This window comes from Phocoena phocoena, chromosome 5 (genome assembly GCF_963924675.1).
Source record: "Phocoena phocoena chromosome 5, mPhoPho1.1, whole genome shotgun sequence".
In the NCBI taxonomy this organism is placed as follows: domain Eukaryota; kingdom Metazoa; phylum Chordata; class Mammalia; order Artiodactyla; family Phocoenidae; genus Phocoena; species Phocoena phocoena.
In genome coordinates this window covers 111,602,833-111,747,011 of record NC_089223.1, presented here as the reverse complement: position 1 = coordinate 111,747,011, position 144,179 = coordinate 111,602,833, and the positions used below count along the sequence as shown (strand labels likewise).

Below are 144,179 nucleotides of genomic sequence, written 5' to 3'. Positions count from 1 at the left end.
TCCCCAGATAGAAATAACATTAAAACAATGTTTCCCATCTTGTGCTCAATAAGTGATAGAATTAAATAAGAATGTTCTCTAGATTTTTCTTTATAAAAAAGTCTGTTAGTTTAGGCATCACATAATGAAACAATGAAATTTCTAGGCTTTAATCCACTCACCAATTGCCTTTGCTTTCCACAGGGTATGTGTGTGAGGTTTCTTCCAAGATTCTTTCACAAACGTCACAATGATCCCTAGGGAGGAGAACAGGTATTTTCCCCATTTTATAAATGATGAAGCCAACAGTCAGAGAAACTGAAGTGATCCATCTAATCTACCATACAAGGCAGGATACAGGCAGGGCTGGAACCCAGACTAATCCAGTGGAGTCTTTTCTGCTCCACTGCACTGCCTGCGTGGTAAGTCACTTCACTTTATCAAGCAGTGAAAGACACAAAAATCGTCTTTGACCGAACCAAACAGGCTCATTTCCTGATAACTTAACTTGGTCAATTTATTATGCAAAACTTTATTAACAATTTATTTGTTTGAAAAATCTATACCTTCCTGGTAAATAAATTTTGCTAGAAAATGGGATTGTTGATTTTTCTTTGAAGGTCTTAAAGGTCTACATTTGCTACTAGAAGATCTGTTTAGATTTAATGCAAGAAAAACTGATTATTAACAAAAATGTAGTAATAGCTGAGCTGGTGATTCTGTTTTTATTATCAAAAGTTAGTTAAAAACTAATAGTTATGTTGCATACTCTGCTCCACTCTGCAGCCAACCCCTGTCCTTAGAAACATACATTTCAGGCTTCCCTGGTGGCACAGTGGTTGAGAGTCCGCCTGCCAATGCAGGGGACATGGGTTCGTGCCCCGGTCCGGGAAGATCCCACATGCCGCGAAGTGGCTGGGCCTGTGAGCCATGGCCGCTGGGCCTGCGTGTCTGGAGCCTGTGTTCCGCAACGGGAGAGGCCACAACAGTGAGAGGCCTGCGTACCGCAAAAAAAAAAAAAAAAAAAAAAAAAAAAGAAACACACATTTCAATATTTGAGTTACTTGTGAAAAATCACAAGTTAAAATCTGAGACTATGAAGCCCGGCTTAAAACGTCAAAATAAAACATAACTATTGGTATTGTTCTTTAATATCTGAACAAAAGGAATGTTTGATTTGGAGATGCCAAAGCAAGTCCCAAATGCTGCATGCTCTTGGTTATGTTTTAATTTAAAGACAGCTGTGAAATAGCTTTATACTAATTTGATTTTTTTATATTAAATAAGAATGAAATGGAAATTGGTGATTTACTTGACAGATATTGGACGCTGAAAATTAAATAATTGTTCTAAAAGCATTAGCTCAACACTGATTTGAAATGCCTGCTTTGTAATTAGTCATGAGTGAAATGTATGTTTAATTCAAGTTATGTTTCTGGTTTATATTAGCATGACTTGATTATAAAGTAAAGGAAAAATACAATCCAAGTATCTCTGCAAGCCCCTGAGTTCCTTTCATCCTGAAACACTAGTTAGGTTGATTTTTTTAAAAAACTCTTGTTAGTCTCTTGATTATAGATATTCCTTACTATTCTACTTTCTAATTGGGCAAATCTGATCTTGATAATACAGTAAATGAAGGTGTGTGTGTGTGTGTGTGTGTGTGTGAAAAATCAGGAAGCAGTCAACTTTCAGGTTAAAAAAGTAAAGGAGACTTCCTAAGTGAAAGTTTTAAGGTACCTATTGCTTCTTTTAAAACAAAAACTTCCAGTACATTGATTTTATTGGCTGAATGATGATGGATTTGTGGCTTCTTGGAATAGATTCTTTGGTTCCATTGAAGTCAGTGCATTCATTGAGCATCTACTTTGTGGCGGGTCCTGTGTAAATGGAGAGCAGTCTGGTTCAGTCTGGAAGACATGTGCAGCTTGTTTTGTTTCTCAGCCCAGACGTAGAGTATAGGTGAACTAGTTACATATCACTCTACCCCTACATGGGGCAAGCTAAAGCTCTCCCTGATGGAGAAACTTGGTGGAATTCTTGAGGTATGAAAATTGGGCTTCTCTGGCCACTCTTTTGGAATGTACACTTCTAAATGAAACAAGAACCAACATGGCCATGATGCTCTGGGAGCTCAGATACATTGTCCTCTACATCCTCAGGTTCCTTATCTCTAGAGTTAATGTCAGGCTTTCAGGCTTTGGGTTGTGAGGCAGAGACCAGATCTTTGAGGACCAAGTAAGGCAGTGAGAAGTAAAAGAGGGACGGATATGCACAGTGAGGAAGACACATGGTTGACAAATTCTGAGGCATGAAAAGATCCTAGGTCTTTCAGCATGGATGGTGTGTGTGGGGGGGGGATGTGGGTGTAAAATCAGATCATCTGTGACTTCTTTTAGGTCTCACAGGCCCTATCTAGTGTTTTGAATGGATAATAACCTTCTCAACCCGCATGGTGACATCACATGAGTACAGGATCAGGGCATCAGGCAAAGTGTAATTGCTCAGTCTAGATGTTGTATGAGACTTGCTTTTTTTTTTTTTAAATTATTGCCACAAAGTCAATCTTTTCTTTTTATTTATTTATTTATTTATTTTCAGCTGCGTTGGGTCTTCGTTGTTGCGCCCGGGCTTTCTCTAGTTGCGGCGAACGGGGGTTACTCTTTGTTGAGGTGCGCAGGCTTCTCATTGTGGTGGCTTCTCTTGTTGCGGAGCATGGGCTCGAGGCGTGGGCTTCAGCAGTTGTGGCACGTGGGCTCAGTAGTTGTGGCGTACGGGCTTAGTTGCTCTGCGGCATGTGGGATCTTCTCAGACTGGGGCTTGAACCCGTGTCCCCTGCGTTGGCAGGCCGATTCTTAACCACTGCGCCACCAGGGAAGTCCGAGACTTGCTTTTATGTGCTGGCATACTCTAAGCAAGCTGACTGAATATAAAGGACCAAGGACAAAATAGACAATATATTGTGAAGAAGCTACATGAATAACTTTAGTGCCAATGGCTCTTCAGAATCATATTTTGCATTAATAATTTGGGATCAGCACCAGCATGGTAGGTGCTAAGTGTTTAGCCATTAGATAATATAATCTAGAATGTCCAGTGATCTGCCTTTATTTTTCTTTTTTGATTGCCTTCTTTTTAAGCATTTTTGTCTATATTCTTTTTTTTTTGCAGTACACAGGCCTCTCACTGCTGTGTCCTCTCCCATTGTGGAGCACAGGCTCCGGACGTGCAGGTTCAGCGGCCATGGCTCACGGGCCCAGCCTCTCTGCGGCATGTGGGATCCTCCCAGACCGGGGCATGAACCTGCGTCCCCTGCATCGGCAGGTGGACTCTCAACCACTGCGCCACCGGGGAGACCCTCGTTTATATTCTAAAACAAATCAGGAACTTCCCTAGTGGTCCAGTGGTTAAGACCCTGTGCTTCCACTGCAGGGGGCACAGGTTCAATCCCCATCAGGGAACTAAGATCACACATGCCACGTGGCTAATAAATAAATAACTAAACAAATGAACTAGGGCTTGTTTCTCTCACCATCCAGTACTCGTTCACATATGTACCTAAGCGTATATATATTTGAAGCATACCTTTATATGTGAAGCATGAATACCTCACTTTGCGTTCTGTTTTTATTCATTATCTCACATCTATTTTCTTTTTCCTTGTTTTTAAAATTTTATTTATATATTTTTAATAGGTAATAATATACACATGGGTCAATATTCAAGAGAAGAAGGGAAGAGAGTGAAAAGCCTCCTTCCCTCCTGTGTCCCCCAGCTACCTAGCTCTCCTCCGCAGAGTCAACTGATATTATAAGGTTCTTATATTTCCTTCCAAAAATAGTTTACTAACATGCAAGTACATACATATAAGTGGTCTCCCCTTTTACCTGGTAGCCTACTATACACATCTTCCTGTATCTGGTCTTTTTCACTAAACAGCGCATCTTAGAGTTCATTCCATGTTGTCTAGACTTTTAAAGAATTGCCTGGGATTTGTCAGCCCCTAGATTACTCCAGCACGCCACTGACCACAGCCTCTCCCCCTCACTTCCCCTACACATACTTTCCAGCCCCATCATGATCTCGCATCTCCTGACTCCTTGCTATTCTATCAGCTGCTTTTTATCTCTTCCTGTCACCATTATTTTGAATCATTCTCCGTTGCCTTGGTGCATTGCCTCTCTGCTACACGTTTTTCCACGGATTAGTCTAAACATCCTTTTCCATGTTCTTACACCTGGGCTGCTGGTGCTCTAGGGAAAAGTATACTAGTGTGTAGATTAGTGCCACAACACATTTATGATAACTGATCTCACAGGTCCCACAGGCCCAGAACTTATACGTCCCTAAAAAGCTCTTCAACTCACTGCCTCCAGTCACTCTTCCCACCAGAATGATTTTTCAAACATGCAAAAATCCCACTAATTCAATCAATCCCTCCACCCAAGGTAACCACTAATCCACTCTGTCACCACAGATCAGTTTGATCTGACTTAAAACTTCATGTAAATCAAACCATACAGTATCTACTCTTTCAAGTCCTTTTACTCAGCATGTTTTCAGGTATATCCACGTAACTACATGTCTCAACAGTTCATTCCTTCTAATGCTGAGTCATATTCTCTTGTATGAATTTTGTTGTCATTGTTTTAAATCTGTTCACCAGTTCTTCACTTCTGAGATACTTTCATCTTCTCTATTTTCTCTATCCTCTCTGAAACTCCTACTGGTCAGATGATGGACTCCTGGACTGATAAATATCAATATCTTTTCCTTACTGTTGTTTAATCTTTGACTTTTTTTTTTCTATACTCTGGGAGATTCCTTTGAATTTATCTTTTTATTTTTTTTGAAAGGACTTTATTTTTTTAGCGCACTTAGGTTTACAGCAAAATTGAGAAGGAGGTACAGAGATTTCCCATATACCTTCTGCTCTCACACACGCAGAGCCTCCCCATTATCAACATCACTCATCAGAATGGTACATTTTTTTTTATCAAGGATGAACCTACATTGACACATCATAATCACCCAAAGTCTAAAGTTTACCTTAGGGTTCACTCTTGGTGTTGTACATTCTAATTCTATGGGTTTGGACAAATGTATAATGACATATAGCCATCATTATAATATTACAGAGGGACTTCCCTGGTGGCGCAGTGGTTAAGAATCCGCCTGCCAATGCAGGGGACACGGGTTTGAGCCCTGGTCCGGGAAGATCCTACATGCTGCGGAGCAACTCAGCCTGTGAGCCACAACTACTGAGCCTGCACTCTAAAGCTTGCAAGCCACAACTACTGAGCCCGTGTGCCGCAACTACTGAAGTCTGCATGCCTAGATCCCGTGCTTCGCAACAAGGGAAGCCACCACAATGAGAAGCCCGTGCACCACAACGAAGAGTAGCCCCTGCTCGCTGCAACTAGAGGAAGTCCGTGCGCAGCAACGATGACCCAACATAGCCAAAAAATATATATATATATATAGTAAAAGAAAAAAAAAATCATACGAGTATTTCCCCTTCCCTAAAAAATCCTCTGTGTATACATTATTTGTAGACACTTAATGACAGCCAAATGACACTGTCCTAAGATTTCTCAATACATCTAAAAGAGAAAAGTGGTGGGCATCATCATATAATACTAATGTGATACTAAAGGCACCCAGACTTGAAACTTCACAGTGGCAGGCTGTATAAAATTTGTGTTGTGAGGTCCTTAGGGGAAAATAAATATAAAATCTATCACATCACACTAATATTGATTTGGATGGAATTGCTTTTATAGTTGTGCTTATATTTAATTAGTATATTTGTTGGTTTCCATGGTTTCATAAGAGATATAAACATAAGAAATGTACACCAAGATTTATGTTTATAGATCTTTAAACAACATCATAACAATAGCCATGGTCTACACTGAGGGGAACACAGAGAATCTTTTCCTTTACAGAAGGATCAACATATTACTCAAAGAAGGTGCACAGGCCTGGAACTGTCAAGTCTTTGTAAACAGTGTGACAGGTCTAGACAGCGATTGGGATTCTGACCTTTAGCCAACACGTGACCCTGGGCAATAGTTTCCTCATTTGTGAAGATGGTAATGGCAACAACGCTCTCCTTGGGATTTGTGTGAAGACTAAGCAAAGTAATATATTGAAAATTCCTACCTGGTACAGGGCCTGGCCCACTGTAGGTCTGCTTCCCCTCCATAAGAGGTAGTTCCTACTTCTTCAGTTTTCATCAGGTATCAGCCACAGATAAGCCTATGAGAAAGCACTCCGGAAAACGCTGCCTCCTTGGCCACTCACTGCAACCTAAAAATATAGAGAAAGACTAAATGAAGGAAAAACTGCAAAAGAAATCATTCCTGCAAAAGACAGTTTTAAGACTCAGTGGTTAAGACTCAGTGCTTTAACTGCCAGGGAACTAAGATCCTGCAAGCCGGGCAGTGCGGCCAAAAAAAAACACAAAACACAGTTCTGTCAAGAGCGCTGATATTGATCTGCTCAGCCTTAGCACAGCCATGAACTATGTACCATCCAATCAATATTAATTAATTAAGAGGAGGAAGTGAAAAAAGTGATGGTCCTCATTCCTATGAATGCCTTGTTGACCTAAATTCTGACTTAGCACCCCTACAATGATTAAATTCACTCTGTGTTCTATAGATACAGATTTATTTCTTCTTAAACATTGAGTTAGAATTTCCAGTTGCCCACAAATTATGACTTGAAATCACCAGCAAGGTGTTCTTTCTTGGCCAAATGCTGGGAACAAAGGAATGTATTACTGACTTCTTATTGGACTGTATGCATATGTTTTTATCTATTATTTTAAAATTCTGTATGGTATATTTTATTTCACCCCTATTTTGTGCGGAAAAGAAAAACACTTTGAGCTTTTGGGATAAGAAGAAAGGAGAGGGCTGCTATTTTAATAAGACGCTACTTCATAATTAGCTTATTCTGAATAAAGGAATTGTTTCCAAGCACCAGCTCTGGGGAAAAGTAAGCACTGTTGATGCCAATTTCATGAGACTGAGGACCAAAGGAAGAGTCAGAGAAAAAAACCAAAATACCATGTGATTCTTTGGGAATGGCCAGCAATTTACCCTAAGGAACAATGCACAAAGCCCCAAAAAAGTCCTTAAACCTCCAATGACTCATTTTCTGAGAAACAGTGTTGGTCTCAAATCCAGTGTAACTCAAATAATTTGTAGTATAAGAGTAGAGGTCACTAGATTCATGAAAATAATAAAACTGTACTTTCCTCTCATTTTTAGTGGCACATTAGATTCTCCACAGCTGGGAAATTTTTAAAAAGGAAGGGAAAAGCTATGTTCTATTTAAGGCATTAACAGGAGTTCAAATTTGAGTTAATATTGACATGAAGTTTTAGTTTTTAATACTAGCCTCTTTTATGTTTTCAGAATTTCTTAGTAAATGTTTACCCTGAAAAATATATTGATTTTTCTGTACAATATTGTACTGTGAGATTATTCTTTCTTTTCCTTCAAGAGAAAATGAACTCTCAAATCCTCAAAAATAAAAACCCTGGAGAAAAAAGAATTTGCTTAGAAGCATGTCATTATCCTCTTGTAAATCCTTTCCTTTCTCTTATTCTGAGTCCTGCTGCCTCGTGCACTGACAATAATACAACATAGTTTCAGTGTGGTGATTGGTGCTATAAACAGGCAGAGTTAAACAGAAACCCACAGCAGCCTCCTTCAGTGTAAAGTTGGCTTCTGTCAACAGAGAAAGCCAAAAGCATAGGAAAGCAAAACTCAGAACTAAACATTTTCTGGATCCTGATTATTTTTAAAATAGAAGCATCAGATGCTATATTTTCAAGCACAGAATGACAGAGGAGGAAAGTTTGTAATCACTACTGAGGAGTGGTCAAGAAACGCGTTTAAGAAAGGTTAGACATAAATAATTTCCTGTTACCAAATATTATTAAATAAGGAAATATATGACCTTAAGACATTGGTAAAAAAATCTTTCTTTAAAAATCCATGAAGTCGGGCTTCCCTGGTGGCGCAGTGGTTAAGAATCTGCCTGCCAATGCAGGGGACACAGGTTCGAGCCCTGGTCCGGGAAGATCCCACATGCTGCGGAGCAACTAAGCCCGTGTGCCACAACTACTGAGCCCGTGTGCCACAACTACTGAAGCCCGCGCACCTAGAGCCCGTGCTCCGCAACAAGAGAAGCCACCGCAGTGAGAAGCCCATGCACCGCAATGAAGAGTAGCCCCGGCTCACCACAACTAGAGAAAAGCCAGTGCGCAGCAACGAAGACCCAAGGCAGACAAAAATAAAATAAATAAATAATTAAAAAAAAAAAATCCATCCAGTTCCTGGGATGTGATCTCACACCTCCGGGAAAATTAGATGTGATTTACCCAGAAAAGAGAAAATAATAGCACTGAGGAGCTTTTCTTTCTCTGTCCAATCCCAGGAATTGTGATTTGACAAAAATTGAATTAAAAAATTAGCACTGAATGTTTCTCTTCTTTATGTTTCCATTATAATTAAATGTTCGGTTTTTTTTTGTTTGTTTTTTTGTGGTACACGGGCCTCTCACTGTTGTGGCCTCTCCCCCTGTGGAGCACAGGCTCCGTACGCGCAAGCTCAGCAGCCATGGCTCACGGGCCCAGCCACTCCGCAGCATGTGGGATCCTCCCAGACCGGGGCACGAACCCGCGTCCCCTGCATCGGCAGGCGGACTCTCAACCACTGCGCCACCAGGGAAGCCCTAAATGTTCTTTTTAAAGTTATAGTATCGCACGTCAACACAAATGGTCCAGCTTCTGGGGCCTTAATTTTAACTGTGAGCAAGGTTTATGATATAACTCACCCCACTTCAGACATCTCTGATCTGAAATTTACTCCCAATCTTTAATGAAGACTAAAAAAGACAAAGGCATTTCCAGAAGGCCATTTTTTTTTTACATAACAATTTCTGACTATAAATGTTCCAAAATTTACTTGGAAAACACAAAAAAGAAAATTTAAATTCCCAGTAACAAAAAGATAAGTACTATGAATATTTTTCTCTCCTGGATGTCTGTTTCTATTTCCCTCCAATCATTCAGAGATATAAATCATCTACATATTGGGGTCATACTAAGCATTATATCAAATTTGAAAAAAATTAAATATCCATCAAAAATATGATTTTAAAGTCTTCACGACATTTTGTTACTGTGGCAATATTATATTTATTATTAGTCTCTACTGTTGGTAAATGTGGACAGCTTAAAAGATTCACAGGTAAAGTGCTAAAATAACACGTCCTTAAGTTGCCTTTGACACTTGGGAAAGCACAATTTCCCTGACAAAGTTAAGGACAAGCAAATTTAAGCAAGAAAGAGATGAAGCAGAGCGGAAATAGGAATTCGGGCGTCTGGATCCAGGGGATGAGGCCCAAGGCGACTGGCACTTTGAGCCTCTTAGACTCCTCCCCCAACATTTTACACACATGACATCTAGCTAAAATGAGCATTAAGCACCAATTCGGAAGAGAATAAAAAATACCAGGGGAGCGACAAGTACTCTGGAGAATGAATCTGGAAGTGGCTCTGGGTGTGAGGAGAATCACAGATCTGTACTGACACAGTATATACCCGCTAAGTGCATATGAGGTCCTTTTTAACAGTCTGGAGTCTAAGTCTTTCCCCAAAACTATTGAGTCTTGGCGTCGCTTCTAGCGGCTGAATAGCTAACTCCTCAAAACAAAAGTCTTGGGACTGAGGCCCGCTCGTTCTCGAACTTGGCAGCCATCAGAACCACTGGAGGAGGCGTCTTATAGGTCAGCTTATTTCGGCTACGAGGCGCACACCACTGACGCTTTTGAGCCTGAAGGTTACAGGTGGCCGCGTACCTGCGTTCGAAACCCGAGCCGCAGGGGAAGGCCCCAGAGCCGGTCCCGGGAGAGACTGCGAAGCGACGCCCAGCCCAACGCGGTGTCTGCGGCTGGCGGGCCGGGCAGGGGGCTTGTCCGCGGACCCCGCCAGAGGGCGCCAGGACCTCGCCGCGCGCCCAGCGGCCCCGGACCTTAGGCGAGACCTGAAAATGCTCAGGTGCGGCAGGAAGGGCGCGTGATCCCGGGCCGCGGCGGGCTGTACCGGCGCCTGCTCCAAACCCATCCGCGCTCCGGCTCCCTCGGCTATCGCCCGAGCGTAAGACCTTGTTTTGTGTTTTATTTTAAAAGCCTTCTCCGCCCCCGTACTGCTCGAAGGCGTAAATGAGAGAGGGCGGGAGGGGTGAGAGGGGGAAATGCAGAAAAGAGGCGCTGGAAGGCTGAATGCCTTCTTTAAATTACTGCTGACACCTCGGTTCCAGGCCCCTACAATCTCAATCAACAATCCATTAGAACTCAACAGGAGTAAAACGAAATCCTCGTTTAAGTGTATTTATCCGATCTCCTTTCTCTCTTTCAAATGCTAAATCCATTTCAGCATATGCCCCCTTCTTTCTCTCGCCTTTCTCTCAAGACTGGCAGCCCATACCACTCTTGTAAATATGAAAGATGCTAATCATATAACATATCACGTCTCCGTCGGAGCCGGAATAAAGCCTTCAGATTTGGGATCATTGCCTCCAGACAACAGCTTCATCAGCCGGAAAGTTGGTTTTTTTCTCCTTTCCTTCAACTCTCAATCCCTTCTTTGTCTGGAGTAAAATGCAGCCGACTCGAGCCACCCAGGCCATATGGTTCACTCTGTATTTTCTTAGTTGAATTCTGAATTGTTTCTGTGACTTGCGAAGGTTTTTTGGAAGTGCGTATAAAGACATAGAAGAGCTACTTGTGCAGGGAGAGCTGCTGGACGCGCCGCGGCCGCCCCCTCCCGGCCTGGAGCCCCGGCGGCTCCGCGGAGTGTAACACCGGCGACTGCGTTGTCTTGCGGTTGGGACCAACGACCAGCAGGCCGCAGCTGCCCGGTTCGCTCGCGGTGCCTACTCCGCGCCTCGCACGGCGCCCGGCACACAGCAGGCGCTTGCAGAAATATTCGGGGGGAATGAAAAAATGAATAAATCAGCTACGCGGGTTGACCCCGAATGGTTTGTGTCCTAAAGTATCCTTTTGGATCCGTGAAGAGAAAAGGTAGCCTCGCCCTCTCCCGACACACGGTTTTCTGGCATGTAACTTTCTCATTTTTATGTCTACTTATTTGAATGTAAGCTCTATGGGGGTGGGAATGGTGTCTGTCTTGTGCATGGCATTGTTCCCAGGGGTTGGTACAGTGCTTGGCACACACTGGGTGCTCATTAAGTACATTTTGAAGGTAAAAGGGAGAGATGATTGAATGAATGCGCTAACGTAGAAGGATGATATCTTATTTCCCAAAGGAACAGATTTAAGAACTTTCTCTGCTAAAGATTCGAACTTATTTACCCCACCTCACCCTTTTAATCTATATCATCAACAAACAATTTCCAGAAGAGAATTCTGGGAGGTTATGTTTTTCCTTAGTGGGGAGAGGAGAGGGAAAATCGGCTTTCAGATCTTTATCCATTGCTTTGAATAAGTTTTGTGTTTTCCAGGTTCGGGACTGTCCGTGCAAGGGAGCAGGCTGCCAAATTTCCATTCTCTCTTTCTAACTCCTTACACAAACCCCAAAGAGTTCTTTCACCGAATCATTAAATTCTACAGAGGTGGTCAAGCTCACACTGCTTTTCATGAAACGGAGAAAGAAAAGGGTCCTTGAAGTTTAGAAGATGCCCAAGGAAAACTCCTTGAATGACATCAAAAGAATGAGTTTCCATAGCTGTTGAAGCACGAGGGCCGTGTATCCGCACAAAGAGGGACCGGGGCACCGGGACGGGCCCACCGCTCTGTCCCAGGACAATTGGGTCACTGAAATAGGGAATTAATTACCATTGGAGAGTGGGCAGCCCATTCACCACTGGCTGAGTTTTATTAAACGCCAATATAAATAACAAAACAACTCTTGTGGCTGCACTATTCCTACACGCCAAAGGAAGGATTATGCTGGGGATTAACATCTTAAAGTCTATGAGACTTTCTGACTCAAGGCTCGGAGCTGGTAATCGTGTTTGTCTCCTGGTTCAGCGATTAGTGCTCTCTTTCTTGCACTTTCCCCTGGATGGCCAATGTCCCTTTTTGCAGGCACAGAGGGGTGGGGGGCTTCTCTCCCTAGTGGGCCCCCAGCCCCCCCATTCACACGCCGGCTGTTCTTTTCCCCTTACCTGAGGAAAACAATCAGAAAGCTGGCGGAGATTGGCAAAATCTCCTACAGTGATTTATTTCCTTTGTGGGAAAGAAGAGGGGTGCTTGGGCAGCGGGTCGCGTAAGGAGCGAAGAGAGGCCTTCCGGGCGCTGCCTTTCCGGAGCGGGTGGGGAGAGGGTAGCGTCGATGCAGAAGGAAGGGAGCCTTTCGGCACCTGCCGGGCGAATTTCGCCGCCATCAAGACGACATGTGCGTCAAGCTGGATTTCCTGAATGTTTGACTTGAGACACCAAAGCACGTTATGCGGGTTCAGGGCAAGGGCCTCGGAATGCGGGTCCCGGGGGAGGGTTACGATCTTCTCTGCCTCTCTTCTCCTCTTGTAGATTCTCCCGCCTCTCCCCAAACACGGAAGGGGGAGGGGCTGGCGCGCTGAAATGACAGCGCAGCATCCTAGCTCGGACCTCTGCAGGACTAGATTTGACAAATCCTCCCCGACAGGATCCGAGGGAAAATCGAGGATGAGACTGAGAAATCCGCACAGGGGTCCAGTAAGAAGGTGGGGCGTGAGTTTACACGGTTATTGCTCTTGGCTTCCTTGGCTCCCCAGAAGGGAACTGCCAAAAATTCCGAGCTCACTCTGGCACCCAAGCACTCACCATCATCGGTAATGAACTCTGACAGGGTGAGGAGTCCTCTGCTGGGGTGTGTGGAGGGGGAGCTGATCTTTTCCACTCGGGCCTCCTCGGCGCTGGAAACTGTGCTTCTAGTCCGCGGCGAAGAACTAAAGCTCTTCAGGACTGGCTAACTTTTTCTCTCCCTCTTTCCGCCTTTCTGAGAGCTCACCAGGCAGACTAGGATTTAGGCTACAAAGCCACCCTTGGCAGATACGTCATCCGGTCCTTTTAGCACAGCAGAAACCCTCCCTTCCCCTGCAGGCAGGGCGGTTTACTGTGAATTGGGGGACAGGCTTGATGGGCGGGCAAACTTTTGCTCCTGCAACGCTCTGGGAAAGGAGCCCTTCTCTGCCGCTGCCCTCGCCCCATTCACCTGCAACAGCAAGAGTATGGGCGTGGGGATCATTTGTCCTCTCTGGCCACTTGTGAGGTCGAAGTGTGGAGGGGATGTAGCCTGTGGCTCCACAGCAACACCTACCCTAAACTTTGGGGCTTTTGGGTCGTCTCAAAGTTCCAACTTCTTAAAAACAACAAAGACTTTCTAAAGGTCTCCACCCCCTTCCTCTCCCCTTACGTCACTTTTCTCTCCCTACACACACTCGTTCCCCCTTTCTTTTTAAGGCTTGGGGATGAGTTTAAATCATTGGGCTCCCGTTTCTTGATAACTGCCTGCTTTGAGCTTTTGTTCCCTTAAAGTAGGACTGCACACTGAAAGAGGGGCTGAAGATGAACAGCTTGACCCTTTAGGACAGTTCAGGCAATGGACAGGAGCAGTTCTCGGCCACCAAACTCCCTGACACTATTCACGCGCTCCCCTCCCCCTTCTCATAACATTTCAGTCTCGTTTCATCTGGACAATCTCTTAGACCACACAAGTGCCTCTTGAATTTATTTAAGTTAAAAGAGTGTAAGAAAAGTCCAGCTAAGGATATTTGGCGTCGGTCACGTCTTTGCAAATCTGAGTACAAATCGAAATTGCTTTCTTTCAGCAAAACCGAGCAAAATGTTGAACATATAAAATTTTGCAACTGAGTGTGAACGGCTGATTTCTGGATTGCACTAGCAAGTTAGTTGTCCTTGGCATTCTTTTAAAAAACAATACTCTTCATGGTGGGAAATATTTCCAGAAATATTATCAAGAGTGATGTTTCTCTTGAAGGCTACAATGGAAACACACAACCAAAATTCTTAAAATTCCATGATAATGTAGAGGGTGACTTTTTTTTTAAACACCTGTACTTTTGCACAGTGATCTAACACACACCACTGCATATATCCAAAGAAGCCCTTATTTTAAAAATAAAGTTATATAAACTCCCTGATATCTTTCGATTTACATAGATTAGAGACTGATTTATGTCATGTGAATATGTACACAATATATTAGTTTCTTGGCATACTTTTTCTTTTTGAAAATAATTTCCTTTCCTGGAAATTTCCAGAATCAGAAATGTGCAGTTCATCCCAATAATATTTTACTGTTACTCCATATCTGCACAGGATACACTTAAATATGCACTATTGGCTTCTTATGGACACTAGAGAACGTTTGGATTTTGACGAAGAAAAGCATTCACCGTTTCAGTGCATCATAAAAACATAAAGTCTTGGGAGAACATAAAAACTGGAGGGTCAGATACCCAAATACTGTTAAAAATCAACTAAAGAAATCCATTGTGGGGCTGCCCTGGTGGTCTAGTGGTTAAGAATCCGCCTTCCAATGAGGAGGACACAGGTTCGATCCCTGGTCGGGGAACTAGGATCCCACATGCCGCGGGGCAACCAAGCCCGAGCGCTCAGGCCACCAACTCGAGAGAAGCCCTCGCACCACAACGAAGAGCCCGGGTGCCACAGCTAAGACCCGATGCAGCCAAATAAATTAATTAATTAAGAAAAAAAAAAAAGAAATCCGTTGTGTTTTTCACTAGCCCTAACCATTAGAACCAGCTTGATCTCAGTGTTTGTTTGGAGTTATAAAAGCTAATCAGGTCTTCCTGTAGTCCTCCACTTAACTGGATTCTGATTCTATTCTTCCCCCCAATATATTTTATCATAAAATCAACCCAGTACTTCCTAGCTTAACCAAAAATTTAAGACCTGTGCAAAGAAGCATGTTTCTATGATGCTAAAGTAAACTTTCTTTTGTTTCTATTACATTAACCTATTGGTTTGTCTTTCTTTGCAGGCAACTCCTTCCATGAGACGTAGATATCTAAAGACTGACACTCCATAATATCTCCCATCATTCCAGTATTTGTTTTTAGCAGTCTGATCATTTCCTCAGAACCTAGCTTTCTCATCCTCTGTTTCTTTTAAAATTAACACAAAATTCCTGCATCCACTCCCATGTGTCCCTTCCATTTTTTACCTTGGCTAGCCAAGACATTAGAGGGTTTTCTTTTAGGGGGACTGTAAAGAGTGTTTACTTGTTTGGCATCAGTGATCATCACCTATAAAATAATGCTAATGTGTGCATGCAACCATGGTAAGCACTTCTGCTATCTTTCACTACTGACACATCTTTTGCTTGGTCAAACTCTTTTATGAAGTTCTTATTCTGCAGGTTCATGATACAGAGATAGAGACCCAAAGAAGTGTGAGAGAGGCAAATGCTGTATTCTGGAGACACTGAACATTTCTTTCTTTTTTAATATCTGCATTTCTGCCTTATGAAATTAATCTGTTCTAAAAGGATTGAGGAGGGAACTGGGGAAATAATTCTTTTAAATTTAGGGAGTTTGTTTTTAAAGTGGAGGAGACGCAAAGCACAAATATCAACCAGCAAGGTGAAAATCGTGGCAGTTTTCAAATAAATTCAGGACAGAAGGAAGTCTAGAGGTTGGGTAGCTGCAGCGGATAACAGTCTCTTTCATGGGATTCTAATTTTCATTTTCTTTACTTTGTGCCTTCCAGGCCGGCTCATGATCTCCCTGCAGAAAACATTAAACAAATTGAAACCACTCCAAAACACTTCCATCATCCCCTTCTCTGAAATACAACTTGTTTCCAATTCCTACAATTCGAATGAGACCGAGACCACAGACAATATCCTTTTTCTCCGGCCACTTTTCAAATCCTAACATTCTAACTGTGCCTTGCTGAAACTTAAATCTGCAAAAGGGACTCCTCTCCAATCTACTGGAGTCCAGATCCATCTCCGCTACTCATGCACCGTCTAACACTCGGCCCAGCACACATTTCTGGGGGCTCTGGCTGTAAGAAGTCAGCCACTTCGACAAGAGGGTGGGCGTGAGCGCGAGGAGGAGGACGACGCAGGGAGGGCTGTTGAGCAATTCAGAACAAGTTCCCTTCGAGGTCCAGTAGCCCTCCAGCTCTTTTTTTCCTATTGAAAAGCCGGGAGAATCGGGAGGACGGGCCCCATGTCCCTACAACGCCCCCCAGCGCGGAGCAGAGGTCATGGAGATGTCAACGCTGCCCATTCGCTCAAGGGAGCTGCGAGTCGGCCGCTCTTCCCCCTGGCCCCCCCGCCGCAGGAAGCCTCTTTGCTGTCCCGCCCCGCCATAAACTGGGGTTAACCCTAACGCCCCCCACCCCCAGCAAACCAAAAACCTATATCCGTGCTCGGAGCCTCAGTGTGTCACACGTAAAATGAGGAGGTCCCTTTTCGTTCTAATGTGTGAGTGCTTTTATTCTCACATCCCCTAAAAGCCTATCAGCTGCTCCCCTACTCTATCTGCCCTGGCAGGAGACGCCCCTATGAATCCTCCAATCTCCTCTCTCTTCATCCTCCCACGTCAGTCCTTCTGGAACCTAAACACGCTTGCCCACCAAGTGCCCACAGCTCATCATCCATATCCCATTCCTCCTTTAACCAAATGAAAGCGTTTTTAAATAGTTTACTATTTGATACAGCTCCTAAGAAGCTTTGCCAAGAGACGTCCGGCATCACCAAAGGGCTAACTGCTTTCCCCAGGATTCTGACCCCCATTAACTAATTCCTCGGATCCCGACGTCCGGGAGCTAGGAGGCCGGGCAACGCCCGGTGCGGTGCGCGCGCGCGCGTCGGGGCGGGGGTGGGGTGCAGCCGCAAGGACCCGGGCGGGGGCGGTCGCCTTGGTCTCCCCGCCGGCCCCCGGAGCCCTGGCCACTAATGAGCCGCTGAAAGGGAGCGGGCTCCGGTGCGCGTGGCTCGCAGGCCTCCCGGAGTCCCGGGCGCCCTGATTGGCCAGCTGCGCCTCGCGACCTCCATTCATTAATAAATTAGCGGCACGCTCCAGCCGAGCGCGAGCCACCAATCACAATGGGCAGCGGCAGCGACAACAGCCGCAGCTTGAGCGGGTGCAGCCGCCACCGCTTCAGCACTCCGACCGCAGCCTCGAGCTCCAGCAGGAGCTTTAGAACCATTTTATGCTGATTAGATAAAGGGGGGAGAAGAGAGGCGGGGGCGATGGGAGGAGGAGGATGGATGGCAGGGCCAGGGGAGGGGGGAAGTGGGTGAAGAAAGAGAAAGAAATGAATGATGATAATGCAATGAAAAGAGTAAGCCGGGGAGGGAAAAGCGGGGGAGAAGGGGGGCCGGCACAGGGGGAGGAGGCGGCGGCGGCCGCGGATGGGGGGAGATGGGGGCCCCGGGGGCAGATCTGATTGTTTTCTTGGTGGTATATAAGGGGTTTTAAGGAGAGTCGTGTGCCAGACACGCAGCCACTGAACCACAAGCAGCTTCGCTTTAACTGGAGTGCCTGGGAGTCGCGTGCCAGGAGCCGCACGGCCGGGGACTTACTGACAGACAGACACGCACCACCAGCACAACACACGAGACCCGGGCGGGTCGCCGCGGCCGCCGGGGCTCTTGGCAAACTCGCACGACGGAAAGGTCCCCCGCGGAGGCGCGCCGCAGTAGCGCCAGTCTCGCTGCTTCCAAGGCAGCAGAAGGGGCAGCGCTGCGCTCCGGACTACTCGGAGAATCGCAGCACACGCCAAAGTAATAGCGACGCCGAGGCACATTTAGAGAGCGAACCAAGTAAGTATCCGCGCGGCGGCTTCCAACTTGGAAGGGTGTTTCCCGCACTACGTCCCAGCACGCCCGAACGCCCTTCGCTCGCGCTGAATCTTTGTCACGGGGGCCGCAGCCCTTTCCGGGGCGGGAACACAGCCGTCAGGGCGGCCGGTAGAGTTCGGGACTCAGTTGGCTGAGGACGGGGTCACAACAAGGGGCGCTCCTGAGCTTGGGGAGCACTGGAGGGGTTTCCTCCCCAATTTACCTTCCTCCTTGGCGCCGTTCCGAGGGGTTCTTTTCGGGTGCGCGCAGCAGTACATCCCGGTGACACCAAGAACATGCCTCTGCTTCTATACTGACGCCTCGTTTGGTTCTTTCTCCCTCTCTGCTCTCTTCTCCAGGATGTTCGTCAAATCTGAGACCTTGGAGTTGAAGGAGGAAGAGGACGTGCTGGTGCTGCTCGGCTCGGCCTCCCCCGCCTCGGCGGCTCTGACCCCGCTGTCTTCCAGCGCCGACGAGGAGGAAGAGGAGGAGCTGGGCGCGTCGGGCGGGGCGCGTCGGCAGCGTGGGGTCGGAGCCGGGGCCGGGGCGCGGGCTGACTCGCCGGGAGGGGCCGAGGGCTGCCGGCCAGCGCGGCTGCTGGGTCTGGTGCACGAGTGCAAGCGGCGCCCCTCCAGGGCGCGGGCCGTTTCTCGCGGCGCCAAGACGGCCGAGACGGTGCAGCGCATCAAGAAGACCCGTAGATTGAAGGCCAACAACCGCGAGCGCAACCGCATGCACAACCTCAACGCGGCGCTGGACGCGCTGCGTGAGGTGCTCCCCACGTTCCCCGAGGACGCCAAGCTCACCAAGATCGAGACCCTGCGTTTCGCCCATAACTACATATGGGCGCTCACCGAGACGCTGCGCCTGGCTGACCACTGCGGGGGCGGCGGCCTGCCGGGGGCGCTCTTCTCCGAGGCCGTCTTGCTGAGCCCCGGAGGCTCTAGTGCCGCCCTGAGCAACAGCGGAGATAGCCCTTCGCCTGCCTCGACGTGGAGCTGCACGAACAGCCCCGCGCCGTCTTCCTCCGCCTCCTCCAACTCCACCTCGCCCTACAGCTGCACTTTATCTCCTGCCAGCCCGGCGGGTTCAGACATGGACTATTGGCAGTCCCCACCTCCCGACAAGAACCGCTACGCACCTCACCTGCCCATAGTCAGGGACTGTATCTAGAGCCGCCAACTCTGCTACCCACGCCAGGCCTTAGTGGCTACCCTTTCCTGTCCCCGTTCAAGCCCTCCTCCCACCCCTCTCCTGACCCCGCTTCCATGCCCCAGAAACGATCTCACTACTCAGAGCAGGTGTAGCCGTTATGATTCCTGGGTTGTTTGTTGCCTTCCTTGGCGAAGGGCTTCCTTCATTCAGACGGGCTCTCTAATTTATTGGTGTGATGGAGCTTATTGTCAAAGAGGATGGTAGAGTTTGGGGGGCACTTCTTAAGGCTAAAAAGATGCTGGGAAGAGATGAAGGTGGCATGTCGAAAGAGTTTGCAGAGCGGACTGACGCTCCTCCCCTCTCCCGGTGCAGTGCGTGTGAATCTCCCAGAGGGAATGCAACTGATTCCTGTGATCTCTTCACCTTTGCTTCTATGTAGAGATGTTAATGTCGAGTAGAAAGAAATGTATCTTAGCATCTGAATGATTTTACCGGTAATAATATTATCCACAGATTTGCAATGGCTGGCATCTGCTTTATTCCCAGTGCTGTCTGCGGGCTGTGGGAATTTCACCTGTCAAACCAAACTTTCCCTCTCTGATGTGCACTTTGTTCTGTTTCCCAGATTCGTCACAATGCCTATTGTCCCGCCCTTCTCTTTCCTTTTTCTTCTCCATTTTGCCATCTGTCTCTTATGATTTATAAGGGGGAAAAAGTTGTTTTGTTAGAGGGCCAGGTTAGAAGTCATTGTATAATTTGTAGGCTTTGTAATGATTGAATGCAAGCGTGGAAATTTAGGCTGAACTCTCTATCAAAAGGAGAAATGTGGAGGAAAAGGGAAAAATCAGGAGGGAGGATTGCTTCATGTATTATTTATCTCGACCTTTTAGGGGAGAAGGAACTCCCCTATTCTTTCAAGAGATTAAAAATAAATCAACAGGCTGAAAACCTAAGCAGACACGGAGCATTATCAGGATCAGCCACACACGTGTTTCCTTCTATTTATTATAAAGAAAAATTTCATGAGAAAAGTATGTATTTTTTGTATATTCTACAGAGTTTATTCTAGTATGTATTTACATCTTGGAAGAACAAGAAAATTGTTCTCATGATTAAACTATAAATAAAATATCTAATTTTCATAGTTTTTGTGTGTTGTATTACAATTTTTTCTTGCTATGTGGCTTTTAGAAGAATGAGTTGCATTTTTCTGAAATTCTCCCAATATCAAATTGAGTAGAGTACTTGTATTTTTTTGTCAATGTTTGTGTAGAGATTTCACTGACACATAAGGTCTAAGCAATCACAGGAAGCTGAATTATATTCGAGACACTAACATTGATATAAAAGTATAACTCTCAATACAGACAAAACTTAGTTTTTAAGAAATCAATTTCGGAGCAAACAAGATTAGTAAAAAAAATGGGGGAGCATTTACGATAATTTTATTTTGATAATTAATAATTATTTTAATTAATGATAATTAAGCCATGATAAGTGCCAGTGTTCAGAATCCTTGATTTTAAAAAAACAGTGAAGTTGAAATTTCTTGGTGGAGTATGTAGAAATTTGATTCTTACACTTCACTTCTTTGAGCTTCAGTTATCATCTGTGAACTAAAGGGATTGGACAGTGATCTCTAAGGGCCCCTTCCAGCTCTAACATCTGTGACGTAACTGAGTATTTATAAATTTATTATTGAAAGCTGATTTCATATTAGCCAATCCAATCTTTGTTAAAATAGTTTACACAACTTCTTCAAAGAAAAAGCAAAGATGTTTTCCTAATCTCCAGGGTACATAACTCTGTAACTTGTACCTCAATCTCCAAAGCAGAAATCAGTGACCTTTGGCCTTGGGTCAAAGATGACCAAGTGAAGGTTGACCACATTCTAGGTTTAAGCCCCTTAGGGAAGGGTGTCCAGGCCAACACAAGCTAAAAAAAGATCATGCCAGTAAAGAAATGTTGGTTGTTCACTGTCTCCCCAACCCTCATGAACTTCATATCTGCTTCTGGTTTGAGCCAAATCCTCCACTCCTCTGCATAAAGCAATGATAACTCTCCCGAGACATCTATCTGACACTGCTCTTCCTCTCCATCCATATGGAAAATATTAAGTGTTTAATATCTCAATAACTCCTTTTTTTTTTGGCCGTACGCTGGCCGCTCACTGCTGTGGCCTCTCCCGTTGCGGAGCACAGGCTCCGGACGCGCAGGCTCAGCGGCCATGGCTCACGGGCCCAGCCGCTCCGCGGCATGTGGGATCTTCCCAGACCGGGGCACGAACCCACATTCCCTGCATCGGCAGGCGGACTCTCAACCACTGCGCCACCAGGGAAGCCCAATAACTCCATTTTTAATAAAAGGAAGAACCAACCAGGGTTTGTCTGGCTTTCATCTCTGGGTGTAAGGGAGACCTGTTGGAAAACCCCTTCTAGTTTAAAGGTTGTATTATTCTTAGCCACTCGATTATCTGATATGAGGAGAAAGTGATTTTTCTCGTACATTCACCTTTATGTTTCTAGTGTTTAAAAAGCCAAGCCAGCAAGCAAAGCAATCGTAGTATGAGAGTGTTTAAAATCACGGTTTTAATGCCAAATAACTGTTAATTTAGGGATGACGATGCTTTTATGGTGATTATAGGCTTCTTTTGGAAACTTGCCAAGGAAACAGGTTCATGACACAAGTCTGGGGAAGGTAAATCTTCAGGTGCAGGTACTCAGGAAACCTCAGCTGGTGAGGAGGATCCTATAAACAGGTGGTGACCCTAACAGTTTATTTGGAGAGGCACAGATGGGGGGAGGGTTCAATAGTCATAGTTTTGAGTAATGGGTAATACACCTAATGACTCAACCTGCGACCTAGTTGAATCTAGCAGCCACCTCTGCAGTTTCTCCAGGACCAGAGACCCGTTCAGCAAGAGCTTGCAGTTCCTCTTACACACCAGCATCACGTCATATACGGCAGGAATTCCGTCTCCCGTCTGTGGTCTACACTCGGGCTTTTCCTTCGCTATCTACAGCAGAACTAATTTTACACTAAGTAGGTGCAGTTATTTTTTATGGCGTCTAATCACTTTCAGCGGTTAAGAACGATGTTCTTTCTGCCTCACTTCGCGCTGTGAGTTCTCCTTGCCACCCCCGGCAGTCTCCGCAGCCTGTGGGTTGAGGCCCAGTCGTCCTCTCCCGTTCCCTGTAGAGATGAGAATTACTGGTCGAAGCTTCCAGCGGTAGGGAATATAGTCGCTCTTCCATTTTACCCATTCGCCTCCCGCCCTGGGACCAGATCGGTCTGTCTGCACCAAGCAGGTTCGTGGGCCGCTGAGCCAAGCCATTCTACTTTTGGAGCTCTCTGAGAGCCGTTTCAAGCAAGGCCATGACGATGTTGTTCTGATGACAGTCCCACACTGCAAAAGTTGCCAGATCTTTCCAGCTCCAGGGGCGCGGTGGCGTGTTTACCTAAGCCTGGAGAGGTGCGGGGGTTGGTCCTGGCCCGGGTGGATCTCTGCTTCGGCGCCGCCAGGCTCCGGGCATTGATTGTATTTACTTGTTCAGAAGTGCCCAGGACTTAGGGCTGATTTTCCTTCACCAGATCTAAGACAAATCCATCTGAGGGCGAACAAGGAGAAAACGGAGAAGCGGAGAGGTGGGCCGCCGGGCGAGGTAGGGACGAGAGGAGTACTGGGGGTCCCGGAGCCCCCAGCACCTGGGCAGGAGCCAGGTAGTCTCCCTCCCGGGCAGAGCCCTGCGGACCCGGCGGAGGCGCGGGCTTCGGAAGGCCCCGGGCGGCCTTGGCCGGGAGGGAGCGAGGGTCCTGTTACCCGCGGAGCGCATCTAGACCCAGGGCCCGCTTCTGCGGCGCCCACCCTCCGGCCCGGGTCGCCTGGGCGCACGGCTGCGGCAGGGCCGAGGCAGAGGCAGAGGCAGGGAGTTGCGAGCCGCCGCCGCCCGCCGCGTGCACCCCCTGCATCGCACAGCCTTGGGCAGGTTGTGACTGCTGGGCCTCAACACCTGGAACCCGTTAAAAGCGCCTCCTCCTCACGCCCGGCCTCGGTCTCTTCCCCCACCCCCAGGCTCTCGGGTCCCAGGCGAGCTTTGAATGTATTAATTAAATAAAGCAGGCAGCCCTTGAATCGCGCCAACGCAGGGCGCTCTCGGGAGCGTGAAAGTCCTGGCCTCCGAATCCGCAAAAGAAAAATGTGTGAAAAGAGAATTAGTGAAATTAGGTTAGACCAATAAAACGTGAGGGCTCCAGCACCCCCCTTCCCGCTCCCCCAGCCTGGGGCTAGAAGGGCTATCTGGTCTGATCTATTGTTTCCCGCCCTGGCAGGGGGTTCATTGTTTGATAAATAATTCCCCCTCCATCTTATTCTTTAAAAAAAAAATGGGTATTTGCATAATCACTGCTTTGATGTGGCCAGAAATAGGAGGCTTGGTCTCCCCAAGTCTGCTATTGGTAGCGAAGCAACAAAGCTCGATCCAGATCTTTCACTTCGCTGACAGCGTGTGGGGCAGATTGTCAGAAACGGCTGCGTTAAGCTCCTGCCTCCTTTTAAAAAAGGATCCACTTTAATGATTAAACCTAAGGAATGTCCCCAAAGGGGGAAGGCGGTGAAGGACGAGAGTTCTCAGCCCCCTCCACCTCCCTCTGTCCTCCAGCGTTCATTGTTCTCGGCAGTCTCTTTTCCAAAGCCTTTGCGGGCGTGCGCCTCGCTTGGGGCCTCCCCACGTGGCTCGCAGTGGGCACCCGCCGGGGTCCGCCGGGTCCGAGGTCTGCAGGAGCGGTCCTCCTCGTCCCCCACCCGTTTTTCCTTTCCCAGTTTGGTTTACCCAGCCTGGGTGGGGTTCGTCTTATGGAGGACGCCGAAGTGAGCTGCTCTTTGGTCCCTGAGTGGAAACGAGGCGGGTGGGGAGGGCCCCTGGGAACGCAAGATGGGGGCAGTTTCAGATGGTCCCCGACAGGAGAGAGGAGCAAAGAAATTCAGTCATCCGGAAAGCGGATCGAGAAAGCCAGTGTGGCCGGAGCTATTATATCCCTGGACGGTGGCGGGAGTCGGAAGATGGAGTGGGAAAGAGTCCTGATGCTGTGTGCACTACAATAAATGACTTTTTTTTTTTTTTCTTTCCTCTCGGTGCCGGGGTCGCAGGAGGAGGGAAGGCGGTGGGAGTTCTCTGCTTTCACCTCTGCTTTCTCTCTCACCCAGCTTCTCCAAACCCTAAAGCACGAAGGGGGAAAAGCCAACTTGGATTATTGTCTAGGAACGCTATGTGATGAGGCTGGGGCTTCCTGAGCAACCGGACAGCCGCCAGCTCTGCGCTCCAGCCTGGGTAGGTCTCACCTGTGGGAGAAACGCTCAGCCTCCTCGGGCCCTAAGCCCAGGATTCCGGGGAAGGCGGGGGCGGTGAGACGAAGGGGGATCCGCGAAGCACCTGCGCGACCGGGGTCCCATTCCTCTTCTGAGCCCCCGCATCTTACCAAGCTGGACTCCGGGGCATTCTTCAAGTGTCCCACCAGCTTTTGGACTCAGAGCTTCAACAGTTGTTTAGCTCATTGTAACTTCTCTTTTTACTTATCTTTCCTTTTTACTTTTCAAGGCTGTAATTGTATAAGCAATCGTTTTCCTTCATATCAAGTTTCTCACAAAAGTCATACTTCTTATGAAATAGAAGGACTTGGGATTCAAGATTTTTCCCAATGGAAGCATACTTTTAATTTTGTTTGGACTTTGACAATAGCCCTGTAGAGTCATATTACCTGGTAGACACTGTAGGGTATACTGAATTCCAGAGATGTAAGAAATCAAGAGGCAAAAAGTTAGAGTTATTTCAAAGGACACATCTCCCAGAGAGGCTGTTTGGACTGTAGCTGGTCTTTCAAAGATTCAAAAACAAGTGTATATCTTCTCTGATCTTGCTGAAGTGTAGAACAGACTGTGCCACCAGTATTTTTCTTCATTCATCCTTCCCTTCTAATGATTCCATTACCACCTTCTCCTTGATTCTCTTCACTCCAGGACCTGGAGGCATACCTGGAGACATTAAACAACGAAGCAAAGAACCAAAATCTTTCACCTATCTTACCTGATCTAGAAACAATTAAGTAAAAGTGCTGAAGTCCACATTATATGGGAACAGGAAGCTTCAAAATAAGCAGAGAAAGCTGGGGGCTGGTTTCCAGGGTAGCAGCTTGCAATAAAGCCTAATTCCTTGTGACAAAGAGGTCATCTTCCTTTTCACATGTGTTTATGATCCCTTTGTGCATTGTATTTTGGCATAAAAGCTTCTATGCTCTGTCAGGCCTCCACAGGCAGCTCTATGACTCTCAAGGGGGTTTATTGCCTCTTTGGTATAAGAATAGCAGAAAGAAGCCAAACTAGTGCCAGTGTGACAAAGGACAACCACATGGGCTTGCCATTGCTTTCTTTCTGTAACATAAATTTTGCTATGCATTGAAATAATTTAAAAATGAGAGATTCTGGGATAACTTTAATTTGATTTTGTGGTTTTTCTTCGTACCTTTCACATCTATTGAAACACTACATGACATGTACAAGAAGATTGATTCATTGTGAGGATATGATCAATTTATCTTTTTGCCTTACTTTCCAGATAATTTTGGAAAAGAAATCAAATGAGGTAAAACCTTTGAAACTGTACGGAGAAAAGTCTAACCATAAACCTTAGATAACTATTGTATTAATGCATTAATACTTCTTTCATTCCTAGAACATGATCAAAAAAATTTTTTTTCTGAATCAAACCTATCTGAACTAATATCTTCCTTAACTCAAAATTTCCATGGCAGCAGCTTGAAATAGACAAAGAAGAAAACATGATTTTGCTGGTGGAGCACTAAAGCAACTCAAAAGTTTTGAGTTCAAATCCAGTGTTTCTCTTGAATTAGAAGAAAATGATTTCACCATATCTGCATGACATGGGCACTGCACAGGAAAGCCTTGCCAATAGAGCTCTTGATGGCTTTGCAAAAGAAATTCCTATCATTTTCAGTAGACCTAGGAGGGTCTATATGACATCTTTAGTCTGGGAAGAATCAGAAAGAGTGTAGTGAAAACTGAGTTTTATTTTTTTGTGAGCAAATAATTTAAAAGGGGTTTCAGTTCTACTTGAGTAAAACTGTTCTGGAATCTTAAGACCATTCTGCTCTCCTACATTGGGGAGACTTGTCTAGACTTCTTAGAGTTTTTGTCAGAGCAAAATGGTTCTAAACTATGTAAGATGAAACTGAACTGCTGAAGGCACTGGCCAGAGTACTTCCCTCACCTTCACATTACTCTGAATTTCTCAGATACTCATGTCTTCGATAACAATATGTATAAGATGGTAATGGTGATAACACATTACAAAGCAGGCTGGAGCAAGTCCCTATGGTGGCAACTACTGGTCATAGCTCTCCAGATAATTGCTAGTTCCATCTCTTTCCACCAAAAAGACACCAAAGTTCAATGGTTCCCTTTTCCTACCCCAGCAAAACGAGTGATGTTACAAGATCTTCCGTAAGGGACTAAAAGGAGAGTATTCATAAATGTTAGGCTTCTCAACTTTTTGGTATTCATGACACACTTTAGAATTTTGATAGCATATTTGAAGGGATTGGGAGTCTCCAAATAACATTAAACAAGGTAGCTATGATTACACCACACAGTATCTTCACTGTCTCGCAGAATCTGTAACAGTCACAATCATCAGCCACTGCCCTTCATCATGGTATCACTGTTTCAGTATTACTATTTCTTGTCCTGATAGCACCTCCCATATACACTAGGCAATATTCCTGCATGTTTCAGGAAACAGAATTTCATTGGTACTATCTTTACCCTACTCTGGAACTCTTATTCAAAGCCTGTGACTTCATTTCATTCCATCTGGACAAAATCCTGCCACTGGATACTGTGGAGGACATTTCTAGTCTCCACGAATATCTGATGTTCTAACCCTATTGGGCATGCTCAGGCCCCTTACAGTAGGGTGGGGCTCCATCTCTGGTCTCTATCTTCCTCTTCTCTTGAGAGGGTGAGGCCAACATATCAAAGCTCGTTGGGCTTCTGAGTGATCATATAAAGAGTAGTGGTTCTTGTGAGTCACCTCAACTCACAGTGGATGTTACATGAGGGAGAAAAAAACTTGTGAGTTGAAAGCCAGGAAGATTTGAAGGTTGTTGCTGCATCATAAAAACCCACTTTGATTAATATGGAAGTATATTTATTTGAAGACTATATAACTTATTTGTAGCAAAAAAAAAAAGTCTGTAAAACTTGGTGGCTCACCTCTGAATAGTTCGAAGATTCTGTTATAAAAGACAATTTTATTTTTATTTTTGGCCATGCAAGAAAGCTTTATGTCTCAAAGTCTACAGCCATTCTTAGAGTGATTTTTAAAAATCATCTTAACCTTTTTAACTGTACAGTTTAGTAGTTTTAAGTATATTTGCAGTGTTGTGCAACCAATCTCCAGAATGTTTTCATCTTGCAAAACTGTAACTCTACACCCATCAAACAACAGCTCCCATTTCTCCTCCTTTCCAACCTCTGGAAACCAATATTCTTCTTTCTGTTCCTATGAATTTGACTACTTTACATACCTTATGTAATAAAAGCTATTTTTATTTTTAAAGCCTATAGTGTCACTGTCCTCATTTTCTCTATTGTAATAAACTTTAATTTTATTTCTCCCTACTGCTGATGTAGAAGTAAGCATGTATGAAGTTCTGTCATTCACGACACATAACTTTTCTGCTATCTTGTGGGAAATAATAATATGCAGCTGTACTCTCCTTTGTATAGTGTTACTGATTGACTGAAGGCAGTTTTGCAGGAGGGCACCCATTATCTGAAGAGCCATCTATTCTTGAGAGAGCCCTGCACGTAATTATGTGTTTGCCCCATCCTATACAGAAAGCGACCGAGGTGCTTCCATAGGTTCTGGGGGTTAGTTTGAAGAGTAGATTGACTCCTGGGGTGCTATGGATAAAACTCACTGTGATAATGTTATTTGATCCTGTTGTACCCAAGCCTGTAAGGGGACAGTAAAGATAAATTACACATTTGGCCAAAGTACTATAATCAGCTTATTAACTTAGAGTATGTGATGAGGCTTTTCATTTTGGGGAAGCCAGAGCACTGGATTGAGTCAAGAGGCTGAATTTGTGGTGAGGGTCCTTTTTGTTACTGATTGGCTGTGTGACCATGAGTAAGTCTCTCAGCCTGACAAGCCTGATAAGACTAGGTATTTCCAAAGTCTTTTCTAGTTCTGATTTTCAAAGTTTTTTTTTTTTTTTTTTTTTTCTGTACGCGGGCCTCTCACTGTTGTGGCCTCTCCCGTTGCGGAGCACGGGCTCCGGACGCGCAGGCCCAGCGGCCACGGCCCACGGGCCCAGCCGCTCCGCGGCACGCGGGATCCTCCCGGACCGGGGCACGAACCCGTGTCCCCTGCATCGGCAGGCGGACTCTCAACCACTGCGCCACCAGGGAAGCCCCAAAGTTTTTATAAAATACTATAGGTTTGTTTTTAGAAACACTTTTGGACAAACCCTAACTGTTTTATGTTCGTACGTGTATTTTCAGAAGACGTATCTTCAGAAGAAGAGCTGTGTTGATTTTCAAAAATAGATGAAGACACAAAATTTTAAGTTGCCTTTTATAACTGTGTCTTTAAAAATGGAAACTGGAGGATGGAGAAAGGCAACTGAAACATCCCTCAAGCTATGCTCATATTTAACACCGACATCTAAGACTTGCCGTGCACTTTGAATCCAATCTTGTTTTTTATTCAGCGCTTGCATTGAACAGAAAAAGTCAATCATTTTAGGTACGGATGAAGAGCAAACCTTTAAACAAGATTCTCTCTTTCAAGCTGCCTCTGAGCAGAGGATGACTATTTCTTTTATTCAGAGACATATTTCTTCATCTACCTCCTTTCTCCCTCATCTTTAAAGGTATATCTTGATTTGGGCATCAAGGATCTACAAACACATCACACAAGTAATTTAAAACTGTTCTTCTTGGGGCGAAAACAGATTAAGTCTCAGCTCCCCATGAATAGCTCTGCTCTCTCCTTTTTAATAAAGAAGAGTTAGACTGGACCAGTGCCGATGGCATATTTACCTTCATGAGCTAAAAAAAAAAAAAAAAGAAAAGAAAAAGAAAAAAAGTTAATTACTGCTCGGAGCAAGTTAGTCTGGCTGTCCTGAGCTGTCTTTTATTAGTTGTCCCCTTCATTAATTTCCCTCACTGGATTTGCTGCTAATAGCTGCCTGGTCCCAGTCAGCTCAAAGCCGCATCTGTGCCATTGAGCAGAAAAGTAGGAGCCTGGCCAAAGGGGGATGGAGATGGCGCGAGGGAGACGCTATTTACAAATCAACTCTTATTAACATGATGGTCTGGTTTGCTGAAGAGGGGAGACGGTGGGCGTCAGAGCAGAGAGCTGTAGAGCAGAGGAGAGGTAGTGAAAGCTGAAGGAATCAGCCCCAAGCATGGCAGTTTGGATTTTTACTTCATTCCTTATGAACTAGTGTTCTCCTAGCTTCACCTTAATGTCAATACTTGTTTTCCAAAGGCTGGATGAAGTATACTACTCTGTCACTGAACTTCATGAAAAGCAATAAAAGTATGGATCTTTTAGTAAGGAGGTTTGCTCTTCACCTTACGATGCAGAGACTTTGAGAGATCCAAGTCAACAAATGGGCTTTTTCCTTTTAAAGTTTATACCTCATTTTTAGATATTAATTCAATTGGAGACAGTGTATTGAATACATGTATGATTTGTTTATTCTTGTCCAGTTGTGTACATCGCTTTGGAAAGGTCAAACCATCTTTATTTTCCTCACACTTATCACCAACAGGTATAAGAACTTACCAAGTTATCTTGTTACAGTAAGCTCCAGGAGGAAGTGTGCGCGCACGTGCACACACGCCGGTTCTCATTCTCCAGCGTCTGTAACAGGGCCTCCCATACAGTAGGAGCTCAGCAAGTATTTGTGGAGTTAACGCTGACGAATGAGGAATTTTTTTAATAGACAAAGAACAATCAGTCCCAAATTCCTATTTATATGCATACTCAATTAAGAAACATCTCAAAGCTCTCCCCCCTGCTTTTATTTACTTACTTATTTATTTGGCTGCGTTGGGTCTTAGGTGAAGCATGTGGGCTCTTCCTCGCAGCGCCGGCTTCTCTCTGGTATTGGTGCTCCCGCCTCAGAGTGCTCGGGCTGGGTAGCTGTGGAGCGTGGGCTTAAGTAGCACCTTTCTGTGTGCGTTGTAATATACTTGAGCTCCCATTCACATTGCTCTATCACAGTAAAATAGAAAAGTTAAATTTGAATCCTCTGAGTATCACATGCCTGGGCTTGGGGATCAGTCAGCTTGGGTTCAAACCTCATTTCTAATATTTATTAGCTGTGTGGTCGACTTAATTTTGGCTTTAGTTCCCTATTTCTAAATAGAGCTAAATGAGCTAGTACATGTAATGTGGTTGGCACATAGTAAGTCCCAACGAATGGTTGCTCTTTGGTTATTCTTTGGAAATACACGTGTACCAAATGTGAAACCAAGTGTAGTCACCAGTTACAGCCTTTAAATTGTTTAATAAATAATGCACTGTAACGTACCTTCTCTGATAAATCTCCACTTTGATTATTTTTGCAAAAATTTGCACGTCCTTCAAGTGTCAGGTAGCCTAAACAATGTTGCCCAAGTTGTTCTATCAGGAACTTGGAGTAAGCTGTGTCTAGTTCGAGCGGGTTTGAGATGACCGACCCTCCAACTGGGCATGTGCGAGTGTCCACTGGTGACCCTGTGATGTCAGAGGGCCAAAACCTCCACCCTTACAGCATGCTAATCGCCGTTTTCCTCCACGAAGAGGCTTGTTATTGAGTTGCACCTGTGGCATCTACAGGGCAGGACAAGTACCTCACCTTTTCCTTATCTTCAGTCACTTTTCCCCACGCTCCCCATGCCTCAGCTTTATCCCATAAATATTCCGAGCCCCTCGCCTTGGGGGAGGCTGACTTGAGACTTTTTCTTCTTTGTCCTCACTTGGCTGCCTCCTGAATAAACCTTTTGTCTGATGCGAACCTCCACCGTCTCAGCATTTGGCTTGCTGGACTTTGGGGCAAAGTTCAGTAACAAATGAATATGGTATTTTAAATATAAAAATTATAGACTTCGGATTTTTAGTTATTTCAAAAATAACAGAGAACAAACTAGTGGTTACCAGTGGGGAGAAGGGAGGGGAAGGGGGAGGAGGGGCAATATAGGGGAAGGGGAGTAAGAGGTACAAACTATTAGGTATAAATTAAGTTACAAGGATATATTGTACAACATGGGGAATGTAGCCAATATTTTATAATAGCTATAAATGGAATGTAACCTTTAAAAATTGTGAATCACTATGTTGTACATCCGTAACTTATATAATATTGTACAGCAACTTACTTCAATAAAAAAATAAAGTAATAATTGAGAAAGGTAAAAAACAACATGAGTTCTATTGAAGTATCAAGGAAAAATCCAGATTAGTAAAAATCTAGAATAATCGTAATTACCATTGATTTTAGAATGACATTATTTATAGTTAATAACTATAATTAATGTATTTATTTGGAGAATGAAATAAAATGCTTCATCATTTGATAATACATCGTAGAACAAGAAAGGAGCCTATGTGGTATGGTTTTGGAGGGGTTGTTTCAAAAATTAAAAAGCAGATACCCCTTGAACCCGAAATTCTATTTTTAGGAAGTTATTCTACAGAAACTCTTTTTTTTTTTTTTTTTGCGGTACGCTGGCCTCTCACTGTTGTGGTCTCTCCCGTTGCGGAGCACAGGCTCCGGACGCGCAGGCTCAGCGGCCATGGCTCACCTGCCCAGCCGCTCCGCGGCATGTGGGATCTTCCCAGAGCCGGGCACGAACCCGTGTCCCCTGCATCGGCAGGCGGCCTCTCAACCACTGCACCACCAGGGAAACCCCCAGCACCATTTATTGAAGAGACTATCCTTTCCCCATTTGAATGTTCTTGGTGTCCTTATCAGATTAGTTGACTGTATTTCTGGGATCTCTGTTCTGTTCCATTGGGCTGTGTGTTTGTTTTTATGTCAGTACCATACTCTTGATTACTATAGTTAAGCAATATAGTTTGAAATCAGGAAGTGTGATACTTCCAGCTTTGTTCTTCTTTCCAAGATTGCTTTGGGTATTTGAGGCCTTTAGTGGTTCTGTAAGAATTTTAGGATTTTTAAATATCTCTATGAACAAAGCCTTTGGAATTTTGATGGGGATTGCATTGAATCTATAGATTGCTTTGGATAGTATAGACATTTTAATATTAATTCTTCCAATTCATGAACATAGGTTGTCTTTGCATTTATTTGTCTCTCTTTCAATTTCTTTCTACAATGTCTTATAGTTTTCAGTGTATAGATCTTTTACTTCCTTGGTTAAATTTATTCCTAAGTATTTTATTTTTTTTGATGCTATTGTAAATGGGATTGCTTTCTTAATTTCTCTTTCAGGTGGTTTACATCTCTCTATTGAAACTCTCAGTTTTGTTCATACATTGTTTTACTGAATTTGTCACACGGTCTGTGTGCTCACTGAATTGTACTCACTGAGCGTCCTTAGAACAATTATTGTATTTTGAATTCTTTGTCAGGCAATTCATAGATTTCTATTTCTCTGGGGTCAGTTGCTAGAGAATTATTGTGCTTCTTTGATGATATCATGCTTCCTTGACTTTTCATGCTCTTGCTTGAAGTCTTACATTGCTGTTTTCACTTTTTTTTTTTTTTTGCTGTTTTCACTTTTGAAGAAGAGTCACCTCTAGGCTTTAGTGACTGGCTTTAGCAGAGAGATACTTTCACTTGATAGCCCAGCCAGAGGTTCTGAGGCTTTTCCAGACCTTTTCTATGGGTGTGCCTGCTCCACACTTTTTGTTCCTTCTTGGGGAAGTTCCTAAGAGTGTATACCTTCTCTCAGTCCTGCAAAGCCTGGTGTTGAAAGTGTCCCATTTGTTTTCCCTGATGAAGTGTTCTGAAACGCTCGAGTCTGTGAGTCTTCATCTAATCTTGCAGAATTAGACTGGCTTTCTGCGCTTGCTTGCTAGTCATCTGCAAGTACTTGTTCTCACTGTCCACAGAAGATGGCTACGCGAGGAGGTGGGCAGTTAGGCGTTGGGGGTGCATGTGGGGGGGCGTTGGGGGGGGCTGCATGTGAGGCATCCATCATTTCTCATGGAGGGACTTTCTGACAAGAGTCTGTGAATCAGTTAGTAGGCAGAACCATGAAGCAATTAGTAGTATCCCTTTGCTGAGTTCCGAGCCCTGGCTGCTGTACTCTCAACTTCTCCCAACACTCAAGGTTGCAGATCCCCTCAATAATCTGGGTGAAGTGAGAAAGAAGTGGGTCTCTTGGGTAGCATCCTGCCCAGCTGGGGAACCTGGGCACTCACTCACATGCTCTCAGTCTTCCCTGTGAAAGAAGTCATGGCTGTGGGGGTCTTTCCTGGCACCAAGCCTTAGGAGAAGAGTGATGTGGGCAAAGTGAAACTGCTCCTCTTACCATCTTCAATGAATCTATTCCTGGATTCTTCTGCTTCAGTGGCATGCTGGGGTTTCTCTGCTGGACTCCTGGATGCCCACAAGGGTGCTCTTATCCGTAGGTGACTGTAAAAGTCGATGTACTGTGGGGGGATGAAGGCGGAGAACTCCTATTCTGCCATCTTGCTGATGTCACTTCAATTATATTTCTATGTACTAGTAAAGAACAATTGGAAATTGAAACAAGAAAATAAGACTATGTACAGCATCAGAATATAAACTACTTAGGAAAAATTTAACAAAATATGGGCAAAATGTGCATGCTGAAAACTAGAAAGTATTTATGGAAACATTAAAGAAGACTTAAATAAATGGAGAGGTGTATGGTACTCATGGATCAGAAGATTCCACGTTGTTAAAAATATCAATTTTCCGCTACTGTGGTCAGCCTGCAGATGCACAACGGGTCCCCTGCTCCATCCAAAATTTGGATGTCAAAACTGATGATGCCACACGTGCATCAAAAGGGTGTGAGGTTATTATTCACATAACACGGCTTCCTGGGGAGAACAAGGAAGCCTCCCAAACGAGTGTAAAATGGCTTGAAAGAATGGGCTTAGGGTTTCATGGAGTTTAGAGGGTAGGGCTGGTGTGAGAGTTCTTTCCACGGGCTGGGGTTTCATGCTTTTAAATTCCTGCTGGTGCCAAAGAAAAAAGCACCTAGGCTTTCTGGTCAGCTCATCCAGATGTGAGGAAGAGAGGTAAGGGACAGTGGAAGGGCTTCATAGCTGTCAATCATCAAACATCAAAAATGGAGTCAGACACTTTGTTAGATTCCCAATTTGGTCCATAGACTTCACACTACCCAATTAAAACCCCTCTTTATCCCTGATAATTTTTTTTTCTGAAGTCTGTTTTGCTTGATTTTAGCTTTATGATGTATCCTTAATCTCAATGATGCTTGTCTGCTCTGGCTAAAGGATGAACCACAGTCTTTAATTCATGAAACTTGAAAAACAGCCTTTTTTTTTTTTTTTTTTTTTTTGTTTGGTACGCGGGTCTCTCACTGCTGTGGCCTCTCCCGTTGTGGAGCACAGGCTCTGGACGCGCAGGCTCAGCGGCCATGGCTCGCGGGCCCAGCCGCTCCACGGCATGTGGGATCCTCCCGGACCGGGGCACGAAGCCGTGTCCCCTGCATCGGCAGGCGGACTCTCAACCACTGCGCCACCAGGGAAGCCCGAGAAACAGCCTTCTTAATGCACTTTAAAACACTTGGTTTCTGAGCCAAGACCAATAAATTAGGTCTTCTTTATTGCTTATTTTAAAAATAATTCAGTACTTTATTTGACGCATATTATGTAGTAATACATACAATGAGGGTTAGCAACATTCATTGATCATTTTAAAAATTTGATTACTAACACATTTTGGCCACATAATAGTAGAATACTCCTGGTGATAATGATGCTTTATCACTAGAATCCAAGAACAGATGATAACCAATTTCTCCAGAGTTATAAAATAATGATAAAAATCAACATTAACACAACCCTGGGAACCATTATTTTTTATCAATTTTAATTAATGTACCCAAAATAGTTTAATTTTCTTAATTAAATAAGCACTAAAATTAAAATCATGGAAAATAAGAGGGGATTAAATCTCCCTAAGCCATGGAGCACTCATCACTCTTTTACGTTTTTACCCAGCCGAAAAACAAAAACAAACAACAAACAAACAAACAGAAAAAACCTGTCCACCCAGGAGCTAATCCATTTTCCACACTCATTATCATTCAGATGAGTCTTTTGTAAGACAAAGATGGCGGCATAGTTTTTTTCAGTGTCTGAGAACGAACGCCTTTCTTGTTTGGATTGTACAAAGAAAGAGGACCCTCTGGATCTAATTAAGAGATTTTCACCTGCCATCATTCATTCATTCAGTTCACAAACATTTATGGAACACGTGCAATGTGCGTGGCATAATGTTAAATAGTGTATTACACCAGGAGTTATGCCACAATGGGTCAATCATAAAACTACACTCTTAATTAATCTTGTGATTTTTAATGATTTAATTCTCTCATTCAACAGGGCCTTATTAACGACCAAGTGCTAGGCTAGGCACTGGTGCTGACAAAATGAACTCACAATCTCTGCTTTCACGTACTCATAATCTAATGGGGGAGGCAGATACATAAACAAGCAATTACTGCTCAGCTGAGGTCCCACCATAAAGGTTGGTGATGGTGTAATGGAGCCTCTGTGTGTGTGTGTGTGTGTGTGTGTGTGTGTGCGTGCGTGCAAGTGTGTGTTTGTGTGTGTGTGTAACTAGAGGGAAGTAGGAGAAGAGTCAGAGAAGGTTTCCCTGAGGAGGTGAAACTTGAGTTGTCTTGAAGGGCAAATAAGAGCTTCCCAGGAGAGGTAGGGGAGGATATTGCAGGCAAAGGTAAGAGCCTCGCGAAACAGTTGTAGGAAGGCAGGCTTACCTGGGGAACTGCAGTCAGATGAGGCTGGGTGGATGTGGGACTACCTGGTGATGAGGTTGAAGAGAGACAGAACAAGAGGATCATGTTAAGTATTATTTAGGCTAGGCCATAATGAACTTGTCAATATTAGACTACTTTGACTTAAAAAACAGTAATTTGATACAGTTTAAATGACATGATAATGATGACTAAGCATTAGTAAATAACTACATGAATGGAACCTATTACTGTTGCTGTTTTTGTTATTTGCATTTCCCACTTCTTCACACCCTGATTAGAACTGACTTCGCCAAAATATTTGCAAACGATGTGACCGACAGGGCTTAATTTCCAAAATATACAAACAGCTCATACAACTCAATAACAAAAAACCAAATAATCCAATCAAAAAATGGGCAGAAGACCTAAATAGACATTTCTCCAAAGAAGACATACAGATGGCCAATAGGCACATGAAAAGATGCTCAACATCACTAATTATTAGAGAAATGCAATCCAAACTCCAATGAAGGGGGTTTCCCTGGTGGCGCAGTGGTTGAGAGTCTCCCTGCCGATGCAGGGGACACGGGTTCGTGCCCCAGTCCGGGAGGATCCCACATGCCGTGGAGCGGCTGGGCCCGCGAGCCATGGCCGCTGAGCCTGCGCGTCCGGAGCCTGTGCTCCGCAACGGGAGAGGCCACAACAGTGAGAGGCCCGCGTACCGCAAAAAGAACAAAAAACTCCAATGAAGTATCACACCAGTCAGAATGGCTAACATTAAAAAAAGTCTACAAATAACAAATGCTGGAGAGAGTATGGAGAAAAGGGAACCCTCCTACACTGTTGGTGGGAATGTAAATTGGTACAACCACTATGGAGAACAGTATGGAGGTTCCTTAAAAAACTAAAAATAGAATTACCATATGATCCAGCAATATCACTCCTGGGCATATATCCAGAGAAAACTCTAATTTGAAAAGATACATGCACCCCAATGTTCATAGCAACATTATTTACAATAGCCAAGACATGGAAGCAACCTAAATGTCCATTGACAGATGAATGGATAAAGAAGATGTGGTACATGTATACAATGGAATATTACTCAGCCATAAAAAAGAATGAAATAATGCCATTTGTAGCAACATGGATGGACCTAGAGGTTATCATACTAAGTCAAATAAGTCAGAAAGAGAAAGGCAAACATCATATGATATCATTTATATGTGGAATCTAAAAAGAAGGTACAAATGAACTTATATACAAAATGGAAACAGACTCACAGACACAGAAAACAAACTTATGGTTACCAAAGGGGAAAGGGTGGGGGGAGGATAAATTAGGAGTTTGGGATTAACAGATACACACTACTATACATAAAATAGATAAACAACAAGGTCCTACTATACAGAACAGGGAACTATATTCAATAGCTTGTAATAAACCATAATGGAAAAGAATATGAAAAAGAATATATATATATATATATATATATATATATATATATATATATATATAAATGGAATCACTTTGCTGTACACCAGAAACGAACACAACATCATAAATCAACTATACTTCAATAAAAATTTTCAAAAAAAGAAATGACTTCTTAAAAGCAAGACTATCCCCTGCATCTGGGGGGAGAGTCTGAGGTTACCTGCAGTTAAGTGGCCTTGGCCACTAAAGTTAGTGAGAGTGGGGCTGGGGAAATAAATTCAGCAGGGCTGCAAAGGAGAAAGAGTTTAGATAATAATGATAACAAACTTCTATCACTTACTGAACACCAAAATGTGCCAGCCACTGAGCTAGGTCCTTCACATGCATTATCTCCATCCTCACAACATCACAAGGTGTATCTTTTTACACCCATTTTACATATGGGAACTCGAAGGCTCTGAGAGGCTAGGCACCATTCTTCTAGTAAGTGGCAGAGCCAGGGCACATACCTGTGATTTCACCAGACTCTTCCCTTCAAGGAGGCCTAATGAGAGTGACTGCAGGTAGAACTAGAAGTGACGTCACCACCTGATGATGTTTAAAAGTTATTTCCCAGAAGAGGAAAGACCAGAAAATCGGTGTAGCCCCACCCATCAGTTCAGTGCCAGAAGTTCTCGATATTTAATTTTAATGTTTTTGGCTTTAGAGAGGTAGGGAGGGAGGAAGAGGAGAGGGTGCAGGAGATGAGGATGGGGGTCTATAAGAAGCAGTTCGGTAACATGGGAAGAAAAGTGAAGACAGGATGCTCTTTCCTCTCCAACCTCCCTGGCAAGCAACCAGCTGGCTCTATAATTTAACTGTTTACTGTAGCAAGGACAAAGAACATTCTGCTTAGTGAAGTCCTTCCCGACAACAGCTAAATACCAGGGGGAAAAAACTGTGTGCACATGATATAATTAAAACATTTTCCTTGATTTATTCTCCTAAAAATGTGCATAGGAAGGAATATACAATCACCAAAATACAACATCACAATCTGAAATACATTACTGAAGGAGTGTTCTTAGCTGGGAAACTTTAGACAGTGTTTTCATCACTTTGGGATGATGGTCCAGTGGAGATGCTGCAGTTCTCTGCAGCCTTGTAATCTCGAAGCCACCCAGCATGCTCTCACAGTGGGAACAATGCCTCAGGAGCCCATGTGGTCCACGAGCACAGCGTCTCATTTATTATCCAAGTGGCCTATTCTAGAAACCATCTTTTGGGTGTGCCTTTTCATTTGTTTCTTCTGTCCCACATGCTGAGAGTGATGACAAGGGTCATTTCTAGTTAATGTTGTGGACAGTGCACTTAAAGTGACCTTTCCAACTGAGAAGCAGCTATTCAGTCTGGATTTTTAAACAGTTTTCTCCAAAAAAAAAAAGTGGGTGTATTTCCTGAAAAGTCATACTTCTGAATTTAGACTTAGGTGCCTTTGGCTCTCTGAGTCTTAGTTCTTTTCACAAGAAACATGATGTTGTTAGCGTTTGAAAGAGAAAATAACTCTAGGGTTATTTTGCAGGGGCAAAAGGGAAGTGATTGTCAGCAGGGTGGAATATATATTTAGTCTTTCCAGTAGAAACACTACAATAAATACACAAATCACTTGGCAGGGTCTCTTCTCTCTTCTAGCAATTGCATGAGCTAGCTGTACTGAACTATAAAATGCTTCATGAAAACAATATTTTCTCGATGACTGGACTGATTTTTAAAATTTATAAAGTATTGACTTTTCTTTTTCAATTCACCTTTTTCAATTCACCATTTTAGCATTTGAGATACACTCTGGTTGGTAAATGTTCTGAGCAAGGCATTTTGGGCACATCTTCAAAAATCACCAAGGAACTAAAATAGTTGACATATACCAAGTGACCAAAGCACTTAATTCATCTTGATCTGTCTTTTAATTTAATTTTTAAGTTACTGACAAAATCTGGCATCTCTTCACATCCAGGGCAATTTGGAGCTTTCTGTCTCCCAATCATCAGCTACTGTGTTAGCCACTGAACAACAACAATGTGTCACTGGCCTATGTAGAAGGGATCTTAAACAAAAGGCTTCTTTTTGATTGTTTGCATTTTTTCCCTTCCCTCTGGTAACCAAGAGTGAAATGTAATAAAAGCTGATACTTAGCAATGCAGAGTTTTAGAGATGCCAAGTTTAATTAGCCTTTATATGTGATCATGTTGTCTCAAGATGCTTAGGAATCATTTTTTGTTTGTTGACTGTGTCCTTGCTCAGCTCAGACAGGGCAGGGGCCATGCTGCCGGGATGGAGTGAGGAGAGCAGGCAGGAGGGGATGAGCTCGGGTCTCTTTGCCGTAGTTGTCGAGGTCACGCTGAATTGCAGAGCTCTCACTAACGTCCAGCTCAATCTCACATCGTCTTCCTTGGTGCTCGTCTGAAAGACCTAGGACTTTGATATTTTAAATTGCCTTTGTCAGTACAATTTATGGCTTTGAGTCTTTGCACAAGGCATGTTTCAACGGCCCCAGGCTCCACTGCACTTAACCTTTATCTACACCCGTTGAAGGACCTTGCTAACATGTCCATGGTAGGGCAAAGAGGCCAGCCACTCAGACGATGCCTGTGTGCTCGTCGGGCCTGGCCTGGCTCCTGCACTAACATGCCCCGGAGGCTGGGGAAGGATACAGCTGGCCAGAGGCTCCCGTCCCTCATATACCATCCTCTCCGATGCAGGTGGCTCAGTGACTGCTGTCCAGCCCAAGGGAACGCTGCACACGATCCAGGTGCTCAGCCCAGAGAGAATGTTCCCTATTGAAACCACGTTGGGAACACGGCCCTTCAAAGCCAGTCTCTGTGGGTCCTTCTGTTATTTGGAAAAGACCATGTCAAATGTCTAACAAAAGTGTTTAAATAGTCCCTCTCCTTTTTGGTGATTTGTGTAGGAAAAGAGGGTTAAATCTGGTGTCTGTCCTTGGCAGAGAAAACTTGCGTATTCCAGCACTATCATTTATTCATATAGAACATGTATAGAATATATAGATGGATATAGATAAGCAATGTTTGAAAATTTAGTTAAAAGTAACAAAATAGGGCATTCTTTGATTTGAAACCTCACTGACTAGAAAAACGGTCTGTACTTTAAGGAAGAATTTGGCTTGGCAAAGTATGGGCAAAATGTACATAGTGAAGACATTTCTAACAACAGTGTTGCCTAAAATTCATGAGAACCTAAAAGAAGACAGAATTCCTTCTCTTTAACCTGTGTCATTTTCAGTGTATGGCTTAAATGGCAAAACACAAATTAAACTTGAATATCATTTTAAGTTAAAAAATTTAATTAGAGAGAAATGAATTTTTCTCATGTTAACTTTAATTAATGCACTTATTTAATCTTAAACAGTTTGATACTCACTTGGGTCTTCTTCCTTTTGAAAATTACTTTTGAAAACAAATATAGCAGTTACAGATTCAATTATTTAAAAATACTATTTTCTGTAATATGATAAATGTTTACCTCAGCTTGTTAAACTAAAGGCTGTAATCCCAGCCTTCCATTGTGAACTCATTTCTGTATGAGATTCATTAAAAATTTTATTACTGTGTAGATCACACAATGGAATAACAGTGTTAATAACTAGATACTGTAGGTGCAGGATTTGCAACCTACTCTCATGAAGCTAACTGCCCCAGGGCCAGCGGCTGCTCATTTATTTCACCATATTTAAATCAATTGCTAAGGCAGTCAGACAATAAATTGCGTGCCCATCTCTGGTAATAAAATTGGCATCTCAAACAGCAGAGGCTTGTACAAAGATTTAATAGCTCCTCCTTTCGGGGTGGATTCTTCTTTGTACCATTTTTTCAGGGAAGGTGCCTAGATGTAAAGTGACATTCTTTTTCTGCCTTCTTGTTAGATTCTCTGATTTACCACCGTATAGTTGAGTCCAACTTTTTCAGTTTCTGTAAAGCTCCCCTTACTGCTTGAGGGGAATTCTTTTGTCTGGGCAGCAGAACAAGATAACTGACTTAATCTTCCTAGTAACACGTGAGTCGCCATGTATCATTTTAATCTGCAAAACACTCGGGCTGAGTAGTGTCACATGCTGATTTTACTTTTCTATGAGAAAGTGACTCCCTGGTTCAATGATGGATTGCTTGTTCTCTTTAAACAACAGTCAAGATGGTGAATGCCCTGGGGTGATAGACAGAGTGTGCAATGGGAATGGGGGCCAATCTGATGGCCCGGTTCAAGTTCACCTGACAAAGCTGGAGCAGTCTGCAAGCAGCATTTGAGAAAGGATTATTCACACTGGCATTATAGTTTTGAATGCATTTTTCTCCTTGTGCAGCTGCAAAGCTCCCTCACACTGAAGGTTTATGCACCATAATAAAGAGATTTATTTTTTTTTTCTCTCACTCTCTCTTGCTTCTTACACTTTACACCTAGTTTCTACTGTTCAGGCAGAGGACATCTGTATAACCAAACTGCACAGAACAAGCATCACCCTCAAAACAACAGCAGTGCTGAAAGACAGTAACAAAAGCCTGACATTTCTGATGTTCAAAGGGACAGAAATTGTCTCCTTACGTTGAACTCAACTCCTCAAACTTAGCTTTTAAAATATTGTCATTTCACAACTCTACACACAAAAGATTATAATATAAATTAATTATTTAGTTCAATTTAGAAAAATGATAATGGAATTTTTCTAAAAATTACTTGAAAATTTCCTAATATCAATTTTGCTATGAGAAATTAAAGAATAGGGGGAAGAAGTTAGAAAAAAGTAAACACGATGAAGCAAAATAATTTTCCTTATAAAAACAGAGGTGGGGCTGAGGGGAACTTTGCTGTTCTTTCCTTCCAACTTTCTCCATCCTTCTGTCCATCCACTTATCTACCCACAACCCACCTTATTGCAGAATGGTTTTCTGAAGGCTGGAGAGCTCAGACATTCTTTACTTCTATAATTAAGACATAAATTATCATTGCCTCTTGCCTTATTGTAGCAAGAGGTAGTTAGCTAATAAGCACTTACTGAGCATATAAAATACATAGAATTACCACTGATGTCTCATTCATTTACTCACTTACTTAAACAAAAATGAACTAATTACCAACTGTTAAGCAGACACTATAAAATGCAAACGTGGGATGAGGGATACAAAGGGGCCCAAGGCTCAGTTCAGGCTAGTGAGATAGACAGAGTCACCTTTGAGTTGGCCTCCGAGTGATCCCTGCCTCTTGCTATTCATGCCCTTTTGATCTCCTCCCACATGGTACCAGGGTTGGTCTGTGCGACTAACAGAATATAAAAGTGATGGTGTGTAACGTCTGAAGCTAGGTTATAAAAGACGTTGTGACTTCTGTCTCTCTTGGCCTTAAGATTTTTTGCTCTGGTTGAGGCCAGCTGCCATGTTGTCATATGGACAGGCCCACGTGGTGAAGAAGTGAGGTCTCTGACCAACAGTCATCAAGGAAGATGCCTCCTGCCAACAGTCACATGAGAAAGCTTGGAAGCAGAACCTTTAGTCCCAGTCAAACTTTCAGATGACTTGCAGTCCCACTGACATTTTGACAGCAACCTCAAGAGAGATTCTGAGTCAGCACTACACAGCAAAGCCAATCCCCAATTTCTGATCTGTAGTAACTCTGAGATGGTAGATAACTGTTATTCTCAGCCTCTAAAATTTGGGGGTAATTTGTCATGAAGCAATACGTAAATAATATGACAGATAACTATAATTCACCTATAGTGTAGATAATACGACACAAGGGTATATTAGCTTCCATGATAACCGTGCAGTGATCGTTGCATAGTTATTCGGGGAGTTCAAAGGAGGGGTAACTTACCTAGGTTGTGGGAAGGGAGGGAATGAGAATGAAGGGTATCAGGGAGGATTTTCTGAAGGTGGTTGAAGTGAGTCTTCAAGGATGAGAAGATATAGGGGGTAATTGTCCCTGTAGGTATAAGCATGAAAACACTCACCAAGTGACAAAGCATCTTTGTACCGGGGTGGAAGGAGGCAGGGTGGACTACAAACTGACACCATAAGCAGTTCGGTGTTCCTAGAGAGTATATTACAAGACTGGGAGTAGCAGTGGGCTAAAGGAGAAAGCACTATATGATCGTCCATAATGTGGACTTTCTACTGAAAAAGAGAACCCTTTGAATTTCTTATTAAATACTATTTTTTGGTATAAGTAATACATGCTTATTGCAGAAAACTTGGAAAATATAGATAATAAAGAAGAAAATAAAATTCCCTACCACCAATACACTAGCCAGGGAAAAACACAATGCACATTTCCATATATATTAGTTTTTCTATTTACATATATATACTGAGATTGTGATCAATACTATAAATGCTAGTTTATGGATTGCTTTTTTTTACTTTGAAGTTTGTATATCATTAAATATTTCTGGAAATATACAATTTCAATGGATGAATAATATTTAGGCATATGGATAAATTATAACTATTTCCCTGCTCTTGAAAAATTATTTTTTTACTATTATAAGTAAAGTTATAACAGACATGCTTGTATATAAACATTTGTTCACATTTCTGATTGTTTCCTCATTAGAGATTTGTAGAAGTACAATTACTGGGTCCAAGAATGGACATTATAGATTGTTAAAGTTCTTTCCGTAAAGGCTGTCATAGTTTACATTCCCTTCATCAGTTATAAGAGTTTCTTCCAACCTTTCCAGAATTATTACCTTTTAACCCATTTGTGATTTGATGACTGAAAATAGTATTTCCTTTTATTGTGAATTCACTATTTACACTCTGTCTGTTTTTTCCTCCTTGTTTGTTAGTGTTTTATGGTAGGATTTAAAGCAAGTTAATGACATGATAAGGTTTGTATTTAAGAGAGATCACCAGTGTCTCGGAGGATAATGTGGGGCAAAACAGGAGTCACAGATCACGCAGACCTCAATTAAGGTTCTGGTCATAGGGACAGAGAAAGAAATGAATTCAAGAAGAGCTAGAGAAGGACTCACAGAGAGTTTCCTCACATTATTACCTACATCCCTATTCACACCCGTGTGCATTGCTCTCAGGGCTCTGCCTTCTCACCTGTTATCATGGGTAAACTATCCGTGCTTTGGTCTAAAGCCATTCCCTCCATTTGTATAATGATTCCATCCCTCTCACCTACTCAACGGCATTGTACCAACAATTCTTTATTCTGTTTCTCCTGTATCATTTCTTCAATCTCTTCTGTAACTCTCCCATCAATATGCTGTAATTTCTCCCATTTACAAAAAAAGAATCTGTATCTCTCCTGATTCCACTTTCCCCACTACCTACCACACCATTCCTTTGTTCCCTATTACAGCAAAACACACAGATGGTTCTATTTGCTCTTCCTCCAATTCTTTTCCTCTCTTCTCTCTTAAACCCTTTTGTGTGGATACACTCTAAGATAAACCCCAGCGAATCACACCCTTGTATAACTCCCTCCCCTTCAATGTGGGTGTAAGTTGTGAGTGGCTTCTATCCATCAGAATAGGCTCTTAATTAGGTTATGTTACATAAAACTCCCTCTTAACCTACTGGAAGGGAAAGAGATGCTCTCCTGCTGGTCTTGAAGAAGCTTAGCTGATGAGAGGCGCTGTGAAAGGGCCCCTTGGCAGGAAGCTGCAGGTGGCCACTGGGAGGTGAGCATGGCCCTCTGCCAACAGCCTACAAAGAAATGTGGGCCTCAGCCCTGCAACTGTGAGATGATTCTGCAACAACCTGGTGAGCTTGGCAGTGCATTCTCCCCTTGTTAAGCCTCCAGATGAGAACACAGTTGGCCAACACCTTGATCACAGCATAGGGAGACACCGAGCAGAGGACAGCTAAGCTGTGCCCAGACTTCTGACCCATGGTGACTGTGACATGATAAATGAGTGTTGCTTTGAGCTGCTAAGTGTCTGGTAATTAATTGGGCAGCAAAAGAAAACTAACACACCTTTCCAGGCAAGTTTTCAACCTCAGTATGAAACTATACTGCCCATATCAAGGTCAGCAGGGAACTTCACATGGCTAACTTCAACAATGTAGTTCATAGCCCTTATCTTATCTATCAGCAGCATCTGACACAATTGATCATGCCCTCCTTGATTCATTTTCTTCACCTGATTGAGAGGATTTCCTCTCCTTCATTCTCTTTTTCCTCCTTTTAGAACTCCAGCTAGTGATGTTAGACCTTCTCCTTCTTTCCTCCAAATCTCTTAGTCTCTCTTTTATATTTTCTATCCCTTTATCTTTCTGCTGAATTTTGGTTAATTTCTTCACATTCTCCTTCCATTTTAATAATGCATACTTGAGTTATGCCTAGTCAGCTGTTTAACCTTTCTATTAAATTATAAATATCAGTGACTGTATTTTTCACTTTTGAGAAAGTCTGTGGCTCTTTTTAAACCCAGCTGGTCTTTTCCTGTATTTATACAAAGCTTAAAAGTATTTCAGAAAACTAATACTGGATATTTATTGTTACTTTTATACAAAATATAAGTGTATCATATTAAATAAATGAGTAACAACATTAAGGGGAATGAGAATCAACAGTTTCTGGGCAGCGATTGCCTCTTGTGGGGAGGAGGAGGTAGAGATCAGGACATTTAATTTCTTAAGCCAGATATATGGGTGTTGGTGTAAATAAATAACAATTTAAAGAGATTTTTAAAATGTAATTTTCTGCAAATTCCTCTCAATAGTTCTATTTCTGCCTTTTGAAATACAGAGATATGTATTGTTTCAAAATCTTTATTCCTTTCAAATTCCTGACTTTGCTAGTCTCATCTCACTTATCAGGTATCCTATCTTTTTCACTTCACAAAGAAAAATGTGTTCTGACATATGCTTTCTAATAACTTCTTTCTCTATCACCTTCAATTTCCAGTTTCTTCATCCATTATTACCCCTTTTTCTTTTACGTTAGTAGAGATATCAATATTTCTTTGTAATATGTTACCCACAAACCATATGTAACAAAGTGTGTAAACATCCCAACCTTTTTTTTTCTGCTTTCATCTTCTACAACAAGGGTTGACAAAGTTTTTTGGTAAAGGGCCAGACAGTAAATATTTTTGACTTTGCAGGACAAATAGTCTCTGACACAACTGTTCCACTCTGCCACTGTAACACAAAATCAGCCGGAGACAATACATAACTGGGTGAGTGTGACTGTGCTGCAGTAAAACTTTACAAAAACAGATGGCGGCAGGATTTGATCCATGGTCCAGTTTGCTGATCCCTGTTCTACAACATCCAAAAGGTCACTCTGGGGCTTCCCTGGTGACGCAGTGGTTGAGAGTCTGCCTGCCAATGCAGGGGACACGGGTTCGTGCCCCGGTCTGGGAAGATCCCACATGCCGTGGAGCGGCTGGGCCCGTGAGCCATGGCCGCTGGGTGTGCGCGTCCGGAGCCTGTGCTCCGCAACGGGGGAGGCCACAACAGTGAGAGGCCCACGTGTAAAAAAAAAAAAAAAGTCACTCTGTCAATTAATGGCTTCTTTTTCTGCTAGCAATCTCTTTTCACTGTCCTCAGTCTCTCACCCAATACATAATTCTATTTCTTCTTGATTTTTCTGCAGGATTTTACATTGTCGAACACTCATTATATTCATTTCTGATTAGTTTGTCTGATGTAAATCTTGGTTTTGATCATCTCTATCTATCCAGTCCTTTGGAGTTTTCTTGGTATTTTTTCCTTTATACGATCTTACATTTAAAGAACATTTTTGGAGATTTAAAAATATATACAGGGGCTTCCCTGGTGGCGCAGTGGTTGAGGGTCCGCCTGCCGATGCAGGGGACACGGGTTCGTGCCCTGGTCCGGGAGGATCCCACGTGCCGCGGAGCGGCTGCGCCCGTGAGCCATGGCCGCTGGGCCTGCGCGACCGGAGCCTGTGCTCCGTAACGGGAGAGGCCACAACAGTGAGAGGCCCGCGTACCGCAAAAAAAACCAAAAAAACAAAACAAAACAAAACAAAAAAAATATATATATACACAAAAGCAGGGGCTTCCCTGGTGGCGCAGTGGTTGAGAGTCCGCCTGCCGATGCAGGGGACACGGGTTCGTGCCCCGGTCCGGGAAGATCCCACATGCCGCGGAGCGGCTGGGCCCGTGAGCCACAAATACTGAGCCTGTGCTCCGCAACAAGAGAGGCCGCGACAGTGAGAAGCCGGCACACCGTGATGAAGAGTGGCCCCCACTTGCCACAACTAGAGCAAGCCCTCGCACAGAAACGAAGACCCAACACAGCCATAAATAAATAAATTAATTAAAAAAGTATATATATATACAAAAGGGGAAAGACTAGTGTAATGAATTCTTATGTACCCTTCTCCTTGCTTCAAGACTATCAAGAAAAAGCCAAGCATCTTTCACTTTTTTTTTTGGCTTTAGTATTTTTAAAAGACGTCACTTCATTAATTTTATCTAACACTCAATACACATTAAAAATCCCTAATTGTCCCCCAAATGTTATTTTATTATTGATTTACTGTCCCACTTTTACTGATGATTGATTGAGGTGTAGAGTCACCTCATTATAACAAGAGACACTTCTATCACCAGGAAATTCCAAGGGATTTAGGAGCTCTGTGTCAGGAACCAGGGACAGAGACAATATATATATTTTCTGATTTTTCCAAATGGTGGATAGGGTTGGTATAGTGAGCTAATTTGCTTATCCCCTTTCTCAAATGGAAAACTTTAAGTGCTTCACTATTAATTATGACATTCCTTAAAAAAAAAAAAAGTTAAAATACCCTTTACCTGATTCAGAACCTTTTCCTTTATGCCTAGTTTGCAAAGAGCTTTTTTTAACCATAAACTGATTTGTCTACATCTTTGAGATTATAATATGATTTTCCTCCTTTATTTTGTTAATAAGATAAATTAAAATTTTTTCTTTAATAAACTTTTGTTAGTTTGGGTTTTTCAAGAAGCCAATGCCAAAAAGGGATTAGACATATAAGGTATTGGTTGGGAGAAATGACTGTAAAGGATCAATGGGGGAGACCATGATGGAGGTCTGACACTGTGAAAGGAGAGGGCAGACAGAGGAGGACTGGGAAGGAAGAGTCTCAACAGAGACCACAGCAGAGTGCTAAGAAGGTTCTGGTCAGGCCGATGGGAAGATCTTGTGCATAGTCACCCGTTAGAAGTATTTAACGCCTGGCATCCTTGCTTTATTTAGTCACTGGCTGAGAGCACACTGGGGGAGCATGACTTCAATTGTGAACACAGTGGTAGATCGAGAGGGGTGCAAGCTGGCGGTGTCAGTCAACTACACTCCCCGTATCAGGAGATCTGAATGGTTCTCACCTGCTCCATCTGCAGTTATGAAAAGACATGTGCAGTAAACTCAAACTGAGAAAGGTATAACTATTTAGAATTCAGAACCTGCACGTATGTAGGCCTGAGTCACATCACTAGGTAAGGCACTCAGATTTGCTGAGGTAATGGTTAAGGGAAATTTAGAATGAATAGTGGAGGAGGGAGAGAGTGTGTACCAGTTGCAACCCCGAAGACTAACTGCAGTAAGGGAATAGCTCACCAATCTTCTTTCTGTAAACTTCCGGTGAGCTCATGGAGGCGCTGATCCCCAAACCTGTGTGAAGCACCAGATCTGTGTGGTGCAAGGGCAGACTGTGGTGGCCATCAAAACGCACCATCTTCCCTCAGACCTCTCACAAGTGTAAATGCACTAGAAGAAAATGTGGGAGGATTAAAAATAACAAAACCCAGAGTAGGGAAGATCTACGGAAGACATATAACCTAGAAGCCATAAAATAAAAGACTGATGAATTCAAGTGTATAAAACAAATTCTGCATGGAAAAAAGGTTCATACAAAGTCAAAAGACAAACAAAAAAAAATGGAACACATATCACAAAGGCCTGAATTCTTTAATATATACATAAAGAACTCCTAAATCAATAAGAAAAACACCAATAGTATCAGTCTTGATCGACAGTGACAAAAGCTCCAAAATTTCCATGGCTTAAGCCAGAAAAGTTTATTTCTCATGTGTGTTTTCTGTCCATCGTGGGTCAGTGGGGCTCTTTCCTGTGATTTCCTCATTGCAGGACTTATGCTGATGAGCAGCTATCTCCTGGTGTACTCTTGGTAATTGCGCAGAGGGAAAGAGACTCTGCCCTGGTGTTGCCCTGGCAATTTAATATGGGCCTGAAGGTGATACTTATCAATGCCTCTCACAAATCATTGGCTGGAACCAGTCCCATGTTCCCACCTAAACCCAAGGGACCAGGCTGTGCCATAATTGGTGTTCCTGGAAGGAGGGGAGAGCCCGGCGCTGGTGAGCAGCACTAAGTGGTCATTATCACTCTAGATAGTCTATGAATTATTTGGTTTCTCAATTGAAGGTCTTGTCAAAGAAAGGCGATGGCATATTTCATTACATTCCACATGCTGGTTATTAAAGAAGTAAAAAATTCCTCTCTTTCCAAAATTGGTAGTGACATCTTTCTGATCAACAGAGTGAATCTGGGGATCTGTGAGGTAGATAAGCCCTTTTCCATTACCAGTCACCCAACCTAAAAGAGAAATACATATGTCTGAGAATTAAATCCTCTATAAATGTCAGTAAAGTGTTTCTGAAAAAAAAAACATATGTATAATATATACAAGACACTTTAAAAACCTGGTCATCCTCTGGTTTATGATAAATAAATTTCTGTTAAGGGACTTGGCGTTGCATATTCCAATTATTGCTTTAAGAAGAATAATTAAATATTGGGTAATTAAATTTGTCAAATATGACATACCAGACCCAGGAATTAGAGAGCAATAACATGCACTTAGTATAATTATTAAATCACAATATTTTCATGATTCAGAAGTTTCTTTAATGCTTCACTCATTAGTTCATACATTCCTCTGTTCATTTAACAAATACTTATTGAGTGTACACACTGTATAAAACACTGTTTTGGGTGCTGGAGATACAGCAGTGAACAAGTTAGTAAAAAATCTCTGTACTCATTTGTGTAACATTCTTGTGAAGGGGGACAGATTAATAAACAATGTAAGTAAGTAAAATATGTAATATAACAGAGTGATGATAAATGCTATGGAAGGGGGATAGAAAAGATCTTGGAGGATGGTCATAGAATCTTTACTAGATATAATTATAATAAAACTCATTTATCATTTAAATGAAGTATAGAATAATGGCTAATAATTCTGATAAATAAAATACCAAACTGAAACAAAATTTAAATGTTAATGCAGATTTTAAAGGAAGTTAGATTCAAGTACACACAGCTTTCTGTTCCATAATGATTCCAGTTATGAAACCCAGTATCACACCTGTAATAAAGGTAAAGAGCTAGAGGAAAGAAAGTGTGGAAAGACTGTGACACATTAAAACATGCAGTCATAAGAAACCTACATCACTCAAATCCACTTGAGTGAAATTTTTAAAAAAGCTGTTACAGATTTGCTCTAGAATGAAGCCCAAGAGAATGTGAGCCAGATCTTCTCCCTGATTATTTGACACCTTAGACACTTGTAGAAAGCTTTAAACATTTTTTCTAGGCATCATTTGCTACATACAGCAAAATTGATTAATTTAATTCGAAATAGTAGCCTATGCACTGAACAATCTATTTATTAAATAATGATTAGTAGAGCTAGTTACAAAATCTCACATTTACATATAAATAATACTAAAAATAAAAAAATAATTCCCAGTTTCACATACCTTGTAAATCGACCACAACATCTCTATGATTGGAAAACTCATAAGAAAAGTGGCCGTAAGCCAAGCCATATTCTGTGGCTTTGTATTCTGTTTTCACCACTTTCGTGTTATTTGACAATTTTACAAATTCTCCCAGTATGTAAGGTTCCACAGTGACACATCCTTTTATTGTCTTGCCCTCTAAAACCTGAAAAGTAGAAATGGGAGACAGTATAACAATGGTGAAGGCCATGGTCTTTGAGGTCAGAAGATCTCAATTTGAACCCAGGCTTTGCCACTTAGGAGCACTATTACTTCTCTAGATTTTGGTTTCCTTATTTGTAAAGTGGGTGTAATGATAGCTATAGGACCATTAAAAGGATTATATGAGACCATGCATGTAAAGTGCTTAACATGTATGTGGCATATAATGGAACCTAAAACTTTTATTATTCTTTTATTAAAAAGTGCAAATAAAAATTAGTTCATGAAGTGACCTATGCTAGGGGGCTGGCTTGCCAGGGCATGTAGCTAGATCATGCACTGTGACTCTGGGTTGGAATATCAGCTCAAGCATTTTTGTGCAATGTGATCTATTTTGTAGACTGTAGAACTATTTTGTTTCAAAGGTTAGAGTTAATGTTTGTTTGTTAAATGCCCAGCATAGTGCTTCACATAAAGAAATTGCAAAATAGATAATAGCTATTATTAAATAAGTAATAAAATATGGGTCTAAAAATATCTCTGGCCAAAGTAAAAAAAAAAAAAATTCTTTAGGGTGTAAATCTTTGGGGAAGCAGGGTATTCTCAACCCAAAGAAGAGAAATGTCAGTGGGGATGGGTGCCTTTGCATATTTAAACAGATATCACAGTGAAGAGGGATTGGTCTCAATGGTCCCAGAGGGAAGAACTACAATCCAGGTAGAAATTAGAAGATGACAGATCTGGGCCAACTTCCTAACAACTGGAATTATTTAAAGTAAAAAAAAGATGATAATTATTTTTTTCTTACTGAAGGTGTTTAAGCTATGGCTTAGTTATCACTTGATTGCAAGGGGTGAGGGTCAATGAATATGAAACAGGATTTATGCACCATGTTGAGGGAATAATTTGTATTAGATATGATCTTTAGGGTCCCTTCTCTCTCTCTAGAAGTACAAAGACAACATAAAGGAAAAGTATACTAAAAATGCTAACTCCACCATGACGGACCAGGTACCAGGATCAACAGATCTTCAAATGTGACTTGAAGGATCCAAATGATGCATCAGGGTACAGAGGGTCATATTTCTTACATATCTTACAAGTAGTTGAGGCAGATGAGGTAGATGAAGGAAGCTGGTAACTGAGTTTATTGAATTTTACCAGAATGATGGTGGAGGTTGATGAATGGTAGGTTGGCAATAGAAATCTAACCTAATATATATTTACAGTCCTGCTTAATCAAACTCTTGATTTCTTTAATCTTACCAGTAATACTGAGGATGGTATGTAGAATATCTGTGTATGAATATTTTGCTCATAAAGTCTCTTGTTAAATTCTGTCACATAGTGCTGTGCAGTCATCTGCCTCTCCACATCGATGAAGTGGTGCCAGAGCCCCTTCTTCTCCTTATATTCTTTCCCAACATATCTGTGAATGGAAAAAACCACACAAAGAAATGCAAAGTGATCCTACTATACAGTAAGAAAGAAGAGATCAAGAGAGATATGCAAAAAAGCTGAAAGATGTTACTCTTTCTTCGCCTTAGATTGTTAATGTTATCTTATCTCATGACTCAAATAATTTTGTAAGAGCCACCTGAACAGTGGAACATAATTCATACTAGCTGACTGATGGTTAAGTCTATGTGTCAACTTGATTTGTCCATAGGGTGCCCAAATATTTGGTCAAACATTATTCTGGGTGTTTCTGTGAGGGTGTTTTTGGATGAGTTTAACATTTAAATCAATAGACTGAGTAAAGTAGGTTGCCCTCCCTAATGTGTGTGGGCCTCATCCAGTTGAAGGGACAAATGGAACAAAAGGCTGACCTTCTTTCAGGTAACAGAGAATTCTTGCCTGACTGCTTCTGAGCTGGGACACTGATCTTTTCCTGCTTTGGGACTTGAACTGAAACGTCATCTCCTCTTGGGTCTCAAGTCTGCTGGCCTTTGGACTGGAACTACATATCATCAGCTCTCCTGGATCTCCAGCTTGCCAATTATAGATGCTGAGACTTGCTAGCCTCCATAATTATGGGAGTCAATTCCTAAAAATAAATCTTTATATATATATATACATATATATATATGTATATATACACACAGACACACGCACACACATATACGTTACTGGTTTTGTGTTTCTGGAGAATCCTAATACAATGACCCCAGATGATACTGACTTTAAAGAGAGTGTCCACTTAGTGTAGCAGTTCACCAGACTTCTTTGGTAAGTCAAGGGAGCCAGCATGGGTACTGGAAAGTGCATGGACTCTGGAAGCAGATCTCTCACTCCCTGCAGCATGACCTTATATTAGGTCAACTAATCAATCTGAAGGTTTCCTCTGCCCTTTCCTTTTATAATTACTTCATCTGTACAAATACTTGTTTTCCATCATCACCTATTATGTGCACAACACTTTTTATCCTACTTGGGATTCATTGTGATTCCTGTATTTGAAGATTAGTATATTTTGGCAGTTCTGGAAAATTGTCAGAAATCATCTATTAAAGTAGTAATTCTTTTCTATTTGCTCTGTTATCTTTTTCTGGTCAGATGCATGTTAGACCCTTTCACTCCATCTTCCCTGTCTCTTCTTCTCTCTTTTATTTCCCATCTCAGATCCTCCTATCATGTATCCTGGTATATTAGTTGCTTAGGACTGCTGTAACAAAGTGCCACAACGTGGGTGGCTTAAACAACAGAAACTGATTTTTCTCACAGTTCTAGAGTCTGTAAGTCTAAGATCAAGGTGTCAACAGAGCCATGCTCCCTCGGAAGGCATTAGGGAAGGATCTTTTCCAGGCCTCTCTCCTGGCTTCTGATAATTCCTGCTTGGTGGCAGTGTAACTACAATTTTCACATGCATTCTCCCTGTGTGTGTCTATCTCCGAATTTCCTCTTTTTATAAAGATACCAGTCATAGTGGATGATGGGCCTATCCTACTCCAGTATGAACTCAACTAATTACATCTGCAATGACTCCATTTCCAAATAAGATCACAGTCTGAGGTACTTGGCGTTATAAAGTCAACTTGAATCTGGGGTTGGAGGGACACAATTATACCCGTAACACCTGGCTTCACCACTTTGACGTGTGGATTGGTGCAGGTTTCTTAACATCTCTGTGTCTCAGTTCCCTCATCTGTAAGATGGGGATACTAATACAGTAGTAACTACCTCATAGGGTTTTTTGAAGATTAATTAAATTAGTATATCAATGACTTAAAACAGGGCTTGGGAAGTAGTAAGAAATGTACATGTTTACTATATTTAGTATTATCATCAACAACCTTTTCAAGAAATGTATTTCTACTATTTAAGAGTCACCCAATTTCTCTCTTTTTTTCCCTTCCTATTTATTTCTTACATTTTTTGGATTTGGCTAAAGATCAAGGTCTACATTAAATTAAAAGTCTTGCCTATAGGCCCTTTAAAATACACACATGGTATAAAATTAGGCCTTAAACCCAATGAGTACCACCTGTGATCACTAATTTTCAGGTGAGTTTTTGCTTAAAGTTGCCATCAAGAACTAAGGCCAAACAAAAAACTTTCCAGGTTATTTGCCTCAGTGGGGTGGCATTTCTTTAAATAACCTATTTTTGAGCATGTAGCCATTCCTGCGTCCCTGCTTTATATCGGTGGTCTCTATGGATGGACCTAGAGACTGTCATACGGAATGAAGGAAGCCAGAAAGAGAAAAACAAATATCGTATATTAAGGCATATATGTGGAATCTGAAAATATTGGTATAGACGATCTTATTTACAAAGCAGAAATAGAGACACAGATGCAGAGAACAAACAAACAAATGGATAGCGGGGGGGGCGGTGGGATGAATTGGGAGATTGGGATTGACATATATATACTATTGATACTATGTATAAAATAGACAACTAATAAGAACCTACTGTACAGCATAGAGAACTCTACTCAGTGCCCCATAGTGACCTAAATGAGAAGGAAATCCAAAAAAGAGGGGATATATGTATATGTATAGCTGATTCACTTTGCTGTACAGTAGAAACTAACACAATATTGTAAGGAACTATACTCCAACTGGGGGAAAAAAAAAAAAAAAATATATATATATATATATATATACCCGTGGTCTCTAAACTCATCCCCTTCCATGTGTAACTTCTGTCACTAGCTGCTCTCTCATCCCTCCCCTGCCCAAAACTTCTATGGAGGGTGTCTTAAGGATTCAGTATTCACTTATATCCCTGGATATGCTTCAACCCTGGCCTTAGAGGATTTTTCTGCCTTTTTTTGCAGACTCATCCATTTACTTAGAAATATGGCTTGCATAGTTTAGCCTTTCTTGCCACCATTTTTAGTGACAGTGTTTAAGACTCTGTGGCCTGTCATATAGCCAGGAACACTATTTTTCTTATCTGTACAATGGGGTTTAATGTTCCCTAATGGGTTTGAAATCATGTATATAAAACATCCAGCCCAATGGCTGACATAATGTGGGTCCTCCATATATGATAATGAGGAGGAGGAAAAAGGAGCTGAATTCTGAAAACATACATTTTAGCCATTTTTTCAGCCCTTTCAAAGTCTCATAAACAATTACTTAACAGAAGGGAAAAATTGGCCCTTTTTACATTAGTGATATAGGTGCTTTTAAGCAATACCTCCCCAGAGTTTCTTCTTGATGAAGATGATGTACCCAAAATGCATTCCTTTGTCGGCCTTTCTTCTTCACATTCAGGTAGTCCCCCAAATACACAACAGTTTCCTGGGCTGTCCACAGTTCAGACTTCTTGGAATATTTTAACAAAAGAGCATCTTGAAAAAAAGATAAGATGAATATTGATCTTATTTTTCAAAAAGATCTTACAATTCATGGATAAAATTGAAGTAACACAGGTCCCAGTCCAGCTCATTTGAAATATTCAACTTTTTAATATATTTTCTCAAACTTTATCCTCTTCTATGACTATTACTAAAAAGTTAGTGAAGTACGATAAAAAGTTAAAGCTTGAGAAATTACAGTGAAGAATAGCCTTTGGTTCACAAAATCTCGTTTGTGATGGAAACGTATTAAGGTCAGAGCTTCTGTATGAAAGTAATGGAAAATAAAAGGCCTTTTTTTTTTTTTTTTTGCGGTACGCGGGCCTCTCACTGTTGTGGCCTCTCCCGTTGCAGAGCACAGGCTCCGGACGCGCAGGCTCAGCGGTCATGGCTCACGGGCCCAGCCGCTCGGCGGCATGTGGGATCCTCCCGGACTGGGGCACGAACCCGTGTCCCCTGCATCGGCAGGTGGACCCTCAACCACTGCGCCACCAGGGAAGCCCAAAAAGGCTTTTTAAACAGCAAAATCCCAGAGACCATCTTGGAACAAGTGATATGTGTGTGCATCTTCTTCTAATTATCTGGGGACTTCAAATAATAGAGGCTTGCTACCTATGCCAGATCACGCAGATAGAAATAAATCGAATAATTCTACCCCAAAGGTTCCTGGCAACTCCAGGAATCCTAGATTGCATATGAAAGTGCACCCTAGTTTTCTCTTACATATTTTGTTTAAGTTGGGAAAGCCCAGGAACTACTGAGAAAATATAGCTACTTTACAAAGATGCAAACTCAATTGAAAAAGGAAAAGATAAGAGGAAAAAGTAAGGGTTGTTTCCACCTTAAAGAAAGGAAGACCAATGCTAGCAAGAAAACATCTCTTTAACGGGGAAGACCAACATGAACCCTAAGGAAGAAATGCAACATTTTGGGATCCAAGTTAAAGTGAAGTGAACAAAGACTTCCAGTGTCTAGGTTGTGATAAAGGGTAAATGAACAGGAGACTCGGGAGAGGAAATACTTAAAGTGAGATAAACCCACAGGTCTGGGATCGGTAAGGGAGATGATGGGGTTGGGGGAGATGGTGATCGCGGTTGGGTGACTCAATCAGAGAAGCTGGGGAAGGAAATGGAAGGTGAGCTGCTTGCACACACACATAGAAAGGGCAGTGAACTGAGGGAAGAAGCAAGGAGAGAATGCATAACTTGTTCAGTTTTTTCAACTTTGGGCCCTGCTTCCTCCAATGTGTTTTTTCACCTATAAATTGGCACACAGACAAAACAATAAGGCAGCTACCTAACTCTCAGAAATGTGATTTTGAAACTGCAGAATCTTACAGTAAGCAGGGAAACCCTATTATTAGAAAATTTTGCTTCTTTTGGCAACAACCTGATCTATCTTTTAGTCTGACTTCAAGGTGGCAGGCAAAACACTGAAATATTTTGAAACAGAAGTTCTTTACATTGGCTTTACACAAAGTCACTGGGGAGCTCTTAAAAAATAAGGATGCCTGGATCACATCACAGACCCATTAGACTGGAATCTCTGGGGTGAGGCACTGGAAGTTTAAAAAAGCTAAAAAGCCTCTTGGGAGATTCTCAGGACTTCCCTGGTGGCGCAGTGGTTAAGAATCTGGCTGCCAATGCAGGGGACACGGGTTCGAGCTGTGGTCTGGGAAGATCCCACATGCTGCAGAGCAACTAAGCCCGCGACAACTACTGAAGTCCGCACCTCTACAGCCCATGCTCCACAACAAGAGAAGCCACCACAATGAGAAGCCTGTGCACCGCAAAGAGTAGCCCTCGCTTGCCGCAACTAGAGAAAGCCCGCGTGCAGCAATGAAGACCCAAAGCAGCCTTAAAAAAAAAAGCCTTTTGGGAGGAGATTCTCATGCGATACCAGTGTTGAGAACTACTACTTTAATATCCAGTGTTCAGCAACCTACGTAGTTTCCTCTGAAATGCATTTTACAATATATATATTTTTCTCATTCAAATAATTCTTCAGTACCTTGGAGGGCATTACAATGTGATCCTCTGGGCTAAGAGAAGAACCTTTTGTCTTTGTCCCAGCTTCTCCACCACTTCTAAGCTGTTGTGGACATGCTGATGGCTGGGTGGCCCCAGCCGAGGCTTCCAGCTAGGGGAAGAGACCTTGTGCTGTTCCTTAAGCAGGAAGCAGTTGCTAATTGTACCTAATCAATCCATTGACTGGCAAGAAACCACTTAGGACAGGTGTGAAAATCTCTGCCCACTAGAAGGATGATGTGTAACTAGGTCAAACCCCATCTGAATGGGAAAAATAGGGAAAAATCAGCTGGTTGGTAATGAGAATCAGTGGAGGAGAAAAATGCTGAGTGTATATGGCATCCAGAGCTGTTTTAAGCCCTGACTGATGACTGCTCCTGAGTCCTGTAAGATTCTCCCTTACTGCCTTGTGTGTCTTTACAGCACGGAAGAAGGTCCCTGAACTACACATTTCTCTATATATTCACAAAGCATAACTGGGGTCTATATCTTTCATGAGCTTTAAGTGATCTACATAACAAGAGCTTCAGAGGGCCCCGAACATGCAGAGATGCTTCATGAAAGGCTGTACTTACTATGTGCTCCATGGAGTTGCCTGGACTTAAAAACTCCTGTATTCTCCAGTCTCTGGAACAGCCAATCATGCCTCACCCCTGCCAAGAGTTTTTCAAAGTCATCAGGCTGCAGGGTGCGAGCCTTAAGGATCTTTTGTGTTGTCATTCCTGGCAATGAAACAAAAGAACTTCCACTGGAATTCAGAAAGGACCATGGGTTTTCTCCCTCAGAAGAACCACTGGAAATTGCAGGTGATTCCAACCACCATGCCAAGGACGAGCTGGAGCTCTGGCTGCAGTTTAGCAGGTTTCCAGGTTCATCTGCTTCCTCTGTGGCAGTGCAGTCCTCGCTGAAGACAGGGATGGAAGTGTTACCACTTACAGAGGAATTGGGGATCTGGGCTCCCCGACCACGCAGCTGCCTCAGAGCACATGGTCTGTGAGAGCCATGTGTGTTTGTGGCGTGAACATCTGTGCTGTCCAGCAGTTGGCTCTCCTCATCCACCGTGGAGGCATCAGGGTCAATGCCCTGCTCTTTGACTGAGCCACCACTTTTCCCTGAGTCAGGATTTTGAACAAGCCAATGAGGAGTGAAAGTGCTACATGCTATCATGGAACTTTTGCCCAGAGGCTCATCCACAACTATGTGGAAGTCTACGGGCCTATCTTCTGCTCTCTCTGCTGTTTCTTCTTCTGGGTCAACCCAGCAGCGGCTACCTTTAAATGTGGGACCTGTGTCTCCTTTGATTTCTTCTCTCTTCTCTTCTTCATGACTGTCTTTGGCGTCACAGTTGATTTCTGGAAACGTATCAATTATTTCAAAGGTTTCTTCTTCTTGGATCGAAGGATATGTGGCCATGTTCTTGGGCCAACCAGAATCAGAAGACCAAGAAGCAGAACCAAATGAGGGTCTGGAATGAGCAGAAGTATCTCTGGACCCCACATTTCCGGCTTCCCACATACCTTCTGGAGCTCCTTTTAACAGCCCTGCACCTGAGGCCAACAAAGTGCCTGTTGTGTTATGAGGAGGAAAAGTTGTCAAGGGCATGGGCTTGTGTAGTTGACTTTGAGAAGACTCTAAACTGTCATCCCTGGACACCTGGAGAGAGAGCCCATGAAGCTCTGAAGACAGTGGCTGTATAGCTCTGCTCTCCCCATCAATCTCCAGTTCTTCTGCCAGGGCAGTGGAACACTGAGTGTCCACATGGTGCTCTTCCTTGCTAGGCTCTCTTCTGGCTGACGTATCACCAACGTGGTAATTCACTTCCTCCCAGCTTGTAGAAGAACTACACCCTGTTAACTTGCTCCAAGAACTGGAGCTCTGGCTGTCGCTCAGAGACTTGTTCAAAACAGCTCCCCCACCACTGCTATGGTCTGTTGACTCAGCCTCAGTCTCCACATCTTCATCCACGGAGACTCGAAATGCATCAGAACTGGCCAAGTTTCTCCTTCCTACCTTCCTGAGTTTCTCCCAACCATTCTTAGCCATTTGGGAGGAAGATATTACCATGCCTTTTTCAAAACGTGGTTTGTCCTCAGTAGTACTCACAGTATCTATGTTTTTTGTTTCTGTTTTTAGATCAGTGATACAGATTCCTGTTTTTGTACCTTTCTGTTTATTTTTGTTGTTTCCACAAGTGCTTTCAAATATTTCGCACACTGAAGTGTGGTGCTGTGAATAGGTTTCAATAATTTTTTGGAAATCCACTTGCCCATGCACGATGGGTTTCTCCAACCCACACTTGAAACCCTCTGGAACATAAGACTTGTCATCTAAATTTGAGAAGCTTTGAACTTGTAACTGTTCCTTCACCCTGGTGATAACAGACATGACTTCCTGAGAGACAGCTTCTCTCTCCTGACTTCTGGAGGAAGTACTGAAAGTATACAGCTTTCCCATAGCTTCACTACAGAGCTGACTTGCTGTGTGGACCATCTCCATCTCCCCATAGAGCCTCTGGTGCACCGTGGTGAGACCGAAAGCAGCTTTGAGAAAACTATGGAGCTCCTGTTTTCCAGTAACTGGTTCATCACATTTCTTGGTAAGAAGGCCAATTTCAAAGGCCTCTTTGGCTTCACACAGATATGAATTTTTCATTCCTGGAGGACAGTCATTAGAACTACTATATGACAACAGGCACGTGCCACGTATATTCTGAGGAAAATACCAAATACAAAATCAGACACTGAATTGGAAACTGGAGGTGAATCAGGGAAAACTTTTCATCCCTGGAGGACAGTCATTAGAAATATTATAAAAAAATAAACATGTGTCATGGAAAAATACAGAAACTACCAGCTACCATCCTACCGTAGCCCTGATACTTTTTGATCAAAGATGATAAATTTGTTACTGTTGCTATTGTTAGTTTTAGCAAACACAGTCTATACGTGGAATGTGGACATAATAATTTTGCTATATACAAACACATCATTTGTTTAATAATAGTCAAAACAATAGATTAGTGGCTTCCAGACCCCTCTGTGCATTTGAATCACCCGGGCAGTATTTCATAATGAAAGGTTTCTGGGTACAAACCCCAGGGATTTACATTTAGTGGATTTAGGGTAGAGCCCAAGAATATGTATTTTGAAAGGGCTTTTAGGTGATTCTGACATGCTTGGGAACCATTGTTCTAGAGCAGATAACATCAAATCCTCCAGCTGTATTAACTTAGGCCCCACCAGGATGTCACTACTCTGACTGATAAAACCTTTACATATGTGAGGTCTGATCACAATTATCTAATGATATACACAAAGCCTATTTTAAGGTTAGACCCTTCCCTCCCAGCAGTTACATCTGTCACTGGAGAGAGGAACAGTGAGGGCTGCACTGTTTACCATAGCCGTGAGCACGAAGAGAGGCGTGTAGGGACTGAAGGCGGCTGCCAGCTTGCAGGCTTCAGCGGCTGACAGCAAATGGTGGTCAAACTCCTTCAGCAAGCCCTGTGAGAAAACAGGAGGCCGAGTGTACTGTTGACAATTATGGATCCATTAGCAAAAGACAGGCTATAAAATTCCTTTGCTTTTCTTTCAGGATTCTGAGGCATGCCCTGCGCCTCATCACAAGCATTTCAGAACAGGGCCAAGAAAGAGTAAGTGGGTCAAAAGACCCCAGGACAGTGACTGTCCTTTCCCCCACACCCATACATCATCCATCCCCAACTCATACCGCAGAGAAGGCCTCATGTGTGCAAACATTCGCACTGCCTGCCTGTGCAAAGTAATTCAGACAAGTTTCTTTGGAGGATCATGCAGCTCTTTGTTCACAGAACTCTGCACATTTTGCAGTCAGATTCACTGATGATTTCTGCATTGTTCTTGTCAAAAAGCCCTTTAATGTACGATTTCACAGCAATTAAGATTGAATCATTTATTCCAGAAATATGTATTGAGTACCTCCATGTGCCAGGCACTGTTCTAGCCATGAAGGAGAGAGCAGACAGTGAGCCTGCAATAAGCTTATTTCCTGTTAAGGGGAGGAGATCAGTCAATACACAAAACAAGTAAAATGCATAGTATCTGAGATGGCAGCAAGTGTTCCAAAGGAAAATAAAGTGAGAAGAGGCTGAGGAGGTCAAAGGCGGAAGGGTAGTTTGCAATGTTAAACAGTCCTCAGAGACAACTTCACTGAACAAGGGGCATAACCCTTTTCCTGTGTTTTGGTCTGACAGCAAAAGCAACATTTTGCTAAGATTCAGATTGCTAGCAGCAAGCTGTATGTGTTCTTATGCTACACTAATTAGTACTGAGTACAGTTACTGTTGCTGCCTTGGTATTTTTTTTTAATAAATGTATTTTATTTATTTATTTATTTATGGCTGCATTGGGTCTTCGTTGCTGCGTGCAGGCTTTCTCTAGCTGCGGTGAGCGGGGGCTACTCTTCGTTGCGGTGCACGGGCTTCTCACTGCAGTGGCTTCTCTCGTTGCGGAGCTCAGGCTCTAGGCACATGGGCTTCAGTAGTTGAGCCTCGTGGGGTCTAGAGCGCAGGCTCAGTAGTTGTGGCACACAGGCTTAGTTGCTCCGCGGCATGTGGAATCTTCCCAGACTAGGGCTCGAACCCGCTCTGCAGCATGTGGGATCTTCTCGGACCGGGGCACGAACCCATATCCCCTGCATCGGCAGGCGGACTCTCAACCACTGCGCCACCAGGGAAGCCCCCTGGTATTTTTAAAAAAGCAATAATTGACGATACCGTTAAAAATCTCAATTTCAGCGCAGTGCAGGAGAGAAGTCAATGTCTGTGCAATGCTGCAAACTGCTTAGAGACCTGGCTTCTGCTCCCAGTTCTCTTTCTTACTGATTGTACAAGTTGCAGAGGTCACTTAGTTTCTCTGGACCTTAGTTTATTTTCCTCTAAAATGGGACTGACACATTTTGCTCTACCTACCTCATAGGTAGATGTGGTGTATGTGGATCATATACATACACACACACACTTTTTGAATTATAAAGCAATATACATATATTTGTAATCATTATTATCACAGATAAGAGCCTAAGCAAGTGACTGATGCTCCGATTTGAACAGATGGTAATTAAAGTCTTCAAGTTATTACGCCTTTACTTTGTCATTGAGATAGCCCAAGTGTAGAAACTGAATTCTGTGATAATTTGAAAGGAAATCATGGAGTTCAAAGCATTTATCACTTTGATTTCATTCATTCATTCATCCATCTTTTTTTCCCCGGTACCCTCTGTAGGTCTGGTACTGTGCTAGGTGCTGGGATAATAAAGCCAAACAGGACACCATAGGAACCGTCTCCAGGACTGCTCACATTACTTGAAGAGGGGAGACACCGTGCCGCCTGACTCCTGGAGACAGAACTAACCAAGCGCCCAAAATAATGTTGACCATTTTGCAGGTGATGCCACTCTGCACCGTGGTTTTGACAAGTGATAGTTACCAAGTTAATTTCAGGATTGCTTTTAAACTTTTCATAATCTTTCCTGCTCATGGAAACAAAGATATCTGCCAGTATACCTAGTGATGTGGAAATGCCCTGTAAGGAAACACAAACAAAACACAGATTAGGAATTCACAGTCAATTGTTGCTCTCATCTCAAGGCCTAAAGTCAATGATTAGCCTTCTAAATAAACCATTGCTTATTATTATTGCTATTGTTATTATGACACTGTGGATACTTCTCAACTGGATGTCACTGGGCTTGAGAGATCATCACATCCTGAGGACATGGGAGTAATGCAAACTCAGCTATTTCTTAGTTGGGCTTCACTGGATTGTCAACACTAACTTGTCCACACTGCTAGGCATTAATGAATTGGCCCAACCAAGAGTCCCCACACCCCATTCCACTTGTGCTGTTAAAAGGACTGTGGGCAGCAGTGCTGCTGACACAGCTTGGGAAGATGTATAACCCAAAGCTTCAATTAACAAGGAGAATATTCTCACAGAGTCACAGAGAATGCAAACATCAAGTAGGAAAGCAAATGTTGCTTCTCAATTTCTTGAATAAAGATGCTGCGTAAACAGTTAATCAAAGTCTTTTCCCATTCAACTCAAGAAAAATGATTTTACACATAAGCAACTTGACCACCTCAACTTTGCTATGGAATTAGGTAAAGGCTAAATATATAATAAAATAGGTATCAATAAAAATAAATGGATTGGTAGAAACAAATGCATAAATAGTTACAAATATATATAGAAATACTAAATATATACCAGGCGTCTAGCTGTGAATGAGGACGAGCAAGACACTAGAAGGAAGTTACCAAATGTTCCTGGTCTGACGCCTGTGTAGAATCAATAAAAATAGGACCAATAAAATTGATAACTGATAAACTGAATTGTGCCATAAGGAGATAATCTTTCAAAGACAAGTATAGGAAATGAGAAAATAAGCACTAGACCACCTTTTTATCTGGCTGAGGAAGTGTCAGATATCCTATGATTGAGGCCCATATTAACTCTGCTGCTTCGTACCACAACCCTGCAAAAAAGGAGATGGGACAAACTGCTAGTATCTGCGAGTATCTGTGCTCTTGTGTCAGAAAATACCTTTAAAAACTAATACAGAAAGAAGATTCATTGGATTTTGTTAAGAAAATATATGACTAGATTAGACTGACAGCAATCAGCAGATAGCAATCTGCTGGAAAAATAGCAATCTGTTTTTCCAGTTGGTTTAATACAGATAATTTTTCTCTTCACAGGGAAACAGTAAGAAATATTATATATTACATGTGTACATATAAGATATATTAATATAGAAATAATTTTCTCCATTATTTACAAGATAACAATTACCATCCTCTGTTAAATTTCAAATACATTAGTTTGCATTTTAAAATATAATTAGGGTCCTATAAACTTTGCTTGTAAAACTCAGGAATACCTTCCCAGGAACGAATGGGTAAGCTGTCAGGGTGGGTTTAGAATAAGGTGTCACTATATCGAACGGAGTCCTAATGAGCTGAGAGCCAGATGCCAGAAATAATACCGAGAATCCTGTGGTTAACAGTCATAATATACAACTGTAAATTTCTTTAACAGAACTCAACAGAAAAATATTTTGTTTTGTTAATGTTCATAATATTCCTGGCATCTTAAGTGTCATTCTCTTTTCCATAAGGAAACTAAGGGAAGTGGGGATGAACTGTATCAACCAGATACAATGAGAAAAGTCCATAGTAAAATCTTGTAGCCAGACTTGGTAAATGAGCCTTGAGAGGATGACTGTACCTAACTTTTGCAGAATTTGCCCTCTGATCTGTATGCAGACTGACTGCACCAGGACCTTGTCGCTTTCATTTCTGTACAGCCAGGTACCTACAATAAAGAGGAAAAAAAGAAAAGCATTTTTGGCCTTGAATTATTTTTTAAAATTAAAAAAAATTAATGTTTATTTATTTATTTATTTTGGCTGCACTGCTAAGCATGTGGGATATTAGTTCCCTGACCAGGGATCGAACCTGTGCCCCCTCCAGTGGGAGCACGGAGTCTTAATCACTGGACCTCCAGGGAAGTCCCTGGCCTTGAATTATTAAAGAAATAGCCTGGTGAAATAAAATGATTTTCATAGAAGCCTTAATGAACACATGTGATATAAATTCTGGAGACAATCTCTTCTTTGTATTTAGAATAAGGTCCATACTTCTTGCTGCAACCTATGAGGCTTCACAGGAACTGAATCCTGCCTGGTCTCTCCACCTCTCCCCGTTACCAACTGGGCTCTGCCATGCAGCTTCATTGTGTTCCTTATAATAGCAGCCATCTCCTGCTTCATGGTATCTGCACTTGCCATTCCCTCTACCTAGAGGGAGGGATTCCGCCCCCTCTAGCTCCTAATTCAGGGCTTATCCTCAATGCTATTGCCTCCAAGGCTTCCCCAGGTTAATTAACTACAGCGTCAACCGTCAACCCCACTGTCTTGTGGTTGCCTCATGCAGGGCGGGATCCATCCCATCCACCCAAAATTGGTTTGAATGTTGAAACTGATGGCTCTACACAGGCACTAAGAGTATATGAAAAGATTCAGTGCTCACATAATGAGCCTTTCTGAGGAGAGCAGGGAAGGCACCGAAGCTGGTCCGTTTGACTTAAGTGAAGGGAGTGGTGAGTGGCTTTTGTTTTTATTGTGATTAGGGTGTGGGTCTGGGGTAAAGGTTCCCACAGCTAGGCCAGGGTTTACTGATAAATGAGCTTTAAAAAAATCAGCCTGTTCAGATGTGGGGCAAAGAGGGAAGAAGCTGGGGCCTGACAGCTGCCAGTTGCTAAACATCAAAAATAAACTCAGACTCATTATTACATGCTCTTATTATTCTGTGTCACATCACCCTCCTTACTTTCTCCCTAGCTTTTAATCTGTGTGTGTGCGTGCGTGCGTGCATGTGTGTGTGTGGTGTAGAAGATGGGAAGTATGCATATTGTAGGTTAGTGATGGTGGTCACAAATGGGGGTATGTGGTCAATATCTGTTATTTCAAACTGCCTCCCCACTGGAAATGTCTACAAGTTTCAAGGAGCTCAAGACCTTATATCCAAGCATATTGAGCTTAAAAGTCGACAAGGAATTGTGTTCAATGTAATAGGAAACTTGTTGACTCAAGTGCCCAGAAATTCAGACAAGGTATCTGAGGCTTAAATTGTTACCCAACTATTAGGACTTTCTTCCTCTCATGTATGATTAAATATCAAAAGAAATCTATTTCAAAGTAAGTTTTTACTATAGCTCCTCTGTAGCAAAATAAAATTTATTTTCCAGACCCTTTAAATACATAAAACTGTAAGTGTATTCTCCTGAATTTATAGGCTCAATTTCCATTCACAATTCTTTTCAAAGCTGTAGCTGAGCCCTTTCGGAGGTCCAGGGAGTTACCTACCTTCACAGCGAATGTTGATTAGATAACACACTCTACAATAAAGCAGGGCGATATTAGAAGACTTGGTTGGGTTGTTTTTTGTTTTGTTTTTGTTTTTAAATAGAGAAAATGGAAACACAGAGAAGTAACCTGCTTGACCAAAGCCATTTCATTTATCAGTAGCAGAGCCAGTCCTAGGTAGTTCTGGGAACGTCTAGTGTATAGTAACTACCAGGTCATTACGTTTTATTTATTTATTTATTTATATTTATTTATTTATTTAGGCTGTGCTGGGTCTTCATGGCGGCGCACAGGCTTCTCTAGTTGCGATGTGCGGGCTTCTTTAGTTGCGGCATGCAGGCTCAGTTGCAGTATGTGGGATCTTAGTTCCCTGACCAGGGATCGAACCCTGGCCCACTGCATTGGGAGCGTGGAGTCATAACCACTGGACTACCAGGGAAGTCCCCACTAAGTTGCTTTTAAACTGGAACTCTGGTAGGGATGGAGGGTGAAGGTCATTGTGAAGATATGAGAGCACCTTACCTGTTGCTCCACTGTTGCTTATTAGACTGCTCAGGATATACTCTGCTTTTAAAAGTTTTCCTGAAAAGAAGCAACACATAATTAGTTATGAACATGTGCTTTAAATACTGCTGTTCATGCTCTAAGGTTAACACATTATAACGGGGAAACATTCTATTTTAAAATTTAAAATCAGTAACTACATCATACACAAAAGTGAAAAAGAAGAAGTTTTCAGGAAATGGTAAGGTGGGAAGTTGTACAGTATCTGAAATTGCAATTAAATTTATATACATGTACATACATATACACACACATATTCATTCATATGAATGAAAAATACATTCATATAGAGTAAGGCTTGAGAAGTAAAGGCAAACCTTTGTCAAAGGCTGTGTCTCCTTTTTGTGAAAACTATGCCTCCAGAAGTGGAGGAGAGTTGCCTGTGAATAGGTCTATTTACAGAATTATCAGGAAGGAATTATTTTAGGGGGTGGGTAGAGAGGTTCTTTGTAAACTTTTCATTTATTTCATTAACACCACGTAGGAGGGGCCTACACTATGGATGGCTGTTTTTCTGTAAGGAGGAAACTCAATCATTCATCCTTTTATCCATTTCTGCTCCCAGGTGCCTCTAAGCCCCATATGACCTGGCCCCTGGGACTTCTTTGACCTCTTCTCTTAGCATTCTTTCCCTCATCCTCACTCCTTCTACTTTGGTTACAGTGGCCTCCTGACTGCTCCTTGAATCTGCCAGGCTTGTTCCCATGTCAGGGCTTTTGTACTTATTTTAGTCTGGAATGCGTTTATTCCAGATATCTCCAAAGCTTGCTCCCTTCTCCTTCAGGTCTTTGCTCAAATGTCACTTCACTGTCTCATAAGGCCTTCCCTGACCACCCTATTTCAAAGTGCAGATACAGACATATACCTGACTGTGGTAGATTGTGATCCAAAGGAGGTCACAACAATATCTTCTATCCCACATGCTCTTCTGCAACGTGACCTTGCCATTCCTCCATCAAGAAGTGGAATCTATTTTCCTTCTCCTTGAGCCTGAACTGGCCCTGTGACCTGTTGTGACCAATCGATGTGGCAGAAGTGACACTGTGTACCTTTCTGGTCGGGACATTAAGAGATGCCTCTGGAGTGTGGGTGTTTCTCTACAGCATAATTTTGTACTTGACCTGCTAGGTCCCAGAAATTTCAGTCCTGAATTAATTTCTTCTTAATTACTTGCTGGGTGATTCCCTCTCTTGTGGGTAAATTCAGACTCCACACAGACATTTGGCACAGACTTGGGGTTTTTATTTCTTTACAGAGATTTTTTTTGGCCTCCACCTCAGAGCTTGGGCAGAGAATAAGCTTCCTCATCACCTCTCTGGGTGGGCTGGTAGAGCAGTTCAGTCCCATTTCATAGCTGTGCAAACCTTTAAGGATTCCAGCTTTATCCAAATATTTCACTCCACGTAGGCCCAAGGCCCTATCTCTTGTCCCTGCACAGGAATTAAAGTGGCAATCCCTTCCCCTAGGACTATATCCAAGTATAAATCTCTTTGGCTATAGTGTCAGGAGCAGTAGTCCACTATTCTGATTTTGAATGTCTTCTATGTTTCAAGCACTTAAAAAATATTTAATTCACGATATTTATGTACCATGAATTAAATATTTCGATATTTAATATTTAAGTGGGAGAAGATTCCACACTTGCTCAATCCTCCACGCTGATGGAACTGGAAGTCTGACTATTTAACTGTGGCTTGAAAGGTTTTGTCTCCTAATTTCAGGCAGGAGTGAGCTGGGCAGGCCCAGGGCATCCTCTCTTGCCTCTGAAATCCCACGACATTGAATGCTTGGACCTTTGGAATGGGTTTTGAGTGGATACCAGGATGGGCTGGGTCAAAGGGGAAAACAGGCAGACTGTGCTGTCCCTTCATATTATCTTTATTCCTTTCCCTTACCCCTTATAACATCGTACACACCTCTCCTTTCTCTATCCCAGGATTCCCAAATGCTGGGGACTGAGACCCCTTTTCACTGTACCTTGTTCTCTTTCCAGGACACCACCCCTGCCTTAAGTCCCCCTTTCTGGCTGAGAAACCCAGCGTACGTAGAGCCTCAAGAGATAACTGGGGGCAGAAGTTTACAGAGAAGCACTTTAACTCTGAGGCTGTGTCTGTTTTCTTGTGGCATTTCTGGTAGTATCTTTGAGGAAAAGACAACCCCAGCTGTTGCAGAATAAGATCTAGGACTTTTACCTTAGACATGTGATGTGCTGCTCATGATGGTATCAAGGCTTAATTGTCATCAGAAGAAAAAGTCTATACCACCTTAGTTAGAGGCATGAGAGGAACAATCAACTGAACAAGTGAAAAGATTATTTGGTTCTGTAAAGCAAAGCTATCAATGTGACTACTTACCACTTGACCTTGATTTCCATGTCACACTATAGCAAATCTGTGAATCTGTGTATCATGAAACATGCCTCAGTAACTGTTCCAAGTTCAATTTGATGAGAACCAACATTAGTTTGCCCACGCACGCCCGGCCCTCAACTTTCGGTTCCCCTAACAGAACGCTCTGCTCACACGTTATTCCATCTGATGCCATCAGAAGGCGTATTAGTGGTTAGGTTTTTCTCATACCCTCAACATGATAAACCCCAAACATTATAAAATGTCCCAAATCATGGACATTTGAAGTAAGAATTTTTTCCTAAGTTCAACTCTGTTGATGCAATTCCTTTAGAAAAGTAAATAATAAGATATGGGTACAATTTATGCACAGCTGCAAGGAATTGAGAGTGAATGAGCCTGGGCTTGTGAAAAGTTAACCTCCACAAGCCCATGTCTCTCATGGCCTTTTCTCTCTATCCCTCTCTGTGCTCAGTAACTGTCCCATTCATTACAGTTAGTACAGTTCCTTTTCAAAGGAAATGAAGTAGTTAAAAGATATTTTAACTTCTTCAAGGCCAGAGTTATTAAAACAATAGCAATAGCTAAACCAATTTAAAAAACGAGCCAGTCCTGTTTCTGGGACAGGCAACTTGCATTCTATTTTCATCCTTTATCCTTTCACTCTTGGAAAAGAGAACAGTAGGCTACAAGTTTCTAAACCTCATGGTTATCAGTAATTTAAATAATTCAAGAATTCTATGAAAGTGAACTTTGCTGTAACACATAGCAGGCCCCTCTCCCCTCCAGTCCCCCTCTACATTACAGCCTAAGTTAGAATGTCAGCCTCATTTTTCATTTTATTCAAAGTGACAGAAGGAAAAAAAAAAGATACTTTAAGGCCTAATCAGGTACTGTACTGGTGTTCCATGTGATGGAAAAATATCTCAAATTACTTCAGTGGGTTTGTCAGGTCTATTGTTAGCATAGTCAAGTGGCCCTACAGAAAGGAGACTGGAGAGCTAAGAGAAAATAGTAGAATTCTAATCTGATTTTTAAAGGCTGCTGGTCAGAAGTATAGCAATTCAGATACCCCTGTTTGAAAGCAGCAGGACAGATTTGTTAGACGACAAAAGCTCCAATTAGTATTTTCCACCCCCTTTCACAATTTTCTCTATTGCTCTTGGCTCTGAAATCCTTTATGCCAGGGCCTTTGTGCTGGCTAGAGGCAGGGGGAAGGGCAAGGCGGCGGGCTGGCGGGAGCGCCGGCGGCTACAAAAGAAGGCCCGAGGGCCCCGGTGCCCGCCGTCCCCGCGGAAGTCAAGGAGCCCCGAGGAAGGTGAGTCCCAGACGGGACGACTCCGGGACGAGGAGGGCCAGCAGGAGGGAGCCTACCTGAGTGCATCGAGATTCGGGCTTGGCGAATAACCACCTGCGGGGCAATTGGCGTTGCTGGCTGCAGCTTGTGCAGCCCTTGGGCGACCTGCAGGAGTTCGCCCGAGACGTCGAGCCCGTACAGGAACCGGTCGCTCAGGAACACAATGGCAGCTGCGGTGGCATACTCCCGGGCGAGGATGGAGGCTTTCAGGGACGCCTGAATGAAAAGAAATAAAGTCGGACAGAAAAGAAGGCATTCTTGGGACCAGTAGTCTTCTAGGTATTATTATCAAAACAAGAACAACAACAAAACCTAGAGCTAGGAGAGGAAACAGTACGCTACTGAACAAAAAGCTAATAATAATGATAATAATAACGATAATGAAAAGTCCAATTCATTTGTGGGATAAAATAATATTTCTTTCACTCCATTTTCCCTATTACATTTCTAATATTATACATGTAATAAATGCATATTTCTTGTTATGAAAAAATTCAAACACCAAGTAAAAATTAAAAGTGCCCCTTTGTTTTTTTCTGACACCTTACCTTATTTTTTCCCTTCCACAAATTTCATTCTCATTCTTCCTGTTAATGGTTTCCCAGAGATCCTTCCAGAACTTCCTCTACCCTTTTCTGTTTATTTAGACATTAATTGATTCTTTGTCCTACCTTGCCTTCTCTCTCTCTCCTTTCTCATTTTCTCCCTCTATTTTTCTTTTCTTTTTTCTCTTTCTTTTCCTTGCTTTCTCCCTCCCTCCCTCCCTCCCTCCCTTCCTAAATGGCATTACACTAGACATATTCTTTTGCTACTTGATTTTTTCGGTCATCATAACATCTAGAAGTTTCCATGTCAGTTCATAATATTCTGCTTCATTTATTGCCTCTATTTTAATTAAGAAGAAATATAGGGGCTTCTGCGCTGGTGGCGCAGTGGTTGAGAGTCCGCCTGCCGATGCAGGGGACACGGGTTCGCGCCCCGGTCCAGGAAGATTCCCACATGCCACAGAGTGGCTGGGCCTGTGAGCCATGGCCGCTGAGCCTGCGCGTCCAGAGCCTGTGCTCCGCAACGGGAGAGTCCATGGCAGTGAGAGGCCCGTGTACTGCCAAAAAAAAAGAAGAAATATAGACTTCTAGACAATATTTTATATTTGTTTAATATGATTATGTTTAGTTAATGAATAAAATAAGAAAAAAACAGACATGAAATGAAAGTATAAAGAGTGAGAAGTAGAGATAAATGAGGCAAACTTTTATGGAAAAAATCACCTTTTGGCCTCTTAAGGTATTATACAAAAGACATTGAAAGTCACGCAGCTGTTAGCATAAATGAGTTTACCACCCACCAGTACTTTCTCCATTTGCTAAACTATATCAAGCAGAGTTTTTTCTGGGCATGTTAGCTCACGTATGAAGCCTAGAAAGGCATTGTAAGCACTGCCCATTCTCCTACCACAATCTTATCGTACAAGCATTGCTTTCTTCACCACATAAGTACTAACACTTATTGGGCAAAACCAGGTGCCAGGCACAGTGCTAAGAGCTTTATATGTATTAATTTACTCGATCCTCACAACAATCCTAAGAGGCAGGTTCTATTTATTTAAAGGTCAAAACCAATATTTTAATCATCCAGTTGAATCACTCCTCCCATTCTTACTCCTAGAATCCTATTTCTTTTCATTTATACCTTGCCTACCGAGAACCAGCACAATAATCCTTCTCTTATCAAACTGATGCTTTCTTAACTTGTTAAGGGTTTTAACCTATCGCTGTGTTTTTTAAGTTTGAAAAGTGATAATGTGCTCTTGTATTTATCCTTTTGTTCTTAGTTGATCACTACTGAAACTGTGATAGTGATGCCAATTGTTAGGGGAATACCTCTTCTCTCCTTTGATGTTTCCTTCCACGTGAAGGGAGCTCAAGTACTGTAGCACTCCTGGCCTCTCTCTACTCCGTTACCCACTCTGTCCCAGGAGAGGTGGACTACACTGATAAGAAAAATTGGGAAGAAGAAACTGGGTATGCATGGCTTAGCTCCTCTCTTTTTTCTTTTGAGAATGAGTTGTCTAAAGGAAACAGGGATTCTTCTCTGCTCTTCTATATCAGAAAGCCACCCTATATGGGGTGTTCTGCTTGGCCCAGTAATTTCTGTGACTGAATGGGGAAGTCAACATAATTCTGGGGTTCATCTAGCAGACCCCCTTGTTCTAATACCAAGCTATATCTTTCAATTTAGACTTTGTCAGAATTAAAGGTAATATTTAATCTCTTGTCTGCCTAACTCCCCTTTTGTTTTATATCTTAGTTTGCTCCAGGAGGAGAAGAGGGGTGTTAGTTACCCCAACATTAATCACTGCCTGACACACTGTAACCCTTTCTAAGGGAAACTGCTCTGCCCACAGCCACTGCCTTTGAAGCAGCAATGTATTTGCTACTTGACCTTGATCCCCTCTCCCCATCTTACCACCAGCTCAAGGCTAACCTAAGAGTACCCACCTGACACTTGGCCCATGACTCTGTGGCCTGGCTTGAAAAATGAACTTATTGATCTGAACTAAGAAGGATAGAAAAAATTTTCCAGTTGTTGCAGGATGGGAAGAAGCAGAGAGTAGAGTGTAGCTAAGCTACATTTATAGACGACACCAGAGTGAAGATCCAAGAATATGACTCCAAAGCCACCTTTTCACAAGTGCTGTTCTTAGAGCTACAGGTTTCCTTTATTGCTCCATGTGTGTCTTCATAACAATGTACACTCCATTTTATGAGTTTTCTTGTGTGAGCCTCTGTTTTACCCAACCAAAAAAGCCTAACTAAAACTGAAATGCTCAAAACTGCAATTGAGGTTTGTCAAATAAACTATCAATCTGAAAAACACAAGTTTTAAAATGAGAACATGTCAGTCATTTGACATTCATGAAATGTAAACTTAAAGATGGAATAGGAAATTGATGATTTTATGTATGCCCAGCTCTGTTGAATAAGGACAGTCTCTGATCAAGAGTCCTTTCTATGCTAGCTACACATAAATACAGCCCTTTGGTTTGCAACCTCAGCTGCCATCTGTAGAACTTGCAGCTTCTGCCACTGCCAGCCTCCCTTAAACCTTTCTTTGAAACAGCATCTCTATTCCTGTCACCCTGCTCATGACTATGTACCCTGTGGAGGGTACTCAGCAAGCCAGAGTGAGTCTCCTCTCTTTGAGGTACATGCTTCATGTTTAGTTCTGCTCTCTATTCTCACAGGTGCCTCACTTCAGTTTTGGGGTAACTGTTTAGAGGCCGGTCAATTCTCTAGGGCTGATTCTCCACCCTTTCCTCCCTGATAATAATGGTTTCCATCTTCGTAGTACCATCTAGTTTATGAAAAACGTTCACACAAATGAACTCATTTAAATCTCTAGTAACTACAAAATCTAAGTAAGATAAGGAAACCGTGGCTGAGAAGTTGACTTTCCAAAGGGTCAGGGTGAGGCAGGAAGGAACTCGTCTCTATCTTTTTTTTTTTCTTTTCTATTGTGGTAAAAAGCACAGAACGTAAAATTTGCCATCTCAGCTTTTTTTAAGAATGGCGTTCAGTAGTGTTAGGTATAGTCACATTATTGTGAATTAGATCTTCAGGACTTTTATATCTTGCAAGTATGAAACTTGATACAACAACCCTTTCTCCCTTCTCCCTAGCCCCTGGTAACCACAATTTTACTTTCTGTTTCTATGAAGTTGACTATTCTAGGTAACTCATATAAGTAGAATCATATAGTTTTTGTCTTTCTGTGACTGGCCTACTCGACTTAGTATAAAGTCCTTAAGGTTCACCTGTGTTGTAGCATGTGAAAAAATTTCCTTCCTTTTAAATGATGAATAATATTCCATTGTATGTATATACCAATTTTTGTATGGATGAATCTATACCCATTCATCTGTCAATGGACATCTGGGTTGCTTCCACTGCTTAGCTATTGTGAACAGTGCTGCTATGAACAAGGGTGCGCAAATATCTCTTTGAGGCCATGCTTTCAATTCTTTGAGATATATACCTAGAAATAGGATTGCTGGATTAAATGGTAGTTATATTTTTAATTTTTTGAGGAACCACCATACTGTTTTCCACAGAGTTTACACCATTTTACAATACCACCAACAGTGCACAGAGTTTCAATTTCTTTACATCCTCAGCTAATACTTGAGGAACCCAAGTCTCTCAAGGGTCAGTTTTTCTTCTGCTTTCCACCTGTGTCTGATGAAGGTGATTTTGAGTAGGGCCTAATTTGGGCACAGGAATCTGGGTCTTTGTAGCTCGGGCTGAACTCACCACTCACTGAGTCCAAACAGTGGTTCTAAGGAACCTGTATCCCTTATTATGATAAAAAAAAATTATAAGAAAAAAAAAAAAACAGGGACAAATAAAAACAAATCCCAATTGAAAAGAGTGTTCTTGTTATGTGTTTAAAAATAAGAGAAAGAAAGGAAAACCTTCCAGGAGATGGCCTTTAATTTCAGCATTTTGAAATTCTCTAGTGAAAGTTGGTACCAAAGGACCAAATGATAATTTGGTGATTAGCTGGGGATTACTCCAACTGGGAATTTCTTACACAGAGCTGAAAGCACGCTCTACAAGTCTAGTGAGGTGGTCTTCCCAAGTTGAGGAGATGGAGCTTCTAGGAGTCTGTAGAGGCTAAGGTGGCCAGGGTTCACAGAGCAGAGAACCAGAAGGAGAGAGCTGCACAAAGCAAGAAGTCCAGAGGTCTGCAGAGGGTCCCTTCTGAGTCTCCAGCAAAACACTACTGATCAGCTCATGTATGAAAAGACACCACCCAAGGCCGGGGAAAGAACCACCTGAAAGGGGCAGAGGAAACAATCCCCAAGCCTCATGTAGTTTGTTTCTACCAGCCATAGTAGGAAATCATGTCATTCACAGGGCAGGGGGTAGAATATTCAGAAGGGTATTGCTTCAGTAGTGAGACAAAATTAACCTCAGAGGAAGATGGCTCTTGGCCCACTCTGAAAGTTTAGAAGCAAGCATGGCATGGATCAAACTACTTCCTAACTTCACTGAATTCCAGAACAAGGTTCAAGAATATTTATAGGCACCCAAATTATCTGCCATATGATAAGGTAAAATTTATAATGTTTGGCATCCAGTCAAAAATTACCAGGCATGGAAGAAGCCTACACTAAAAAGAAAAAGAAATCAATAGAAACTGAACCCCGAATGACAGTTTTAACTGTATTTTATAAGTTCAGGAAGGTAGGGTAAAAATTAGGTGGGATTAGGGACATGGGAGATATAAAAAATGATCCAAATCTAACTTCTAGAGATAAAAAAAATGTCTGAGATGAAACCACAGGTATCTGGACTGTGTCCAAGGTCCTCCATTTGCTTGCCTCCTAGTCTCAGACTCCTAGTCCTAGAGAGAGTCTCCTAGTCCTAGGAGACTAGACTCCTAGTCCTAGACTCTCTTAGTCTCAATTTCCTCATCTGTGATATGTGGATAGTACCTATTTTCAGTGCTGTTTTAGGATTAGAGGAAATGTGGGTCAAATGTTCAGCACAGAGCCTGGCACATTGTGGGTGCTTAATAAATGAAGAGGAACACTACGAAAAAAAATAGGAAAAAAGAATTCCGTTCACGTGCTCCCATTCACCTGTATGATAAAATAACAACAAGCAAAGACAGGCTCCTAAAAGAAATGTCAGTGGAATTTTCAACAGAGTAAAAAGGAAATAACAGATCATGCATATAACATCTCTAAGGTTTATCTCAGAAAATGGTGAAACCTCTCATTTAATTTCTTCTCTTCACTAAGTCTAAGGACTGATGTTACTGGAAGCTGAGGAAAAAAAAAAAAAAGGAAAATGAGCAGGCTCTATGGCAACTGGTGAAGGAAAGCTGGTTCTTGAAAGGGAGGCTTCTTAGCGTGCACGTGTGAGTTGCTTTTGGCTGTCGCCAATGGAGGAATCCCTCCCGAGCACCTGTAAAGGATGCCACAAACACCCCATTCTGCATCCTGCGTGAACACGCCATATATTTGAGCAGAGAACATTCCCTCATCTATTTTTCCCCCTTCTACTCTTAATAGTTTGAAGCACAAAGCCTGAGAGAGGGTGACCTGCCAGACAAAGGCCCTTTGAGTTCCTTGGAAAAGTAGAGTTGGAGGAGGATGGAAGGAATCCAAGTGGCCCTATTATTTCCACTTGCACTAATTAGACATTTTTCTGTCAGCTATTGAGCACTGCTGAGAGGCCAAACTCACTGAATTCATTTCTAAAGTGTTTACAGAAGTTTGCATCTGTTTGTGTCTCTTCAGGAGGAAAATAAGCACTTCAATAGCATTGTGGAAAATCTAAACGAAGCATCCTATTCTGGAGGACCTGGCATCCCCGCAGCTGCATAATTTGACTCTGTTCAGGGCCCGAACCTCTCGCATCTCTCTCCAAAACCTAACGACGCAAAATGCAGAGAAGTCAACTCAGGGGAATCTTTTCTTTCTTGTCATTGTCTTTCCTCTCCCTCTTTTGAAACGGTGGCCTGCTGTGCACTACATACAGATTTAGGTGGGTATCATTCTTGCAGCCCCTCTCTCGTGTTTCCACCAGCACTCTGAGAAATTAATACCCACTTTCATTTGTTGCCAAGTGGGGGGATAGTAAATTCCTCAGCAGCGAAGCAGAATACATCACCATCCTGGGAATCTCCCCCAAATGTACACCGGGGGAGAACTCTGACTTCAGAAAGGGAGGAATGAAAGGAGGCCCAAGTGTGTGGTAGGGAAGGATGCTAAAGAGAACGTTTCCCTACATGGTAAAATGTGCCTGGGGTATGCACAATTAGATTAACATGAAAGAGAGTCCCTTTCCCTCCCCCACTCCCCCCAAAAGAAAGAAAACAACACAAAAACCCTAACCCACTGACTACGTGGCAATGCCTTTGAAATGCATATTGGTCTACGTGGTATTTGATTCAGGATTCTTTTTGTTTGGGTTTTTAGACCCACGACTGACCTGCCATCACAGAGGGCTCAAAAATATAATCTTTTAAGATGGTGTCACAGTAACAGAATTTTAGTGATGGAACCAACATAGGATAACTCAAGATAAAAAAAAAAAAAAAGGAATTCTATTTTATTATCTTTCCTCAGAGGCTGACTTAGGAAGCTTGTCCCAATAGCCACTGAATTGTGGCTTTTCTTCCTGAATGAACCTGTTTAAATAAAAATATATGGATACAGACAAGGGAGTGTGTATGCTGGAGCTCTTAAGAAACAGGCTCACAAATGTGCACACACACACACCACAGTTTTTTCACATCTGTTTTCGGGATGGGAAATATGGGGTCCTAATTGAGTTTATGGCACAAAGGGAACTTCATGGCGAGGAAGCTGAGTCAGGTGGTAAGGGAATTAAACTCCACAATGAGATTTCAATACGCAGATGATTGAAAAAATGCGAAAGAGCCTTTTCTAAGGGCTTTTACTGAACAGCAGCAGGAAAAGTGTGTGCTGTTTTCATGGCTCCTGGCATTAGTGCTAGCCCCTCCCAACGCTGAGCATCAAGTTTGGGTCCCAGCTATGGGTTCAAAGCCACGATGTGTTCACAGCAATGACAATGGCAGCTGTTCTCAAGGGGGGCTGGGTGAGGGGACTCAGAACAGAAGCCATCTGGCATTGCAATTGGCAGGCGCAGTGTAAGGGGAAATTATTGCTGCATAACAAATTGGGAGATAGGAAAAAGGCAGGGGAAAGGGAGGGGGGAAGTGTCCTGAGGTGAGGAATTAGCCGAATAAACAAATGAAAAGTGACTGAGGGCTGCATAGTTATATATCAACAATAAGGCAGAGTAAGAGTCAACTGATCAAACTGGACTACTCAAGGTCAAGGGAAGACCAAGCACAGCATGCACCACGTTTGTCCACCCACCGAAACGTGAGGAGGAGGAGAGGAAAAAACCTGAACCTTTTTACAGTTTATGTTCAGGGCCTGTTAACATTTCACCAATCTTTCCTTCATTTTACCAGTGGGGCATGCAGATTCAATCTCTTTCCAGAAATAGTTATAACCTTTCTCTCAATCTCAATACCTAAAGATAATAATTTGGATCATCTATCCCTGCTTTCTTACCCTCCCTCTCTAAAATCTACCGTGAATGGAGTTGGGCTGTCTGTTAAAAGAACGAGAAAGCAGTATCAAAACAGAGCCCACCCACCCAGGATCCTGGTGAGCCTCACGGCCCCGGGTACTGTGGACCTGCGTGTCTTACCTTTCTTCTGGACTCCAGGTTGCTACAGCCACCATGGTGATTTCAGCATCCACACTGATGACTCACCCAGCACGCTGGTCTCTCTTGCCATGGCCTCCTTATCTCCAAGGATCTTGTTCTACACTTAAGCTTAGCCACTCTCATTGTCAGTCACTTTAGAACTTGCTACTTTGGTGGCATCACAATCAGAATCGCAATTCCAGCATTTGATTCTTTAATCTTTACCTCTTATTCTCCCAGCTCCCTTCCTGGATAGCCCAACTCCAGTAATTCTGCAACCCTTTGGGGACACCCACACTATCTGCTGACCTTACTGGGGTTTTTTTTGTGTGTGTGTGCTATGCCATCAATCCCTCATGTCCTCACTTGCCTTTTTAAATTCCATGGTGCATCAACATAGCAACTTTTTAATAAGCATTCTTTGCTCCTTTGCTGCTTTCAACTTCTATCATATTTGTCTGGCAATTCTGACCATGTTTATTGTTAAGGAAAAATGTTGGCCTCGTATAAGAATCCCCTAGGTAGGCTTTTAAAAATCCAGATGCCCAGATGGCACCCCAAGCCTGTTAAATCAGAAACTCTGGAAGTGTACCCAGGCATGTTTCTCTAAACGATGCCCAGGTGATACCGATGACCCCCAGGTGATTCCCATGATTCTAGAGTTGAGAACCCGGGAGCTAGCCTGACCTTTAGCCTCTTACCCCACCCCTCACTCCTCCTCCCTACTGGGGGTGGAGTGAATTATCTGATGGGAGTAGCATATCTGGCTCAGACCTTCCTCTTTCCTCTCTTCAAGTCTTCCTTCCTGTTCTACAGTAAGGGAAGGGGCCTGCCAGCGACAAGATGTATCTGGAGTGAAGAATTTTCCAACCCACTTGTCTGAAAACCTAAAGCTACATTCTCCTATCTGTTTTAGAATAATAAAGGTTGCTCTTTTGCATCTATCTTTCAGTTGGTTCTGAACACAGGAGGGGAAGATGAATATTATTTATTGTCACTTAATATTTTCAAATTATATGTAATTCTCTGCCTAATCTGAGCTTCTACCCAAGCAAGTGAATGTGGCTGGAGAAAAACACACAACCATAACACTTTAAATTTATGACCATGACCTGAGGCTGGCCCTTAGCATGGCCTAACAACCCAGCTACTATTATACTTCTGCTCTCCTCTCCAGCTGCCACAGCCCCTTTAACCTCCTCACACTCAGCTGATGACCTGGCTTCTTATCTCACTAAGGAAACAGTCAGTGAGATGACATCTTCCTTATTCTCTTACCCAAATCTGCCAACCCTCTTGTACTGTAACCCATGTGTCCTCCCTACTTTCCTATTGGCATGTTTAAGGCCAACCCCCCACTTAAATACTCAATTCTATCCTGCCTTCTTTACTCTAGGACATTATGCCTGTAAATACTTTCTTTCACTTCTGCATCATTAATTTCCTCATCTCTACTGGATCATTCTCATCAGCATACAAACATTACAATATCTTCCATCTTAAAAAGTCCTCCCTTAACCACATATCTCTGTCTTAGTCCTTTCAGGCTGCCATAACAAAAATGCCATAAACTGAGTGGTTTATATAACAACAGAAATTTATTTCTCACAGTTCTGGGGATCGGGAAGTCCAAGATCAAGGAACCGGCAGATTCCATGCCTGGTGAGGGTCTGCTTCCTGGTTCACAGATGGCATCTTTTCTCCATGTCTCTCTGGGACCTCTTTTATAAAGGCACTAACCCCATTCATGAGGGCTCTGTCCTCAAGGCCTAATCATCTCCCAAAGCACCCCCTCCAAAACCATCACCTTGAGGGTTAGGATTTCAACCTATGAATTTGGGAGGTAAGGATACAAATATTCAGTCCACAGCATTCTGCCTCCAGCACCTGTCCCACTTCTCTGTCCCTCTTTACAGCCAATCTCAAGAGTTGTCTAAACTCAGTCTTTGCTTCCTCACCTCCCACTCTTTCTTAAATCTATAGCTTTCATCCCCAGCACTCCACTGAACCCATTCTTTTCTAGGTTGCCAACAACCTCCAAACCCAATGACCATTTATTAATCCTCATCTTATTCAAACTCCCAGAACCATTTGGCTGTGACAATCAATCCCTCTTTTTTTATTCATGTGACTTCTGGCATTTCACACTCTCCTGCTTTTCTTCCTACCTCATTGGCTGCTCACTCTACTTTGCTGGAGCATCCTTCTTTTCCAGCCTCTGAATGTTAAAGCCCTAGGATTCAGTCCTAAGATGGCTTCCCTTCTCTAGCTACATTCACTTAGACTGTCCCATGGCTTCAAATATCACTTCTGTTGACAATCCCAAATTTAATACCATCCTGAGTCTCTTTCCTGCAATGCTGCCTGGTGTATGAAATTGCCTAGACAATAAATAGCCCAATGTGGATGTCAGTTAGGTATCTCAAACGTACCATGTTTAAAACAAAACTCTTTATTTTCTCTTCCATACTTGCTTTTCCATCTCAGTAATGACAACTCATCCATTCATTTGCTGAGGAACAAAACTTCAGAGGTTTCATTCTAAGTTTGTGGCTCTTCTCCTTCTCTCATACTCTACATCTAATCCATCAGCAAATGCTGTTGGCTCTACCTTTAAAACATGCACAGGATCTGGAGGAGCTTCAAGATGGCAGAAGAGTAAGACGCAGAGAACACCTTCCTGCCCACAAATACATCAGAAATACATCTACATGTGCAACAACTCCTACAGAACACCTACTGAACGCTGGCAGACCTCAGACCTCCCAAAAGGCAAGAAACTCCCCACGTACCGGGGTAGGGCAAAAGAAAAAAGAACAAACAGACAAAGAATAGGGACGGGACCTGCACCTCTGGGAGGGAGCTGTGAAGGAGGAAAGGTTTCCACACACTAGGAAGCCCCTTCGCGGGTGGAGACTGCAGGTGGCGGAGGGGGAAAGCTTCGGAGCCGCGGAGGAGAGCGCAGCAACAGGGATGCGGAGAGCAAAGCGGAGATTCCCACACAGAGGATCGGTGCCGACCAGCACTCACCAGCCGAGAGGCTTGTCTGCTCACCCGCCAGGGCGGGCGGGGCTGGGAGCTGAGGCTCGGGCTTCGGTCGGAGCGCAGGGAGAGGACTGGGGTTGGCGGCGTGAACACAGGCTGAAGGGGTTAGTGCGCCACAGATAGCCGGGAGGGAGTCCGGGAAAAGGTCTGGAGCTGCCGAAGAGGCAAGAGACTTTTTCTTGCCTCTTTGTTTCCTGGTGCGCGAGGAGAGGGGATTCAGAGCGCTGCTTAAAGCAGCTCCAGAGACGGGCACGAGCAGCAGCTAACAGCGTGGACCCCAGAGACGGGAATGAGACGCTAAGGCTGCTGCTGCCGCCACCAAGAAGCCTGTGCGCGAGCACAGGTCACTATCCACACCCGCCTTCCGGGGAGCCTGTGCAGCCCGCCACTGCCAGGGTCCCAGGATTCAGGGACAACTTCCCCGGGAGAATGCACGGCACGCCTCAGGCTGGTGCAACGTCATGCTGGCCTCTGCCGCCGCAGGCTCGCCCCGCATCCATACCCCTCCCTCCCCCCGGCCTGAGTGAGCCAGAGCCCCCGAAGCAGCTGCTCCTTTAACCCTGTCCTGTCTGAGTGAAGAACAGATGCCCTCCGGCGACCTACACGCAGAGGTGGGGCCAAATCCAAAGCTGAACCCCGGGAGCTGTGTGAACAAAGAAGAGAAAGGAAACCTCTCCCAGCAACCTCAGGAGCAGCGGATTAAGTCTCCACAATCAACTTGATGTACCCTGCATCTGTGGAATACCTGAATAGACAATGAATCATCCCAAATTGAGGAGGTGGGCTTTGGGAGCAACAATATATACATATTTTTTACCTTTTTCTCTTTTTGTGAGTATGTGTTGCTTCTGTGTGTGATTTTGTCTGTATAGCTTTGCTTTTACCATTTGTCCTAGGGTTCTGTCTGTCCGTTTTGTTTTTTTTATTACTTAAAAATTTTTTTTCTTAGTAATTATTTTTAATAACTTTATTTTATTTTATTTTACTTTATTTTATTTTATCTTCTTCTTTTATTTTCTCTCTCTTTTATTCTGAGCCGTCTGGAGGACAGGCTCTTGGTGCTCCAGCCAGGCGTCAGGGCTGTGCCACTGAGGTGGGAGAACCAAGTTCAGGACAGTGGTCCACAAGAGACCTCCCAGCTCCACGTAATATCAAAAGGTGAAAATCTCCCAGAGATCTCCATCTCAACGCCAAGACTCAGCTCCACTCAACGACCAGCAAGCTACAGTGCAGGACACCCTATGCCAAACAACTAGCAAGACAGGAACACAACCCCATCCATTAGCACAGAGGCTGCCTAATATCATAATAAGGTCACAGACACCCCAAAACACACCACAAGACGTGGACCTGCCCACCAGAGAGACAAGATCCAGCCTCATCCACCAGAACACAGGCACTAGTCCCCTCCACCAGGAAGCCTACACAACCCACTGAACCAACCTTAGCCACTGGGGACAGACATCAAAAACAGCAGAAACTACGAACCTGCAGCCTGCAAAAAGAAGACCCCAAACACAGTAAGTTAAGCAAAATGAGAAGACAGAGAAACACACAGCAGATGAAGGAGCAAGGCAAAAACCCACCAGACCTAACAAATGAAGAGGAAATAGGCAGTCTACCTGAAAAAGAATTCAGAGTAATGATAGTAAATATGATCTGAGATCTTGGAAATAGAATGGAGTAAATACAAGAAACATTTAACAAGGACCTAGAAGAACTAAAGAGCAAACAGTGATGAACAACACAATAAATGAAATAAAAAATTCTCTAGAAGGGATCAATAGCAGAATAACTGAGACAGAAGAACGGATAAGTGACCTGGAAGATAAAATAGTGGAAATAACTACCACAGAGCAGAATAAAGAAAAAAGAATGAAAAGAACTGACGACAGTCTCAGAGACCTCTGGGACAACATTAAACACACCAACATTCAAATTATAGGAGTCCCAGAAGAAGAAGAGAAAAAGAAAGGGACTGAGAAAATATTTGAGGAGATTATAGTTGAAAACTTCCCTAATATGGGAAAGGAAATAGTTAATAAAGTCCAGGAAGCACAGAGAGTCCCACACAGGATAAATCCAAGGAGAAACAAGTGAAGACACATATTAATCAAACTATCAAAAATTAAATACAAAGAAAACATATAAAAAGCAGCAAGGGAAAAACAACAAATAACACATAAGGGAATCCCCATAAGGTTAGCAGCTGATCTTTCAGCAGAAACTCTGGAAGCCAGAAAGGAGTGGCAGGACATATTTAAAGTGATGAAGGAGAAAAACCTACAACTAAGATTACTCTACTCAGCAAGGATCTCATTCAGATTTGATGGAGAAATTAAAACCTTTACAGAAAAGCTAAGAGAATTTAGCACCACCGAACCAGCTTTACAACAAATGCTAAAGGAACTTCTCTAGACAGAAAACGCAAGAGAAGGAAAAGACCTACAATAATAAACCCAAAACAATTAAGAAAATGGTAATAGGAACATACATATTGATAATTACCTTAAATGTAAATGGATTAAATGCTCCATCCAAAAGACATAGACTGGCTGAATGGATACAAAAACAGGACCCATATATATGCTGTCTACAAGAGACCCACTTCAGACCTAGTGATACATACAGACTGAATGTGAGGGGATGGAAAAATATATTCCATGCAAATGGAAACCAAAAGAAAGCTGGAGTAGCAATTCTCATATCAGACAAAATAGACTTTAAAATAAGGACTATTACAAGAGACAAGGACACTACATAATGATCAAGGGATCAATCCAAGAAGAAGATATAACAATTGTAAACATTTATGCACCCAACATAGGAGCACCTCAATGCATAAGGAAAATACTAACAGCCATAAAAGGGGAAATTGACAGTAACACAATCATAGTAGGGGACTTTAACACCCCACTTTCACCAATGGATAGATCATCCAAAATGAAAATAAATAAGGAAACACAAGCTTTAAATGATACATTAAACAAGATGGACTTAATTGATATTTATAGGACATTCTATCCCAAAACAACAGAATACACATTCTTCTCAAGTGCTCATGGAACATTCTCCAGGATAGATCATATCTTGGGTCACAAATCAAGCCTTGGTAAATTTAAGAAAACTGAAATCGTATCAAGTATTTTTTCTGACCACAATGCTATGAGACTAGATATCAATTATAGGAAAAAACCTGTAATAAATACAAACACATGGAGGCTAAACAACACACTACTTAATGACCAAGAGATCACTGAAGAAATCAAAGAGGATATCAAAACATACCTAGAAACAAATGACAATGAAAACACGACGACCCAAAAACTATGGGATGCAGCAAAAGCAGTTCTAAGAGGGAAGTTTATAGCAATACAATCCTACCTTAAGAAACAAGAAACAATTCAAATAAACAACCTAACCTTACACCTAAAGCAATTAGAGAAAGAAGAACAAACCCCAAGGTTAGCAGAAGGAAAGAAATCATAAAGATCAGATCAGAAATAAATGAAAAAGATATGAAGGAAATGATAGCAAAGATCAATAAAACTAAAAGCTGGTTCTTTGAGAAGATAGACAAAATTGATAAACCATTAGCCAGACTCATCAAGAAAAAAAGGGATAAGACTCAAATCAATAGAATTAGAAATGAAAAAGGAGAAGTAACAACTGACTGCAGAAATACAAAGGATTATGAGAGATTACTACAAGCAACTCTATGCCAATAAAATGGACAACCTGGAAGAAATGGACAAATTCTTAGAAATGCACAACCTGCCAAGACTGAACCAAGAAGAAACAGAAAATATGAACAGACAAATCACAAGCACTGAAATTCAAACTGTGATTAAAAATCTTCCAACAAACAAAAGCCCAGGACCAGATGGCTTCACAGGCGAATTCTATCAAACATTTAGAGAAGAGCTAACACCCATCCTTCTCAAACTCTTCCAAAATATAGCAGAGGGGGGAACACTCCCAAACTCATTCTACAAGGCCACCATCACCCTGATACCAAAACCAGACAAAGATGTCACAAAGAAAGAAAACTACAGGCCAATATCACTGATGAACATAGATGCAAAAATCCTCAAATACTAGCAAACAGAATCCAACAGCACATTAAAAGATTCATACACCATAATCAAGTGGGGTTTATTCCAGGAATGCAAGGATTCTTCAATATATGCAAATCAATCAACGTGATACACCATATTAACAAACTGAGGGAGAAAAACCATATGATCATCTCAATCAATGCAGAGAAAGTTTTTGACAAAATCAACACCCATTTATGATAAAAACCCTGCAGAAAGTAGGCAGAGAGGGAACTTTGCTCAACATAATAAAGGCCATATATGACTAACCCACAGCCAACATCTTTCTCAATGGTGAAAAACTGAAACCATTTCCACTAAGATCAGGAGCAAGACAAGGCTGCCCACTCTCACCACTATTATTCAACATAGTTTTGGAAGTTTTAGCCACAGCAATCAGAGAAGAAGAAGAAATAAAAGGAATACAAATTGGAAAAGAAGAAGTAAAACTGTCACTGTTTGCAGATGACATGATACTATACGTAGAGAATCCTAAAGATACTGCCAGAAAACTACTAGAGCTAATCAATGAATTTGGTAAAGTAGCAGGATACAAAATTAATGCACAGAAATCTCTTGCATTCCTATACACTAATGATGAAAAATCTGAAAGTGAATTTAAGAAAACACTCCCATTTACCATTGCAACAAAAAGAATAAAATATCTAGGAATAAACCTACCTAAGCAGACAAAAGACCTGTATGCAGAAAATTATAAGACACTGATGAAAGAAATTAAAGATGATATAAATAGAGGGAGAGATATACCATACACTAATGATGAAAAATCTGAAAGTGAATTTAAGAAAACACTCCCATTTACCATTGCAACAAAAAGAATAAAATATCTAGGAATAAACCTACCTAAGCAGACAAAAGACCTGTATGCAGAAAATTATAAGACACTGATGAAAGAAATTAAAGATGATATAAATAGAGGGAGAGATATACCATGTTCTTGGATTGGAAGAATCAATATTGTGAAAATGACTCTACTACCCAAAGCAATCTACAGGTTCAATGCAATCCCTATCAAACTACCACTGGCATTTTTCACAAACTAGAACAAAAAATTTCACAATTTGTATGGAAACCAAAAGACCCCGAACAGCCAAAGCAATCTTTTTTTTTTTTTTTTGCGGTATGCGGGCCTTTCACTGCTGTAGCCTCTGCCCTTGTGGAGCACAGGCTCCGGGTGCGCAGGCTCAGCAGCCATGGCTCATGGGCCCAGCCGCTTTGTGGCATGTGGGATCTTCCCGGACCAGGGCACGAACCCGTGTCCCCTGCATTGGCAGGCGGACTCCCGACCACTGCGCCACCAGGGAAGCCCTAAAGCAATCTTGAGAAAGAAAACCGGAGCTGGAGGAATCAGGCTCCCGGACTTCACACTATACTACAAAGCTACAGTAATCAAGACAGTATGGCACTGGTTCAGAAACAGAAATATAGATCAATGGAACAAGATAGAAAGCCCGGAGATAAACCCATGCACATACGGTCACCTTATCTTCGATAAAGGAGGCAAGAATATACAGTGGAGAAAAGACAGCCTCTTCAGTAGTGGTGCTCGGAAAACTGGACAGGTACATTTAAAAGAATGAAATTAGAACAGTCCCCAACACCATACACAAAAATAAACTCAAAATGGATTAAAGACCAAAATGTAAGGCCAGACACCATCAAACTCTTAGAGGAAAACATAGGCAGAACACTGTATGACCTAAATCACAGCAAGATCCTTTTTGACCCACCTCCTAGAGAAATGGAAATAAAAACAAAAATAAAAAATGGGACCTAATGAAACTTAAAAGCTTTTGCACAGCAAAGGAAACCATAAAGAAGATGAAAAGACAACCCTCAGAATGGGAGAAAATATTTGCAAATTAAGCAACTGACAAAGGATTAATCTCCAAAATTTACAAGCAGCTCATGCAGCTCAATATCAAAAAAACAACCCAGTCCAAAAATGGGCAGAAGACCTAAATAGACATTTCTCCAAAGAAGATATACAGATTGCCAACAAACACATGCTCAAACATGAAAATGCTCAACATCATTAATCATTAGAGAAATGCAAGTCAAAACTACAATGAGTTATCATCTCACACCAGTCAGAATGGCCATCATCAAAAAATCTACAAACAATAAATGTTGGAGAGGGTGTGGAGAAAAGGGATCCCTCTTGCACTGTTAGTGGGAATGTAAGTTGATACAGCCACTATGAAGAACAGCATGGAGGTTCCTTAAAACACTAAAAATAGAACTACCATATGACCCAGCAATCCCACTACTGGGTATATACCCTGAGAAAACCATAATTCAAAAAGATTCATGTACCAAAATGTTCATTGCAGCTCTATTTACAATAGCCAGAACATGGAAGCAACCTAAGTGTTCATCAACAGATAAATGGATAAAGAAGATGTGGCACATATATACAATGGAATATCACTCAGCCATAAAAAGGAACGAAACTGAGTTATTTGTAATGTGGTGGATGGACCTAGAGACTGTCATTCAGCGTGAAGTAAGTCAGAAAGAGAAAAACAAATACCGTATGCTAACACATATATATGGAATCTAAAAAAAAAAAAAAAAAAGGTCATGAAGAACCTAGGGACAAGATGGGAATAAAGATGCAGACTTACTAGAGAATAGACTTGAGGATACGGGGAGAGGGAAGGGTAAGCTGGGACAAAGTGAGAGAGTGGCATGGACATATATACACTACCAAACGTAAAACAGATAGCTAGCGGGAAGCAGCTGCATAGCACAGGTAGATCAGCTTGGTGTTTTGTGACCACGTAGAGGGGTGGGATAGGGAAGGTGGGAGGGAGGGAGATGCAAGAGGGAAGAGATATGGAGACATATGTATATGTATAACTGATTTACTTTGTTATAAAGCAGAAACTAACACACCACTGTTAAGCACTTATACTCCAATAAAGATGTTGAAAAAAAAAACATGCACAAGTTCTGACCACTTTTCACCTCCTCTAGAGCAACCACTTTAGTTCAAGCCATTATTATAAACTTGCTTGGATACAAGCAACAGCTTTCTAACTTGAATCCCTCCCTTTGCCACGTAAGTCCTCTCCCCCTTCTCCCCGCATTTCTCACACAGCAACCGAAGTGATCCCTTTAAAATGTAAATCAAATAATAATGTTGATTCTCTGCTCTCAACTTCAACACGACTTCCCATCACAATTAAAATAAAATTTAAATCTGTTGTCTTGGCCAACAAGGCCCTATATGATTGTGTCTCTGACTACTTCACTATTTCCTCTCATTCTCATTATTTCTCACTGTTCTGGAGCCTCCCTGCTCACCCTCCAAGTGAAGTTTGTGCTTCGGGCCTTTACACTTACTGTTCGCTCTGTCTGGAATGCTCTTCCCTCAGCTATCTGCAAGGCTCCCCCATTCAGATCTGGGCCCCAGTTACCCTTTCAAAGAAGCCTTCTCTGAGCATTTCTCTAAAATTATAGTATCTATATCCACTTGCTATCCTTTCCTTGACTCTGCTTTATTTGTCTTCATAGCACTTAACCTCCAACATTAAATTGTATATTTTTAAATGTTTACCTGTTTATTTCCTTTTTTCCCACCAAAATATAAGCTTTTTGTTTACACTGAATGTCAGTGCCCAGGCACTTTGTTTTGTTTACTGCTGTAGCCTCAGTGCCTTGAAAAGTGGCTCAATAAGTAGTTGTTGAATAAATGAATTAGTTCATGGCTCTCTAGTTGTTTCCCCGATTCATTTGTTTTCACATATGCATGCATGGCTGCCTTAGTGCTACTTCAGATTTTAGATCATGATTATTTGTTATATGAGGCATAAGTGAAAATATTGATAGATCAAAATTGTTTTCAGGGAGTAAAACACCAAATAATTAAAGAAGATCAAAACAGACAAAAGGAATACAGAGGGATTTTAGTTTCCAAGCTAGCATGCTTTAAAAATATAGACTTTCGGGCTTCCCTGGTGGCGCAGTGGTTGAGAGTCCGCCTGCCGATGCAGGGGACGCGGGTTCGTGCCCCGGTCCGGGAAGATCCCACATGCCACGGAGCGGCTGGACCCGTGAGCCATGGCCGCTGAGCCTGCGCGTCCGGAGCCTGTGCTCCGCAGCGGGAGAGGCCACAACAGTAAGAGGCCCGCGTACCGCAAAAAAAAAAAAAAAAAAAAAAAAAATATATAGACTTTTATCATTGGGTATAAAGTCCATATTTTTATGAAAACATTTATTAGTGAAACCGATGTCATGATTATGTGCAGTGACAAAGAAATGTTAGAGAAGCCTGAGAAATTGGGATCCTTTTTCTTTTCTAACTATGAAAATGCCTATAAAACCATAGTAAAGCCATATTCTCTTAAAGGACCTTTCCACTAGAAATAACCATAAATAAAAATGAAAATCAAAATAACACTTTGCTGTGGACAGAACTAACAGATTTGGGGCCCATGAGCTTAATCTCAAAAAACGAGAGGGAACTCATCATTGCAATATACTACATTAATAGGGGAAAATTTTGCACCTGAAGCTTTATAATGTAGCAAACAATTCTTGGCACATGGTTTAGTGGGAATTTATGCATTTATTCAACAAAATATTTATTAAGCATCTCCTAGATGCATCTGATATTCACTGAAAAGACAACAGTGAAAGACAGACCCGGTGTTATCTGATCTATAAACATTCTGAAGATGAAAATTCCCAGCTAAATGGGTTGGGTGGGGAGGCTTATAGAAACTATAGCACAGATGAGTATCAGAGTTGGAGATTAAAACTTAATATTTAGACTGCAAATTAGGATTCTAATTTGAGTCAATGCATTAACTGCAGGTCCCCCAAAAAAGGGTCCTGAGAGGAAGAGTTATCTGATGAAGAAGAGGATGCATTCTTCTCCCATATCCCAACCATTCGGGCTTATGGGAACATGCCCCTCCTCCCAGAAGAGTACAAAGTCAGGTCAAAGGTAAAAGTCTTTTTTAACTGATATGGAATTGGAAGACCCTTGTAACTTATGGTGGGGTGTTCCTTTGTTTCCTGGGAACTAAGTCTACCCCATGTGGATATTACCCCTTTTAACGACCAGTGTGTTCCATCGAGGGTTAAGGCTAACAAGTCTCAGGCTTTGTCCCAAAGGCTCTGCAGGGAGCAATCCATAATACTGAGTCACCACGACCTGAAGCTTCTTCTATCTCAGTAGCTGTCACTGAGATAGAAGAAGCTTCTATCTTAACTCAGTGAAGAGGTGATCAATAATGAAGTCGCAGAGGAAGTGGCTAGAATGACAATCTAAGTCTTGCTGTCTAGGTCCTCCCACAACTTCATTATTGATCACCACTTCCCTCTTTTTTTTTTTAAATAGTGGCAGTGCGTATCTGGTGGTATTTGGGGAGGGACTCTTATGGAGAAGTTCAAACTGTCAGATTCACTAACATACTATTTGGAATGTTAAGTTGTTTGCATTGTTTGAAAGGTTGCCTATACATGTTAATGGATTATTCTGAAAATACATCACAGTCATTTTTTGATGTCCTGATAGCAAAACTGAGTTAAGAGGCTTGACTACGCTATTTGATCTTAGCTTCTATCTGTCTTGCCTCATAACTATAATAATCCCACCTGGTCCTAAGCCATGTCCTTTTGTCAATTAGCTTATACAATATTAAGGGCTATCATTCATTGAGTGCCAGGCACTGTTCTAAGCATTCTATGTTATCCACTCACTTAATACTCCAAACGATCTATGAAGTAGGCACTGTTATTACTACCACTGTAGAGGTAGAAAAATGGAAACCAACTGTTTAGGTAAGGTACCCAAGATGACAAAGCTAATAAGGGGCAGCACTTGGATTCAAACTCAGGCAGTCTAGCTCCCAAGTTAGCTTTCTTAATCTCTACCTATATGACCTTAATTTTATCAAGACTGTCATTGTCACTGTTACCAAAACCATATACTAGAATAGTGGTAGATATACAGTACAAAGAGAACTGTTTGAACTTCATTGTCCCTAGGGCTTTTTACTTGTTCTTAAAGTAATAATTATCACTGAAAGGACTGAGAGCTTTATTGTGCCTCTTGCAGTTTTAGGAGGATGCATGATTAGAGAAGCAGACTGATCTGTCACTTTAGAACCTTATTATCCAAGAGAATCACATTTACATAAGCAAAGCAGAAATAAATGTTTTAACAGTAAGGGTTAGCTTTGCTTTAATAAAACCTCATTAAAAAAATCTCAGACTACTAAACTAGGAAGTGTCAACTTAAGGAATGATTATTCACTAAATCAGAATCTCTGGGTAGTAGGACTTGGGAATATATATATATATATATATATATATATATATATATATATATATATATATATTTTTTTTTTTTTTTTTTTTTGCGGTACGCAGGCCTCTCACTGTGTGGCCTCTCCCATTGCGGAGCACAGGCTCCGCACGTGCAGGCTCAGCGGCCATGGCTCACGGGCCCAGCCGCTCCGCGGCATGTGGGATCTTCCCGGACCGGGGCACGAACCCACATCCGTTGCATCGGCAGGCGGACTCTCAACCACTGCGCCACCAGGGAAGCCCGGGAATATATATTTTTTAAAAAGCCATACTTTTCCCCATTCTTCCTCTCCCTCCCCAACTAATGCACGTGCACACACAGACACGCACATAGACACACAAGCACACAGACACCAGGTAATCTTGATTCAGTCACCCCCTTGAGCAGCATTTAGAACTCAACCATAAATCATTAAAGTCATAAGTAAGTCTAAATCATGTGCATTTTAAGCATATTAGGCAAAGATTTGGCCTTACACAAAGAGTGAAGAGAAGCTGCCACAGCCTTGTGTTCAAAGTAATAAAATGTGAGAGTTACTGAGAGAGAATGTTAGGAGTCCAACCCCTATGCCCCTTTAACACTCTACGTGACAATGACTCCAGAGGCAGAGATTTTTAACTTCCTATACAATGCCAGTGGGAATAATTCATGCCTAACATGATAGAAGGTTTTCAGTAACCATGAAAGAAACATATTTTGCTTCCAGTCTTTACATGGTGAAGAAATATAAAAAGTTCCAGAATTGAGTTGGTAATACTTTCAAAATGTGACAGATTATACATATGTATGGAAAAGAAATCAATTTGTTTGAGACTATTGTCAGGAGGAAGCAAGTCAAATCAGTTACTAGAGGGAGATATTTTATAAAATAAAGATAATAATACCACAGAGATTACTGAGAAAATTAAAGAAAAATATATGTAAAGTGCCTTGTACTTAGTAGATGCTCCATAAATAATAACATTATTTTGAGTGGGTTGAGGGTAGATCTGTGGAATCAGTACCTGAGATCTCAAAATATAAAGAAAATTCCAAAAGTTTCCTCCTAAGTTTACCAATGAGAAAGTAAGTAAGCTTTACTAACATTTTAAAAACTCGGTAGACCCCAGCCCCTTACTTTGCCTGTATGTCAGATGGTGACTCATCACAGATGGTACACAAGGAATTCCTCATCTCGGAGGGGCTGATGATGAGGACTCACCTACTGGACTGTTTTCAGCTTATTGTATTGCAGTTTATTTATAGCTGGTTAAGTAGATTTACAGGCTATATTATCACAAATCATAGATATGTTAATTCATAATGAGAGGGAGAAAGACTGCAAAAAATCTCAAGGCAAAGTACTTTAAAGAATAGTCAAATGTAAAGAGTTTGGAAGTCTTTCTATAAAAGAAAGACAAGTGCTAGCTTTGTGCTTTGGCAGTATCATAGCCAATAAATTTTATCCGAGGTGCGATTATTGCTAATTGAAACAGACAAGTGCTCCAAATTTGCCAACCTTTTCTGTGATGACAAGTAGCTGACAATAGTATGTTATCCAACAGGTATTCTGAAAATATTTTTCAGATAATGAGGCTGGAAGTGTTTTCATCATTGTGATTTTCATACTAAAAGAAAGTACCACATATAAAAAACTCACACAAATGGGAGACTTTCCACCTGTTTAAAAATCTCCCAAAAGAAGAATCTGAATGAGTTTTGACATCGTTTGTTAAAACATGTCTTCTGATTATCTTGCAGAAACACACAACTGACACTGAAGAAAGTGGAAATTTGCCAGCTGAATTTTATCAAATGATTTTTCGTAATTGGTAAATGGATTGAAATACGAGCAGCATGGATTAGCAATCACAGCCTATCTCTTATTCGGATCTACATATCTTTGAGACAGTTTTTCAACTATTACAGTCAGAACTAAGTACTGAAATAAACTGTACTAGCCATATCTTCAAAAGAAAGTGCTAAGCCAAATTTAAAAAATAATTAAACATACTCAATTACAATTTTAACACAAACAAAAAGTTCTTGTGCCAATAATGCAGTTTAAAAAATATTTTAAAATATTCATTTAATCTTTGTTTTGTTCTTCTTAAATTTCTATCCTAAAGAAATATGTATAACATAGTATGTGCAGCACATGCATATAATTTATTAAACAAATAAATAAATGTGTATCAGAGTGCCTGCTCAAAAGTTTTTACTGATGAGCAAAAAAAAAAAAAAAAAAAACTCAGATTCAGAAAAAAAAAAAGATTCAGAACGAATTAATCAATGGGATAGTGAAAATCTTCTTTTGTTCTATACAAACACATCCGAAAAAAGAAGGAAGTAATTCCACTCATCTATGAATTTGTTGAGCTTAAACATTTTTGGTTTCTGCCCTCTGAGGCAAGTTGGTTTAATAAGCAGGGCAGGTGATTCTATATCATCAAAGGATGGTGGCAAGCAGATGGGGGTGGCACAGAGGGGAGGTCTGGAGTCATATCCCAGCTTCACCACACTTAGTAGTATGGATGGGGAACATCTCTCAAGCTCTCTGAGCTAATCATCTCATCTGCAAAATGGACATAATCAATTCTAAATATTCTGCAGGGTTTTATCAATATTATATGTTGTGAAGAGAATATTGTATCGAATCACATGAAATTGCCTGTATTTGGTGTTTGTTGACATACAGTACAACACTGTGGTTCAACTAATATAAACAGTATCAGATATGTTATGGAGGTGATGTTATTCTTACTTGCCAACAGGACTGAATAAGCACATCCCTAGGACTGATCATTTTCTGGAGGTTATCACTTTCTTTTTTCAGCCCAACACTTCAATCTGTTCATTTTCTGCATTTTGAGCTGGGTTGCTCTGCCCACTTGTCTTAGTTTGATGAACTCCTCTAAGACTTGGCTCAGCTTTTGGGCCTCATTATGGGGAGACATGAAATCCATGCCATAGGGTTAGTCCTCATCAAAGGGATAACTCGCATGCCTGATTCTGTGGCAACCAAAGTTTCACTGGTTGAATTTTAAGGACAAGTCACCATTTTCATTTATCTTCCATTGAAGCTTGAAAGTACCGTATAAAAAGGGGCAGTTTTTGGGCACAGTTGTAGAGCAGGCTTTAAATACTTGGTGATTTTAATCATACTCTATCTCGAAGTCTGAACACACAGAGGCCTTGGGGCTAGTATTTATCCTCCGAAGGCTCCATTCTCTTGGTGCCTGATTTTTACTTATTAAATGAAATTCATTTTTGATGGATCTGAACCTTTTGGCTGGTTTCTTTTCAAAAGAAGAACTATAATGTTCAGCAGAGGAAACTAAAGTTTTAAATGTTGGTATTTGGAAATTATAAAATTTGTCTCAATTAATTCTGCTCTGAGTAAAAAAGTCAAATCGCATTAACAGAGAAGGCAGAGGGCAGGTTACAGGGCAGCAGAGACGATAGGAATGCAGCAGGGAAAGGCTGCCCCAGCACTGCAGCAGCCCTGTGTGAAGGATGGAATTGTGTAGACTGACAGAGGACACGCCAGGCTCAGGCTAGGAAACCTGGGTGCTGTGGTCCTGCTGCTCCCACTGATGGGCTGTGCAACTTACAGCAAGCCACTTCTTACTCTCTCTGGGTTTCAGTTTGCTCATGTATCCAATGATGGGCTTGAAATAGATGACCTCTAAATTGCCCTCCAGGTTTGGTATTCTATCATTTGATAAAGAAATACTTTGTATTCATGAATATCAATTATGTAGATATATATAATAATGTGTATATCACATAAGTGTGTGTATGTGTCTTCACACATGTGTGCTAAAATGATCTCCAAAAACTTAACAGGAGAATAATGATACTTAGCTTACAGCAGGCCATCAAATGGGAAAAGAAAAGAATCAGAAACAAGAGCACTGCATTTTGAATCTTCACTTTATCAGTGAAAAGATGCATGGTCGATGTCACTTAATTAATGATGTCAGCTTCTCCATTAGAATCTGAGCAGTTCAGTATTAGACTTTATATGCTCTTAGAGAAGGGATGCAGCATAACTTTACTATCCTCACTTAGGCTTTTGAACATTTGATCCTATTTAGATTTAAGGGCAACTGAACAACAGATGCTCTTCTCTTTCTCAATTCCCTTCCATATTTTTGTTTATAACGGTAAGAGATGTCTCTTATGGAATCAAAGAAATATAAAGAATAAAAGTAACTTGTAATCCCACCACTTTAATAAAAATGTTCATTCAAATTTATTTAGATTTTATTGTTCAGGATTAGTATTAGATGCTTTTATAAAATATACATGTTATTTATTTATTATTTCTAAATTAACTGAGATTCCCCCACCCTCACCCTCAAAATTTTAAGCAAGAAAAAATGTCAGATTGCTCTTTTAGAAAAATGGCTTTGGTTACAGTGTGGAGAAAAGCTGGGGAGCCATGGCAATAATGGCTACTATCTGCCCATGTATTTCTGGGTCTCCTCCTTCTGAGCACATGGTAGAATTGTGCTTCCCTGGCTCCTTGAAATGAGGTGTGACTATGTGGCTTATCTTGACCAATGGTCACTTCTGTATGGAAGTATTTAAGAGCCACTGTGCAAGTCACAATTTCCCCTTCCCCCTGCCATGGCAACCAGCAATATTCTAAATGATAGGTATCCCATCAAGCTGTCTCTAAAGGGGAGTGACATAAGGCTGAACTCCCACCAACATTCCCTCAGATGGACATGTAGCAAGAGGAAGGAACAAATCTTTATGGCTTTAAACCCCTAAGATTTTGGAGTTGTTTGGTTTTTTTCCCTGCAGTATAACCTTACTATCCTTATGACACATGGGACATGACTAGAAATAGGGAGAGGGTTGGATATGGTCTAAAGAGATAATAGGGGCTGAACTAGTATAGCTGCACTAGGGTTGAAGAAGATGCATTTGGGAGATATTTAAGAGGAAAATTAGGATTTGATAACCAATAAGAAATGAGGGTTGAGGGGGAGATAGAATTACAGGAGATTCCTAGGGCTTGACCGGGGTGACTGGGTGGTTCATTGTACCATTTAACGGTACGTGACCACTGGAGGAGGATAAAACATAGTTGGCGAAGGGAGGAGCTGGGAGATGAGGAGTTCAGGTTTCGAACCTCTTGGACTTGAGCCATCTGGGACATCCAAATGGAGATGTTTAGTGGGCTGCTGTATTACAGCTCAAAACGGCATGAAGTAGGAAGAGTGATATGTTTTCTCCAGTCTACTTTCTCCAGTCGTGTTTGGGGATGAAATAATACAGATACTAGATACCAGAACCTACTTTTTTTTCCTTGTAGACACTACTTTTGTCGAAATGTTCTCTGGAACAAATTCTGTTCTTGACTGGACTGTGGTTTATTTTGCCTTCCTCCCTATGGGGGCAGAGGACCACATGCTAAGAATCTTGAAGTCATTTGAGAGCTTTCTTGTATCATTATATTCTACATGTGCATAAGCCAGCTTTCACTTGGTGTGCTAGTTTCCTGTGGGTGACATAACAAAGTACCACAAACGAGGTGGCTTAAAACATAAAGATGTGTTGTTTCAAAGTTCTGGAGGCCACAAGTCTGAAATCAAAGTGTCAGTAGGGTCATGCTCTCTCTAAGGTTCCTTGCCTTTCTCTTAGCTTCTAGTGTTGCCAGAAATCCGTGGCATTCCTTGACCTATAGCTGCATAACTCCAACCTCTGCCTCCATCGTCACATGGCATTCTCTCTGTGTCTCTGTTTTCACAAGGCTGTCTTCCTATAAGGACACCAGTCAGATTGGATTAAGGGCTCACCCTATGCCACTATGACCTCATCTTAACTGACTCCATCTGCAATGGCAGCATTTTCAAATAAAGTCACATTCTGAGGCACTGAGAGTTAGGACATCAGGGTATTTTGATGGGGAACAAATCAACCCATAACACTTGGTAAAACTGTGATACCCCCCAAACTTCAGTGCCTTTAACAACAAAGTTTTTGGTGTTTGTTCATATTTCACATTGGGTGCAGTCTGTCTCCAACTCGGAGACTCTACTCCATGTATCTTGCCCTTTCCAGGATCCAGGCTGAGGGAGCAGCCCTTCTTTTTCTCATGAGGCAAAGGAAAGCACCCAATTGCTGAACTACGCAATGGCTTATAAAGCTTCTGTCACTTCTAGTCACTCTTCACTGGTAGGACAGGTCATATGGCTAAGTCTGTAGGAATTAGAAGAATATGTATTGACTACCCGCCACACATTTGGTGGTTAAAAAATGGGAGGAACCATTCCAACAAGCAGGCCTTTGACAAAGGGTTGCCCTATCTCTTCACTCTGGTAGTTTTTCTGGAACATGAATTAGGTCTTCTATTTCTCTTGCATTACTCTCAGTGCTCTACATCAAATGCCTGCCACATGTTAATACTCAAGTTTTCCTGAATGAATGCATAAATATACAGTTCATATTCACTTTGCTTTTAGCATCCTGATGAAAAAGATTTCAGTTATTAAAGCCCCAAAGGACATAGTTAAAGATGAAAACCTCATTTGAGAAAATAAGTTGCTGAACAAATCATAACCCCAAAAGCACCTATGACTGTTCTGAGTTCTCTATTATTAATACGAAAACTGGTGCCTGAAATAAATGGTCTTAAAATTAGTTTTAAGAACATCTTTTAACCCAGAGCTTATTCATGGAGGAAATTTTATTGTTCCCATGGATAGCATCTCACCCCCTTACTTTGTCCTCATACCCGTATCTTTCTTCGACCTCATATTTCATTTTCTAATAAATTCATACTTCAGTTATCTTTTGCTAAAGGCCCTTCTTTATTACCTCTCTGCTTCCAGGTTACTCACACTAGACATTTAAAAATATTTCCCTGCAGTCTTGTAATGAGCGATTCTTACATTTATTCATATTTATTTATGTTTTAATTCTTGACGCTTTAATATTTTAAGTAGTTCAAAATTACAAATATCAAAAAAACAAAACAAAACAAAAAAAAATTACAAATATCAACAACTTAAAGGCACCTAGATTATCTAAAGAGACATATTAGAAACAATATTCTGAAAGCTAAATTATCAAACTCGATTCATTCACAAATGTTTTTCAACCATATGAGCATAAGAAAACAGTTATTTTTTTGGTCTCTCTTCAAATCCCTGCAAGGTAGCACAGATATTTCCCTAAAAGTCTGTTGAGTAACGGTTATCAGATTGTCCATCCTCATGGTTGTGAAGTTGAAAAGGAAATGGGAAAAATACCCTCATTGTGAGCCTGCTTCATCTCCTTGTACTGTATGTAGTTAGCCAACCTATAAACGGTGTGTCTCTTTACAGAGGTACCACACTAAATCCAGGTTCCCTCCCCAAACAGAAGGAGGGTTGGAAAGAGGCCAGCCCCTGCAACAGGACCCCCAAATCTGCAGGGAATGCTCAAAACCCTGGTCTATGAAACAATTCTTGGCCCTGCAGCCCTGTCTGCTCCCAACTGCCACTGACACGCAAATCTAAACAGGCCCTTTCAAAAGTTTTCTTTTCGTATTTTCTCTTAATCATGTAGAAATTGTCCTTTTCAGGAGTGTGAAAGTCACTGAAGAAATCACGAAAGTTGGCAATCACATTGAGGCCAGTGCCTTCGTATCCTGGCATCTCATAAGCAAGGACAGTTTTACTAGTTAGAACTCTGCTCTGTCCTCCCAAAACCAAGCTAAACTGAAGCTAATGCTAAAAGCCTTCAATACTTTTTGAAAAATCCATCAAAGGTTTTGCTGAATGATATTTATAAGGGCCTTACTGTTCTCTTTCAAAAACTGAAATGCCCTTCTCTGACAGTTGAAAAAAATTGCTTGTGCTTTTCATCTTTCCCTCTCAGAGTGTAAACATTGTTTTGAGTGAAAGGAGCTGAAGGAGCGCTTACTTTCCCTTGAAATTTTATTTTTAAATAAGAGAGGGAGAAAATCCTTTTTCTGACTAATACTAATAATACAGGTCAAAGTGTCAGGCGATATACAATTAAATGGAAAACAAAAAGGTTCCCCCTCTTTTTCCCACAGTACAATGGCACTGGAATATAAATTACCGATGAAGATGAAATAATACTTCAAAGCTTGTAGGGCAGGGCAGGGCAGTGTTTACAAAGTATTTTCTATGGCACGATAAGACACTGAAGATGACGGTAACCCATGGACTTGAGGGTGTTGCTGAATAGTCTAAACCTAGCATGAGGTAGGATTTTAGGTCCCTATAGCCTGTGACCCCATGATATGCTTTGTTTCGCAAGGGCAGCTGCAGTTATCAACAGATGTTTCAGCAATAAATAATTGGTATCATCTCGGAAAAGACCCATCTACCTGGGGAGAGGGCATAATACCAAAAACACTGCCCAGCTATTACAGCCACATTAATCTCCCATCTCTCCAGGTTTCTTGGGGAGCATGCTGCAGGTGTTTTTTCTGAGAGAGAGCAGACAAACTCTCTCAAGTCAGCAAGCTTTGTGTGGAGTGTAAAGGAGGTTGGCCCCTGCCATAAATTTCTGTCTGTGGCCACACACCAAAGGAGAAAAGATTGGGGGGATGGGGACTTAGGAGAGGGAGGAAACAGGGGAGGCTGTGGAGAACAGAAAGGAGAGCACAAAACACATACGATTTTTCTTGATTAAGTTAAGCCTAAGAGAGGAACATTAGAAATGACCCTTAATTTTACTAACTCAGGCGCTCAGCACAATTCTATGCTTAACTTTGCCCTGTTATTTGTGGAATTAACTTAAAGACAGCGTTTACACTCCAAGTGTAATGCTAATATTTAAAATGGAAGGGAAACTTTTTATGGGAAGGATTCATTTCAAGGTAAGAAAAAATCACGGAAATTTAGATTTATAAAAAAAACGGTAAGAAGAGATAACTGAAAAGACAAACTTAGCAGCCTTCAACTATTTTTTATGTAAGAACAGAATCTCACAGTTATATTATAACATGGTCGTCCAGCTTCAGTAAAGTGTAATATTGAAACCAGTGGATAACGGGACAAAAACAAATCATGGATCATGGAATTTCCTCGAGATACTTTTGACAAACTAAGATATTAATAGTAGCCCGAGTTCACAGGGTGCTATAGTTCTCCATATTTACAAAACAGAGTGGTTTAGCAGTTGTGCACTTGGGGTCTGACACAATAAGAAAGCATCCTGAGAGTCTTTAGGAGGTGTGGTTGCTTAATTTATAGCTTGCTGGGTAAGCGAAAGAAAATGATGCTCAGAGTTCAAAAAGCTCCCAGGTTAAACACATTATGGGCTAAAGCAGCCTAATGGACTGATTCTTAGAGCTGCGCCTGAGTGATCTTGTGAGCGGGGCACAAACTTCTTAAATTCTCTATGCCTTTACTTCCCCCCAATTGTGACATCCGTGCAATATATAGAGGGAAAGTAGAAGGAATAATGAATGGATTCCTGAAATAGTCTAACAACTATGAGCTGTTTGTCTCTCAACTCACATTAACCCCAAATGCAGCGAGACCTGGAAGTTTTTAAAACACCATTTTCAGTTTTTCAGCCAACGTCACCACCAGCTTTGAATACGGCGAGGGGGATCTGGTAAGCGTGCATGGAATGAAGGGAATAAAACCCTGGTTATAGTGATGTGCTGCATCTCAGTTTCTCAGCCTATGCTGGAAATTCAGAGAGAAAGTTCTTATATGCCACTGGCTGAATCACACAGGGCTTTCCAAGCCCTTCTCCACGCACATTCCTGTTCAGGCTGTCTGCCTTTAATTTATAGCTTGCTGGGTAATCTAAAGAAAATGATGCTCAGAGTTCAAAGAGCTCCCAGGTTAAACACATTACGGGCTAAAGCAGCCTAATGGACTGATTCTTAGAGCTGCCCAATTAATCGCCACCCTATTTTTTGCAGCAGTCATTCTTAAACTCTAACATGCAACAAAATCATCTGAAGGGCTTGTCTAATGTTGACTGCTAGGCCCTCACACCCAGAGTTTTTGATTTGCTAAGACTAGCGCAGGGCCCAGGAATCTGACTCAGTTTCTGCGTGATGGTAGTGCTGTTGTTGGGAGGTCTAACTTAAAGCACCATTGCTTTAGAGCTGCACTATCCAGTTAAACAGTAGCCCTAGCCACATGTGGCTATTTACACAGGAGTTCATTTTAAAAATTAAATAAAACTAAAAATTCAGTTCTTCAGTCATTCTAGCCACATTTCAGGTGCTCAAGAGCCACATGTGGCCAGGGGCTAAATGTATTGGGCAACAGAGATATAGAACATTTCCAACATTGCAGAAAGTTCTACTCTACAGCCTGCATTAGAGTAAACAAGTTTCAGGACTTCTACCTGTGCTCTCAAGTTCATTCCTTGAGGCTTCCAGAGGGAGAACTGGAGCAGGACGGAGGAAGGGGCTAAGTCACAGCTCCACCACTCACTGGTCTGTTCCCCTAGGCAAGTTAACCTCCCTGCACCTTAATTTCCTCATCTGCAAAATGGGCTTGATAATGGTAATAATCACTGGAGGGCTACTTTGAGAATTAAATGACATGATGCATGTGCAAGCATTTTGTAAACTCTACAGTGATATACACACTACATTTTTTGTTCCATTCCACTTCTCCACTAACAACAAGCACACTTATTTAAACCCCCTGGTTCACCACTGAATTCGTTCCAAGTATTCACTTTCCTTTGCGGTCCTCAGTCTGCTTAACCTCGGGTGTTTGTTTTTTGGAGGGCTGGAAAGTTTTTTGGGGGGCAGTTACTGTTCCTCCAGTAACAGTAATGACTGGACAACAGTAATGACTGTTGGAGTCACTGTCTCCAACAATGTTGTTATGTGTACATAGATTAGGGGATCTTCCCTGGATTTTTGTTTTAATAGGTAAAAACAATGTCTATATCTATACATTTATTTTGGGATGACCCCAAAACACATTCCCATGTAAACCAATAAAATAAAATTTTGGGAATATTATCATTGCTTGTAATGCCTGGTCTCCAGACAAACGTCTATATTTTATGTGAGAAAAAAAATACAAGCTAATAGAGTCTCTTCTTTGATAATCATCTAAGAGAATGTAGGAAAAAAAAAAAAAAAAAACACTATCAGAAAGGAAAATGGCACTCCTAGTAGCATCCCCAGAACCTAAGCCTGAAATCTGAGCTCAAATCTGAGTTCATGTGTTACTCTTGAGGCTCTCTCCTGAGGTAGAGGTACCCATTTGATTAGTTTCCAATAAATGAGTAGAGGAATAAGCATGCCAATGACTTTGACATGATACTTCCTGAACAGTGTGAATCATGAGGAGATAAGGGAGTGAACAGGATTCCAGGCAGGGCTCAGGAAAGGGACATGCCAGACCTCAGTAGCTTAGACAGCAAGTCACATGGATGAAATAGTGGTGAATTTATTTTTTTTAACCTACCCAACTTTTAGAAAGTAGTATTTCAAAATAAAAATGCTATGAGGCATGGCGGAATCAAAACTACTGCTTCTGTCCCACCAAGAATATGCAAATAGGGACTTCCCTGGCAGTCCAGTGGTTAAGACTTTGCCTTCCAATACAGGGGGTGAGGATTCAATCCCTGGTCGGGGAGCTAAGATCCCACATACCTCGCAGCCAAAAAACCAAAACATAAAAAACAGAAGCAATATTGCAACAAATTCAATAAAGACTTAAAAGAAAAGAATATATATATATATTTTTAAGTCATGCAAATATTTCAGCATGACATGACCACCCTTCTTCACTTGTACTTGATTTGCCTTTCCAACAGAAGGTCTTATGGGCAAGCAAACCCTCTTAAAAAGCTTCCCCCCACACACATTAGTCAATCTGGCAGAGCCGACCATAAGGGTAGGGGCTGTTTTATGCTTCAAAGAAATTTAATCTATTAGACCACTTAGAGGCTAAATGCCTCACTTGGGGGTGTCAGAGGAACAGGTGGTGTGGCTCTTCCTACCAGTAACTGCTCCAACCCGGCGCCAATCACATCCTGCAGGTTTGTTTTGTCCTCTGGGCCCACAGCTTGTTTGTACTGCCACTTTTCAGGCACGAAGGGCCACTTCATTTCCTTTGCTTCCTGGATCAGGGTTCTTAACTCGCTGGGGAGTGAAGCTGCAAAGGTCAGAGTTCAGGTAAGGAAATTGCAGTCAAAGAAAAGGCTGTTGAGTTACCAATGTTATGATGAAGCACCTCAGTGGCAAAAAAATTTTTCCTACCTCTTGCTGGCTGGCCTAACCTGGTGGTTCTGACTCAAAGAATAATAGCAAAAAGCTATCTGTCAGGGGTGGCCCTGGTCTACTTCGCCCTACGGGTAAATTGGGGTAGTCAGGCATTAAAAAAGGTTTTAGCAGGAAGTAAAGCACTTCAGTGACTATCTCTGCATGAAGAATCAGAGAAAGGAACGAAGGAAATATTATTTTTCCTGTAAAATGAGAACGGGACTGAGATGGAATGGCATTTGGGGCTTGTGGCAGCTGGGTAATGCAGAGAATCAATCTGTACAACCTCTTTTTTCTCCTCTAAGACCTCACCTCACCTCAGACTTTCCCTGTGGACTACATTTGAATATAGACAATGGATGCAAAAAACCCATATCAATTTATTATGAAATGGCCTTGTTTCACATTAGGAGATATAGTTAATCTCTTAATAGACATCAAACCTAGTTAATTATATAAGTCAACAATCTCCTATCCAAACTTGGGAAACCCAAAAAGCTCTGCAAACTAGAAGGTTTTTTTTAAGTTTGGCACCTGAACCAGACTTGAATTGACTAGAGGCTATTTATAATCTTGTTATAGTGAGATTAGTCAACATTTTGTTCTGAAAATTTTAATGTTTGACTATAGATGCTGCCCCAGCTTTTACTGGAGTGTTAGTATAACAGACGGTATATACACCATACTTCCCTTTCTAACATTTGAAAAAATTCTGAATTCTGCAGCACATGTGACCCCCCTCCAGGGCTGTGAATAAGGTATCATGGACTTGTATATATGACGGCCAGCTATAAATCTCCAGGTGCTTGTCTTGCAGATATCTCAGACTCAACATATCTAAAACTGAACTCATCACCTTTTTTCTAAATATTGTATTTCCCTCTCTGTTTTCTATATTGATGAATGCTACTATCATTCACTGACTCGCCCAAGTCTGAAACCCAGAAGTTGGTCTAGACTTTTTGTTCTCTCTTCCTCCCTGAATCTAATTGGTTATCAAATTCTGTGGATCCTAAAATCGATTTCTTCCTTTTAATTATCAGTAATTCTTTCCTGAATCATTGTTTTCTATCTCCCCCCATCCATTTCATCTTCCAAACTGTTGATTCCCATTTTGCTAAAAACAAGATGGACCAGGCCATTGCTCTGCACAAAATTCTCCAATACTTTTGCACATCCTGTCCTCACTGTTTGCACTGCCCTCCCTCAATTGCCTCATGACCAAGCTCAGGCCCACTGACTTCATTCAGCATTCAGTGCAGGCACTGCCACTTCTCATTAGCCCTGCCATGATCTCCCAGTGGAATTGAGATGTCCCTCATGAGTGCTCCCAAACCCACAGGTGCATGCTCCTTTCAGCGTTCATCCTACTGTTCTCTAGCCACATCTATCCTTTCATTGAACTGTGGACTGTCAGCTCCCTGAAAACTGGCATCACATCTTATCACTTTTGTAAATCACACCATGATGGTTAAAAGAAAGATTAGTCTCATGTTTACTCTCTGAGACATGCTAAATAAGACAAAAGAGATATGACAAAGAGAGTGAAAAAAAAGAAGAGAAGGAAGAAAAGCTAACTCTGCCTTGGTTCATGATGTCTTCTTGAGTCCTTGCCACCAGCTGGGCAAATGTAAGGAAATCTCCTGAGGGGAAGGACTGCTTGGCATTGAGGGGATAATGCATGGGCTATGTCAATGAAGGATCGATCTGGACTGACTACTAAGGATAACTTACAAGTATCACACTGAAACCATTGTCCCCCCACTCCCTGCCCCATTCAGTAACCCAGAACTACTGAGCACCCTCTGTGCAATGGCACTCCCCCAGTGAAAGCAAAACCACAAGGCTGGAAGCCTATGTGGTCACAATCTTCTCTTACCACCACTGACATAATTTTAATCTCTGAAAATGTTTCCAATATACATATAGAGAAAATTTCTTAAATGATATTTCTAAATAGTCATGAATAGGATGACTATTCAGTTCTGTTTGCTTAGGACGGTCCTATGTAATCATAGTGTACTTATTAATAGTGCTCTTTCACTCTCAAAAGTACTTCAATTCTGATAAATTATTTGGATACTCTGTCCATGAGTGTCAAGCTCAGGAGTCAAAGGATTAGTTAAATGACAACAGAAATGTGATTTCTGGATTCACAGAATTTCACTGTATTTTGGCAATGAATAGCTTTAAATATTTTCAAAATTTCTTCGTGATGATATATTTGTCACAAATCCTTTTTTCCTCCTCATACCACCCTTTCCGTACAGATCGTGCCAGAACGTGGATAGTCCACTGGGGAATACTGAAATAAAAGATGCCTCTGAAGTATGTTTTAAAAATATATCTCTTTTTGGATTTCAGTTCCTTCTCTATCCCAGTGGGTTAGAGTTGCTAGGACTAGTCACCCATGCTGACTATGACAATTTCTGAAGAAAAAGGATGGGGTTGAGAGGAAGAGGGAAAAGAGTAAAACCCACAGTGTTCGTGTTCGAGTCTACCAGCTGGTCCTGTCGCCTTAAGTGACCCTGTACTAATGCCTTTCTCTGGGAGCACATGCGGGTGATGACATCAGTGGCGGTGGCAGCCCGACCCGTGAGCTAGAGCTGCTCAGAAACCACCTGCCGAGGGACAGGCTCCGTGTTCAGACTGTGTCCAACCACACTGATGGCACTCGGGTGGACCACGCAACATGCAGTGACGATGGGCGAATGCTGAGTTTGTCAATGGCTCAGCACAGGGTTCCTCCGCCATTGGTTTACTGGATTCAGCCAACCCCAGCAGTCCACCCCTGACCGAGCAGTAGCCTCCTCTGCCTCTCTGGTCACTTACTTCCCCAAGCAGCTTACCTGAAGGGCCATGGCTAATTGAGTGATTTTGCAGTCGTGATTTGCCTTATCTGGAACTAAACTGATTATTTCTCCTATTCTGTGGCACTTGGGAAGAAAAAGAAAAAGAAAATCCTTCCCGAATGAGGGCTCAGAGTCTTCACTAAGGAGAACACAAAGCTTAAAGGAATTTGGGCTGAAGAGACAAAGGACATGATGTAGTAAAAGGAGAAGAGAAAAACTTCAGGAGAAATAACAGAACACAACGCACTGCCCCTGGGGAGAACCAGGACCAGCACTGGAGCAAGCGAAGTTAGACTCTGATGTATCTGGCTAGTAAAGAAAGAAAACACTAAGGCTGTGCAACAACTGGACATGGGGCATGTTATCTGGAAAAGAGCCTGGATGACAGGTTACAAAAAATTAGACTTCTAAAGGCACCTAAAAGTTCTCTTATAAAAATATATGTGCCTATATACAAGAATGTGGGAAAAAGACTCTCCTAGAACCTTTTCCCATTACATAATCAACAACAACAAAAGAGATGGGGAGTGTGCATTTTATATGGGGATCTTATTTCTGTAAAGAATAGCAAATGACTAAAAATACAAAGAAAAATATTAAAAGCACATAAAAGGGACACACTGATAGAAATGAAGGGAAATTTATCTGAATGCTAAAAAGAAATCTAAGAAGGCTGCCTCTTCAAAACTGGCTAAAGAAGAAATCAGAATTGCTTTAACTTTCTAGACTTTGTGATTGAAACTTCCCAAACAATGACTCATCTAAAACTATGAACGGCACAAACTATGAATGAGCAAAAAAGCCAAATTCTTAAACTCTGATAATGATGCAATAAGTATTTATCAGTATGAGTGGATTTATTTTACAAATGGCATGTAAATACAAGATAAGAAAATGTACTGATGATCAAAAAAGAGAGATGGCACTGATGAGATGACATATTTGTGGAAACTGTAGAAGTCTATGGAAACTGATGAGGCACAAAAGCCTAGTTTGAAAAAAAAGTATGTGCCACCATTCAGAAGTTGCTTCAATTTTTTAATAATTGAAATTTACGTGCACCAGCCCACTTGGACCCTTTGTTCTTCTTGAACTAAACTGTTTCTTGTGGCCTCATGTTTACTGAAGCTTAAAATTAGAACTGACAGCAATTCACTGCAACAAAGTGGGCTTCCTCCCCTGCCCGTCCACCCACAGCCCATGTCCCATTCATGCCCTAGAAATCCACTCATCTCTCTGTGGTCATCTGCCAAGAGAAGAAAAATAGGGCAGAGATGAGAATGTGTTGTTCAGACAGGGGAAAGGAGAGCAAACCTGCTGCTCCCCATTCCCCCCAGCAACCTCCCATCAGGACCTCACCTCTGCACCGCTGGTCCTCCCTCTTGTCCTCCTCTAACACATCTGACGCCTCCAACAAGAGCTGGTCCAGCACTTGCTTGCACTCTTGCAGTAGCACAGCTACAGCTTTTTGATTATTCATGATGATTACCCTCCCTCGATGATGAGTCGAGTGTCCCTGGGTCTACGGTGATCAATTACCTAGGAGAAGACATCGATTCTCAATAAAAGAGCCCCTTCAAGCCTGAGGTACCTGGTGAACAAAAGAGGGGGAAAGATGATTAACTGAAGCATCATCAATTATCTGTAAGACTCAAGCAGGGAGGGATAATAGAGCAAACACATGAAAATACATGACAGCCCCTGAGGACTTTCTTAGGGGAGTGTGTGAAATTACTGCAGGGCCTGGTCTAGATGGGCAGCACCTCGAAGTCATCAGAGAGCAGAAGGGAAAGGGTCCTGGTGCAGACCTGGTTACCCACAGTGAAGTCAGTGGAATCACATGGCGCCAAATGAAATGAATATACCCTATGATTCATGTATCTTCTGAATACCTCATATCAGTGCCTCTGGATCCCAGGGGCACCACACTTTCTTGCCTCTCTGGAAGTCTACAGGAAGCATCTGGCTAACAGCTCTAATATTCAGACACAAGCACATGGTAATATGAAGTTTACCACTCTCATAACCCACTGCTGATTTCCCCTGTGCAGTATTCTTTATGGTATTTAGCATCATATAATTTGGACCAAAATAGGCAATGACAGATGCCAAATTTAAAGCTCTTCACTGCCAGGCACATTGCCAAATAAAATAAAGAAATGTAATCCCAGAAAACCCAATTTCCTAGATCTATCATATGGATAGATCTACTTATATCCCATTTAACATATATACAGCTGAGAGACTTCTTATATGAGTATACTGTAATGAGCTATTGCAGTCAAAGTAATTTCAGGAACAAAATAACCCACTGACTGTACAAAAAATGCCTGACAAATACTGAAAAGTCTCTTGATTAACAAATATTTTTTTTAATTGAAGTATAGTTGACTTACAATGTTGTGTTAGTTTCTGGTGTACAGCAAAGTGATTCAATTTCATATATATACACACACACACACACATACACAAACACACATAGATATATATGTTCTTGTTCAGATTCTTTTCCCTTATAGGTTATTACAAAATATTGGGTATAAGTTCCCCGTGTTATACAGTAGGTCCTTATTGTTTATCTATTTTCTATATAGTAGTTTAACAAATCATTTTGCTTGTTTTCCTTTTATTAAAGAATGTACATTGTAAACAAAACAAAGGAAGTTATTCTCTTTCTGAATTTGCCAGAATAGACAGTGGAGCTGCTGTCTGGTTGTGACACTCTTGTATGGCATGTAGAATCAAAGAAAGAGAATCTGAAAAGGAAGAAAGTACAACAGATATATGATCTACTCCCTCTGTTATCTAGCAGATCCATGAAACACAATATTTCACTGTTTTAGTAATCATTAAAACTATTAAACCAGTGAATTATTGTGTTGATGTCGGGGAAAATGTGCTCTGCTACACAATGGCCTCACTTTAAGAAGCTGGTTTTGAATCTGAAATAGCAAGAAAGCATTTTTCTATCTTTTATCTATTCTATGACTTAACAGGAACAGAAAATGAAGGATGAGCTGTGAAATCTAAACTCTGTAATTTTCATTCTAACCTGAATTTTATCCTCGCTGTACTTTAGGTTTTCATTCACACACAGACAGACACACACACACACACACACACACACACACACATACACACGTAGAAGTGCCAAAGCAAAGTTTTAGGATGCAACAGACTTGTTTCATGAAGACAATCATGTACTCGTTGATGAAGAACACAAGCAGAGTTTTCATACAACAGTCTTGTTACTTGAAAGAGCATTTACATAAGTGAAGTCATGAAATTAGTTACTGGAAGCATTTAAACATAAATATAAATTTAATCTCTTTTCTGTTTAAGATGTTTCATAGAGTATTCCTGCATGGATTGGGTTGTTGGACTAAATGGTTTTCAGTGTCCCTTTTAGCTCAAGTGTTTATGTCAACGTTTTGTGGTACAAGCTGACCATTAGCTTGCCTTTCTATGAAAAGAACCAAACAGTAAGGGCTGGTCAGAGAGTTAATCAGTAGACTAGAGTGAGCAAGAGGCCATGTAGCAATGATAGCCCATTCCCACCATTCCCTGAAAAAGGGAGATGGTGGCTATAATGGAAGGTTAGTATGGAAATTGGGAAATGCAGTTGGTGGATGAGAAAGTTAAGAACAAACTTTGGTTGGAATGAGTAACGGGTGAGTAGGACTCTCACTTTTCTTCAAGTCCTAAATTAAATCAAGAAGGGAGTTCACTTTCCCAGGATCCTTTTTATAGGACTTCATATAGAAATAGAGGTATAAAAAGAAAATATGAAGAGTCATGCACAAAGAAATAAAACTGCACTATAATATAATTTTAATAGCACATCACCCCTTTGTCTAAAGGCTTAATGTTTTATTAGTGCTGTATCATCCTCTTAGGGTAGACAGTAGTCTTCCATTATAAATTTTAACTGCTTTGTTTCTGTTAATATTTTAAGCAGAGAGAGTATGTAGTAAAGAAAAGACCTAGGGCTTCCCTGGTGGCACAGTGGTTGAGAGTCCGCCTGCCGATGCAGGGGACGCAGGTTCGTGCCCCGGTCCGGGAAGATCCCACATGCCGCGGAGCGGCTGGACCTGTGAGCCATGGCCGCTGGGCCTGCGTGTCCGGAGCCTGTGCTCCGCAACGGGAGAGGCCACAACAGTGAGAGGCCCGTGTACCACAAAAAAAAAAAAAAAAAAAAAAAAAAAAAAGAAAAGACCTAGAAATAGGAAAACTAATATACATAATAGTGCTCAACAACTAATTCCACTTCATTCTCTACTATTAACTATTTGTGAGACCTCTGAGTTTCACTTTTGACATGCACTTTTCTCATCTATATTTTGAGGGGATTGGTTGGGAACAATTGTTAAAATGTTTCCAGGTCTTAAATTACATACTCAGCAGCAGTTTAGATAGACCAGGTTGTCTATCTAAAGAATAGATAGACTAAAGAATATCTGATATTTATTTACTGAAAAATTCCTGGCTCTTTTCAGAACCTTAAGTGTAATATTTTTATGCACACTCTTCTCTGTGGGTTAGAAGTATGGGCTTGAATCTTAGAGGCTGATTACTAAATATTCTTCTTTGCTTTTGTTTCCTCACTTGAAACCCTGATTCCTGATGCACAGGATCATAAATCTCTTCCTTTTGTCTAAGTGCTGTGAAAGAGAGGTAAGATACATGGTTTTGTGAGGGCAAACAACAGGACTTGACCTAAGCATTTGGGTAAGGATAGGGCAGGTCAAGGGGGGCTTCTCTGAGGATGTGATGCCTGAGTTAACCTCTGAAAGAGGAACAGGGCTTAATGAAGTTAAAATGGTAGGGAACAGTCCTAACGTAGAAGGAAATATAGAGGGAATGAAAGAAGGTCAGGTTGGCTGAACTAGACATAAAAGGAGAAAGCTGACATGAAGTGATGCTGGAGAGGTAAGCAGGGACTGTGGAGGGCCTTGTGTGCCAGGTAAGGAATTTTGTGTTTAGCCTAAGAGTCACAGAAAACTACTGGTAGCAGTAGGAACACAACCAGATTTACATTTGGGAGTGATTATTCTGTTTTGAACGTAGTTTGTATATAAGGGGGCAGGGACGAAGAGGGTGACTGCAGGAAGATCAGTTAGGTACTTATTGCAATAATCCAGGTGAGAGATACAAGGACTTTGGACCAGAGTGATGATATCAGAGATATGGAAAATTGGACAGATTTGAGAACTGTTTAGGGAGTATATGCACTGTTGGTGTTGGATGGCTATGAATGGTCTTAAGGATGAGTCCCAAATTTCTACCTCACCATAGCTCAAAACTGAATAGATGATGTTAGCATACTTTGAGACAGGGAACATAGACAAGAAAAGACATAAATACACCTTCTACTTCTAGCAATATAAGGAAGCTAAATCATACAGTTCAACATAAGCAATCAAATTTTAACCAAGAAAGCATGTCTAAAACAGAAGAGATTTCCAAGATAATGAATGTTTATTACTTGTGACTTCCCAAACTATACCAAAGATATTCTTTATACTTTTTGAAAGTTATAGCATTTCCCCCTTTCCCTGTAGAATTCAGGAGAGACAATAAGAAGAAATATTGTAACATGAGAAACACTGTGGAATCCAACCATCTGTCTAGACTTGTATGGTTCATTGTTAGGCATAACAGAGGCTGGAGCCCAGGAAATTTTCCTTCAGGCAACAGTCCCGCTGAAAATTTTGGTCAGCTTCATTTATAAAAGAATCATTTTCCATTTTAACACATATTGATTTTTGCCCCCCTGAACTGTGATGCTCTGTGAGCTATACATTATTTCTAAATTGGAAAATGGATGTTTCCCAATATTTTTTATAATCTATGAATTATTTTTTTCTATTTTAACGTCCCCCCATATATTTTTTCTTTAAAAATCAAATAGAAAGAGACCAGAAAAAGCAAACAAACATGCAAACAGATAACTCTAGAATAAGTTAGAATCATACTCTAAGGCACACATGCACACACATAGCCAAATGGTTATTTGTTCATACACTCTGTGTTTGATTTTGGCATATGAATACTTTAGTTTTATTAATGACTAAGAATTTAGCTGAGTAGCTGATTTACAGAATAACTGGCAAGTCAGCCATCATTAGAAAGAAGCACATCAGTGGATTATTCAAAGCCCCATTTCTTTTGGCATTTGTGTTTAAGTTTTTTTCACTGGACAATCAGTATACTTATTAGGGGGTAAATTAGGGAAAATAAAAGAACTCCAAAGGTATTCCATGGTCTACTGGCTGCCACCTTTGTAATAAATGACCAGCCAACTACTGAGAATCCTTAGGCTTGAAGATGTGGGGAAGCATAAAGAGGTAAAAGAGATGACTCCTACTGTCAAGAAGTTTACAATGTAATTAGAGGAATAAGACATAAATATATAAAAAATGAACTATTCAAAGCATATCACACATGATTGTATTCTAAATGCTCTATTTAAATTACCTTTGTTGGAATTTAATTAATGGTTGGTTGAATTTATAAGCAAGTTTAAAGAGCTCATTTAATTCATATGCACATGAATAATTATACTAAAAGTACTGTTTCATCTACATTCAAAATTATGTACCACATTGTTTTTAGGAGAAAATATATTCTGGTCTCCCACATAGAACAACAAGAATAAGTTTCTCTAATCAGGCCCCAGCAATGACAATCCAGCCTTTCCCACCTTTTCACCCTCTTCTGAGCAACACTACACATCAACTCTGACCATATTACCTCTTGCACTGGTTGGTGGTCGAAATGGGTAAATAAAAGGAGAAAAAGAAATCTGACTGGAGGGTAATACAACTGTGCAGCTTGGTTAGATACGTTTGGGTGACAGCCATTTGTTAGCATTTTAAAACTGCATGAAAAGGGAGAAGGAGAAGGCAACTTCTAAGCCACAAAAAACCTAAAGGGTAGACTTCTCTTTCTAGCAGTATGGAAGGCGATATGCTCTGACCAACATTCCTGCTGAAAACAACTAAAAATGCTGGAAAAGTGTGTTAAAATATCTAAAATAGGGCCTCCCTGGTGGTGCAGTGGTTGAGGGTCTGCCTGCCGATGCAGTGGACGTGGGTTCGTGCCCCGGTCCAGGAAGATCCCACATGTCACGGAGCGGCTGGGCCCATGGGCCATGGCCGCTGGGCCTGCGCATCCAGAGCCTGTGCTCTGCAGTGGGAGAGGCCGCAGCAGTGAGAGGCCCGTGTACTGAAAAAAAAAAAATCTAAAATATATCAATGAAATGGCAAAAAAGGAAGGACTACTCAGAAGACAAAAATCAAGTAAAAGCCGGAACCCAGAAAGTTAACACAGAGGCTAGCGTTTGCCTTGAGTGTATTTGCCAAACACTGTGAGTTGAAACTGGTTTTCACTGTTTTGGAACATGGGAGGATAGGAAATAAAACCAAAGGCCTACCCAGGAGGGAGTAAAAGAGGAGACTCCCCCCTGCATAAAACTGAGATCCTAAAAGGTTGCAATTTTAGTGTAGGGGTGAGCTAAAAATATATTCTCATCTTCTTCCCCTACCTGCCAGGAAAATTTTCTGTGGCAAATCATGCTGCTTCAAGGAGGAGAACAAAAATTTTTCCCTTGCAAATTGGAAGGCACAGGTCTGCAAAACCGCTGTCTGATAATAATTATTATTTTTTTAATAGATTTTATTTGCTTATTTATTTATTTATGGCTGCGTTCGGTGTTCGTTGCCACACATGAGCTTTCTCTAGTTGCAGCAAGTGGGGGCTACGCTTTGTTGTGGTGCATGGGCTTCTCATTGTGGTGTCTTCTCCACTCTTGCTGTGGAGCACGGGCTCTAGGCACATGGGCTTCAGTAGTTGTGGCACGTGGGCTCAGTAGTTGTGGCTTGTGGGCTGTACAGCGCAGGCTCATTAGTTTTGGTGCACAGGCTTATTTGCTCTGCAGCATGTGGGATCATCCTGGACCAGGGCTTGAATCCATGTCCCCTGCATTGGCAGCCGGATTCTTAACCACTGTGCCACCAGGGAAGCCCCATCTAGCTGATAATTATTTTTAAATAAACTATTTACAAATGAGCCCAGGTTGGTGGTTTTCTCAGACAACTGGTGCAATGAAACAATCTTCTCTAAAGGAATCTGATTTCAATCCAAGTTTCAAAGACTGTCACCTATAAAATACCAAGAAACATGAGCTCCTGGTCAAAGCTCACAAAATGCATAAGATAAAAAGAAACAATGACTGAAAGCAGAAACAACAGATAGTAAAATTAGACCTACAAAAGACTATAGATAATGGAATTATCAGATATATACTACAAAATATACATGTTTAAAGAACTGAAAGAGTAATGTTGAGTGTATGAGTAAAGAGCAAGAAACTATAAAAAGGGACAAGCATATTGAAAAAGAATCAAATACAATTTCTACAAACAAAAAACATAATAAAAATTTTAAATTCAGGGCATTGGATATATTTGACAAAATATTAGCTCTGGCTAAAGACAGAATTTTTGAACTGAAAAATACATCAGAACACATCACCTAGAATGCAACAGAAAAAGACAAAGGGATGGAAAATACAAGAGAGATTAAGAAACACAGAGGACTGATGGAAAAGCTCTAACATATATTCAGAGTCTTAGATGGAAAGAAGCTGAGGAAGCAGAAGAAATTTGGAGAGATAATGACTAACAACTTTTAGACCAGGAGAAAGACAATAATCAAAATTCCCATAATACTCAAGCAGGATAAATTAATAAAAATTCATACCTAGAAATATCAGAGTGAAACTAGGTAACACAAAAGACATAGAGAAGATCTTTAAAATGGCCAGAGAGAAAAGACAGATTATCTTCAAAGAAATAACAATGAATTTATAGATAGCTACCTAAAAGCAAGAGTGGAAACTAGAAGACAGTGAAAAGATAGCTTTAATATGCTAGGAGGGGAAACCATGCAAAATAAAAGTATTTTAAAATAAACATCAACAGTTCCAAACATACCTCTATAGTATGTACTTCAGATAAAAGGAAAGTGGTCACAGATGAAAGGCTTGAGATTCAAGGAGAAGTAATAATCATAAAAGTGGTAAGTTACTGGCTAAGTATAAACAACCATTGATTGTATAATGCTATAGAAACAATGTCTGTCTTGTGGATGAAAAAAATAGAACAATACACATACAAACACCCACAGCATATATGTCAGGAGGAAAGTGAGCGACATTAAAGTTTTCTAAGATCCTTGAGTTGGTCAGGAGGAGTGGAGACATTAACTTTAGACTATGATAAAATGTCTAAGATAATCCATAAAAAATTAAAATAAAACATATAACTTTGAAACTAGTGAAAGGAAAAAAAATGAAAAAAACCAATCTAAAAGAAGGGAAGAAAAAAAGAAAATCAAGAAATATACTTCTAAATGACTCACAGGTCAAAGAAGTCACTATTATGGAAATTAGAAAATATTATAATGGAATGATAAATACTACGTATCAAAATGGAATTCAGTCAAAGTGGAACATAAACATATTAATGCTTCCAATAAATACACATGGGTTAAATACTACAGTAAAATGATAATGATAGACTAGATTAAAAAATAGCTACATGGGGCTTCCCTGGTGGCGCAGCGGTTGAGAGTCCCGCCTGCCGATGCAGGGGACACGGGTTCGTGCCTGGTCCGGGAAGATCCCACATGCCACGGAGCGGCTGGGCCCATGAGCCATGGCCGCTGAGCCTGTGCATCCGGAGCCTGTGCTCTGCAATGGGAGAGGCCACAACGGTGAGAGGCCCGCATACTGCAAAACATCAAAAAAAAAAAAGCAAAAACAAACAACAAAAAAAATAGCTACATGGATTTAGGTAAGCATAAGAATATGGAAATGTTAAAAGTAGTAAGATGAAAAAAGATAGAAAAATACTAACTAAAAGAAAGCTGATGTAGCTATATTAATATCAGATAAAACAGACTTTAAGGCAAAAGGCATTAGAACCGATGAAAAGGTCACTTCACAATGATACATAGTTCAGCTCACCAGAAAGGTATGGCAATGCTAACTTTGCATATATTTAGTAGCATAACTTTAATATATATGAAACAAAAATTGAAAGAATCATACAGAAAAATATGCAAATACATAATAATAGTGGGAAAATTTAACACATTTCTCTTAGAAGCTAACATATTAAGCAAATGAAAGTCAGAAATGATATCATTGATTTGATCAACGGAATTGACCAACGGATCTAATAGATATTTATGAAACAGCATACTCAACAGTAGCAGAATACACATTATTTTGAAGCATACCTGGAACATTTACAAGAATTTAACACCTGCTGTGCCATAAAAGAAATCTCAGCAAATTTCAAAGGATTAATATCAAACAGATGACATGAACTAAATAACAAAAGAGAGGAGGGCCCTGAACCAAGATGGTGGAATAGAAGTACGAGCTCTGGATCCCTCCTGTGAGAACACCAGGATCACAACTAGCTGCTGGACAATCATCAACAGGATGACACTGGAACTCACCAAAAAAGATACCCCATGTCCAAAGACAAAGGAGAAGCCACAGTGAGATGGTAGGAGGGGGGCAATAACAACAAAATCAAATCCCATAAATGCTGCGTGGGTGACTCACAGACTGGAGAACACTTATACCACAGAAGTCCACCCACTGCAATGAAGGTTCTGAGCCCCATGTCAGGCTTCCCAACCTGGGGGTCCGGCAAAAGGAGGAGGAATTCCTAGAGAATCAGACTTTGAAGGCTAGTGGGATTTGATTGCAGGACTTTGACAGGACTGGGGGAAACAGAGACTCCACTCTTGGAGGGCACACATAAAGTAGTGTGCACATCGGGACCCAGGGGAAGGAGCAGTGACCCCAGGGGAGACTGAACCAGACCTACCTGCTAGTGTTGGAGGGTCTCCTGCAGAGGCGTGTGGTGGCTGTGGCTCACCGTGGGGACAAGGACACTGGAAGCAGAAGTTCTGGGAAGTACTCCCTGGTGTGAGCCCTCCCAGAGTCTGGCATTAGCCCCACCAAAGAGCCCGGTAGGCTCCAGGGTTGGGTTGCCTCAGGCCAAAAACCAACAGGGATGGAACCCAGCCCCACCCATCAGCAGTCAAGCAGACTGAAGTTTTACTGAGCTCTGCCCACCAGAGCAACAGTCAGCTCTACCCACCACCAGTCCCTCCCATCAGGAAACTTGCACAAGCCTCTTAGTTACCCTCATCCACCAGAGGGCAGACAGAAGAAGCAAGAAGAACTACAATCCTGCAGCCTGTGGAACAAAAACCACATTCACAGAAAAATGGACAAGATGAAAAGGCAGAGGGCTATGTACCAGATGAAGGAACAAGATAAAACCACAGAAAAACAACTAAATGAAGTGGAGATAGGCAACCTTCCAGAAAAAGAACTCAGAATAATGATAGTGAAGATGTCCAGGACCTTGGAAAAAGAATGGAGACAAAGATCAAGAAGATGCCAGAAATGTTTAACAAAGACCTAGAAGAATTAAAGAACAAACAAACAGGGCTTCCTTGGTGGCGCAGTGGTTGAGAGTTCGCCTGCCGATGCAGGGGACACGGGTTTGTGCCCCGGTCTGGGAGGATCCCACATGCCATGGAGTGGTTGGGCCCATGAGCCATGGCCCCTGAGCCTGCGCATCTGGAGCCTGTGCTCTGCAATGGGACAGGCCGCAACACTGAGAGGCCCACATACCGAAAAGAAAAAAAAAGAACAAACAAACAGAGATGCACAATACAATAACTGAAATGAAAACTACACTAGAAGGAATCAAAAGCTGAATAACTGAGGCAGAAGAACGGATAAGTGACCTGGAAGACAGAATGGTGGAATTCACTGCTGTGGAAGAGAATAAAGAAAAAAGAATGAAAAGAAATGAAGACAGCCTAAGAAACCTCTGGGACAACATTAAACACAATAATATTCACATTATAGGGGTCCCAGAAGGAGAAGAGAGAGAGAAAGGACCCGAGAAAATATTTGAAAAGATTATAGTCGAAAGCTTCCCTAACATTGGAAAGGAAACAGCCACCTAAGTCCAGGAAGTGCAGCAAGTCCCATACAGGATAAACCCAAGGAGAAACACGCCGAGACACATAGAAATCAAACTGGCAAAAAGTAAACACAAAGAAAAATTCTTGAAAGCAGCAAGGGAAAAAGGACAAATAACATACAAGGGAACTCCCAGAAGGTTAACAGCTGATTTCTCAGCAGAAACTCTACAAGCCAGAAGGGAGTGGCATGATATACTTAAAGTGATGAAAGGGACTAACCTACAACCAAGATTACTCTAACTGGCAAGGATCTCATTCAGATTTGATGGAGAAATCAAAAGCTTTACAAACAAGCAAAAGCTAAGAGAATTCAGCACCACCAAACCAGCTCTACAACAAATGCTAAAGGAACTTCTCTAAGTGGGAAACACAAGAGAAGAAAAGGATCTACAAAAAACAAACCCAAAACAATTAAGAAAATGGTCATAGGAACACACATATCGATAATTACCTTAAATGTGAATGGATTAAAAGCTCCAACCAAAACACACAGGCTTGCTGAATGGATACAAAAACAAGACCCATCTATATGCTGTCTACAAGAGACCCACTTCAGACCTAGGGACACATACAGAGAGGATGAGGGTATGGAAAAAGATATTCCATGAAAATGGAAATCAAAAGAAAGCTGGAGTAGCAATACTCATATCAGAAAAAATGGACTTTAAAATAAAGAATGTTACAAGAGACAAGGACACTACATAATGATCAAGGGATCAATCCAAGAAGAAGATGTAATAATTAAAAGTATATATGCACCCAACATAGGAGCACCTCAATACACAAGGCAACTGCTAACAGCTATAAAAGAGGAAATTGACAGTAACACAGTAATAGTGGGGGACTTTAACACCTCACTTACACCAATGGACAGATCATCCAAACAGAAAATTAATAAGGAAACACAAGCTTTAAATGACACAGTAGACCAGGTACATTGAATTGATATTTATAGGACATTCCATCCAAAACCAGCAGATTACACTTTCTTCTCAAGTGCGCACGGAACATTCTCCAGGATAGTTCACATCTTGGGTTACAAATCAAGCCTCAGTAAATTTAAGAAAATTGAAATCATATCAAGCTTCTTTTCTGACCACAACACCATGAGATTAGAAATGAATTACAGAGAAAAAAACGTAAAAAACACAAACACATGGAGGCTAAACAATACATTACTAAATAACCAAGAGATCACTGAAGGAACCAAAGAGGAAATCAAAAAATACCTAGAGACAAATGACAATGAAAACGCGACTATCCAAACCTACGGGATGCAGCAAAAGCAGTTCTAAGAGGGAAGTTTATAGCTATACAAGCCCACCTCAGGAAACAAGAAAAATCTCAAATAAACAATCTAACCTTACACCTAAAGGAACTAGAGAAAGAAGAACAAACAAAACCGAAAGTTAGCAGAAGGAAAGAAATCATAAAGATGAGAGCAGAAATAAATGAAATAGAAACGAAGAAAACAATAGCAAAGATCAATAAAACTAAAAGCTGGCTCTTTGAGAAGATATACAAAATTGATAAACCATTAGCCAGACTCATCAAGAAGAAAAGGGAGAGGACTCAAATCAATAAAATTAGAAATGGAAAAGGAGAAATTACAACAGACACCGCAGAAATACAAAGCATCTTAAGAGACTACAAGTAACTCTATGCCAATAAAATGGACAACCTGGAAGAAATGGACAAATTCTTAGAAAGGTATAACCCTCCAAGACTGAACCAGGAAGAAATAGAAAATATGAATAGACCAATCAGAAGGAATGAAATTGAAACTGTGATTAAAAATTTTCCAACAAACAGAAGTCCAAGAACAGATGGCTTCACAGGTGAATTCTATGAAACATTTAGAGAAGAGCTAACACCCATCCTTCTCAAACTCTTCCAAAAAATTGCGGAGGAAGGAACACTCCCAAACTCATTCTACGAGGCCACCATCACCCTGATACCAAAACCAGACAAAGATACTACAAAAAAAAAAAATGACAGACCAATATCACTGATGAATATAGATACAAAAATCCTCAACAAAATACTAGCAAACAGAATCCAACAACACGTTAAAAGGATCATACACCATGATCAAGTTGGATTTATCCCAGGGATGAAAGGATTCTTCAATATACACAAACCAATCAATGTGATACACCATATTAACAAACTGAAGAATAAAAACCATATGACCATCTCAGTAGATGCAGAAAAAGCTTTTGACAAAATTCAACACCGATTTATGATAAAAACTCTCCAGAAAGTGGGCATAGAGGGAACCTACCTCAACATAATAAAGGCCATATATGACAAACCCACAGCAAACATTCTCAATGGTGAAAAACTGAAAGCATTTCCTCTAAGATCAGGAACAAGAAAAGGATGTCCACACTCACCACTATTATTTAACATAGTTTTGGAAGTCCTAGCCATGGCAAACAGAGAAGAAAAAGAAATAAAAGGAATACAAATTGGAAAAGAAGAAGTAAAACTGTCACTGTTTGTAGATGACATGATACTTTACATAGAGAATCCTAAAGATGCCACCAGAAAATGACTAGAGCTAATCAATGAATTTGGTAAAGTTGCAGGATACAAAATGAATGCACAGAAATCTCTTGCATTCCTATATACTAATGATGAAAAATCTGAAAGAGAAATTAAGGAAACACTCCCATTTACCACTGCAACAAAAAGAATTAAATACCTAGGAATAAACCTACCTGGGGAGACTAAAGACCAGTATGCAAACAACTGTAAGACACTGATCAAAGAAATTAAAGATGACACCAACAGATGGAGAGATATACCATGTTCCTGGATTGGAAGAATCAATATTTTCAAAATGACTATACTACTCAAAGCAATCTACAGATTCAATGCAATCCCTATCAAATTACCAATGGCATTTTTAAAGGAACTAGAACAAAAAATCTTAAAATTTGTATGGAGACACAAAAGACCCTGAATAGCCAAAGCAGTCTTGAGGGAAAAAAAGGAGCTGGAGGAATCAGACTCCCTGACTTCAGACTATACTACAAAGCTACAGTAATCAAGAAAATATGGTCCTGGCAGAAAAACAGAAGCACAGATCAACGGAACAAGATAGAAAGCCCAGAGATAAACCCATGCACCTATGGTCAACTAATCTATGACAAAGGAGGCAAGGATAGACAATGGAGAAAAGACAGTCTCTTCAATAAGTTGTGCTGGGAAAACTGGACAGCTACACGTAAAAGAATGAAATTAGAACACACCCTAACACCACACACAAAAATAAACTGAAAATGGATTCGAGACCTAAATATAAGACCAGACACTATAAAACTCTTAGAGGAAAACATAGGAAGAACACTGTTTGATATAAATCACAGCAAGGTCTTTTTGATCCACCTCCTAGAGTAATGGAAATAAAAACAAAAATAAACAAATGGGACCTAATGAAACTTCATAGCTTTTGAACAGCAAAGGAAACCATAAACAACACGAAAAGACAACCCTCAGAATGGGAGAAAATATTTGCAAAGGAATCAATGGACAAAGGATTAATCTCCAAAATATATAAACAGCTCATGTAGCTCAATATCAAAAGAAAAACGAACCCAGTCCAAAAATGGGCAGAAGACCTAAATAGACATTTCTCCAAAGAAGACATACAGATGGCCAAGAAGCACATGAAAAGCTGCTCAATATCACTAATTATTAGAGAAATGCAAATCAAAACTACAATGAGGTATCACCTCACACCAGTTAGAATGGGCATCATCGGAAAATCTACAAACAACAAATGCTGGAGAGGGTGTGGAGTAGAGGGAACCCTCTTGCACTGTTGGTGAGAATGTAAATTGATACAACCACTACTGACAACAGTATGGAGGTTCCTTAAAAAACTAAAAATAGAATTACCATATGATCCAGCAATCCCACTCCTGGGCATATACCCAGAGAAAACCATAATTCAGAAAGAGACATGCACCCCAATGTTCACTGCAGCACTATTTACAATAGCCTGGTCATGGAAGCAACCTAAATGCCCATCAACAGACGAATGGATAAAGAAGATGTAGTACATATATACAATGGAATATTACTCAGCCATGAAAAGGAACGAAATTGGGTCATTTGTTGAGATGTGGATGGATTTAGAGACTGTCATACAGAGTGAAGTCAGTCAGAAAGAGAAAAACAAATATCGTTTATTGATGCATATATGTGGAACCTAGAAAAATGGTACAGATGAACCAGTTTGCAGGGCAGGAATTGAGACACAGATGTACAGAACAAACGTATGGACACCAAGAGGGGAAAGCCACAGGGGGGTGGTGGTGGTGGTGTGATGAATTGGGCGATTGGGATTGACATGTATACACTGATGTGTATAAAACTGATGACTAATAAGAACCTGCTGTATAAAAAAATAAATAAAATAAAATTTAAAAATTAAGAAAAGGGCTTCCCTGGTGGCACAGTGGTTGAGAGTCCGCCTGCCGATGCAGGGGACGCGGGTTCGTGCCCCGGTCCGGGAAGATCCCACATGCCACGGAGCAGCCAGGCCCCTTTGCCATGGTCGCTGAGCCTGCGCGCCCGGAGTCTGTGCTCCGCAATGGGAGAGGCCACAACAGTGAGAGGCCTGCGTACCGCAAAAAAAAAAAGAAAAAATTAAGAAAAAAAATATACAGATGACACTGTATGGCCAAAATTCAATTAAGTTGGTAATCAATAATGAGACGTTGACTAGATAAAAACCCTTATATAAATGAAAATTAAGAAATATGCTTCTAAATAACTCACAGTTCAAAGAAGTTATCATTATGAAAATTAGAAAATATTAAAATGGAATGATAAGCACTACATATCAGAAAGTGTGGAATTCGGTCAAAGTGCAATGTAGAAGGACATTTATAGCCCAAATACTTATAACAGAGAAAGAAAGAATTATGGAAAATTAATGAGCTAAGCTTATATAACCAAAACTAAGGAAATGAATAGAAAAAGTAAACTAAAAGAAAGTAGAGGAAAGAAAGAAAAAAAAGAGCAGAAATTAATGAAATAACAAAACAAATAATAGGAAGATCAAGAAAATAAAATTCAAAAGACCAATGAAATTGACAAATTACCAGTAAACTTGATTGGGCAAATAAATCCAATCTTTTGCAAAATATTTTTAAAATCAGCAACAAATGGCTAGAAAATGTAATTGAATAAAAATATACCATTTAGGGCTTCCCTGGTGGCGCAGTGCTTGAGAGTCCGCCTGTCGATGCAGGGGACACGGGTTCGTGCCCCGGTCCGGGAAAATCCCACATGCCGCAGAGCGGCTGGGCCCGAGAGCCGTGGCCGCTGAGCCTGCGCGTCCGGAGCCTGTGCTCCGCAACGGGAGAGGCCACAACAGTGAGAGGCCCGCGTACCGCAAAAAAAAAAAAAAAAAAAAAAAAAAAATATATATATATACCATTTACAATGGTATAAAATATGTAAGTTATAATAAAAACAATATATGTGTATATATAAAGTACCTAAGAATTATTCTAACAATAAATATGCAAGACATTTAGAGAGAAATTATAAAACTAACTTCGTTGAAAGATATTAATGAAAATCTAAATATATGAGGAGATACCCCATGTTAGTGGCATGGAAAACTCAATATTATCAAGACATCAATTTCACCAAGTTAATCTAAATTATTAATGCAATTCCAAGCAAAACAAACAGCTCTGTGTGTGCCTGTCTTTGTGTGCATCCTTACAAGATGATTCAAATTTATGTGGGAGAACAAAGTTCAAGAATAATCAAGATACTCCTAGTGAAAAATAACAAGGGAGGAGAGGGTGTGTCACACCAGATGTCAATAATTAATACAAAATGACATTAAATGATACAAAAATTACTGGCACTAGGATAGACCAAATGGATCTTCTAAATTAATCAGGAGCCCAGCAAAGGACCCACGTACATATGAAAACTTGATTTATTACAGAGCTCAATATATGACACTGAGCTAATTGTTTTTTTAAAAATCAATATAGGGACTTCCCTGGTGGTGCAGTGGTTAAGAATCCACCTGCCAAGCAGGGGACACGGGTTCAAGCTCTGGTCCAAGAAGGTCTCACATGCCGAGGAGCAACTAAGCCCGTGCATCACAACTACTGAGCCTGTGCTCTAGAGCCCCCATGCCACAACTACTGAAGCCCTCATTTTTGGAGCCCGTGCTCCGCAGCAAGAGAAGCCACTGCACTGAGAGGCCCACGCACCGCAATGAAGAGTAGCTCCCGCTCGCTGCAACTAGAGAAAGCCTGCACGCAGCAATGAAGACCCAACACAGCCAAAAACAAACAAACAAACAAATAAATATGTTGTTGTTTTTTTTTTTGCGGTACGCAGGCCTCTCACCCCTGCGGCCTCTCCCCTTGCAGAGCACAGGCTCCGGACGCGCAGGCCCAGCGGCCACGGCTCACGGCCCCAGCTGCTCCGCGGCATGTGGGACCCTCCCAGACAGGGGCACGAACCCATGTCCCCTGCATCGGCAGCAGGACTCTCAACCACTGCGCCAACAGGGAAGCCCAATAAATAAATATTTTGAAAAAATAAAATAAAATCAATACAAGTCACAGACCAAAAAGTGAAAGACAAAACCATGAAAAAAAAAAAAAGACAAAACCATGCAACTTTCTAAAAGAGAATACCTAAAAGAGAATATCTTTATGAGTTTTGGTTAGGAAAGAATTTCTTAAACACTTGCAAAAAAATGCTAATTATAAAGGAAAAGACATATATTTAATTAACTGGAAACATGAGTTTCTGATTAGTAAAAAGTCATCAAAAAAGAAAGTGAAAAGAGAAGTCACAAACTGGGAGAAAATATTTGTAAAATATGTAACTGACAAAAAATTTCTATCCAGAATGTGTAAAGAATTCCTATAAACCAATGAGAAAAGGACTAACCACATAGTAGAAAAAGAATGAGCAAAATAATTGAACGAAACTTCACACAAGTAAACATGAATGGCCAATCAACTTATGAAAAGTGTCCAACCTCATTAGTAATTTGGAAATATATATTCAAACCACAATGAAAAAACATTCACAACTTCTTGATTGGAAAAAAAATGTAAGTTGGATAACAGTTGTCAAGAACAGTCAGTATTAGTTACTCCCATCCACCACTGTTTGGTATTATCCAGTAAAATCAAAGATGCACACACACTATGACCCAGTGTCACTCTTAGGCATATACTCTAGGGAAGCTCCTGGACCTGTGTCAACAGGACATGTGTAAGAATGTCCACAGTGACAGCTTGTAATAGCAAACAAACAAAAGGAAACAATCTGAATGTCCATCAATATAGGAGAATGAATTAGAAAACTGAAGTACAGTTACACACTGGAATAGAATAAGCAAACGAATGAATTACAGTTACATTACAACATGGATGAAGTCACAGATGAAGTCACAGATGAATACATGCATAAAATTTATAAACATTCACAAATTTATAAACATTCACAGCTAAACAACATACATAGGATACAAATATATAAGGTAAAATTACAAACAAAAGGGAATGATAAACTAAAAATTAAGAATAGTGGGGACTTCCCTGGCGGTCCAGTGGTTGAGACTTCACCTTCCAATACCGGTGGGGGTGCAGGTTCGATCCCTGGTCGGGGAGCTAAGATCCCACATGCCTCGTGGCCAAAAAACCAAAACATAAAACAGAAGCAATATTGTAACAAATTCAACAAGGACTTAAAAAATAAAAATAATAGTGGATTTACTGAGGGAAGAGTGAAGAAGACGGGAGGTAGGTATACGGACACAGGAGATTTCAAAGAAAGTGATAGGTTCTTTTACTTAAATTGGTTGTTTGATCTATGGGTATTCACTGTGTTCTGTGTATATTACACCTATTTTACAATTTTTTGATATCTGTTTGACATTTAATGAAAAAATTAAATATAATAAAATGGAAACCCAAGTCTAGGAGTATTGCGTAGGTCCGAAGTCAGTTCCCACCCACAGGGATGGAACCAGTGATTCCACTGAAAGACAGTAAAAGACAGGATTTCAGAGCAGGGAAGGGCACTTGCACAGGGACTTTTCAAGGGTAGGATTTGGAATAGTTGAAGAGAAGATAAGGAAAGAAATCTAGTTGGGGAATGAAGTGAGCAGAGGCTTCAAGGAAGAGATCCTCCTCGTGTTGGGAAGTCATGAGTATGCATAGGCTACTGAAGTAACTGATGAGACAGGCAGCTTGAACCATTAGTTTAACAAACACTAGATTGCCCAGAAATTCAATTTATCTTTCACTCCATTTATAAAGAAAATGGAGTGTGCTGTGATTTTTAAAAAAAAGTGAAATAGATTTTAGAAAATTCTGTAAGTGAAAATGAAGTTCTTCGCTATGGCTTTTTTATATCAAGATTTCCAGCCTGAGGGCCACACCTCGTTAAAATGGGAGACTGGAGGCCAAAGCTGCCTCTTCCCTCTTTCTCTCTTGCTAATGTGCCCCACCCTCTCCAGTTCCCTGCAGCTGAATGTGTTTATCAAACTTGACTGCACAGGAAAGTGCAATGAGAGTGTTCCGGGTCACAAACGGGTTACCTGCCGGCCTCAGGAAGAAAGAAGAGGAAAAAGAAAAGGCCACAGTTGCAGGGTCTGTTGCTCATACTCCCCGGCTACAGTTACCTACTTCATCAGCCATGGTGACATCTGATGAACTATTAGCCTAGCCCCCATGGCTAGAAGAGCGACATCTCAGGTCAAGGTGAGTCAGGCTTGCCATCTGGTCCTGCTCAGGGCTCCTGTGCTTATTATGACTACCAAATGGTCCTGCTAGGAGAGTTTTCTTTGTATTTCTGCGCCTCAAAGAAGAGAAGAGCACTCCCATATACCGACTCCATTATGTCCCCAAATCCAGAGCTGCCATGATACTGGGAGCCATTTGCAGAGTAGGAAAAAAATTTTTTTTAATTAATTAATTTATTTTTATCTTTGACTGCATTGGGTCTTCATTGCTGCACGCGGGCTTTCTCTAGTTGTTGCGAGCAGGGGCTACTCTTCGTTGTGGTGCGTGGCCCTCTCGTCGCGGTGGCTTCTCTTGTTGCGGAGCACGGGCTCTAGGTGTGCGGGCTTCAGTAGCTGTGGCACGCAGGCTATGTAGTTGTTGTTTGCGGGCTCTAGAGCGCAGGCTCAGTAGTTGTGGCGCACGAGCTTAGCTGCTTCCCGGCATGTGGGATCTTCCTGGACCAGGGCTTGAAGCTGTGTCCCCTGCACTGGCAGGCGGATTCTTAACCACTGCACCACCAGGGATGTCCTGGAAAAGTGATTTTTATAAACTTTGGAGGGCCTTCAATCTGAGGCGTATCCTCTGGGAAGCAGATATTGTCTACCCAAACTCTAGGTAAAGAATTTGAGCCATGAAGAGGGGGTGAAGAGGCAGAAGGAGGTCGAGTAACTTGCCCAAAGCCCCATGCAGAGATCAGGTAAGAATTCAGGGTTCTGACTTGTCCTCAAAACACACCTGCTCCCTTTTAAATAGACATTAGAGTTCTGGAGATAAACTCAGCAAGTGTAATTTGCTAGAAGAGAAAGAGTTTTCTTTTAAAAGAGAAATTTCTTTAAAAGAAGAAATGGAGTAGTCTGTGCTGTGGTGGATGAAGCAACTGAAATGCTGTTTATTCCTACAGAGTCACAATGGCAAAGCTGCTGGAAGTCTCCAGGGACGGAATAGGAGGAAAGTCCAGGTGATGGTGTGGTATGTATACGCAAATGGCATGAAGCGTACTGTGATACAAAATTGCCAGGGCTATGAAGCATTATATACTTCTGATGAGGCCAGCAAATGTGAGGATTAAGGTTAACTCTGCAACAAAATATGTTCAAACCTGTTATCTATAATTCCCACAGCCAAGAGAGTTATTTTACAAATAACCATGTACATTTTGAAGTTAGAGATAGCCCACAAAGGAGCAGTCTGTATTGGAGAAAAGGGATGAGGGGGCTCTGAAACTGTTGCAGCAGAAAAATGAAGGTATTGAAATGAAGAACTGCAGTTTCACTGTGATGGCCTTCAATAGGCAGCCAGACGAAGCACTTGCTCTTTGCAGTCAGGGTTCTTGGGTTTCAATTTCAGTTCTGCTACTTGCTAGCTGAGCGGCCTTAGGCAAATCATGTCTCAGTTTCCTCATCTCTAAAAAAGAGGTAGTAATAGGACCAATCTCCCAGAGTGTTAAAAGGATCAATTGAGTTAATATTTGTAAAATATGAAGAACATTACCTAGCATGTAATAAGTGCTTTGTAGGTATCAGTTACTGTTATAAATAAAGTTTTCAAGAAATAAAGTTTTATTTTTAAAGGGTCACCCAGTTTCTCCTTAGTTTACCTTTTATTTTTGGATTTGGTTTCCTTGTTGGCTTCATTAGCATTTATGGTTTTGAGAAAGAAAATTGCGTGACTATGCAAAGTCTTCAGGTTCTTGATATTTTTCCCAGTATAAAGCCATGTAATAAATGGGATTATCACCTAAATAATTCTCCAGGTCCACATTCAATTAATGAATAGACATGCTGTTAGAGAATTGAAATATTATGACCAGTCAGACATCTTCAGAAGGAAAGATGTGAGTTTTATTTGCTTGAAAAAAAAAACCCTTAAACCCAGCCAACTTGTTTAATCAGCTGTCTGAAGTGTCAGTAAAGTGAGTCCTGAAGTGGCTAAGGGAAAGTGTGTCCACTGGATTACAGATCAGACAGAAACACCCCCCAGCCCCTCATCTTCTTCTTTGCTCTGAGACACATGCAAAGCTCTTTATTTACTTTATACTTGAAATGTCAAAGGCGCCTGGGGGTGGGCCTCTGGACCAGGGATTGGCAGACCACACGCCTGGGCAGACATAATAAAAGTCCACCATGGGGCCATGTGATTCACACAGTGTGTGCATGTCAGCAGCAACCGATGGGTCTTGGCAGGGAGCCTCCTTCTGGCCTGGGAACAAGTACGGACTTGTGTTTCCTCCAGTGGCAAGTGACTGTGATGGAGAACCACTCAGATATCCACACACTTTGAGGGCCCACAGGCAAAAATACCGTTCAGTGGGGCAAACATCCACACACCAAACTACTTCAACATGGTGACAACCAAGTAGAGCCTGGAGGCAAGGGGCTCTGTAGGACAAAGAGTTTACAGCAGAATTTTACTACTTCTGTAAGATGGTAAAGGAAAAAGAAGTGTCTAAAAAGGAAAGATAGCACATTTAATTTGGGGGGTATTTACCTCTTGAGGTAGGCATCCCAACGCATATACAAACACACAGAGTCCTCAACATGGCTCATCTTAGCCAAAAAGGCTCAAGTAGAACATCAGACCTACTCTGTTCTCTCTGTACCTGCGGAGAACCCCAAGGCCCTCACTTCATCAGGCTGACTTGGAAAATGAGTACAGTTTTAGAATTTCAGGATTCTATGCTTTCTGTAAAAGTTGTGCTACTCAGTAAAATGCCACTCAGTCACGGAGCAAATGCTCTCAGTGTGTTAAATCACCTGATTTGGGGGATAACTTGATTGTTTTTGAGCCACTTCACTCACTTTCTTTGGTAGCTCCTCAAGTGGAAGAACTCTCATTTTCTCTTTTCTTTAATAAAGAGGATAGAGATCTGAGACTTGGTGTTAATTCTATTCTTTACTTTTAGCTAATGAAGGAATATTTGCCAGTACAGAATTAACAGTGATACAGAAAATTTTTTAAAAATGAGAACATCAAAAAAGGCAAGTGAAACACACTAGCTTTCTACACCATCTATTACTGGCAAAAAAGTTTTGTTTCCTACTGTTCCCTTAATGCTTGGCTTTAATAGCTAACTTAGAGGTTTAAAATATAAAATAATACATACTGACTGTATTTGCAAACTGCTGAATGGTAGTTAAGCCTTTATTGAGTATCCATTATATACTGTACTTCAAACTTTTAAAGGTTACCAAGAAACAGAATAAACATTTCCAACCCTCAAAGACAACCTGATTGGGGAAGTAAAATGAGTATATAATTCAACTTACAAAAAATTCCAAAGCAACATTCTGACTCACAGGATGAGTTTATTTAAATTTAGACAAGTTGGAGAACTTATTCTATACTTCCAACTATTAGAGAAGAAAAGGCATTTCATATTACACCTTGACAAAAGGAAATAGAAGAACTGGATTGATAATTTTACTTTTATAACATTACAGTGAGGAAGGTAGCAAGTAATATGGTGCCAATTTGAAAGTAAAGTCAGAAGTTTAGTGATCTGTCCAAGTTCACTGGGAATTCACTGGGATTATCTGCAGGAGTTAGACACAAGCTATTAAATATCCAATCCACTGTGGTTTTACATGAGACCACTCTGTGTCCTGGCTTTTGTGGGGGAAGAAACCAATACACACACTGAGAAAAAGTATGTATTATTTTGGTAGTTTGTTGATTCTGTGACAGAAATGTGTAACACAGTCTGTTTAAAAAAACAGGCTTGATTCTCAAATTTTAAAGCACTGAAATAACAACTGCTATGTTTTTTCTTGGGAAAAATAACCTAATTTGACCTTATTCAAGCAGCAATATACTTCCAGGGGGACCAGTGAAGAGGAAGGAAAGAACTGATGAGGTCTAACTGGTGACTGCATTTACAGATTAATCTTGACAGGGAACAAATGACATCTCCTCCCAGGAGGCCCCAATATAGCCAACTGAGAAGTGGGGTCATTATGAGCACAGTGGACTTTTCTGATTACAATAAACTTTTTAATTACTTTAAGTGAAACATTCTTTTCAGTGGTAGTAAACTTAAAAATTAAGCCCTGTACTGTCTTGTTTTGTCATACTGGCCATGCATGCAATCCTTTCTTATTCTTTACATTGCTTTGCACAGCAATTCGTCTGCCCTGAAATCAAAATGGGAAAATGGTACACATTTATTAAAAAAACACTCACATACCAAAACCTGCAAGAACCCACACAGGGAAAGAATGAGCTGAATTAGTGGTCAGCAGCTTTGCCCCAGAGCAGTTTCATTCTTATCCATGTTCTACAGTGGCCTTTCTCATGTAATTTCATTTGAAGATAATAAGTTTGGAGAACAGTTATCCAAACGAATCAGTGAAGGTGGGGTAGGACTAGAATAATGATTCAATTTTTATTTTTCAATTAGGTGATAAATTTTCATTCTAGGAAGATACTACAACATATCACAAAACATACCAACTACATACATCCACAATGAAAGTCATTATGAAAGAGTATTCATGAAACGATTGTGTCGTGGAAGCAAAACAACTAATTTGGAACGTGAGAGCCAAGTAATCAAGTTCCTTTAAAAAGCGGGGTGGTGGGGGGGAATGACATTTTCTGACTGATAATATTAAGTCACAATAAATAATATTAAGGAATCAGTGTTAATTTTCAAGGTGAGATAATAGTACTGTGGTTACGTTAAATAGGAGTTCATATCTTTCAAGGAAACACTCTGAAATGTTTACAGATGAAATTATATGAAGTCTGAGGTGTAGGGCATGGAAGCGGGGAGAAAGTGAGAATGTAAATAAGGCGAGATTGGCTATAGGTCGTTAAGTGTTGAGGCTGAATCAAACTACATCAGATTTCTTATATTGCCCCCACCACTTTTGCACATATTTGAAACCTTTCATAATAAAAAATTTTAGAAGACTCTGTTTTGAGGACTGTAAGGAAAAAGGAATGGCTTCGATGAACTCTGAGAAGCAGCGAAAGACATTTCTGAAATCATTTTAATTCTGCTTAGTCCCTGCTTTCAATAGTCAACAAAATTGGGCTTTAGTTCCCTAATGTGAAGTAAGGCTCTATAAAGTGAGGCTACGGCTTCATCCAACTCTGTAATTAAGCCCAGACTGTGATGATGTACATTTGGAGTGTCTGCCTAATGAGTTACCAACAACACGTTGTGTTTTTTATCATGGCCCCATTCTACCTACACACCCATCATATAACATTTCTAGCGTACTCTGTTGCATTTTTCTGTTAGTTTGTGCTTCGAAATCACACCCGAATTTTAATATTATCTTAAGCAAAACATAAACAAAAAGTTAAATGTGGTGCAAAAATAATCATATCAAATACTTCAAAGCCATTAGCACGGGTAAATGAGTTCTGTCTATAAAAACACAAGAAGCACACCCGCTATTAACACTGTCTTGGGAAATCAGAGGCTATGACTGTGAATGAGAGGCCATGGCTGCTTTTACCAAAACTATGTGACATGCTCTTATTTTTCTACTTTTCACAGAATTAAAAAGTTAAACAAAATGAAAATTCCAAACTATGGAAGGAAAATCTCCAACTTCATCTGTCTTTTAAACATTTTTTAAATATGAAGAAGTAGTCTGATGATTTGAATGTTTAGGGTATTTGAACTAAGTTAACTAATATTTTTAATCCATAGTTTGCTGTCACCAAAAGGCAGCGTGGAGAGGGAATTTTTCACTGGTTGAATACTTTCTATACTTTAGGTACTGTGTACCTCAGACATAATCCCTTATGATGTAGGCTTTATTATTCCCACTTTAGAGATAAGCAAGTTGAGGGTCATGGAGGTTAAGTAATTTGCCTTAAGGTCACATACTGAATAAGGGGCATATTCAAACTTTCCAGAAGATTTTGACGCCATGGGTGTTTTTAAAATCATTTGCCTTCCAGCTTGCTGACATAGTCCTGAACATTTCAGAATGCAGTAATATACAGAAAGATAGGATTAACAGAAGCCCTTCTAGGTACTCTTATTAGACTTCCAATAAAATAATTCTATAAATATATATGTGTGTATCACGTATGTATGCTTGCATTTTACTAATGAATCAATTTCTACCCAGCCGGGTCCAAAGAAGGTTAATCAAATTCCACAATTTCCTCTAAATACACTAGAGAGAGACAGCTGAAAAGTCAGAGACTAATTCAGCTGGTCACTCCTAGTATTTTCACATTGGAAAGACAATTGCTTACAACTGAATTCTCTCTAAACTTCAAGCAGCAATAACTCAGGCCAGAACACGCTCTCCTGTCACACTCTATCTTCTCCAAGTTTGGGGGAGTTTTGTCTCATAAAGATAATTAAAGACATGGCAGTGCCACTTGCTAGGATTTCTCTCTTTCTCTTTTACCTCTTTATAAAAGAAGAAACTTCAGTTTAAAGATTAGATTTTTTTCTCTTTCTAAAGCTGAGTATACCAACTGGCATCGGCTGTATTAAAATCAGGAAAAACCTCAATCAAAAAGCCCCTCTCAGAAGGCAGGCTTTCTTGTTAATATGCACCAACATGAAAGGCTTTCTTTTCATCCTATACAACTACAGTGTGTGTAAATTGCAGGGGGCTCATTGGCATAAATCTTGGCTGCGACCTCTGAGGTAAACTGGATTTACATTACTTTCTGACAAGAATTAAATGAAGGCCTTGTGGATATACGAACAGCCTTCTAGGCTGCAACAGATGGGCATGAATGTGCTCCCTAGGAAAACTATCAGTGACATCTGTGTCCTCCAAATTCTGGTGGTCTCAGCCAATTAACAGGGGGAAAGAAAGGGTGGGGTTGGGAGGCCGCTGCACAGCCCGCAGCCAAAACTGAGGCAGAGTGTTTGTGTTTGGAGATGGGATCAGGCTGGCCCGAAGCAGTGAGGTTAGCACTTTATTGTTATCTTTCAAACGGAGAATGTGGCTTACAAGCTATTTGTATACCACAGTGAGGATAATATGATTTTTCTCATTTGACCGGAGGAGACGGCCTTCTCTTGCAGCTGATATCATATTTCAGTGCAATCTCTTTGAGATGGGTGTTTACTTTTGTCTCTTCTGAGGCAGGCTGACGGTGCTGCTGTCTGCCAGTTTATGTGGTGCGTTCACGTGTCACAAAGCAGGTGAACTCTAAGACAAAACAGAGATCTCTCCCCAAAACCTTCCTCAAAATCTATTTCTTTCCTCCTCCAAAGTAGCTTTTACTGATTTCACAAGGAAGTCAAAATCAAGGGTTTCTGGTTAAAACAGTCAAGAGAGATTACATCACAGAACTTCAATGAAGTGATGGAGGATTCCTTGAAAAGACAGCAAAATGAACCATGAACCCTACTGTCTGAATTTACCAGATTTTGGCATGCCAATCCCCCTGTGTTTAACGTGCAGGCAGAAGGAAAACTGGATGAACATAAGCAGAGAATAAGATTCCCCATGCACTCTCTCGTCTCATTTCCCTGGATTGCATGGAGCAAACGACCAGGATTGGGGAGCTAAAGACATGGCAGGGGAGATGAGAACTAACATTTACTTGTTCAGCACCAGAAGGAATTAGGAGATGACTATTTAGATATTTTAGGCCCCGTGTCTCCCAGGCCCAAGCATTAAGAACAGAGGCTTTGGACCCAAAGTACCCAAATCTGGCTCCACCACTTCCTGGATATGACACAGTGGGCAAGTTACTGAACTTCTTTGTGCCTCACTTTCCTTATCTGTAAAATCAAGCTAATAATCGTATCTACCTCTTAATAAGGATAAAATAACCTAACACATGGAAAATGTTTCTGACATTATTTGAGGGCTATTTCTATCCTGACTTTATGAAGAGGAGTACTGAGGGCCCATTTTCCCCAGCCTCCTCCTTAGGCTTGGTTTAGAGGCCCAAACCTCTAAACTAATTTTTTAAAATGAAAGGCATCATGTTCTATTAGTTTTTAGAAATTCACAAAACTGATTTTCAAAAGAAACAATTTGTATTGCTTTTAGGAACTTAAGGTCATACTTTACATATTTCCTTTAATGTGTAAGATTCTGAAATTATGATTTGCTAAAATAAACTTATCAATAGCATCTGAATATCTCTAAAATATAAAATAGTCTGTCAAGAGGCTAATAAAATACTTAGACCCCCCCCCAAATTCAAGGCATTTGTTTTAACCCCCTTTTCCTAGTTGTAGAAATGGAAGTGAGTAGCTTGTGCTGTTGTAAATTGAGGTTATTATATGTGACGTTTTAGAAGACAACAGTTAACTGTGATAGTTTGGATATAAACTATTTACCTCTTTGTCCATGGCATTGTTTAAAACATTAATTCCATATAGCATTTGTTTAGAACAACAACAACAACAAAAGGAGGGCAAAAAGGGTAAGAGGACCTTCTAAACAAGAGAGCCACTAGCTGTACATGCTCCTCTTGCTGTGCTTTTAAAGTAAATTTTCACTTATGTATTCTTAGTCTCTTATTTTCTGCTCTTTATGACTTCTAATGATCCAGTTATAAAAACTGGAGCAAGGTGAGCCTCAGCAAAATGTAGGATTGCTTCTAGGGGAAGCCAAATTATTGGTCCACAAAGAAGTGCTCGCTCTTTCTCCATTACTTATTTGCTGGCTTTCAAAACTCATGGACTCAATAGTGAGGACGAAGACAACTGTGGGCACAATTTTTATACAAATTGTGAAGTTTTCAAAATCTTCATTAGGCTGTAATGCCAAACATAATTTTCTCTTATTCTACTGGTATGATATCTTCATGTTGATCTTCAGACAGCAGAGGGGCCTTTGTCTGCATAGAGATTCAGAAGAGAACTGACACTAAACAAAAGCACCTGTTGTTTCGTTCTCGTAATGGCCTCAGAAGTGACCAGTTGGCTGCATTTTCCCCACCCTCCTCCTTGGGCTTTTCCCAACACTACCATCTCACACATCATTACTGGACGTAAAAGGAGAATAACTGAGGAGAAGGTCAATAAATTTAAAAGCTCTTTAAGGAAAGACATAATGAATTTGGTACAGCACATATTTTTAGATCAAAGATGCCTTTGAAGTGACAAAACCCTAATCCATAAACTACCGAAGCACTTCCTTTCTCTCCCAAACGGCTTGTTGTCAAATAAAATGGAAGTTAATGAAATTATCTTTATCTGAAAATGGCCAAAAGAAGCCATCACCTAATGACAGCCTTGTCACAAACGACAATTGGGGAAACTGTCAGGAAGGCAAGGCCTAACAAGCAGAGGAGTGGGCTTGCTGTTTGCACTAATCTGGCCATGCAGCCCCACACACAATCCCAGCCAGCTTGCTGTGTGAAACAGCTAAGGCTTTGTCAGTGGTGGCAAGGACTGGAAAGAGTGCTCTTTCATGAATATGTATTACCATCCCTCGAAGCCTACAGAGACAAACCCTTCAAAACGGAGATATAAAACACACACACACACACACACACCACCGACCAACAAAAACCAAGAGAACCTAAGCTACTCGGTTGAGTGTAGGGAAATGCTAGTAACTAATGAAAGATCACGCATTGGAAATTGAGCCACAGGCACCCGGTTCCATGTGTTTGCAGGATCTTTATTTCCCAGCAATTGAGATGAAATCTTTAGGGGGCTTTTCAATCTTTGGGAACCACGTCTATAGATTCCAAGAGGCTACACACAGTAACATGGTTTGCAAAGCACACACCTTATAATGAATTCACCTTCCCAATGCCAGATATGGTCTGAAATTCTAAATATGTGAAAATAATTTTCATATTAACTAAGTATACATGCAGTTTTAAGAAACCAATCAAATCTCACATTGGCTTCCTATGAAAGTAGTAAAAACACTATATGGAAAACTATGATAAAGATGCATTTGTCCAATATTGGGCCGAAAGACATTGTGCAGGCAAAAAGTAAAAACTGCAAGCAAGAAATTTTAAGGTGAAATGGGGAAAAGACCCACTCTGCAAGCCCTCTGTAATCCTAAAATAGTGTTTAAAAAATAGTGTTAAAATATTTTTTAAAATTCATATTATATGTATATCCTTTTCTACAAAGATGAATTATTTCACGTTCATCTCTGGACACAGATCTAGTAGGATGTTTTTGAATGACTGAACTTTGGTTTTTCTACTGACATGGCAACTTAATTTAGTTCAAATATGAGTATATATTTAAATTCACTTTTCATAGCAGCAGATGCATAGGCAGAAGAGTAAAAGGTTGTTTCTCTTTTAGTTTTTCTTCTGATATGATAAAGTTTGGTTTCCCACTGTGCAAGAGACAAAGCTCAGTTTTGAGGGTTTTGATATTATGCCATGTTTGCCATAGATATTTACATTTCATTAGCATATTCTACTCTACGTGAAATCCAGCATTGAATGCTCCCAGCACACTGAAGCTAATCCTCTTTAAAGAGCTACAGGCTATATTACATGTAGCCACAGCAGCAGCCGTGCCATCGTTGCATCACTTTGAAGACGATGAACAGAGTTCTCTTGTGCGTCCCCTGTACCCAGACTCATAAGCCACTGCTTTCTGTGCTGTGAAATCCTTCTGTTTTCATCAAGGAGAATTATGAGAAGGCCGAAATCCACGTTACCACTCTGAAAGCTGGATTGTACTTGAAGAGATGTTATGCTGATTTCACTTTTTCCTAAGTGTCTATCCACAATGTTTTCAACTAAGATTAAAATGAACTATATCCAAGTATTTTGGGTCCTTTGATTAGCATCAAGTGCTAACCACATCTTTCATCTAGAGAATCTGATCGTGGATAATCAGAGGAAAGAGACTCAGTGATGCCACAGGTCTTCTTTTCTTTACCCTATTTTTATAGGATAACATTAAACATTTAGATGAAGTAATTTGTAGTAGCTCACTTCTCCGCAGACAAAGATGACTTAGCTAGCATTATCTATGCAGCAGATAGATAATCCAGTATCCAATTTCAACAAAATATAACAAACTAAAAGTTGTACAACATTGCAGAAAATGTAATTTTTTAGTTAAAAACAAGAGTACATCCTTCTACTGATGATATTCCCTTACTAATGCTTAGATTGTACTATAAATAAAATTGATCTTGTTTTTCTTATTTGATTATAATTAAATTGTAAAAAATGGTTTATAAATTGTAATTTTGAAAATAATTATTTGGTAAAAATTGCTATTGAAGATGTCCATTATACTGCTTAATGTTATTTTACTTAAAGTGCCACATGGTAAATTTTCCTATGATTAAAACAGGAGACACTCTGATTTTCATACCAAATGGAAATATTTCTTTTTATTAGACTATGAGAATCTAAACCTCATCATATTGTCCCTTTTCGCCTTTACTCCCAGGAAACTCAGATTTTGTGATCAGTTCCATGCTGTCCTTCACTTAGATAATCTTGTACAAACCATCTAACCCAGACCCTTTGTTACTTGGTCCACATTCTTTACCATTGGCTTAGTAGTTCTAGACATATGAATGTGTCTCTTTATAGGTAATTTCAAATATTTTTGAACGTGTGTGCAAGTTAAAATACAATTCACAACAGTGTTCCGTATTTCATTTCGCCATTTTCTTCACAAGCATGTGCCAGAAAGTCTTTTTGGTGCCAGAAAGTCTTTTTGGAACAATGGAAAGAACTCAGCGCTTGGAGCAAAATAGGCCTGGATTTGCCGTACACCTACTAAGTGGCAGGAATTATTTGCCTGCTCTTCTGAGGTGACTGAGCCGTGAGGCAGGCAACCAATTATTTCTGTTGCTGTAGGCAACTTTGGCACCTCCAGACACCAAAGAAAACTTTGCTGTACGTTTTCTTGCTGTACCCCTTGCTTTAATCCTGGCAATACCTAAATTCAGACTAAAGCCTCATTTATAATTAGTATAATTCTCTGCTTATTCTTATATTCCAGTAATTTCCAAGGTAAAACATACTCTGAAAGATTTTATTACAGTCATCCAGACATTAGCAAATACCTTTCCTAGGTGGCGTGCCTCCTTCTGTGTCTGTACCACTTTAAAGCTGTTAAGGCACCTCTTTCTGGGTGATTTTCCTATTCTCTCTTACATTTCTTCCTGAGTGTCTGTTTAGCGTCACTTTTCCCCCACACTTCTAATTTTTTTTTTTTTTTTTTTTTTTGCGGTACGCAGGCCTCTCACCGCTGTGGCCTCTCCCGTTGCGGAGCACAGGCTCCGGACGCGCAGGCTCAGCGGCCATGGCTCACGGGACCATCCGCTCCGTGGCATGTGGGATCTTCCCGGACCAGGGCACGAACCCATGTCCCCTGCACCGGCAGGTGGACTCTCAACCACAGCGCCACCAGGGAAGCCCTCTAGGATAATTCTGATTTACTATCAAAACTGAAAAAAAATCTAGAATATAATTAAGACTAATAATAAGTGAAAAAATTCTCTTACTTTCAAAAGAAAGGTGTCAGGTTCAGATGATATCAGAGTCAATTTCCACCAAATCTTTCAGATTTATGTGATTTCCAGGATATTTAAATTATTACAGAAGACAGGAAAGTGTAAAAGACATTTCCAGTTCATTTTATGAGGCTGACATAACACTACTATTAATATCCGACCAAGACAATGAAAAAAAAGATAACTAAAGATAACTATAGTAGACACAGTTGTTGCCCACTCACATCTCCAAAATATAAACTGCCAAGTGTAAATTTAATAAGAGGTGAATCTGAGCCATAAGAGGAAAGAAAGCTTTACTAAGGTGAACAAAAGAACAACCAACCAAATAATATTTATGGTTTCAAAGCCTTAATATTTTAAAGATGTCATCCTCTCCTAAATCATCTATACTTTTAATAAACAACCCCAATGTCCATCAGCTGATGAAACGAAAGTGTAGCATACCCATACAACAGAATATTATTCAGCAGTAAAAAGGAACTTGCTACAACATAAATGAACCTCAGAAACATGCTAAGTAAAAGAAGCCAGACACAAAAGACCACATATTTTGTGATTCCATTTATAAGAAATTTTAAGAAAAGGCAAGTCAAGAGATAAAGAAAGAGGATTAATGGAGTAGAACGAGGGCTGGGGATAGGAACAAGGATTAAATGTAAATGAGCAGGAGGGAACACTGGGTGATTAAAATGTTCTAAAACTGGATTTTGGTGATAGTTGCATAACTTGGTAAATTTACTAAGAAGAATTTAATTGTACTGTTAAATGAGTAACTTTTATGGTATGTAAATTATATCTCAATAAAGATGTTAAAAATTGTATTTAGCTAACAAGTTTCATTCATTAATTTTTGGTTATCCCTATTTACAAAAGAGGCAAATGAGGCTCAAGGAAATTAAGTAACTTGCTTGCTGTTAAAGCTTTTTGTTTTACACATCAGAATTCATACCTCAAACTGTAATTCCTGTCTGCTGTTCTCCCCTGATCGAATGCTTAAAGACATCTATCTGAATCTCATTTTACCCACTCTATTAGTGAACCTACTTTCCATTATGCAGGGTACTTCCCTATCTATCCCCACTGTATGTTGGTTACGCAGACCTATATATGTGTTAAAATTATAAAATAAAGACCAAACTAAAGGTCAATTTTACTGTATGTTAAGTTAAACAATAAAATAAATAAAAATAAAGCCAATTTATTCTGGTTTCCAAAAAAAGAAAGAAAGAGAGAGCGAGAGAGAGGAAGAAAGGGAAAGGAAAAAAATTACGAAGCTGTAATGTCTTACCTTTTAAAACTGAGGTATCTAAATAGCAGAAAAAGAGTCTGACCAAGTTACACCTGGAGGAGTGGGCTTACACACCAAAAAAAAATTGCATGATTTTTTTCTGACTTATATTAATATCAACAGAAACTAGGGGAATGTGTGTGAAAATAAATTCTAAAATGCTACACTAAGGAAGGAGAAAGGAACATAGCTCCCTTGGGTCAAAATGATTAACATGGGTACATTTACCAGAGATTCCAGATTCACTGTGCTGATTCATTAGGTGGGATTGGTTATCACAATTTGTTTAGAAAGTAGAAAATACATAAGACGCCTTGGTAAGACACACATGTAACCGAGGATAAGAGACAAATTCCACGAGAGTTCAGAGATCTATTAGTTCACTGATGTTTCTGGGAGTCTAGAGATCTGGGGTACACTGAGGTATCCCCTCCAAACTAAAAGACAATTTGCTGCACCTTGTATCCAGTTCCACAAAGAAAGAGGCACACGCATTTGGTGGGGTTCTAGTATAAGAGAGGCAAAATAATATTACATTGGTGTTGCTCCTTCCTACTTATTGAATAAGCCATGAGGCTTCTATATTTAAGGAAGACTCAACGCAAATGAATATTCTTCAGCCAGTTCAGTTTAAAGAAAAAGCCACTCTTGCCACTTAGCTCTTGTGACCCAGGAAATCTAATGTGCACAACATTCTGTAGCAGATCATTGAGCCCATGGAATTTCCAAATAACACAATAATAGTACAGCCCCTAGAACTGACAGCAAAGCCATACCTCTCTGACAAATAACTAATGTCCTCAAGAAACTTCTGTTTTTTTCTGTTGGGTTCTTGTAAAGACTGAATATCTGGTCATGGGAAATGAACTGATAATGATACCTGTGCTGTCTCTCCCAAATTAGATGCTGTTTGACGGACCTATTGTTAAATTTGGATGTGCAGAGCAGCTCTCCATCATCAAGATGAAATGCCACATACAAGGTCACCCTCAACCACGTTCTAGAAGCACAAGAAACTTTCATGAGCAAATGGCTCCAACTCTCGTGGCCCCTAATCTTGCTGTAATGCCACCTCTTCCTGGACCCACACATATAAGGGACTACCTTATGGACAGGGACGAAACAGTTCAAGACTGATTTATTAATGATTATGCATAATATACTGGCAATGGCCATAAATAAATTGATGCAGCATTAAGAGTTTTCCACACTGTTGGCCATGACGGACAAGTAGGAAGATAAATCTTCACAATAAGCAGAACTTTGAGAAGTACATCTAATTGTATATTTTACCTAGAAAGAAAGGTCATCATAGTGAAGATTTATACATAGAGCCTAAAGGTTTGTCTCAATGATGAGCAGGTCGGAAGGAACAAGATTGGATGACAAGGAGGTTTAGGGTAGAGGTACACGTATACACCTCTCAAAATAGGTTC

The 144,179-nt window shown here is 41.2% G+C and overlaps 2 protein-coding genes across 2 annotated transcripts; one reads left to right on the top strand and one right to left on the bottom strand.

The window, feature by feature from the left end:
• The first annotated feature begins 17,514 nt into the window (after positions 1 to 17,514).
• NEUROG2 (neurogenin 2) lies at positions 17,515 to 19,015 on the top strand. The gene is made up of 2 exons (XM_065878265.1): positions 17,515 to 17,824; positions 18,202 to 19,015. Exon 2 carries the CDS (start codon positions 18,203 to 18,205, stop codon positions 19,013 to 19,015), a length of 813 nt encoding a protein of 270 aa, XP_065734337.1. The 5' UTR covers positions 17,515 to 17,824; position 18,202.
• A 30,802-nt stretch (positions 19,016 to 49,817) lies between these two features.
• Positions 49,818 to 109,652, bottom strand: ALPK1 (alpha kinase 1). The gene is made up of 13 exons (XM_065877272.1): positions 109,532 to 109,652; positions 105,059 to 105,213; positions 71,393 to 71,591; positions 67,629 to 67,688; positions 65,468 to 65,554; positions 64,639 to 64,715; positions 63,668 to 63,763; positions 61,601 to 61,705; positions 58,778 to 60,911; positions 56,016 to 56,169; positions 52,636 to 52,798; positions 51,187 to 51,373; positions 49,818 to 50,017 (listed from the first exon to the last, which is right to left on the bottom strand). Exons 1-13 carry the CDS (start codon positions 109,650 to 109,652, stop codon positions 49,818 to 49,820), a joined length of 3,738 nt encoding a protein of 1,245 aa, XP_065733344.1.
• Between the last annotated feature and the right edge of the window lie 34,527 nt (positions 109,653 to 144,179).

Coding starts and splice junctions, on each gene's coding strand:
- NEUROG2 (XM_065878265.1), top strand. CDS start 18,203: ATGTTCGTCAAATCTGAGACCTTGGAGTTGAAGGAGGAAGAGGACGTG.
- ALPK1 (XM_065877272.1), bottom strand. CDS start 109,652: ATGAATAATCAAAAAGCTGTAGCTGTGCTACTGCAAGAGTGCAAGCAA. Junction 65,555..67,628: donor AAGCAACAGTGGAGCAACAG/GTAAGGTGCTCT, acceptor TCTTTATTGTAG/GTACCTGGCTGTACAGAAAT. Junction 50,018..51,186: donor TGTTGTGGTCGATTTACAAG/GTATGTGAAACT, acceptor TTTCTCTTTTAG/GTTGGGTGACTGGTAATGGA.